General features: G+C 40.6%; 3 protein-coding genes across 6 annotated transcripts in view; all 3 read right to left on the bottom strand.

The window, feature by feature from the left end:
- Window positions 1-11,629: 11,629 nt before the first annotated feature.
- LOC121960062 (LIM homeobox transcription factor 1-beta-like) lies at window positions 11,630-73,630 on the bottom strand. Its single transcript, XM_042509660.1, has 8 exons — window positions 73,564-73,630; window positions 71,278-71,464; window positions 26,516-26,748; window positions 26,108-26,277; window positions 24,603-24,680; window positions 15,996-16,062; window positions 13,333-13,500; window positions 11,630-11,838 (listed from the first exon to the last, which is right to left on the bottom strand). Exons 1-8 carry the CDS (start codon window positions 73,628-73,630, stop codon window positions 11,630-11,632), a joined length of 1,179 nt encoding a protein of 392 aa, XP_042365594.1.
- A 23,038-nt stretch (window positions 73,631-96,668) lies between these two features.
- Window positions 96,669-110,226, bottom strand: mvb12ba (multivesicular body subunit 12Ba). 2 transcript variants are annotated; one of them, XM_042509599.1, is made up of 10 exons: window positions 110,014-110,226; window positions 108,713-108,837; window positions 107,948-108,055; window positions 106,736-106,832; window positions 106,373-106,502; window positions 104,642-104,788; window positions 101,635-101,729; window positions 100,409-100,464; window positions 100,002-100,061; window positions 96,669-99,268 (listed from the first exon to the last, which is right to left on the bottom strand). In XM_042509599.1, exons 2-10 carry the CDS (start codon window positions 108,821-108,823, stop codon window positions 99,182-99,184), a joined length of 891 nt encoding a protein of 296 aa, XP_042365533.1. In that variant the 5' UTR covers window positions 108,824-108,837; window positions 110,014-110,226; the 3' UTR covers window positions 96,669-99,181. The 2 variants fall into 2 exon arrangements, with proteins under 2 accessions (XP_042365533.1, XP_042365535.1); XM_042509601.1 differs by lacking the exons at window positions 96,669-99,268; window positions 100,002-100,061; window positions 100,409-100,464 and adding an exon at window positions 100,856-101,131.
- A 9,928-nt stretch (window positions 110,227-120,154) lies between these two features.
- Window positions 120,155-121,896, bottom strand: part of LOC121959529 (ras-specific guanine nucleotide-releasing factor RalGPS1-like) — an 83,408-nt gene continuing 81,666 nt past the window's right edge. For all 3 annotated transcript variants that reach the window (XM_042508882.1, XM_042508883.1, XM_042508884.1), the window contains one exon: window positions 120,155-121,775. In XM_042508882.1, the coding sequence (XP_042364816.1) occupies window positions 121,746-121,775 (30 nt within the window). In that variant the 3' untranslated portion in view covers window positions 120,155-121,745. The remainder of the gene's footprint in view (window positions 121,776-121,896) is intronic.

Raw genomic sequence — 121,896 nt, 5'->3', positions numbered from 1 at the left:
CAAAACACTACACACAGTGATTTACAAAATACCACTGAAATTGAAATACCAACACACTATATTAGACACATCATTCAAAACTGAAAGACCGTGTGTGGTAATTGCTAAACACTGCCACTCCCACTGAAACACCGTACTCAATTAGCAATCACCAGCACTCAGAATGCACATGTGAGGACACATGGAACCAGTCAGATCACACAGAACATTTTAGAACTTGAACAGCATAAATAGGAGTCAGGTTTGCTCTTTGGTGTGCATAACAATGGAGGAAGATGTGTTCAGTTTGAGTAAGACGACAACAAGGAAGAGGAGCAAGAGGGGAAGGAGGAAGAGGAGCAGGAGCAGGAGGTGGAAGAGGACAAGGATGAAGAGGAGCAGGAGGAGGAAGAGGATGAGGAGTGGTAAGAGGACAAGTCTGAAGAAATAGGAGAATTTTTACAGTTGAGTCCAACGCTTCTTTGCTCGAAAATGTCATCAACCATGGGTTGACCCTCCGAAAGGCTGGTTAGAGGGTTCAACCCAATTTGGTGCCGCTACACTGTTGCAGGTGTCATTTGGCAATTCAAAATGAGAACAGGTAAGGAATCTTACCATCTATATACAATTTTACAGTATTTCACAAGGAGATCTCATAATAGACCCAAAATATTTTCATTCTGTTTCTGCAGGATTGTGAGGCAACCCCCCAAAGGAGGAAGAAATCCCCCATTCACACAAGAACAGGAACAACATATCAAACAACAACAGCTTACTGACAACACAACATTCAACAGCAGACACAGGGTAAATTAGTCCACACTAGGCCTTCTACTGAAGCAGAATCAACTGCACATGAAAAAGCTGTACAGAGTGCCATTTGAAAGGAACACTGAAATAGTGAAGCAATGCCACAATTATGTACAAGTAAGTTACATTTTCCAGTATATACCTTAGCCTGTTGTGCTGTGCACTATTGGTACTGTATTCCAGTTTACTGTATTTCCGTGCTGCTATTCTTTCTTTTCCTGACTGTCTCAGAGATTCAAGGAGCTTGCTGCTGCAGACGAGCACATTTTCATATCTATCAATGAGGTTAGCTTCAATCTAACCAAAAGCAGATGCTGGGAAAGAAACATCATTGGGCGGTGTGCCATTGTCCGTGTTCCTGGGCAGTGTGGTGGAAATATCACGTGCTGCAATGGTGCCAGGATGGTGTCCACCACCATGCCATATTCTCTGATTCCTTGACACCCTGCATGGCATACTTGTTCCAAATGACCAGGAGAATGTGCCAGGGGACTCCATATTTGTTATCATATGGGACAATGTGAGTTTCCACTGGGCTCCTCTGGAACTAGTGTAACCGGTGGTTACTGCACCAAGTGTGACCGGCGTGTCTGACTCTGCGTTGTGTTGAAGAAAAGACTCATACGTCGATCTTTTTGGAGGCGGTCTCCATTTATTCTTTAATGGCTCCTGACGAAACAGCGTAAAACACACAAATCCTCCGGTCAATTACCACAAAACACGCCCCTCTCCCACGGAGATCGGTGACAAAAGGGAACAACACAAATTATAGATTAAATAATTTAAAAAAAAGAACATAACATACCTGACGAAACAGCGTAAAACACACAAATCCTCCGGTCAATTACCACAAAACACGCCCCTACACGAATCAAACAACACAAACATATGTTTCAGTGCAAAGTAAGTGTCTCGCAATGTGTTCAAGCTAGCCAGTGAACTTGAAAATGTAATTAGCACATGTTAAGGAAGACATTTCCTCGGACTGCGGATTCGCTTACCTCTCCCATGGAGATCGGTGACAAAAGGGAAGCGAATTGGCGCGAAAACGCTACTTATAAAGGCGGCGTTACACCATAATGTGCCCGTAGGGGTACAACCTGGAACAAAGGTTCCACTTACAGACCCGGAAGATTAAACGGTCAGGTATTAACTAAAACCAAACATAAATAAAACAAACTTACACATACACACTGTTTTTGTGTAATTATGACAATAATACATTTAAAATACACACATTGCTAGTGTATAACTGACCCTGTTACACTAGATTGGTTCAACATGCACCTGACTCTCCTTTCCTGAATCCTATTGAGGAGTTCTTTTCGGCGTGGCGCTGTAAGGTCTATGACCATCAACCTTTCCAATGTGCAACTCTCACTCAGGCAATGGAAGAGGCCTGTGGTGACACTGATGTGGAGGTATGCCAGGGCTGGTTCCGCCACTCAAGACGATGGTTGGTCAGAGAGGTCTTGTGATGTTGACGAGGTTCTGTGGCCAGATCCACATTGGAGAAAGGATGGACAGTAACTGTAATTCTGTGCTACTGTACTTTATTTTGTTTTAGCTGTCCATGTCTTCTTCAGTTGAATATTGGGAATAAACCAATTTTGTTTCCCCATTGCAATTGTGTTTATTTTTACAGCATGCTATAAATGTAATTTAATTGTTATTTAGGACATCTATTGCGCATCTGTCCGTCCTGGAAGAGGGATCCCTCCTCAGTCACTCTTCCTGAGGTTTCTACCATTTTTTCCCCCGTTACAGTTTTTTTGGGAGGAGTTTTTCCTTAGACAATGTGAGGGTCTAAGGTCAGAGGGATGTCGTAGGCTGTTAAGCCCTCTGAGGCAAACTGTGTTTTGTGATAATGGGCTTTGTAAATAAATTTGAATTGAATTGAAATGAAAATGACATATAGCAATAACGTTTTTATACTTAGCACATATCATTAGAAAAGTAGAAATGTTCAAAGTGTTTCAGATTTAGCACAGCTGTGTGCAGTTGGCTGTGGAAGTATCTAATTTGCTGTTTGTGTGTAAAGTTTTGATGCAAGAGTCTATATAGTTTTGAATGTAGAGTTTACTTTAACAAGAGATGCAAGATGTTTTGTATTTTATGTGTCTAATTTTGTTTTTGTGTGTGGAGTTCTAACAAACAGGGTCTATGTTTCAGGACATTTGTAATAGGGAAAAACTTTAAGGGGAAAGTGCTCACTATTAATATTTTTTATTTATTTTTGTAAAAGATTTTTTTTTTTCCCACAGCCCAAGCCCTATACGACGTAGTCAATTCGCACATATTTTCACCGCATTGGGTTTTTCAGGACCAGCTGGGACCCGTCAGGACCCCTTGCCAAGGTGGTCTGGATTGAGAGTTCTCTATCTCAGCTCTAAATCCAGACCACCTTGGCAAGTGGTTTGAGTGATCAGATCACAGTGTGTCTCGATGGGTCATTTACACGTGTTTTTAATGCTGTCCACTTGTGATGGGATCACCCAGAGCGTATGTTAATACCTGGTATGAACAGGGCCTGTGTGTGCTCTGCTTTCAGGCAGGAGCTTCTTAGAGCAACTGGGAACACCTGAGAGTGTTTTAGGGTATATAAATATGTGTGCAGCTAACAGCTTGCTCTTTGGCTGAACCTCCACTCTGCTGCTGTGTCTCCTGCCCCTCTTTGGTTTGGTTTACAACACCTGCATGCATTTTCACTCAATTCACACACACTGCTGACACCACTGACTTTCACACACCACACTATACATGTTTAGCTAACATTAAATTTGGTCTGATTTGGGTTAATTTGATTAAATAAATATCTTTTGTTCAACTTTGTCATTGTGTTTCCTTTTTTTGTGGCCATATGAGGCAATCTTTTTATTAGTTTTAGCCAATTCACACCACAGAGCATGTAAGCACAGCACAGAACCTGCTGCTGGCTGCTCAGGCCTCTCTGATGTTTTTGTCTCAGAATTCTTGCTGTGTGCTCATCATCAGCTGCTGCTGTACACTGCTGAAAAAATCGGTTACCTTTGCACATTTTTGGTTGTCAGCCTGCAAAACCTTTTTTTTTGTCTCTTCTTATCTGCACAGCTGCTAGTTTTCAAGTCAGTTCTATTCATGAATCCATGAGAATGAGAACTAGATACTTAACGATTTTTTTGGGGGGGTTTAATTGCCTTTAATTGATAGGACAATTCTATTGTGAAAGGGGAAGAGTGAGAGGGGGCGACATGCAGCAAAGGACCAAGGCCAGAATCGAACCGACACAACCTCTGCACATGGGGCACCCACTCTAGAGCCACCAAGCACCCAGAGAACTGCATACTTATTGCTACTGCCATAACAAATACTTTTATTTTCAGTTTTGATGGCAACTGGCTGCTACCTGTAATTATGGATAGCACCAGCTGTGTTGATGCAGACTAACCTCGGATTTCCACCATTTGCATGTGTGTTGCATGACGGCTCCGCTGCGGTTTTGCTCTGTGCTTCGTTGTACGTCAATCCCTACTGGTTGCGTTTTGAGTCAGGCACGGCGAGACTGAGGAGTTCCTGCAGTAATAACAGAATCACGTGCATTATATCTGTACAGAAGAAGAAGTAATAACTCCATTCACTCCATGGATTAATTATAGTGATGTCGATTCACTGCCATAACTCCCAAACTCCCTTTCTATGGTTGTCCTTATAAAAGGTGTGGTGTCATAAATAATTTTGTGGTTTTCCACCTCCCATATTAGCTTCTCCTCGTACATGTTGCTGGTAGTGACCTCCAAAAACCTTTGACCTGTTAGTACAGGCCTGGATCCGCTCATTTTGACATTTTGTTGATGTAGTTAAGTAAAATACGATCAGACATAAATAGTGTTTTATTCTGACAATTAACCAGATGTTTTAATGTTGTATCGCTGTCTGATTTCCTGTCTGCTCTGTGTTAAATTCGGCTGAATTTATGCGAAGTGACCTGGCGTCTGTCAAAAACAGTAGGCTTGCATATCTGATCTGCAAGCCTCCGGACTGCCGGAGCTGAGACGGAGTCAATCTGCAACGCAACAGAGCCAGTGAAAATTAACACATAGACTAGACTGTAATCTATCTCTGCTCCGTCTGCCATGACAGAGTGGAGCCAGACCGCACACAGATCTGGTGGAAATTAGGGGTGATTCTGTAAATGCTGTGGGCAGCTGTATAACACTGGGGTCACTGGCCCTCACAAGAGTGGCCCACCTAGAAACTTCCCAAACTTCCTGATGGCTAATCTATGCCTGCCTTTTGCATGGAACACACTACATGTGTGAGCGGTGTGTGATGGCTACCTCGCTAAACTGCTGCAGCTCACGTGTTAGCGTTCATCACACATGCAGCATTGTTGTTGTGATACTACTGCAGAGCTGCCTTCTGCTATAATAACTACTTTATTTTGAAATGGAAACAGTTCTGTCACCTTGGTGTCTGAATCACCAGGGATGTGTTTGTCGGTAACAAACGTTGTTGGGCAGGTTTCATCACACAGAGAGCCACTAACATCTGTCTCACTCTGAATCTTCCACCTGGCTGACCTCAAACCATGAGCGGTCTGTGTGTACTGTTGTGTACGCATGACTTTTTTTATGATCAATTGTTTGGCAAAGAGGCAGCTGTTTGTCTTTAGCCCAACAACTTGACGGGGTGGAACAAATTGAGTTATTCCACTCATGCTCAGAGCTCACACAAAGGAGGAAGTAAGGGGTTTGTGGGTAAATACTGTATCTGACTGTAGATATCTGATATGGGTCTCACACTTTTGGCGGATTGGCTCGAAAGTGACCCCAGTTTTCAAAGTCTTTCTTTTTTTTAAATAAAGAAACTGGCTGCTTTCATGCTGCAATAAATGATGATAAAATAGCCGTGCAGGAGTGAGTAACGTGCACAGGACACACCACAGTACGCTTTAAAAAAAATTTTGTGCTCTACCCAGAGAAAATTACTGAATGAAGACTTAATTGTCATCCTCTCTATCTTTCTTTTTTAATATCAAAAATAGAGAGTTATTCTTTTAAAGCTCTTTTTTTCCGCCCTGTCGGCCCTGTCTACAAACAATTGCAAAGGCAAGCAGGTGCTCGCAATTTCAGACATCACTAGAACTGCAGTAACCCACTATCATGGATACAGGTGAAATTACCCTACAGACTCTATAGAAGGCTGTTCAAGATAGTAAAACAGAGTTGCTTCAGCAATTTGACAAGAAAACCAGTGTCATTCAAGTAATCTGGACTCGATCAGAGGGTCCCTGACTAGGCTTGGTGAACGGGTAGAGGAAATGCAGCAACGAATCAGTGCCAATCAGGAAAACACTGAGGCGGCTGCTGCTGGCCCCCAGTGTGTATGGAAGGGTGGGGGGCCTCCTGGTCTGTCTGTGTGTGGTTGGATGTGTGTGCAGCAATATGTTTAAGAATGTTGTATCTTACCATAATTACACATCTGAGGTAGAGTTTTATAGATTACTAGTAGTGGTGTGGAACCTGGCAATGTTAAGGGGTAGTTAACAAAAAGTTTATGTCTGTTTTTCTTTTCTTTTTTTTTCTTTTCAGACAGTAATGGAAGTGCTAATTGAGATCAGTCTTACTCTCCTTTGGTGGGTATTGGGAGGTGGGATGGGAGGTATGGGGCATAGTGCAAAAAGACATGGTCTCTATCAGTTTAATGGAGTTGATCTCACAAATTATAATAGTTATAAGTTATGTATAGTGTTGGTAACCATCCCCACCTTCTTTCTTTTTTCTGTTGCTTTTGTTTTATGTTCTTCTTCATGTTTATACCAGCTGCTCTAACATAAATTAGTTGGCTCTATGATGTCTAATACTTTGACATTTATGTCATTTATTGTAAAACGCACTTCTAACCCTATAAAAAGAAAAAATAATAAATTACTTAAAGACCCAAGACTGCAGTATTGCTTTCTTACAGGAATCTCATGTGACATATGCAGAGCATTTAAAACTAAAAAGAAACTGGGTAGCGGAAGTGTTTTTCTTGTCATATAACTCAAGGTCGAGAACTGCAGCTAAAGTTGTCAGGGAGGACATGCATGATGTGGGATTGGTGGACATCTGGAGAACACTTAATCCACTAGAAAAGAAATTTTCTTTCTTTTCAGCAGCACACAATAGTTATTGGAGAATAGATTTGTTTTTAATCTCTGAAACAAAGCTTCACACTGTAATGTTATGTAAATACCAGGCTGCCACCATTTCAGATCACTGTCTATTGAAACTGCTAGTGAGACAAAACTTTGATACCCTTAAACCCAATCGTTCGAGATTCTAACCCTATTTACTTAACGACCCTGAATTTGTTATCTTTATAGAAAAACAAATTGATGATATTTTGGACTTCAATGCCAACTCTGCCTCTGCAAGTATGATATGGGAAGCCTTGAAAGCTTTTTTGAGAGGACAGATTACATTTTATGGCTCTCATAAACAACGAGAAATTAGGCATTTAAATGCATTAGAAAAAGAAATCCACGAATTGGAAATAGAACATGTAAGAGCCAACAAAACTGAAACCGCCCATCTGTCAACAAAAAAGAGGCTTGAATATTGTAACCTATCTACTAGACAAGCAGAAGCAGATATGAGAAGAACTAAATATCACTAAGGGGATAAAACTGGTAAACTGTTGGCTGGCAGATAAGAAAAGAGGAAAGTTTAAAAATAATAGAGTCAATTCAAACTGAGGAAAGTGACATTGTTTATAAGCCTCGGGAATTAAATCAATGCTTTGAAAGGTTTTATCACAAGTTAAACAACTCTATAAACCAAAACGGCACGGCCAAAAAATCTGAAACTTGCAAGATTTACCAATGACTAAGCTTTCATAAGAAATGAAAAATAATCTTGAACATGAAATATCAAAAGAAGAAATTAGAAATGCAATTCAAAGCTTGCATTTGGAAAAAGCCCCTACCAGTTGATTTTATAAACACTTCCAGAACAAATTAATAAACCCATTAATGGACACGCTCAAAGACAGTCTTAAGAACGCAAGATTACCATCAAGCCTGGAAATGGCAACCATGAATGTATTTCCTGAGATATCTATGGACAAACAACTATGTGATTCGTATCAACCTTTGTCAATGCTAAATGTGGACTTTAACATTTTTTTCAAAACTGGTGGCACTAAGGCTTGAGAGTGTGATGAAACACCTTGCTCACAAAGATCAAACAGGATTTATATGACAGAGACAGGGTGCAGATAACATCAAAAAGTTAATTCATATATTTGAATCCTCTAAACTGGCAAAAGATCCAACATTTGTCATCTCTATGGATGCACAAAAAGCATTCGATAGAATTGAATGGGAATATCTTTTTTACATGTTGAAACATACGAACTTTGAAGAGATATTTCGCTCCCTCAAAGTTCAGGTTCTGATAAACGGAGTCTTCCAGCTGGGAAGAGGGACAAGGCAGGGTTGTTCCCTCTCCCTTCTTTTATTTGCCTTGGTTACTGAGCCTTTAGCTGTGGCAATTCAATCTAATACAGAGATATGTGGTGTAAAGATAGGAAAAAAATGAAAAAAAAAAATCCTTATTTGCTGATGACTTATTAATTCATATCACCCAACCTGAAAAATCTGTGCCTCATATGTTTACAATATTAGAGAAATATAGCATAATATCAGGGTACAAGCTAAATTACAAGAAGGGTGAAGTAAAGCCCTTGAACTATAGTGCCACTTGCAACATGAATCCACTGGCATCTCACTTTAAATGGACACCAAATATTAACGTGTTTCAAAAATATTTGGGCATCCAAGTTCCCAATGACTTGAATAAAATATAGAAAAAAATTACTTGCCCATCCTAGAAAAAATTAAAGCAGATTTTTACGATTGGAAAGATTTACCCGTCTCTCTAATTGCCAGAGTTAATATTGTAAAGATGTCTGATCTACCTAAGTTATTCATTTTTTCCAGTCTATCCCACTTAACTTTCCACCAAGTTTTTTTTTTTTTTTTTTTTTTATCTCACTTAATAAAGTCATTACAAGCTTTCTATAGTCTCAAAAATATGCTAGGATTAATTTAAAAACCCTACAAGCTCCCTTAAATAAAGGAGGTGTTGACCTACCAAATTTTAAACTATATTATTTGGCTTGCCAATCTCGTTATAGCTGGTGTTGGCTTAACAGCAAGAAAGTATATACCCCTGGATGGATCCAGCTGGAAAAGAATATACATAATGCACCCCACCCCATTATATGTAATTCCTCTCACTGAAACGCTAAAAACCTTCAAGCTGTTACCACAAACCAGGTAATATGTCACACATTCAAGCGCGGGAAAGAATCCATCAAACTTATAGGTGCCCAGGATATTTTGCTGAAGAGCACCCCTCTGTGGAACAACACCCTTATATTTAAAAACATCAGAGACAGAATCATTGAGAAATGGAAGATTAAGGGAATTAAAGTGATTAAAGATCTGTGTAACCACAATGTGTTTGCAGACATTATGTGTTTGCAGAGCCTTAGCTTCATCTATATTGTAGATACACCGATAGAGAAAATGTTTAAAACAGCCATCAGGGCTTATATCTAGAATGTATGCACTCCTAAACAATGAACTGCAGCAAAAAAGTGTTTATTATATCACTGGAAATGTAAGACCCCTCCCTCAAAAAACACTGGTGGACAGAACTGTTATCTTGTTGCGCCCCTGAAAAAAATATTTATCATGTAAGAGGGCAACAATTTTCAAAAAGTCTGGGGTCGTGTTGTAGATTATATCCCCAGTATGGGGGATGAACTAGAGCAGCTTATGTAATATAATTGTAGCCGGACTTAGCTGTATGCCCCCCCCCTTTTTTTTTTCTGTTTTGCACTAGATTTAGGCTGGGGTGAGATGGGACATCGTTGTGTTTTATGTCTGTTCTTTAAAGAGTAATTGCTGTTTGTGGAAATGAATTAAAATAAAATAGTTGAAAAAAATAAAAATTGGATTTTTGGATTGTTGGTCAGAAAAAAATATACCGTTATTACATCTTTATGGGAGGTTGCACAGGGCATGTTTCACTATTTTTGTTGAATTTGTTGTCAAGTCAAGTCAATTTTATTTATAGAGTCCATTATCACAAAACATAGTTTCCCTCAGAGGGCTTTACAGTGTACGACATCCCTCTGCCCTTAGTAACGGGGGGGGGGGGGGTAAGAAACCTCAGGAAGAGCGTTAGAGGATGATGAGGGGTCCCTCTTCCGGGACAGACAGATGTGCAATAGATGTTGTAAATAACAAATGAAATACAATCATGGCAAAAAGGAAAGAGAAAGAGAGAGGGGGAGAGAGGGGGAGAGAGGGGAGCTACAATTCGGCGACTGTGTCTTTTGTAAGTCAACCAAATATCAAGAAACAAATTCAAGAAAATGCATTTTTTATTTGAAGTACCAACACTTTAAGTAAGTTGTCAAATTTAAAATGCACTCTTGATAATGTCTAGATGATCTCCATGTAAAAATAAATAGCAAAGCAATACTAATTTACACTTGAACATCATTAAACAGCACAAACAATGTGATAAATAGCAGAATCAATTAGTCAATGAATAAGGACGTTTGGTTTTTTTGTGTGATTTACAATGGAGTTTTTTTTAATTTACTGTATACCAGCATGTTGGTAAGAAATAAATAAATCATTGTCCATCCTAACATTTAGAATTTTATGTACAATCAGCAACAGTGTGTCCTTTCATTACGCCAGGAAAGCATGACAGCTAAAATTACATAATCAAAACTATATTTGCTCAAGTCTCCCATTAAAGACAACTCTAAATGGTTTTAATTAGGGATGTCTTGAACATATTTTTTTGCCTGTTATCCTGATCCGAGTCATTTAATGTTGAGAATCTGCTGATTCTGAGTTATGATCCAATACTTTTGTTTTCCTAAATAATACAGTTGCACAGTCCCTCTAAGGGTCAAGTGTTTGTTGCTACGGTGCAGCCTATATCTCACAACCTGAATGACGCATCATTGTGCTCACATGTCTTGGGATGGATTACCCTTCGTTAATAAACAAGCCATGTTGGCTGTTTGCTCCGGGGCTTTTGTTTCACTTCGCAGTGGTCAGTGTGACTGAAGTACGATGTACACCAGTCTCCTCTGCTATCTCTACCAAGCGGAGTGGAGAAACACCATGTGCTGTAGCTGAAACATGAGATTCACACTGAGCTAGTGCTCATAACTTTGGTAAATAATGTAAATAAATAGTCTCAAACTGCGTCTCTTTTTTATAATGTGCTGTGTTTGGTGGCTGGTGGGGCTCAACTGCTGCTCTTAAGATCGGCAGACAGGAGGGACAGACAGCTTAGTGGAGCAGAGCAGGTGACGTAGATTGCGCTCTGCGTCACTGTGCATGAAAGTGAAAACATCTAACAAAGGATCTGATGCTCTATAAGATAAATATTCCCAATCAGTTAAAAACTGCCACGATTGACCCCCGATCTGATGTTTGAGACATCCTTGGTTTTAATTCTGATACTACATTTCCATCAAATCTTTGACTTGAACTTTAGTTCAAGTGTTCGTACTACTAATAAAACAAAATTGACAGATATATTTGCAACAAAATGAACCCAGCTGAAAAGCGGAATGCATTTTTTCAAACGCCCATGCAGACAGCAGGTGGCATGTGAAGTTTCAGCTTCAAGTTTTCCCCATCCTTTGGCTGGGGGAGGTCTGTTAGGTATATTTGGTGGATTCTGTCCTTCAGTCACGTTTTCCTTCGCACTGATTAATGTCTTGCAGGACAATTCTGTATTGTATGTCTCTTGAGTGTGCACTGTTGTGCGCTAACAGTTCATGTCCTGGGATGAAGCGTAGTGGGTTGGGTGTCACCAACAGTGAGGAGGGCATCTGAGGAGGCAAAATAGGAGCTGTGCATGGAGTACAGGCAGTCAATGGGGTTCCCTGTCCAAGCCTGCAGGGCACTTACATCTGGAGTGTTCATGAGGCAGTCACTTGTCAGAGATGTGTCACTGTCATTGTCATGGAAGATGGAGTCAGTGCCTGGGAAGAGCAGACAAGACATGAGGAAGTCAATAACAACTGCTGTGGTTTTGGATATGAAAATACTTAATTATCTAGCTTCACTGCTGATCTAGAAAGAGTCCCTTGCAGCAGTTTTTAAGAAGTCCACTTTAAGCAGATATCTATACTACTCATACTAATAGTAAAGCTCATTAATTGATTTTATTGGCAACATGGGTGGCAAAAGCTGCGATATGAAAGAAAAGGGTTTTTTCAATGCTACACCATCTAACCAACCTGTGGGTCAAAAACACTTGATCCAGTGGGCTTCATATGCATATCCATATGCTCCAAGTGACGTCTGATGCTCGCAGTACTACCATGTGAAAATAGTTAAGGCCGTGTATCTCCTTTAGGGAACAGCTTAGCAAATATGTGGTCAAGGGAGAGAGGAAGTGAAGGCTGATGCACTCAGAGCAAACAGGTGTTCAGTGTGTTTAGGTGTTGGTGATTGAAGCAGAGGAAATTAGCAGTAAAGTTGTCAAGTGTAGCTTTCAGTTTGTCTTTGAGTGGATACTGCAGCTCCTCAAAACCCCAACAAAGTTCCCATTTCTTGCTTCCCAACTGTTGAGTGAAGTCAAAGGGAGTAAGCCCTGAAGTGATCATCAACTTTGGCCCTGAAGGCAAAACAAAGTCCCTCCAGTGATTCCAAGCCACAGTCTGGGATCTGAAGCAGGAATGATAAAAAGCATGCACAGAAAGCTGCCAGCTCAGGTTTAATTGCAGGGATGTGCAATGAGTGGCCATCCATTTTTGATTCGCCATGACTCCTTACTGGTAAATTCCCATCACTGCCAATAAAATAGGAACACTGACAGATACCAACATGGTGAGGGTAAGAAGACCAGAAAAGTTTAATTACAGCATTACTTGTTGGTTAGTTTAAGTGATTGTTATCTCCATCTGATTCTTTTGCATATGTTATCCTTGCCAAATTAATTAGAGCACCCAATATTGCCCATATTAAGTTTCAGAACATCAGTGATTCTAGTGATTAAGTGTTGAACTTCCATAGAGTTGAGGAAAAGAATGTAGCAGGGGATTTCCTGACTGCGGTCCCTGATATAAGTCAAGTTTCCAGATTACTGAACAGTATCTTCGATAAACAAATTTCACAACTCTGCAGTACACCATTTCAAACATTAGATACTTTAATACTTTGATTTAAGGATTGGCGGATGTTTGCCTTCAGGGTTGTCGTCCAGTAAGCCTTTATTATTTGGTTAAGTTAAGGAAAAAGATTGGGTTAAAAAGAATACATTTTTGCCAGGAAGGGCTTCTTACAGAAAGCCCTGAGGGTTAACCTCTCTGGTGGTCGAGGCCTGTAACCTGTCCCAGCATGCAGTGGGTGGTAGGTACTTTGGACAATAGTCTCCATGTCACATTATTATTGGAGAAAACAAGGAGAATACAGAGATACTCCTGCACTCACACTCGTCCACAGGTACAGTCACTGCAGAGTGTGATACTCACCATAGGGGTTCATGTGGTCACCAGGCATCTGTGGTGGGGTGAGGCCCTGCTGGAAGGGGTCAGTGTTGTGGCTGTTATGTTCCATGGTAACCAGGTGCTGCTGCTGGTTTGGAGGTAGATGCCCTGAGTATGAACTGAGCAGGCCCTCCATGCAACCTGATATCATCTCTGTAACAGTCAGTGGCAAAGAGTGCAAGCAGGGTTACAACTTGGTACCCAGGAAGTCCTACCACTTAGGTAATACTGGCCCAATGCCAATTACCCACATGGGCCCCACATACAAATGTTGGCTAGGGGTTGGCTTTAGGTTTACCCCAGACCCTTATATCGGGGAACTGGCCCATTGTGGGCTTGATCCCTTCTAAAACTGCTCACAGACTGTTATAGGATGGGGCCTGTTGATGAAGGAGGGACAGTCAGATTTAGCTGTGGTTTTGGCTGAGAAAAGTATGGTAAGGTGACCCAGCTGTTTAAAGGAACCTTTGATAGAGCGAGGGTAACAAATGAACGTAGTAAAACATTATGTATCTCATTCATTTTGATGCTTTTGCTGTTAAGTAAGATATTTAGCTTTTCAGGGAGTAATGTGTAAAAATTAACTGATTAACAGTTACAGCTTTCCAAACATCTGTTCCTTTACATGAACCTGAAGGCCATTTAAACCAGTATCTGTACCTGAACCTGTTTTTGTATCTGTACTAATCAATCAATCAATCAATCAATCACATGGACTAATACAAGGTACAACTCCAGTGAAATGCGATCCCATCAGCTCCTTGTGAATCAAAACTTTGTTTCCTTTTGCCTCTTATGACATTACTGCTTTAATGTTTCCAGACAAACTGCTGTGCAGCTGTTAATGGCACCTTTGATGGTTGTGGAAATTCATTGTTTTTGATTGAGGGATTTACTGTAGTTTTGGGTACAGGTGTTTGTGTTGCTTTACAAATTAAATCCACCACAGACTCCCTGGATTCATTGATGCCATAAGTGAGGCCGTTAGTGGCGTCCTGGAACATGCTCCAGACTCTGATTAGCTTCAGCTCTGACTGAACCTGTCTCTGTATTGGTACATGCATACCTATACCAATCATGTCACATGAAATTATATGAATATAATTTCAGTGAAATGCAATCTTTCAGTTCCATCAATTTAAATATTCAAACAGTCAATAATAAACATAGATTTATGAGGAGTGGGGGTGTCTTAGGCAGGGTCTTCATTTAGGATTCCTCTGGCCTGAGGGTAGGAGCTCTTCCTCAACCTGATCTCCCTTATTTTTGCTGTGTCTGGCATGAACCATCCTTCTGCGGGTTAGAGCAGCACCTGTGGTGTGTTCAGCTGAATGAGCCACTCTTGCAGAGCCTTGTGGTCCTGATCCGTCCTGTTTCCACACTAGGCATTAATGTTCCCTGTCAGGAAGCTCTTGAATGTGTAAGAGTCAAAGTTCCTCAGTATTTGAGGGGATACCCAAATTTTCCCCTGGTGTCTCAAGGAACACATTTTCTCTTTCTTGCCTTTTTTTACCACTGAGTCAGTCTGTAGAGCCCACATAAGGCAACCTGATATCATCTCTCAGTAATGTGGACACCAAGGTATTTCAAGCTGTCCACCCGCTCCACTAAGGAGCGGGTGGTATAAGATCATAATCCAATCCACCCAAGCCATGGGTATACATGTGCATATATACATCAAAATGCATCAAGATTTTATTCTGACATGAGACAATTGAAATGGCAAGTATAAATGGTTGTGTTGCCTGGACCTTTTTAGCCTGTAAATTATTTTTTTCTTTCTAGTTTAAATTTGTCCGTGGGTATGTGTTGGCCTACTTGCCTGTATGGTTGTGTTAGCATATACGCCTTTATGAATTATGAAAAAATCATTTCAAAAAATGGATTCTCTATAGTTGTGAGCACAGACACTGCATCCGTGTTTTTTCTACAGACAATGAGTGCTCTACAACAAATTTTTTTCTTATAAAGCATCTACTGTAAATGCATTGTCTGACTGGATGTTTGATCTTTAAGATGTCTCGCCAGTCATCCAGGAGGCTTCATCTCATCCTAACATCAATTTCAAACAACCCCCATTTGCTGGTTTGCATAGCTCATTCGGTTAACAACAGCAGCTTCCACTATAATAAACCCTGCTACTATGCCAATATTGACAAGCTGGAAGTCCCTGAACAGATAGAGGCAGTGTTTGCCAAAGCACTGAGACACTTGTCTAAACTGTCTGCTCATATATGCTGTGAGACCACAGTAGCAGGAGTTGTGCTGCAGGGAGAATCATGGCTGTGGCCCACACTGTATAGCTCCACCTTGGAAGAGGCTCATATTCACCAGCAGAGATTTCTCTCCGGCTTCAATATATGAGACTCATTCTAAAGCTTATGTAACTGGAAGCTTTTTCAGAGTGACTCTACTTTCTTTATTGCTCAAGTAATAAATTAATTATTTCAAGCTCTTGCTCAGAAGAATTTGTAATTTACCTAGAACTCAGACACTGTTCTTACAATTATAATAGACAGATTACATTTTTCAGAAAGACTGATTGTGGTTTTCCTTTTGTAACATACCAGTAACAACACACACACACACACACACAAACACACACACACACACACACACACACACACACACACATAATAACTCCTTACCTTTGCCTAGTCTTTGGCTGTTGTGTTGCTCTTGCTGTTGCTGTTGTCTGCGGGCTAACTTCTTCATCTGGACACAGATCGGCACAGTAAAAGCTTGTTATGTGGCTGACAGGCATTTACTGAGACACAAGTTTAACAGATGAAAAAGAGCTCACATGTCAGCCTACTGTAAATTATACATTTACAATACATAATATTATCATATATTATTCAATAACATCATTGACAAGTAAAAATATGCACTAGAGATCAGTACAATTTAGATACATCATTGCATTTTAAATTTTAAAGAACAAGAACTTAAAGAAGACAATCTAAAAGTAAGGGTTAGAGGGAATGGACAGATAACAGATTACAAGTGAATAAATAAAGAGACATAAAATGACCAACAGGGACGAGTCGATAAGCCTGCTCATACAAGTAAGTGGACATATCTACAGTTATAATGTAGTGAAAGTTCTGATAAATCATTGCTTTGAAGACTGGATGGACAAAGCCTTAAAATAAATACACTGATCTAACAAGGACATAGACTGGGTTTTGCGAAACATATTTTAGGTCAAATTCTGTATTAGGAACCTGAGTTCATAAAGGTTTTCAAAGACGAATCCAGTATGATTCATCCACAGAGGATGCCATATCTACTGCTCTTCACTCAGTCTTTCACTCACCTGGAGAACAAGAACAGCTACATCAGGATTGTGTTTGTTGACTTCAACTCAGCATTCAACACAATCTCTCCCATGAAGCTGATTGGAAAACTTAACACTCTGGGCTTCAGTACAACACTCTGCAACTGCAGCTGGGGGGAGTCAATCCCTGCTGTCATTGGGTGGAAGGCGGGGTACACCCTGGACAGGCCGCCAGACCATTGCAGGGCCGACACATGTAGATAGACAACCTTTCACACTCACAGTCACACCTAAGAGCAATTTAGAGTCACTAATCAACCTGAACTGCATGTCTTTGGAATGTGGGAGGAAGCCGGAGACCCCGGAGAGGTCACAAGGAGAACATGCAAACTCTGCACAGAAGGGCTCCCCGTTCCCACCCTGGATCGAACCAGGGACCCTCTTGCTGTGAGGCAGCAGTGCTAACCACGACGCCACCCTGACGCCCCCTACGGAAACTTAGGAAGGCTAAATTTCAGAGCAAGATCCTGGTCAACATCTACAGGAGAGCAATAGAAAGCATACTGACTATAAACATGACGAACTGGCATGGTTTGTGTACGGCCCAGGACAGGAAGGCTCTACAGCGGGTGATTTAAACTGCCCAGAACATCACTGGTTCCAATCAACAGAGCATCAGTGACCTTGGTGAAGTGAGGTGTCTGCGTACTGCGTATACTGCGGTAAGCGTGTTACCTCACTTCCGGTGCTTCGTTTGTATCTGTGCTGCTATTGCAAGCGATTCCCACCTAATCTTTTAACTTGCACCTTACTTTGACTGCGTCTTACTTGCCTGTGATATACTCACTCAAGTTTTACACAAACACTCATGGCTGTCTTCTCCTCTGTGGTTTTCCTGTTGAATCGCATAGCTTTTCACTCTCTGTTAGCTCGTTAGCTACTTTAGCTCCGGTTAGTGATGGCTACTCCCTCCCCTTCTCCCTCTTCTGCTGCTCTCTCCTGCTCAATGTGTCAGATGTTTAGTTACTCGTCTGCCTCCTTAAGCAATAATGTTACTAGTAATAAGTGTAGTTTATTTGCTGTGTTGGAGGCGAGGCTCCGCACCGTGGAAAAACCAACTGTAGCTGCGGTAGTTAGCAAGCCCCCCTGTAGCCAGTGCAGACCGACAGCATAGCCTCTGCTAAACGTCCCCCGGCAACCCCTCTGCAGCCGGGAGGCTGGGTGACGGTCCGAGCGAAGCATAGTAACAAGCCGAAGCCAATGGTTCACCCACCCCTTCACGTTTCAAATAAGTACACCTGCTGAGAACACAACTTTGGTAAATGGCTGCTCTGTTTTGCGAAAGTTAGTAACACCAGCGGCCATAGTAAAATGCAGCCCTGGGAGTTGAGTCAAATTTAAAGCTGCTAACTAAGGCTAAATGTAGATTTGGTAAAATTGCTATTCACGTTAGCGGTAATGACTCCTGGTTACACCAGACGGAGGTCACCAAAATTAACACAGAGTCGGTGTGTGTGTTTGCAAAAATTATGTCGGACACCGTAATTTTCTCTGCATCCCTCCCCAGTCTGACCAGTGATGACATGTTCAGCCGCATGGCATTATATAACCGCTGGCTGTCGAGGTGGTGTCCAGGAAACGATGTGGGCTTGGTAGATAATTGGCATTCTTTCTGGGGAAAACCTGGTTTTATCAGAAGGGATGGCATTCATCCCACTTTGGGTAGAGTCGCTCTCCTCTCTAGGAATCTGGCCGAGTTTAATAGATGCTCAAAGCCATGACGATCCACAGCTGGGACCAGGGGGCAGAGTTGCAGTCTTACACGCTTCTCTGAGCTTCCTCTAGTGCAGTCTCACACCCAGAGTGTAATAAAAACGGAGTCTGTCCCCCAACCACTTAAATTGTTTGAATCTAAAATAAACAAAAGGGGGGTTGTACAAGAAAATCTAATAAAAATTGACACATCTGTTGTCAAAGAGCATCATAAGAGAATTGTTGTGTTTAGAGTGCAGAGAGCAATGAAAAGTCCCCTGGTGGTGTGCTTCAGCCTCTAGTGGTCAAAATGAGTATTCCTAAAGAAACACTTGAGCCTTATTTTACCCCTGAATTTTTTTTTCACTGGGTTCCACACACGGAGAAAAAAAAATTCAAAATTTTGGTCAGTGCTTTAATATCGGATAATCATATTGATTAATTCTGTCTCACAGAGACCTGGCTTTGTCCTGATGATTATGTTAGCCTGAATGAATCCACTCCTCCTGGTCATATAAATACTTACCTTGCTCAAGCCACTAAACGAGGAGGGGGAGTGACTGCTATTTTTGATTCAAGCTTAGTAAATCATCCCAAAGTTAATCTAAATTACAATTCATTTGAAAGCCTTTTTCTTAGTCTTTCTCACCCATCCTGGAAAACTCCATCTCATTCTATTTGTTATAGTGTACCACCCTCCCAGCCCATACTCTGAATTTTTATCAGAATTCCCAGAGTTTATATCAAGTTTAGTGCTTAAATCAGACAAAGTTATCAGGTGATTTTAACATTCACGTGGATTCAATTGGCTTCAGTCAGTGTGTACATAAACCCACCCACTGCTTCAACAACACCCTAGATCTTGTACTTGCATACAGCATCGAAATTGAAGATTTAATAGTCTTCCCTGAGAATCCTGCTCTGTCAGACCATTATTTAATAACTTTCAATATCTGTGACCCGATTACACGCCACTCAGTAAGAGTTACAATACTAGATGTCTGTCTGATGGTGCATTAGCTAAATTTAAGGAACTGATTCCTTCTGCAGTGAACTCATTACCATGTCTCAATGTGACTAACACTTTTACGAATTTAAGTCACTCTCAAATTGATTGTCTTGTTGACAATGCTACTGGCTCACTGCGATGAGCTCTGGACGCCATTGCACCTCTTAAGAAGGAAATAATGAAACAAAGAAAATTAGCTCCATGGTTTAACCCCCAGACCCGCAAATTAAAACACATATCGCGAAAATTTAAAAGAAACTGCCGTTCAACCAACCTGGAAGAGTCCCGTTTAGTCTGGCAGGACAGTCTTAAAACGTATAGATATTCCCTTCTCAATGCCAGAGCAAACTATTGCTCATTGTTAATTGAGAAAAATAAAAACAACCAACCTGACCTCAGACACAGGTAATTTGGATATGGCAGTAGGGCCTGAAGTTTATTTAGACTGTTTTTCCCCCATTGACCATAAACAACTCTCTACATTGATTTCCGCATCCAAGCCATCAACTTGCCTGTTATACCCCATCCCATCCCAGCTACTTAAGGAAGTTTTACCCTTGATTGACAACTCTTTGTTAGATATAATCAACGTGTCTCTATTAACAGGCTATTAACAGTCCTTCAAAGTAGCTGTTATTAACCCCATCTAAAGAAGTCCACTCTCGATCCACAGATTTTAGCAAACTATAGACCGATATCTAATCTCCCCCTTATATCTAAAATCCTTGAGAAAGTAGTTACTAATCAGCTTTGTCATTTTCTCCAAGTTTATTCAAGGAATTGCAGTCAGGATTTAGAGTGCATCATAGTACAGAAATGACACTTGTAAAAATTACTAATGACTTATTGATTGCTTCTGATAAAGGTCTGGTCTCTGTTTTAATCCTATAAGATCTCAGTGCCACATTTGACACCACTGACCATCAAATCTTACTGTACAGACTGGAACACTTAATTGGCCTTAAAGGAATGGCACTAAGCTGGTTTAAATCATACTCATCAGATCGTTCCCTACTGAAAGCTAAATAAATGATTTGAAAGACAGCAGCCACCCCAGCCACAGTCTGTTTACCCTGCTGCCATCTGGAAAAAGATACAGAAGTATTCACCGCAGAAACCACCAGACCAAGGAAGCAACATCTTCTTTCCCCAGGCTGTGAGAGTCCTTAACTCCTCCCTCGACGCCAAAAGATGTAGCAGGATTCAGGATCAACTTTAATTTCATTTATTCTTACACCACGTTTAAAAAAAATGGCAAATATATCTACCATGTACCTTGTACCTTAAGTAGTGGATCACCTGGGTGAGAGATGTCCTGATGCACCAAACAGGCCATAACTCTAAATTGCCGCTTACTTGCAGTCCAACCCAATGCGAGAAAGTTCAACACATAGCCAACTTGCCCCACACGGCACTGCAGTAAATAAAAGCTAAATAAAAGATTTGAAATTCTATCAACTTTAATAAAATTAAATTTGGTAAGCAAGTGCACCATGAGGATGTGCATAGCATATTTAAGCATGGCACCAATAACCCCACCTTGTGGCCATTAGTAAAACACCACCACACTCCTTGTAGACTGCCAGATCTTTATTATGTAATATTCTGTGGTAACCAAATTCAGCAACCCTCAGTGTTGATCACAAACACAAGCAACATTTCAATAGGTCAAATATACTAGATACTTAGGACAGAAATGATAATTACAGCTGAAGATGTAGATGTGTTTCACACTCTGGTATAGCATTGGCATGAGTAATGCAAGAGACAAAACTGTTTTACAACTCTGCAAAATATTCCCTCAGTACTTCCATTTGCTTATATTACTTAAGTCAGTGTGTCACTGTAAGCAAGCTCCCGCGGCGAAAGATTGCTGATCGATTTTTTAGTCATATCATGTGATTTGCGGCCATATGTCTTGGACAATGGGGTGAAGAGAGGAGCGAGCTGTCAGGTGGCAGGGAAGGCTGCTGGACAGACCTGGTAAACCCAAGTGCGTAGTGAGGGTGAACTGGGAACATCTGGCAGAGGCCCCTGTCTGCAAGATCTTCAACTCACACCTCCAGAGGAACTTTTCATGCATCCCGGGGGAGGTTAGGGACATGAAATCTGAGTGGTCCTTGTTCAAAAGCTCCATTGTGGAGACGGCTGCTAGAAGCTGTGGTCAGAGGGTCGTCGGTGCCTGACATGGCAACAACCAAAGGACCCGCTGGTGGACACCAGCAGTGAAGGAGGCCATCAGGCTGAAGAAGGAGGCCTTCCAGGCTTTGTTTTTTTCTTCAGAAACAGCGGACAGGTACCGGTTGGCCAGAAGGGCTGCAGAGGAAGAGGTCGCCAAATGATGTTTGACTGGGGATATTGTCGAGCAGTGGAAGGAACACTTTGAGGAACTGCTGAAGTCTGCCTTCAAGTTGGAGGAAGTAGAGTCTGACTTGGGGGAACCTTCATCCATATCCCCGGCAGAGGTTGCTGAGGTAGTCAAAAAGCTCCTCTGTGTCAAGCCACCTGATTTGGATGGGATTTGCCCTGAGATGCTGAAGGCTCTGGACATTGTAGGGTTGTCTTGGCTGACACGCCTGTTCAGTGTTGGGGCTCGCGATTACAGAGCCTGGGTCTGTTGAATTGCACTACGCTAATCCTGTTGCCTCTCGGGAGCATTCCTGCTCCCTTGTTTCCTAGTTTTCCTGGATCCTGGACGTAACATTGATTGTGCCTGGCCATGGTGATAGCTGTGCTGATGCTGTGATCCTGCCTTTGGTTGTGCTCGTGCTGTGGCTGTACTGATACTGTGCCCCCTGCTCGCCCTGATTGTGGTCTGGTCCTGGTTGCGCCGATGTTGTGATCTTGCCTTTGGACACCTCCCTATCAGCATATGCATGAGATTGTTATCATCACCCTCCATCATCATAGAGTGCAATTAATAATTTCACAACTACCATTATTGTAATATGACATGCATCTGTTTCTATTATTGCTGTGCCTCTCCTCCCCTCTCTCTTTCTCTTTCTTTTTTTTTGCCATGATTGTATTTCATTTGTTATTTACGACATCTATTGCTCGTCTGTCCGTCCTGGAAGAGGGATCCCTCATCATCCTCTACCGCTCTTCCTGAGGTTTCTTCCTTTTTTTCCCCATTACAGGGGTTCTTTTTTGGGAGTTTTTCCCTGGGTGATGTGAGGGTCTAAGGGCAGAGGGATGTCGTACACTGTAGAGCCCTCTGAGGCAAACCATGTTTTGTGATAATGGCCTCTATAAATAAAATTGACTTGACTTGACTTGACAAGCGGCCAAGATGAGCTTCCTCTGGAGGGTGGCTGGGCGCAGCCTTAGAGATAGGGTGAGGAGCTTGGAAATTTGGGAGGAGTTCATAGGAGAACCGCTGCTCCTTTGCGTCGAAAGGGGCCAGTTGAGGAGGTTCAGGCATCTGATCAGGACGCCTCTTGGGCGCCTCCCACTGGAGGTGTTCTAGGCATGTCCTACTGGTAGGAGGCCCTGGGGCAGACCCAGAACACGCTGGGAGGATTACATCTGGCCTGGGAACACCTTAGGGGTCCCCCAAGGAGAACTAGAAAGCGTTGCTGGGAAGAGGGACGCCTGGAGTGCTCTGCTTAGCCTGTTGCCACCATGACCCGGCCTTGGATAAGCGGATGAAAATGGATAGATGGATGGATGTAAGCAACTACTGCAAATTCTCACTAAATTGATCTAAAAAAAATAACAAAATGTTCATGTCGTGGTATAAGTAGTGTAGTAAATTTCAGAATTGTATCTCAAAAACAGACTTTATTTTATTTTGAAAATAGTTTGAATTCTATCTTCATGTAAACTATGGCAGTCAGTGATAATAAAAGCACTGTAACGACATTGGTTTGTCACTTATGGGTCAACCATAATTTGTAACAAGACATTACAGACATCTATATGTTGTTTTGATAAAATACAAACATTGTCAGATTTTTCTTGTTAACTGATTTTTTAAAGCTAGTTTGAAAGCTGTCTTTACACGAGACCATGCAGTTTAAAGTGTGAAACCAATCAATGGTTTCTCAACAAGATCATGGATGCATCCCAAGTCTCTAGGGAGGCAAATTCCTGCTGCCAGACATTTTGCACCCTCTTGATCGAGCAGCGTAGGAACAGCACGACCCCGAGATAGAAGACTCTGCCTGTGGTAATAGAGCTAGGGTTACAATATAATAACCTTCATTCTATCTCACACAGGCTTCGTCCTCTTCTGGACCCTATGCTACAGTGGGTGGAGCTCAATGAATTAACGCCTTGTCACGACATAACATCGACCCTGTCACACTGATCCCAGCCAGCCAAAGATAAGTGGCCCTAGGCTGCTTCTTTCTTCCTCTGAGAAGTCGGAGGCCCCAGCCAATCCAGGTGGTAAGCAATCTAATTGGGTGAAGCTTTGGTCCTAACTTGCAGAGGTCGAGGCCATAGATTTAAATTTTAAAAGTTTTAAGTTATAGTCAGTTAGTTATGCTCATCGCAGGACCCCCTGCATTTTTTATCTGTCCTCCTCCTCTTCTTTTTAAAATCTTCCTCCTTCTTCATCCTCCTCCTCAGAATGCCTGGCCCTGACTCACCACTGCGTAGTGGCTGTTAGGTTCCTTGCTGTACTAAAAACAAATTCCACTGACCGATTGACCGATTTTATAGTTTTATCAAAAGGGCAGATGGTCACTAAAACAGTGACCATTATATCATAAACTGTCTTTATTGAATATTTGAACACTGATTCTCATATATTACAGACTAATTGTCTTGAGTAAACAAGCAACGTAATGCTTATGGATTAATAACGGACTGCAATCACAGGCCTATTGAATATTCAAACTTTGATAGGCTTATTCTCCTAAATGCCACCAAGCCGAGCAAATAGTAGATTTTAAATTCTTGATCCACTGGAGCTTAACTGAAGTAGAACTGGTTGAGACAGTTAAGCACTTTTGGCAAAAAACAAAAAAGACAGTAAGACCCGAATTTCACGTGATCTGGATCTGGATGATCATCAATTGTGATGGTATCTTCTTTGGCCTAGTTGGTGGCCTTCCCACACTTCTCAAACCAAATCTACACATTTGGCAGCCACTGTCTGAGGAACTCATACACATGGAAATGCTGCATTTCATCCGAAGTGATGTGAACACAACATTACAGGGGGAGTGTTTAGAGCTGTTTTTTGGTAATTGCTGTTTTACTGACCTTTGCTCTCTGGTTCTGGAACCAGACCTGGACCACACGTACACTGAGTCCTGTCTCTGTAGCCAGGGTCTCTCTCACCTGCAAGTCACAGTACAGTTACACTCATTAGCCATTTTTACGCACTGACATCATGTGTGCCATTGTAATGCAATTATTCTCCAGCTGCCAGAATTTATAAAGTAACAGAATAATGTATGTGTATGTCATTTTGTATGTCAATGGCCAAGACATAATGTATGTCTTGGCCATTTTAAAATATTTGTGACAAAATACAGTTTACAGTTTACCTTTCACTTCCTTTATCAGTGTAACTTGTGTTGAAACTGGTTCCACCCACATTGTTCTTTCTTTTGCCTGTTAAACTTGTGTTCAATCATGACATCAAACAGTAAACTCTAGAGTATCTGTACACTGCTATGCATTTTAGTCTGCTGTGCATTCCTTATGTTGAAATGCCAGTAGGTTACTTTTGCTGAACAGTACAGCCTCACACTGGGTTCACACTGGACATGCTCCTAAGTTTTTGTGGCGCGTGCCCATTTTCTTGTGGCACTGATGTTAACCATGGCTGTTCACACAAGACACGGCCGGCTCGAGGTCTACAGCCATAGTTTTGGCCTCTGGTCTATTTTCTCTGCAAGCAGCAAGCAAAAACAGACTGATAACTATCATTAACAAAAGAAAGGACAGTGTTTGGGAAAGTTACTTTCAAATGTTACAGATTATTTACCCTGTTAAAAATGTAAGAAGTTATTTGACTATTTTAATTACTTCATCAAAGTAATGTAACTTACCACATTTGATGACTTTTCTAACAAATGTTTTAAACAAGGCAATAAAGCTGAAAAGACCAAAAATCTGCCCAAAGAAGACATTCCTACACAGTAAAAAGATTGAAAGCAACAGAAGGAATGTTTTATTCATCATTTAAACTTTTGACTGAAAAGAGTTTTTTTTCATATGTAACCCCTTTTTCAATATCAACAATTTGATATGTAACTGTAATTTAAAGACATATTTTTTCTAAGTAACTGCAACTAATTAAAATTATGTTTATTTTGTCATTTCATTATGAAACTAGTTACATGTAACTAGTTACTCCCCAACACTGACAAAGGATTGTTTACACACACACACACACACACACACACACACACACACACACACACACAGAAAGTGAGAGAGAGAGAGAGAGAGAGAGAGAGAGAGAGAGAGCTCTGCATGTGATTAGAGAAGAGCAGAGGAGCACAGTCACTAATGCATGTCTGGTATGAACAGCCAGGTGACTGCACGCACAACAAACTGACATGTTGCACAAATTTGCAGCGCTTTTGCATGTAGTGTGAAACCCGCATTAGTCTGATTTCCTGATTTCACTAAAGGGAAGACAGAGCAGAAAAAGAGGGTGATCGTTCACCAAGCAAAGCTTTAAATGCCATTCATCACTTTGGTACGTGAAAAATGTTAGTGAAACATTTCACTTTACTGAAATCTTCTATGCTCACCTTTCTGCAGGGTTTTGAGGATACTTCAAAGGAGGCCTTGAAGGCTCTCCTCTGTTGGGTGGTGAGGATGGTGCGTGGCCGTTTGAGCCGCCGAGTGTCTTTGCTGTAATTGCTGCCTTTCCCTGCTGCAGGGCTTTTCCCTGAATTCAGAACCTCATCATCACTCTTTTCTGTCAGAAGACATAAAGAAACAAACACACTTCTTTTATTTTACTGCAGATTGGACTTTGCAGTTTTCTCTCTAAATTCATGTGAATTCTCCTTTCTGTATTGCAGGCAAGGTCCAATTTAGCTCTAATGATGCTAATAAGAACTGATCTTTGACTCAGTACATTAGGGTCAAGGTTATTGATTGATCTTCAAGGTCACTGGTTTTGAAAATGCCTATGATAAACTACTCGTTTTTACCTGACTCCGAGTTGTCTGGACTGAGTGTGCTGAGCAGGTCCCTCTCTTTTTCATGGTCACTCTTGCACAGCAGCTGACCTTCTTTGAGAACAAACTCGTCTCCTTTGCAGAGCTGGCGCTCACACACGCAGCAGCAGAAGCATCTGAGATGGTAAACACTCTCCAGAGCTCGCATCACAAACTCTGTGGGTGCAATCTTTTCCAGACACCCACTGCACTTGGTGCCAAACAACCTGAAGAGAGAGGACCGGTAACAATGAAGAAAGTATGGGAAGAAATATTCAGTAACTCAAGCATATGGATGGTAGGGACATATCTCTTTCAGGAGGACAGAATATAAGACAGCAAACATTTATCTATTTACTTGTCAAATGAAATCACACAGTGTACAGCTCCAGTGAAGTCATCCTTACATGGGCAGCGCTCCTATGCAGCTGCCATTGAATGGCATACAGCAGTGAGAGTGTTAACTCTCCTGTGGTGCAAGGCAAGCAGAAACGAGACAGTATCTAACATTCCCACTGTCACACGTCACATTTTCCCTCCCATTCTCGCATAAGACTCCTCTGCTCTGACAGTTCAGCATCCATTAAAAGAGTCACCTGCATGAATGGTGCTATAAAGGATTAAGCCAAGTTTTAAAGAAACAAAGGACATTGCAGTTCCTGATATCCTGTTGAAAACTAATGCAGCACCTGAACATTGCATTCTTCCTTGGCCAATGCTACACCCTTGCACCAAGTTTCATGAAAATTGGCCTAGTCGTTTTTTAATATTCCTGCAGGCAAATAAACAAACAGAAGCCAAAATATGAACTTGTTGGCGTAAATATTAAACCACCACAAAGTAAGTAGCAGGCTAATCAGTTTCAGATATGTCAACTCTTTATGGGAGTCAGGGTTTTTTTTTGGTAAATGATTCAAAATCAGACAATCATATTGATTTACTTTGTCTTACTGAAACCCAGCTCTGTCCTGATGAATATGTAAGTCTAAATGAATCCACTCCTCCCAATCATATCATTACCCACATTCCTTGAGCCACTGGCGGACAAGGGGGAGTTTCAGCCAGTTTTGAGCATATCAATGAAACCTAAACCTAAACGAATTCGAAATTTCATTAAAACTCTTGTTCTTAGTCTTTTACACCCTTTTACACCCTTTACCCTCGACAACCTTACAGCTGATTCTATTTGTGATAGTGTCCTATAACCAGTATTCAGAATTTTTAACTGAATTCTCAAAGTTTATATCAAGTTTAGTGCTTCAATCAGATAAAGTTATAATTGTAGGTGATTTTAATATTCATACGGGCGTCAATAGCCTCAGTAAAACGTGTATCTCATTATTAGACTCAATTGGCTCAGTCAGAGTGTACATAAACCCATTCACTGTTTTTACCACACCCTTGAGCTTGTTCTGGCGTACGGCATTGATATTGTAGACTCAATTGCCTCTCCACAGAAGCCCTTTTCATCAGACCTTTACATAATGACCATTGATTGTTATTACTCAATTACACAACACCTGCCAAAAAGTTCCTGCACTAGATGACTGTCTGACCATGCTGTAGCTTAATTTAAGGAGCCGATTCAATCAGCATTAAACTCAATACCACGTCTCACTTGCTATGGTTACACACTCACCAATATTCCGCTATTATTCAAAATATGACAATATTCTAAATTTGATGCAGGTCGTATAAACAACATATTGTGTCTAAATATCCCAAATCAGGCTGTTTTCCAAATTTAGCATTTTCCTATTAAGACGTGAGGGACAAGGGGCGCATGGTGGCTCAGCGTGTATAGAGGCTGTATTCTCACTGCAGCAGCCATGGATTTGATTCCGGCCTCAGACCTTTGCTGCATGTTGCCTCTTCCCTCTCTCCCCCTTTCACACTTGTGCTGTATCAATTAAAGGCAAAAAAATCCCTAAAAAATGTCTTTAGAAAAAAAGACACGAGGGATATATTGGAATTATTCAGAATGTGTGCAGCCAATTTGGAATACTCTTCTGAACTGGGGTATTCACCACAGTTTGTGACACATAGCCTCTTGTATGTTTGTATGTATGTCAGCACTGTGCATTGTCATGGATATGTTGTATACAAACCAACTCGCCAACAGTTTGCAAAGCTGTGGGGTAGAGTGGCATGTGAAAGAAAATCCCACATTTCTGGTCAGAAAATGAACGACACCTGCTCTCTAATTTTCATGAAAGACTTGGACATCAACAGGTTTTTGGATATGAGCAAATATCACAACACAATGCCGACCTTTTCATATAAGTGAAGGAAGGAAGGAGGAAGGAGGAAGTCCAACATGGGTAGAAAACTATGAAAATATACTTTTTTGATAGAAAGATACCCCAGTTGTTCTACTTCTTCATACTTTGATGTGATAATCATGTTAGAGCACATTTATCAGAGTGTTCATGGCTGCATGTAAACAGGAGTGCTGGTGGAATATTCATCTTCATTAGACATCTTGACAGCTTATCAGGAATAGTCTTTTTTGGCATAAGGGCAAAACTGGACTATATTGTGCATGTTAACGTCCTGAGTGTAACAAAGATCTCTTTACTTTTCCAACTTTAGCCCCTTCCAAATTGCTAATGTTGTTGATACTGCTACAGGCTCACAGTGAACAAAATCTGACTCTGTTGCACCTCTAAAAAAGAAGATAATGAATCAAAGTTGGCTCTGTGGTATAAAACCTCATCTTCACCGCTTCTCTTTCTAAGGTCTCTGCTTGAAAAATTACAGGTCCAAACTGAATAGAGTATTGCTCTGCGATTACAAGGTCTGTATGAATAATCTTGGTCTCAAATTAAACACAACACTTGGGAGGTTTACTGAGAGGTATACACATCAGTTTCAGAAATGCATTTGTTACTTCTAGGCTGGATTATTGTAATTCTTGATTATTAGGTTGCTTCACCAAGGCTTGAAAGACGCTCTAACTTATCCACAACACTGTGGCACGTTTCTTCTGTTTTAGCTTCTGTGCACTGGCTTCCCATAAAATCCCGAATTTAATTTAAAATCCTTCTCCTCACTTACAAAGCTCTGAATGGTCAGGCTACATTATATCTTACAGAGCTCATTGTTCCATTTTATCCTACCAGAACTCTGAGCTCTGAGAATGCAGCGTTACTTGTGGTTTCTTGCAAATTTCCCCACTGTGAGACTAATAAGGATTATCTTAGATTCTCTAAAACTAGAATGGGAGCCAAAGCCTTTAGCTATCAGGCCCCTCTGATAGCCCGGGAGGCAGACATTGTCTCCACATGTAAGTAGACTTAAGACTTTCCTCTTTGATAAAGCTTATAGTTAGGGCTGGCTCAGGCTTGCCATGGACCAGCCCCTAGTTAGAGTCATATAGACCTAGTCTGCTGGGCAACAGGTCTCTACCATTTTTTTTCCCGTTTCCCCGGTTTTATTGGGGGTTGTTTTTCCTCATCTGCTGTAAGGGGTCAAAAACAGAGGGATTTTGTTTGCTATTAAGCTCTCTCAGGCAAACTGTGATTTGTGATGTTGAGATTTCTAAAAACTTGACTTGAATTGAATTGCAGACTATGTCTATAGCTTTAGTATGATGACTTCAAGCTGAAAAGCAACCATTTTAAAGACTGGAGCCAAGACTGGGGCTCAAGAAGAAGCCATAGTCCCAGCCAGCACAGATCTCTATAGTGAGAAAACTTTCCAAAGAGGGAACATGAAAAGAGTAGAGAAGCCAAGGAGAGAGAAAAGACAGGCAAGGAACAAAAGACGACAGAATGTCTTTTTGAAAGTATTAACAATGTGTGCATGTGTGTGTGTGTGTGTGTGTGTGTGTGTGTGTGTGTGTGTGCCTGCACATACAACAGGGCAGAGTGGGGCTCTGTGAAGTGAACTTGTCCTTTCTTTCTGTACTTCTTCGCCCTAGGTCAAATGTTGGTATGTCACACTCTGTGACGGTGACAAACTCAGAAGAAGCTAAGAAACTAAGAAGCCAGACAAAAAAAATGTATCTGAATATATAGTTGAGCAAGAGAATTTTTGTGCACTCTGCAAATTCTATGAAAATTTGCCTGTTATACACCTTGCACAGTATGTAGGTGACACCTAGTCTTTATATGGCACATGAGGTCACGAAAGCTTTGGCTCCTGATGGTGCCATTGAACCATTGCAAGATAAAAGGGCACAACAATGTAACCTGATGAAAAGACTGTCACTAAAAACAGTGAAAGTGTTGGGAGCTGAAATTTTACTGAGATCATATTCTGAGATTTCATGTAACAACTGAATTGAATTGAATTGAATTGAATTGAATTGAATTGAATTGAATTGAATTGAACTGAACTGAACTGAACTGAATTGAATTGAATTGAATTGAATTGAATTGAATTGAATTGAATTGAACTGAATTGAATTGTTTTCAAATAGTTTTCAGTGGCCTCATTTATTAGCAGCCAGTTGTTTCTACAGTTATCAAAGAGATAAGAACATTTCATGAATCACACATGAACCCTATGGTAGGATGATTTCTGAGTTTAGATCTGCATTGGTGTTAACAGCTGCAGAGACTTCTATGAGATGGACTTGGCGGGGACGGAGGTCTGTTGTCTGCCACACCAACCAAACATGCTGACTGCTGACGGACTTCTCGCTATAAGCCAATTGGCTGCTGCAACAGGTGATGTGCCTTATGTTCTAAAACCAGCTACTGGCACCTTGATGATCTGAGTTGCAAGTGACAGCATCAGCTGATTTGAGACGAGCTGAGATGGGCCAGTGCACACGACTGAGACTTTTCTTTGTGATGTCACAAATTTTTGGTCTGAAATGGGCTTTAGACATCATGATTACAGTAAAAAAGTACTTTTTTAGGGTGAGGGATGAATTGTTGTCATGGAATAAAGAAAACAACCCTGACTGTTGGTAGGAAACAGGAAACAAACGTGGCCACCCAAAGCAAAGGTCATCATTTTGTCGACCCATTCATCCACCTCCTTCCTCTTTGAACTTTGTTGTGCTAGAATAACATCACCTGACAGTCAAGAACCATACTTCCTATAGCGTTTGATGACTCTATCACTGAAATGTAAACAGATGTAGGCATTTTGTGAAGGGGTTTATGCTGTCAATTTTTCAGAGGACAGCAGAATTGAGCCACATCAACTGATCACATGAAAATGAAACACTCATTCTGACTGCTGTTATCGGAAAGCATTCACCTGGAGAGTAATGGTCAGTGTTGTTCATTCTTGTATCTTGTATTCTTGTGTGGTGTGTTTGTTTTCCTATTACCACTTATTTTCTGCGTCGCCATATATGTTTTTACAGTGGCAGACATGACTTAACTTAAAGCTGCACGATAGATCAAATCACAAAGGCTGAGTGAAAGCTGTGTCTTAGTGATGAACCCACAGAGAACCTACAGCAGCAGCTGTTATCAGTGAAAAAGCTCTGAGTAACTGGGCACTACCTCCAGCAGCAAACTGACACAGATGGAGACTAGCTAATTGGCATAGTAGAGAATTTAGCACCAAAATGGAGCTCAGGTGGACAAACACCACTCGAAATGAATAATAATGTGCTACTATGTCTTCTGGATATGTAAATTGGCAAATATTTCAGTATCTATAATGTGTCTGTAGCATATTTTTAGCTTGTTGTGCTCACTCGAGTAGGAGAGGTTCTGTTGCAGTTTCTTTGAGACCATCAGAGGTATTATGCAGTCCCTCCAGGATTTTACAATACTGCAATCTCGACAATTAACTCAAATACAGCCAATCCCTGCTTGACCTTTCAGTTTTGTCCAATCACCGAAACTTAACTGTACATTTGATCATTTAAAATGGTTTTAGCCTTACCTACAAGTTAGGCTACTCTTCCTGTTGATCACTGCCTGTAGAATCAGGTCAGCTTGTTTCACCCTTGTAAACCTTCCTGACAGGCTCTGACGTGTATAATAAAAAAATAAAAAAATAAAATTAGTCTTTAAATGATAGAAAAAACATCTAAAAATATTACAATTTGTATTGCACATTTTCAGGAAAGCTTCAGTGAAATCAGGCATTTCAGGATGCAACAATCACAAACACAGCCAGCAGAATCCTGAGGTGACTGATTATGACTCATTTCAGGATATTTTTTTGAGCAGTGGCTGCTCTCAAAAAAGAAAGGTACTTTTATTGCTAAAATGTTTTTCTCTTTATTTGAGTTAAGTTTGGAGAAACAGTGTATTTCTATTATCGTGGCTCATCATTGTTTAGTGGTGTGCGATCACTACGTAGATTACTTCTGCTCTTAGGGTAAAGGAAGGTCAGGGCAGAGAGATACAGGGATGAGAGAAGGGAGGAGGTAGATCTAAGGCAGATACAGAAGGACTCAGTGTTTGGACAGCTGTAGTTCTCTCAGAGCAGGACTACCCTCCTCTATTCAGCAACTCTCTCTACCTGCTGTCCAACTCTATCCCTCTCTCTCAGCTCCTCTGTCAGCCTCTGTCTCTGTGCCTGTCTGCTCACAAGCTGACATTTACACAACCTCATTACAGTAGAGAAAAGTAAAAGAGAACACAGGAGACAGTCACGTCATTGTAGATATCAGTAGCTGTGAAGTACAAAAATGATTTGAATGTGAAGTTGTTGATCGACATTTTATGAAATGCTTTGGCCGTTTAGCTGCTGATAAGCATGTTATGGCCCATACCAGTCTACAGCTTAGCTCATTTGTCAATAAATAAATAAATATTATTTTGATTTATTATTTATTATTATTAATAATAATAATAATAATAATAATAATAATAATAATAATAATAATAATGTAAAACATGGTCTCAAAATGCACTATACTAATTAATGTCAAGCATTAGACCAACCAACCAACCCAGAAATATATATAATTTAACCAATTCAAATATTTGATATACATATATATATACAACAATAGCCTTAAAACACTGTAAACCAGGTTTCGATATATTTTATAGTTTGCATATTTTTGCTAAAAATAAACTGTAAAGTTTCTGGAGAGGTTTTTGTAATTTGGTAGAAATTTTAGAGAAAAGTGACAATATGCACACGTCCAATTAATTAATTCAAATGAATAACCTTATCTTTTAAGTCAGTGCACAGCAGGTCTGTTGAACATTCAAAAATGTCAAAGTTGACTACTGGCAAGTATGCAATTTAAGATATACTGGGGACAACGTTTCCAAAAACAAATCAATAATGTATGAATATTGTTGTTGTTCTAAAACTCAATCCAACAAACTAAACTAAATTAACAATCTGAGAACTCTGTCTCTTTTTACCCTATATCAGTACTTAATGATAAAGTTCTCAAATGGAAACTTACAGGGAAATATTAAATATATTATTGGTCTTATTTAGTAATCAATTTATTTTTCTAATTGGTATTTTCACTAACACTGTGTAAATGAGAAAGAAGAGTACATCAAGTATGCAAGTTAAGTTCCATGAATTAATTCATTTGAAATTATGAATCTAAAAAAGTGTTACCCTTTAAAAAAAGGTGTTTGTCACTACTGATATTTATGATACGGACAAAAAAGCTGCAAGTTCCAATTTGTGGTTTTAATTTTAAAATTCCTTAACTACAAATGGAAGCTTTTTTTAGAGTTTGTCACTATTTCCCAATCAGTTTTCATGTTCTTCTGTGTATGCTAAATGCTCAGTTTTTCATACATTTCACTTGGACAAACACCGTTTGTGGTGGCTTAGATAAGCCAACAGTGGCTGTTTGGTCAGTGGCAATGTGTTGGTCAGTGCATGATTCTTATATTGATTCAAACAGCTTAGGTACATAGTAACTCAGGACAGTCTGGTGTGATTGAGAAGGCGATGCTGCACAAAAAGATTTTTGGGGATGCGAAAAAAAAAATGTTATTTTGTTTTGTTTTTTTTAATTTTCAGGAGGAAAATAAGGCTCATTTTTCTAAGTGTTTTTTTTTGTAATACTCATTTGACCACAAGAGGCTGAAGTGCACGACCATGGGACTTTTCATTACTCTCTGCACTCTAAACACAACAAGCATCTCTTATTATTCAAAGTCTGATATATGAGCACTTTCATGTTACATAAAAGGTTATGGTGATAGTGGTCACTGTCACTTGCAGCAGCTACAGTACAGTACTGCGTTTGTGTTTTCTCATGTTTTTTTCAATAATTTGAATCATTTTATTATTCAACCATTTTTTCTCGCAAAAAAACATGTTTTCTTGCCAAAAATAAACAATTTCTTGCTAAAAAACAAACATTATTTCTCTCAAAAAAATCCAACATTTTTTCTCTTGCCCACCAAAACTATTTTTTTTCTCACCTGCCCCTCAGGGCTTCCATACTTCTCATTCCCTCTTCAACAAAAACAGCTTACACCTGCTATCTGGCTTTTTAATGCAACAAGCTAACAATCAGCCTTCACACCCAGGTGAAATGACTGCAGTAGTTACAGGATGTTTTTTTTTTTTTTGTTGTTGTTTTTTTAAAGATTATTTTTTGGGGCTTTTATGCCTTTAATGTATAAGAAAGACTTAACATGAAAGGGGGAGAGAGAGTGGGTGACATGCAGCAAAGGGCCGAGGCCAGAATCGAACCTGCGGCTGCTTTGGCGAGGACACAACTTCTGCAGATGGGGAGCCTGCTCTATCCACTGAGCCACCGGACACCCCAGTAGTTACAGGTTTTTGACCTTTGTTCCGTTTTGAGGTGTATCAGTCACACACATACACAGTTTTTTTTGTCTGGCTTCTTAAAGATTTCTGAGTTTGTCACTGTCACAGAGTGTGACATACCAACATTTGACCTAGGGCAAAGAAGTACAGAAAGAAAGGACAAGTTCACTTCACAGAGCCCCACTCCGCCCTGTTGTTTATATATATGCGCGAGTGCACACACACACACACACACACACACACACACACACACACACACACGTACAGAATGAAACCCAAAGCCAGGCACTTGTTGACAAATATCTTTGGTCTTTGGCACAAGAGAGATCTCCCCAAGAAAGAGAAGGAAAAAACTGCATGGAATACAGCTACAAATAGTGATGGAGATTGAGTGGGGACCATTTTTATGGCTTAACAAGTTCTTTGACATTGAGCACGACTACCTATGGTACCACTATGTTATGTTATGTTATAGCCACCTGTTTCTATCGTACAAGGGTATCACTCTCACAGTGTGTCTCCAAATGAAATGAGAGCATTCCCGAAAGTGCTGCTGATACGCAGCTACGGCACAGTTCCACAGCATTGCATAAATGTGGGAAAATAATGATGATGCCCATAATGCAGCTGAATCAATTACTGTCATCACTCTCACAATCTGGAGGCTCAGAGAAAATCTCTGCCATCTCACCGTCAACTGATGTTAACGTCAATCACAGTGAATCTTTTATGAAAAATTGTCATATCTACAAGATTTTACTGCACCTCTCTACCTGTACCTCCTGTTAAGACTGATTGTTTGGTTCATCTGCATTTCAAAGACCAAAGATGTTTGTCAACAAGTGTCTAACTTTGAGTTTCATTCAGAACGTGTGTATGTGTGCGTGTGTGTGTGTGTGTGTGTGTGTGTGTGTGTGTGTGTGTGTGTTTGAGAGAGAGAAAGAGACAGAGAGATATTACATAGGGGTGAAATTTGAGATTTTAAACATATTTTATTTACATTTATAACCTCATAATACAATATAAAATGCCTCTTTGCTGTGCACAATGTCAACACTTCAGCAAAAAAATCAATTATCTTTTTTTTCAAAGGAATATTATAGGAGTCTGAACAATGTGTGTATGAAAACTTTTTAAGATCTGAAATTCCTAACCTACTGTTTTGGATATTTTCATGGAAAATCAAAAACATGAAAGATAAGATAAGACAAGACAAGATAAGATTAAAGAAAAACGTTAAAAAAACGTGCACTGTAGCCTCATACTTTGACCGATTTGAAAAATTTCATCTGATTTGCTCTTATCACCTAGTTATTTAAATGTGTAAATGTCGAAATTTCACTGCAGACATTAATGGTTTATAGGGTTGAAATGGCAATCAAGAATTATAAAACATCACATAGCTGACACATTCTTAAAGCTTAAATTCATCATCATAGAAAATGATACTATAATGTCAAGCTGTTATGTATTATATAAATTCAAATTTTTATTTCACACATTATCTATCTGCTCTATCCAATAGCTGTTTAAGGGAATAAAAGGATGAGAGACACTGTTATGATTTTGTTTAGTCTTTGCGCTGTGTGTGTGTGTGTTTCTGTATTCTCCACCTTTTTTCTCCCCCAGTGCCTGTGTGTGTGAGTGTGTGTGTGTGTGTGTGTGTGTGCAGCGGTAGGCGGCGCACCTGTTCCTCGTTTTTAGAACACTCCATTGCAGTTGGTAACCTTTATGTTCTACCTATATGATATATATATAACCTATATGTTATGTTATTTTGTGCTCCCTGTTGTTTTTTCTCTTGTAGATTATCATGTGTTTTTTTGTGCAGTGATTTTTTGTTCTTTAATAGTTGACTCTTATGATTTACCTTATGCCTTTTGTTCTCTCATGCAGTTCTCGCCTGTGACACGCAAACGCTACAGCCTGCCTACTTCTCACTGTTGTTTCACTTGTTGGAGTGAACCTTGCATGCCAGCCTGCCCAACGTCGCCTGCCCTTTTGTTCATTCATTCATTTTTACAATAAACTCTGTTAAGCTTGTCCAAGCTCTGTCTCTGCATTTTTGGGTCCCAGACACAAACAGCCTCACAGACACATAAATATGAAAAAGAAAAGACAAACTATATGCACCTGTCAATATGTACTATGATGACAAAATAACACATTCCATATGACTGATGACAGTGGTGTACTCAGGCCATCTGAAGGGCAGGGTCCACTGGTGAGCCACCAGAGAGTTTTGTAGCATTTAGGTCAGCCTAAGGTTTAGAATCATTCTAAATTGATGGCTGGTGTCTGCTATCTGCAATCAGCTGACGCACCCCCATTTCTCCTTATGAGGAAATGTGTTTACCCAGAGGTGTATCATGGAAAAGCTGTAAAGTTGTTTTTCCACATATATTAAACACCTATGTCAGACCCTCAGTGAGTTTGTGAATGCAACCAGTCAGAAAAAAAGCTGATCAGCTGTTTGACCTTTTCTTCAAACATGTTGAAATATTTCAGTCTCGGATGCGCTCTCTTCTGAATGTATGCACTAAATGACATCTTAACACCTGATTGGAGGTTGATCATAATCTTTTATTTACCCTATAATAATAATAATAATAATAATAATAATAATAATGAGACATAATAATAATAATAATATAATAATAATAATAATAATAATAATTACATTAAAAATTATGGGAGTAGTAGCTGATGGTCACATTTTTTTAAAAAACATTGGACTGTTACATGTCATAATATGCTGCATTTAGTTTTTTTGCTATGTATTTAGTTGTGTTTCATTTCAGTGTGTGTTCACAATTACTAAGACTGCCTGGCATTCATCATTTGCACATATGCATGATGTGAGGCAGTTCTAAAATTGTTCACAGAGTATGAAAAAATTGATGAATTCTAGATTTTTACTTAAAAGTTTGTATCCACAGTTTAAGCACAGACTTGTGCACACGCACTGTGAATGAGGCCCAATCAGTTTATGGACACTGAAACCCTGAAGATCAGATGTGATCCAACAGTAGGCTTATATGTAGAAAATCATTTAGGACACAGATGACCTCACACATGATGACCACAGATTGCACACTACAGTAATGCAAACAGTTGAAACTCTTTCTAAATGTTATAATCATTACACTAATGTCATGGCGAAGAATATTTCCAACAGTTAACAAACTCCTGAGAACACCTTTGCTACCAATACATTGCACATTTTACAAGAAAAGATATTTGTCAGTGATGCTCAATATCTGTGGAGCACAGTTTTCAGTTTCCGCCTATACAAACAAACATTTTCTTAGTAAAAAGTCTTAAGTCAGACAAGTATTTTCTCCCTGTAGAGAAAGGCTTACATGACCCATATTACAGTAGTGATTTTTTTTTCAGAACTGAAAATTTGCATTACGAAAAAGTTTATGATAGAACAAATTCTCTTAAATCAATTGTGCATATGTGCGGCTCCTGCATGTGTCCCAGTGTCCAGGACAGACAGACGTGCAATAGATGTAGTAAATAACAATTAAATTACAATAATGACAAAAAAAGAAAGAGAAAGAGAGAGGGGAAGAGAGAGGGAGAGAGGGGGAGAGATGCACAGCAATAATGGTAACAAACACATGTCATATTACAATAGTGATAGGTGTAAAATTACTAAATGCACTCTATGATAGCATGTGATGACACATGCAAATATTGTGTGTGTTGATAAGAGTCCCATATGAATATTAATAGTGGAGGCATGATGCATAATAATGGCAATAGAAGGTCGCATCAAGCAGGATTCTGCTGTCGGTTGTGTCCGACACATGCGGGCTCTACAGAACCCTGCAGCTTCAGTGAGCTAGTGAGGCTTTAGATTTAAATAAACAGCTTCTAAGGGCTAAGGACTTTTAGTCTTGTTTATTTTAAAATCTCATTTGGTGCAGCTTTCAAGGAGACTGAACATTTGTTCCAACAGAGGATTCATGAAAAGTCCTCTCAATGAGGACCTGGACCACCACTGACAGGGGCTACCTCTTTGAAGGAGCCTCCTTGACCCCCTGGCCCTGCACCCTATGCTTCCACACTGCTCCAGCGGCTTAACAAGCATTGAGGTACAGGATTAAAGAGGACAAGAGGAGTGGAGAAAGGATAAGGCAGTAAAATCAGACTGTGTGTGTTCCTTCACTATTCTCTTGTTTGTTCTCCCTCCTCAGAGATCTGGCTGACCAAAAGGAGGAGGCTGGGTGGGTGGGTGGCACTTTCGAGTGGCAGCTTGTTGGAGTTTTAATTAGTAGACGTAATCAAAAGATGATTGTGAAGGAGGCAGGGAGAAATAAAAGCAGGATTTAGAGAGTGGGGATGTGCTGTTTGCTCAGCCAAAGCTCAAGAAGTCAAAGTAAGGCCTTGGGATCCTCCAGGGACTCACTTAAACACATTTGTTAGCAGGAAATCAATCAGATGCACTCACTGATTTACCTATAGGTGGTTCACGTACACTGAGTGACTCTGTCAGAGGTGGTGGTGTTGGGAAAAAAAAGGAAGATGGGAAAGTAGTTGTTGAAGTGAAGGTGAGGCAGCTGAATAGAAAAGAAAATTATAGCTGCTGCATAGCAGAGGGTCAGGGCCAGGCATTTTGAGGAGCAAGAAAAAGAAGAGGAAACGGGTCCATTGGCACAACTTTCCAGACCAAAAATCACTGAACCTTAAACTGTCTAATAGTACTATGGCATAGTAGGCACAAGTATTTACCTGCAGCTTGAATTTTCAACTTTTGACATGGCAATATTGAGACTGAGCAGTGGGAAATGACAGAGGTTACTTTGCACCAAGACCTTGCACAACCACTTGGGTTGTGATAACTGTCCATGCAGACAAGTATTTATCATCTTTAACACTGAAAATCATCTATCTAGTAATATGCTCATGACATGTGATAATATTTATGCTAAAAATACAAACAATAAAACAAAAGATAAGAGAACATAAGAGTTGCATTAGATATAACAATAGGATGCATATTGACGTTATGGTTGAACACTTGAACACAAGTTATCAGAGACTCCAGCATTCATACAGAACCAAACATACCTCAGAAACAGTGGTAGAAGAATAAAAAGAAAAGAAGATGAAAGGAAGATTAAAAGGAAGAAGAGGAGGGAAACAAATAAGAAATACATGAGGATCTATTTGCTGAATTTTCCGACTCAAAAATATCATTAATCTTTGAAATATCTTTGAAATCATGTGTTTCTAGGGAAAAGCATGTCTGAACCACACTACCATGGATGTGAGCTTACAGATGGCTCCAAGGCAAGTTGTTATCAAGTTGAATTACCTCTCCAGTGTAGAGTTTAGAAGTGATTTTTACACTATGATACAGCTAACCACCAGGGTGCAGTATAATAGCTGTACATCTATTTATGGGAAGATTTCAAACTAGTGTCAAAAATTCATCAAGACAGAATTCTGAGAATTTGCATACTTCATCTAGACAACACAGAAAATATCTGGAATGTCTATTTTTTTTTTTTTAACCAAGACTGATAGACCCATAACTGAGAAAATCATGCTTAGAGATGCTCTTTTTGCCATTGAGCTACATGATGGCAGAATTCAAAATTATGTCAAAAATTAAAAAAAACACAGTTCTAAAATCAAACACATTTTATCTACCCTGACAATAAAACATTGCCATTTTTTCATAAAAATTGGAGCTTTATTTAGAGAGGATTTGCAGTAGCTGGTTATAGCACTCTTTACAGTGATGCATTTTGATGCACGATTGGTCCAATTTGATCACTGAAAAATCTGTGTAATGCACTTGTGTCGTAGGTTTAATTATTTCAACAGTTTTTAATAAAAATAGAGTGATGGACTTCATAATTTGCACTAGGTTGGAAGTTACAAGTGTCTTCACAACTAGGCCTGCAGTTTAATGAAAGTTGCAAAGCCGTAGGCCAGACAGTTATGTTATGAATTTTCCAAGTTTTGAACTTCACTGTTGCAGTCACTGTTGCACCACCATCAGGACTATTGGCCCCAATTCCTGATGAAGAAGTTTAGCATGTGCCAAGTTTGCTTTATTTTTATGCACGGTGAGTTAGTTTCCTCAGAAGAGGAGAAGGAGAAGGAGAAGGAGAAGGAGAAGGGGGAGAATACTGGAAAACAGCAGACCAGCAGCAGAGCTGCACAGCCCCTAATCATTTATCCTGTAGAAAATATACACAATAATATTCACATTGCCAAAAGTATGTAGACAGTCAAAAATATGTTAAATCCTCAACATTCCTGCTATATATGTGACAGCTGAACATGTGTTTTACCTTATGGGCTTTAATCTGCTGCTAGAACTTCCTTCACTCTTTTTGGAAGATGTTGGAATTTGGATGCTCCCATTCAGCGACAAGGACATTAGTTAGATCCACCACTGATGTTGATAATGTCTGACTCATGGTCAGTGTTTAGGTTTATCCCAGAGTTACTGGATGGGTTCAGTCAAGTTCTTCCACAGCAGACTGGGAAAAGTGTTTCTTTATGGAGCTGGTCTGTGCACAGGGGCATTATCATATTGAAACATTAAAGGGACAGACACAAACTGTTGACACAAAGCATGAAAAACATTATTGTCTAAATTATAATTATTTGCTAAAGCATTAAAGTTTCACTTAAATGGAGCTACATGGTTTGGACCACACCAGGGGCTGTCCACATACATTTGACCATGCAGTGAATTTGTTGAATATAAACATAAATACAGGTTGAACCTATGAGAACTTGGCTTGGGAACCCGAGGCTCATCGGTTCAAACCAAGTACAGAGTGTGGACTGGTAGCTGTACAGGCACCATCCTATGAGGAGGCCCCCTCACTCTGACATCTCTCCCATCAGGAAAGCCTGTGTAGGTCTTGTCTGTGCATGCATGTGTATTTTGGGCCTTTGTGTGTGTAAAAATAACGAGAGAGAGAGAGAGAGAGAGCGAAAAAAAAAAATTTCCACACAAGGGAATGAAAAAGTATGACCACTTCCTTCTTCCTCCCCTATTTTGTCATAATCAGAATATGCTAAATAAACTTGATGTTATTAGCTGTGATCAGTAGCTTTAGATGTCACCCTGTCACTCTGTCAGTCAGTCCACAAAATTCTCCCCACCATTTGGCAGCCACAGGCTTTGCCTTAGAAGGCTGATATTTGGCATGGAGGTGAAATGTGTGTGTGCGTGTGTGAGTGAGTGATTGTGTGTTTGTGTTCATGCCAACTGGCTGGAGGGGGCAGTGGGAGTGGCCTATGACAAAAAGGCACAAAACTTCCAAGTGGATTCAAAGACTTGCACAAGATTATGAGAAAAGATTGGTCATCAGCCAATGGGGGGTATGAGGTGGCCTTTCACAATTCATGTGATATGACCAAATTTGATAGAAACACACACACGCATACACGTACACACACACACACACACACACACACACACACACACACACAATTCTACCATGTCCCCTTCATCCAGCCTATATTACATAGCCTGGATGAAGGGCAGGTACCATACCATAGGAAATCATTGTTGTCAGGTAACTCTGCACCGGTGCTGTACGTTTTAGGTACCCAGTATCTACAATAATACTCAAAGTATAGGTCAGCTTCCCTTTCCTTTTAAATGCCCTGTGAGTACCCAGTACCTACAAAAATACTACAAAAAATATTAATTTCTCCTTCCCCCTAAAGTACCCTGAAGGTACCCAGTACCTAAAAAGTATTTACATCCTAAGTCATTTCTCCTGTCCTCTAAGACTTCCTTGTTACTCCCTTGTTCCATTGTATACATTTAAATACCAGTAGGAAGCAAAAAGTATTTTATATAACATTACACCGTAGGTTAAAAGGGCTGACATTGTAATTGTCAGGTAATTAGTAGGACACAAGTCATATTGCTGTGGTCTCCTTTCATGTATTGTTATATGGATTTAATATGTAAACTTTCACGTAAAGTTGGCTCTTAAACACAGGAAATTTTTGCATTTTGCCTTCCAGGGGATAACCTACGAGCACAATAGCATGCCGTTCAACTATTTCCTGGCACCTCGCACTTTCAGCAAATTTGTGGATGTGGCAGTTCAACCGCTGCACGTATGTGGCATGGGGGTGTTATTTTCTCAACAACCTCATCAGCATGGCCAAGTCCAAGGAACAGGCTATGCTCCACACAGTCCAGTTGATCTTATATCTAACCAAGCTGAGGTTTGTAGTCAACTGAAAGAGAAACATCCCATACCACACCAACGGATGGAGCATTGGGGGGGTGGGGGGATTGCTCGACACACACAGCCTATGGGCCACTCTGTCAGAACACAGACAGGTGGTGAAAGTGAGATGCCTGAAGAGGTGGTTTGCCAGCCTTTGCCTATGGCAGGGAACATCACAGGAACAAGTGACCTCTTTCATCTCTGTGTTTACGGATGTGTACCTGATGGGGCAAGGAGGGACCTGCCTGGGGAGACTGGTAGATAGCGTGTGCCTTCCAACAGAGGTGTGATTCATCAACCTTGTCATGATAGAGGCAGTGTTTTAGGTACTCCAACACTTCATGGCCCCTATCACAGGGACAGCACAAGTTGCTGAGGACCAACAACTGCACTGCAGTGGCCTACATCAACAGGCTGCTCTGTCTGCTGCCAGAGAGCCTGTGGTTGCGAGCCTCAGAGCATCTGTTGTCTCTGAAGGCTCTTCATGTTTTGGGATAGGAAAACGGGTGCAAACCTCATGTCAAAGGGCGGTCCCCGACCGGACAAATGGCCATTCTGGGCTTGGTCCAAGAAAGCAGAGGTGGATCTGTTTGCTAGCCAAAGCAACACTCACTGCCAGCTATGATTGTCCCTGGTTCCACAGGGACAACAGTCCCTCCTAAGGATGGATGTGTTTGCACACACACCATGGACAAGGAAGCTGCTCCACACCTATCCGCTCCTCTGTCTTATCCCTCTCCTGTTGGAGAGAGTGATCAGGAGCAGTTGTAGGTCATTCTGAGAGCCCCAGGTTGCCACTCTGTGCTGTGCCATGCACAAACTTTATCTTGGCAGCCCAGCACTGTACTATCCCTCAGTTTGAGGAGCCTCTGTCTGAGAAGGGGGGTACAATAGGCCCATTGCCCAATCTGGATCAACTTCTCCAGGCCTGTCTCCTGAAAGGGACAGGCTGATGGGGGCTGTATTGTCTGTGCAGGTTGTGCGAACCATCCAAAGTGGTTGGGATTCTAACACTGGTGCAGGGAAAGGATATAAGATCCCCTGTCATGTGCAGTTGGCTCTATGTACGTGGTAGTCATGTCTTCTTGCCATGAGGGTTTTGGTGACAGACTGGTCTTTGCCCATGTAGAGCCTCTCTCAGACAAAATCCCTGCTTTGTTCCCAAAAACTTAAGGAGTTTGTTCAGTTTGAGAGTAAAATAATTGGATTACTTTTGTCCTCCATCCCATTAGGGACACAGAAAGGCAAAACTGCATCTGCTCTGCCCAGGTTGTGTGTTTTATGTTGAATGCAGGGACCCCATCAGATTTAAATGTGGTGTGGCTGTGTCTGTGGCCTTGTTCAGCGGTATGAGTGTTGAGGACATACTTGTGGCAGCGTTGTGGTCTCTGCCCTTGCCATTCTTATGGTTCTATCAATGTGCAAATGCGTGCTCGAGATTAAAGGAGTATAACCCAAAGAGTCCAGCGAAGGGCTCTGCTTGTGCTAACAGAATTGCAGTTAGAGACTGCAGATGAAACTGATACCTGCTGTCTTCAGATGTATAGAGAGTCGCCAGTGTAAAGGACAGGCCGTTAAAATAATACGACTAACTAATTCTAATGACAGGGCAAAACTGGATTTAACCTAACATAAGTAAATCCATCCAATAGTTGAGATATTTCAGTTTGGACCAAAATGGTGGACTGAATGACTGAGACTGCCATCCTCTGAGTCATCTTCACTTTCTCCACTTAGTTTGTATGTTGCTTAGATTAAAAAGAGGTAACTCTGTTTGTAACATAGTCTTTAGATAAACACCCTCAGACATAATCAATGGGTTCATGCAAGAAATAATTTACAAACAAATTTTCTTTTATTTTTGCTCATATCCACACTTTGTTCTTAGTATTCAATGATTTTTGGTATTCACCAATGTTTTCTTATGTTTGCTAGTATCTTCGGTAAGAGTACATGTTATGACTCATATAAAGCACCAAGATCATAGAAAAAATCTCATTTTCACAGACAACAAATTGTTGCATGAATATCATTTTATTTAATTTAGATAACGTTTTAAGAGTAATTATAGTGATTGGATTATTTAATTTTGGGGTGAAAGAAATACTATACTTGCTCCATTAATCCCAATTACTGTAATTGCAGTTACTGTGTGTCCAGTGGTGGACTCTAACTTGGTACATTTACTCAAGTACTGTACTTAAGTATAACTTTTAGGAATTGTTACATTAATTGAGTGTTTTAAGCTAATGCCACTTACCGTTTCTACCTCACTACACTTCAGGAGGAAATATTGTACTTTTGACTCCACTACTATTATTTGATACCTACTTTACAAATTAAGATTGTTGTACGCAAACAATATGAATATATACCAATGCAGCTTATTTATTTACTCAATGGATCGGAAAATTTATTGACAACTTTTCTTTTATAATCATGTAAGTCATTTTCATTCAGAAATCATTTCATGGTTCCAGCTTCTCATATATAGTGAATGTATAAAGACTTCAATTACTTTGATTTCTTTATTTATTTAAACCTTTTTGCATGTGTACTTTTAATTTTAATACTTAATTTCTCCAAACCACATTTACTTTGATAAAGTTTATTGAACAGAAGTCTACATCAGTTTCACTACTGCAGAAGTTCTTTTTCTTACAACCTTTTTTGGTGTCATCGCTCCAGTCTTGTTCATGTGCCAGAGTATTTGCACACGGCACAAAACCTGCACTCATACAGTGTTTAGAGGGCCTTACCTGTGCTCATAGGGGACTTATTATCAAGTGGGATTCATCATTGAGCACACCTGGTCAGAGCGTATTTGGATGGTTAACGTTTAGTGTATCTGGAGTTGACTTCTCATATATTTTCTCTTACCAGAAAATGAAGAGAAAATATGAGAGAAATTAATGAGAGGGCTGCTTCATGAGGCCTATTGTGTATCAAATTTGAAACATAATTTCCATTCAGCATTTCAGTCAGCTTGGACCTGATAAACCTCCTGGAGGCACAGGGACTTAACACCACTTATACCCTCATGAATAGACAAGGCTTGGGGGGGGTGGATGAAGGCAGACTTTATTTCCCAAGGGATTCCCCCTTCCCATACTCAGCCCCAACATTTGTTTGAGGAAGAATACATCACTGCTGGCAGTGCAGGTTGTCTGTATACCATCCCACCCAGCCAGCCAGCCAGCCTCTGCAGTCCTAACACACCACTGACACCTGGCTCTGAGTCTCACAGAAAGAGCAAAGGAGGGATGACCTCCATTTTCATCTGAGACAAAGAAGAATCGGGACCGTGCAGGAAAATGAATCAGAAACAATCTCATACCACCACAATTTAGAATTGTGTAAGTCAAGTTTGTTTTTCTTTATTTTTCTTTATGTCTTGAAACTGATTTCTCAGAACTTTTTTTTTTTTTTAGGTCACTTAGTCCACTAACATCAATGTTTTACCATTTAGCAACATGCATATTAATTTGGTGGTGTGACAGCATATGTGATGCCCTGAAAAGAATCTTAGCGAGTCTGGAACAGAGTGGCCCTGAACTCACAACCCATGTCAGAGCCTGAGATTCATAACATTTAATCAACATGATTGAGTTGATCACATGTAAAAAAAAAAAAACAACTCAAAAATCACAATGGTTAAAAGCTAAAAGAAGACTAGGCTGTGGAGGTGGATGGACTTCGATTTCTAAAAGAAGGCTGCAGTGGGGCTTGTTGTATGCAGACTGAATGGGCTCCAAATGTTTATATGGGCTGTGCAACGGCCATATAAACATGGACAATCATGGAGTCGTGGACAAACAGACTACAAAATGTATGGATGGAAAATATGACTATAGAATGACTTCCATGCTAACTACTGCATGCTCAACCTTTTTGACTTAATATATAGGGTAAAAAGAAAAAAAAGTAGGACTGCAACCTTGCCTTTTTGATTTTCAGTGGATGTTTTTTATAACCAAAAAAAACCACAAAAAACTTGCAAGATAATCTTTGCTCTACTAGACTGACAACATGTTGCGAGCTTACAGGCAATATGTTCAAAGCAGAAGCTATGAATGGATAATACTATGAGGAAGATGTCATTTATGCGGTTGTTTTAAATTGGATTTTTTGTCAAATAATCATGAAATGTTTGGAAACTGGCTTGCAGTAACAGTACAGTTAGTTTTTTTGGAGCAGTACACTGCCAAATACTATGAACTCATGTAGTATGTCTTATTTTATGTTGCATGTCATCAAGTCACTCTTTCCATCTTTCACCTGTCACCCTGCAGTGCAGCACAGAGTAAGGAAAATGAATGAAAGGGGTTCTTGAAGCGATGGAGCCATGGAACTAGGATCAGAAAATGTATATTTTTCTAATGTTGTGTTCATCACTGCAAAGAAAAAACAACATTTAACCAATATTACCATCCCAGCCAAAAACACTTCACCACCTTGGCAAATGCACATGCACGCACACTGGACATGAATACACACATACACATTCACTACACAAAGGTAAAAAAAAAGTCATAGTGTCTAGGTTTCATTATAACAGTGTTTGGTTTCAGTGAACAGCAGTTATTTTTATAATTAAACACAAAACAGATGGCATAAAAATAAAGTTATACTTTGCTCTCAGTAACATGTTCCTGTCTTCCTGCAGCAGTCTGCCCTTAAGCTCCTAGCCTCATAAACCAGTGAAGCAAGCACACTCCTGTTGAAAGATCATTTTCACTCTTACTTCACTTTTATTGTTCTGAAACCAAGCAGGACAATTTTCAAGAAATTTTTCAAGGGCAAAGTCCCTGCCTTGGAGTAGGTACTTCAGTGCAACCACAAAAAAACTGCTGGGTTTGATGTCAACAAAACAGGCACTATTTTTAATATGACGACAAAATAATTGTAATCACAACTTTCCCACTGAGAAAATTCACATGAACTGCCTCTCATGTTGGAAAAACAACTCTGCAAACTCAGAAATAATTTGTAATACGAGTTGCCTTTTTGAAATCATAAATGCAGAAACATGGCGGGCAAAAGTTGATTTTTGGTGTATGGCAAGCAAGTTTTTTATTAATTCATGTATTGAAACAGCTATCAAGCTCTTGTTTGAACACTCTTAGCATTAAAACACAACCCATTTTCTCTATAGCTTCCATGTTGTTTCCACTTTACCACCTTAAAGCAAATGTACACAAAAGACTTCCTAACTCGGAAACTCAGACCTTCTGACATCACATGAACACAGCATTAAACCCAGCAGAAGAAGAAGAGGAAGAAGAAGAAGAATGACTCCATCAACTCTGGAGTCCAGTGTGTGCTACTGGGGACCTACACTGCAATGGAGACACAAAGGCCGAGAGGACCGACTACAAGATCATTTCTTTAACAGTTTCTGCCTCCTAGGTTTCACCCTGAGTTTCTGCAATGCAACAGCCCATTCTCACTCCAAACTAGTCATATAGTGTTGCTCTGTCATTGCTTTCAGCATATGAGTGTGATGCTAAAAGTCAACTTCCACCTCCAACTACAACGCAGCTGGATGGCATCAGATGAGAACGTGCCTTGGTGGTGCTGTAATCATAGGCTGGCAGATGGCCCAGTGGAACCGGGTGTGTCCACACGCAATGCGTACCAGCAGCGTCACTTGAGAATGTGGTAGGCTAGAACCAGTCATGTGTGCATGAAACATTGAAGGACAGCGTCAAGTAATAATGCTGTCATAACCACGTAATATAAAGAGCGTGAGTGCACTTATTGGGCAGGCGGGTGGGGAGGTGGATAGATTCAACAACTGATTTTTGTGCGGGAGTCTGGAGTTTACTTCCTGTCTGGGATTTTTCTTCACCTTACCATGTGTCTCTTTTGCCTAAACCATCAGTGACTTTTTGCCTAATTCCAACCATTATGTCTGCGCTGTTTTGTAAACAGAAGGACCATGCTGCTTCATCCCAACACATGTGCATCTGTAAAACATCACGGTAATGGGCCACGTCATCCCACCATGACATCATTCCACCATGTGCATTTGTTGACATCACCCTAAGCATTAACAGCTGACGCAGAAGGATACCTAAAATGTCATAAGTAGACACAGAAGGTTGTTGACAGAGCGGCACCATATGACAAGTTGGAATGAGAATGTGTTGAGCATTGCTGTTCTTGAAATCTGGGAATGTGCAGCACAAACCAGATTATGGGGTTGCTGACATATAATACTCCAAATGATTTTAAAACCAGGTCAGGTTTGGGTTTGTTAGATATAAATGTCTGAATTCTGGTGGCTAAATTAGACTTTCTCTGTGTATGGGCCTTATAGACTGCTGCCAATGTTATTGTTATCTCAGAATCTTGGTTAGGAAAAAACATCCAAGACACTGACCCAACATTTATAATAATAATGTGCTTTTACTGTTCAATCACCAGTGACTGTCAACAACCCTGTGTAATGTGTCACACAGGGTTGTTGACTGTCACTGGTGAGTTCTGTATTCAAGATTGTCAAAAGTGATGCAGCATTGCAAAATAAAAACGGCATTGTTTCCAAATATGTTTGGAAATGTTTCCTTACAGCTAAACTTAGCAACTATGGATTTTGGTGGCACAAAACTGAAGGAAGTGGTGACTGGTCATTATCAGAAATGCTGTTAGGTGACATCAGTTTGTTTCAGACGACATGCTCTTGTTTGACAAACCACAGAACAGAGTAAGAGAAGAAGAAAAAAACTTTTTTAAAGCAACTATTTAAGATTATAAAAAGTTGACTTTGGTGCCCCTTACCCGTAGCTCACACTACAAGACTTTAGACCTGATCTTCTGACAGTTTTTGGAGCACCCCTACAAAAGTCCCATGTCAGAGGCAATGTAAAAACTGTTCAAAATAGCAAGCCAGTTGGCTTGTCAAGAGGTTCGCTGATGCATCGCATGCGCTCCCCAGATATCTGGCATGCTGATTATCTGGAAATGTCAGGGTCAGTGAGCTTTAGCCAGTAGAATTACTACAGTGTTACCGTTACAGTGTTTAAAGTAAAAGTCCTGTATGTTACTCAAGTTAAAGGATCAGCATCAAAATATACTGAAAATACCCAAAATAAAAGTACCTATTATGTAGAATGGCCCATTTTAGATTCATACCAGTTTTAATATTATTTATGCACTAATGTCCTTCACTTTAATATTGCAGCTCGTAAAAGTGGAGCTCATTTTAATGACTACTTACTGCTGGGGAATGTCATCTATCGTCATTTATTGATTGTAATTTGTAATATTAATCTGAGTGTTTATGTAACTAAAACAAATAAAGTCAGTGAAGTAAAAAGTACAATATTGTCCTCAGAGATGTAGATAAATTTGAGTATAAAGTAACATAATCTGGAAATACTGAAATACCTTGAATTTTACTTCTATGCAGTACTTGTATAAATGTACTTAGTTACAATTCACAACTGTAAATACATGTAAGTATTTTTCCAACTCTAGTCAGTAAATGTTTTTGCCCTTAAACTATAGTGCATGGTGTTTCTCCACCCTGTTGGAGTAGACAGGAGGAGAGGAGAGAGGTGAAGAGCTTACTACAGTCACTCTGACCACGCAGCTGCAGTTGGGTCTACAATTAAAGCCCCTTGAGACAAAAACCAACATGACTTGTTTATTAATCGGCCCAGTCTGCCTTAAAGATGTGCAGAATACAAAAAAAATACTTAACAGACTACGGCGCATTAAGGTTACTGAGACACAGGCTGCTGGATCAACAAACACTGGACTCCTACAAGGACAGAGACATTCCCTTGAGACAATGACAAGGCCAACAAGATTAAAGTAAGGGTTTGTCATTCTTTACTTTATTTTGAAAAAATAAATAATAAAAATAGGCTAATAAATAAAAGGCATCACGGAAATGCTTAAAACTGTGCAACCATATTATTTAGGAAAAAGGAAGTTTGTGATTTCTTGATCTGACTTTATTTTGAAAAAATAATTAATAACAATAGGCTACTAAATAAAAGAATATCACGGAACTGCTTAAAACTGTGCAACTATATTATTTAGGAAAAAGGAAGTTTCTGATTGAGACTTGGAAGTATTGGATATTAAATGACTCAGATCTTGGGATCAGGGGCAAAAAAAGGGTGATCAGGACACCCTCCTCAAGTGTGTAACTGTGTGTGTGTGTGTGTGTGTGTGTGTGTGTGTGTGTGTGTGTGTGTGTGTGTGTGTGTGTGTGTGTGTGTTTGTGTGTTCTTTTCTGAAAGCTTGTGTGTTGTCAGAGGGCATGGTTGATTTAGATGTAGGATTACATTGTTTTGAGAGGAGAGTTTAGTTTTACATTGCACTCCAAAGACTGCATAACTCATATTGTTTTTAGGCTATCCTTTCAGAGGTGTTAACTGTAAAGTAAGTTTATAAAAAATACATACAGATTGTCTTTTTTAAAAATCCTATTGCTCTTATATATAGGTATGAAAATATTTGCAATTTTTAGCATTTTATCAATGATGTCAATCTCTACAAAATAAGAGTCTTAACAACATGTCTAAACTGCTTAAGCAAATGTTTGCCACAATTGTTGATTTGCCTCACAAGTCATTGTTGACTGAACAAGTAGTAGGTTAAAAATAAATGGGTTAGTCACACAGGTGTCACACACTCATAGTATTGTCTAAAGAGATTGAGACAGGCAGGTAGAAACAGAGAAAGAACTCAAAGGTAGACATCATATATGCTGCAGTGAAATGAGACCAACAAGATGACAGACATCTGTTTGTCCTCATTATGAAAAAATTGAAAAGATTCACGCAAATGATCTACAGCAGTATAATTAGGCAGGGAATATCTGTGAGGTAATTACTGTTACACAGTGGTGGAGATGCTGTCTGACAACATACACTTCTTGTTCCAGTTTCTCCAGGGAGAGTCAGAGGCTGAACACAGAAGAAAGCAAGAGACAAGAAGCACGGAGCAGAAAAGAAACAACAAGGAGCAAGATTTATAAAGACAGAGTTAAGGAGTGTGAGATTGTTTTGGTGTGTTTGCTTTGTGTGTGAATGGCTGAGGGCTCCTTTGAGAGCAGGGAGCTAATAATGTGGACAGCTTGGAGCGGGCAGGTTTTGGATGAGCCCTTGGGGTCTTGAGTTGTCTCAGCCTGCTAAATGCCAGCCAGATTCCCAGGAGAGGCCTGCAGCGCTGACGATTAAACAGGGGAAAAAGGGAAAGCAGAAGGAGGGGAGAGAGAGACAGCCAACCACAGACTGGCACAGCAGAGAGCTGCTCTCCTCTGAGCTGATGCATTTTTAGATTTTAAAAGAAAGGAAGAAAAAGGATTCTTTGACAGCAAACTTTCTTTGACAGCAAACATCATTGGCATTATGCATTACTTATGGCATTGACTATTCTATGAGTCAGCAGTATTAAACTGATTTTCTGACAGGGCAAGAAACACAAGCAATGCAATGATCAGGCTGGAAACAAACCTTAAAACTACTTTGAATGAGAAAATAATACCCCCTTTCCACCAAAATTAACACATGTACCCAGATTATTTAAACACAAGAAAACATGCTTAAAAAGACTATGGACTCTTTTCCCATTGCCAGCAGAGCAGAGTGTACACGGCTCTGCAGCAGACAAGTATGCTTTTCTCTATTTGGGTTTTCCTTTTTTTTTTTGTTTTGGGTTTTTTTGTGTGTGTCATGTTCAATGTCACGGACAGGCCGTAGAACAGTTTTTCAAACAAGCAGTATGGATGGAGGACTGTGAAAACCTTAATGGTTTTTCAAGATTTCAAGATCAAGAAACTGTGTTTTTCTGAAATAATGGCACAATTCATCTGAGATCTTTCTTGTGATAGCAAATTAAATGTGATAGGCCGGAGATTTCTGTCACATGTCACATGTCATGCCATGCTGACTGATTGATGTCCAGGACACTAATGTAGATGAGCCATTTATTTTGTGATTTTATGATTTCTACTTTAAACTATTTTTTAAATGAATGAATAAGTGAATGTTACAACATGAATGTTTGCATTGCAACAGCTGTCTGTCGAACTACTTGATGGCTCGGAAGTTCATGATGTGTATCAGTCATCGTTCAATTTATCAAAAATGGACGCAAATAGCCACTGTGCCCCCCCCCCCATGTTATGCTGTGGCCAATATTCTCCTGCTCTTCTGACATTGCTACGATGCTTCAAATAAATTCTTTTAATGAAAAGCCTACTATTATGGTATTGTTATCTCAAGATCTCAGGAAAACAGTTTTGTTATCTTGAGATCTCGAGAAAATAATCTCAGAAAAATGGGAGAAAAAAAGTATAAAATATGGCTGCTTATGTTGTCCATATAGATGCATTAGCACATAGCTTAAAATAACTTACGTGATTTAAAAAATGAATATTCTAAATATTCTATTGATATCACTGTTGTGTATACTCCAAATATTAGGTACAATACAATGTGTCACGTTACATAATGCTGTCTCAGAGCCATGATTTAAAGAAAAAAGGCAACATCGGTTTTTCAATACCATGGCCCCTTCTGCTGAAACATGATTTTTCTACAATAGATTGACACTCAGCATCAGTGCCGTACGAAAAGAGGGAGATGAGTCGGTATTACCGTGAGACTGGCCTGGCTCGGAGTGTGAGCTGTTCCTATACCAAGGCTTCTTTTGTCTGTCTGATCGCAGGAGAGTGGAGTGGATTAGATGTGATTTTGGCTCACTTAGCAATGGGAGATCTGGGACTGCTCTGCGCACATCTTCATAGAGACATGGTTAACACCTGACATCCCAGATCAAGCTGTTGCACTGGATGGACTGACCTTGTGGGGACCATTTGAACACAAGACTCTGATGCAAGTTAAAAAAATGCACTGCAGGAATTGAGCGATGTCATCAGCAGCAATATCACCAAGCAACCGGATGGAATCTTCATAGTAGCCACTGATTTTAATCAACTCATCCTTCAACTCCAAAGATGTAGCAGGATCAAGGAGAATTGTAATTTTGTTTTTAAACTTTGTTTAAAAAATGAGCAATAAATAAACCTTCAACCTTCAACCTTCAAAAGGGCCTTTAAACTCTGCAGTATGGAGGTCACAATGATAAGTGACCACATTCACCCTCTAAACTGGAAGCACATGTTGTATTTTGGGGCTGTCTTGGATTTAAGAATATCCAGAAAAGCTCTGAGACACTTTTATTTTGTAGCAATCAAGGTAGCAAAGCAAGCGTATCCAACACAACACTGCAGAAGCATGAGAGACAAATTTGCAGCCCATTTGACAAATGAAGTTTGCATACACAGTTAGTAAGGGGTTTAAGACAACTATATTCAAAAATAATCATTTTCATTCCTTTGAGTGGTAAAGCTTTACAGACTGAAAGAATAGAAATAATCAAAGAAAGGACAACTAATCTGAATTACTGCTTGATGCTCATGGTTGCAGTAAACTTAACTGGTGGATTCAATTGTAGAGAATCAAACCATATTGATATTGACTAAAATTAATTATTATTATTATCATCATTATTATTATTATTATTATTATTGTTATTATCATTATTATTATTATTATTATTAATATTAATATTTTGATATGTGATGCTTAGCCTCTTAGACCTAGCTCAGGTAGGTTTAAACAGGTTTAAATAACCTGAAAGCAAAGACTTTGTTTATTTAATATCAGATAAAAAGTCACTGCCTTGTTACTAAAACATTAAGCCTTCTATTCATAATTTCAGGGAGACAAAGAGGGCGCTGAGTAGAGAACAGCTGACAAACAGTAAATAGACTTGCACATGTATATCACCTGTTCACATATTGGTGGCCAAGGCTACTATACAAGGTGCCACGTGCTACTCAGTGTTCTAAACATTCACGCACATTCAATTTGGGGTTCAACAAGGTGACTGATCTACAGCCACCTTGACAAGTGTTCTTTTTTTTTGTTTATTTTCTTTGCTCATACACATGTATAGAAATGATTCATAAAAAGGTTCAATGTTAAAAAAAAAAAAATCCTCTGAATGAATTTAACATATTGCTATTTGTATTATTACAGTGGTTATAGTATTATATGTACTGCATTTCTGTGTGTGGTGTTTCCATACTCCTGCAGAAGCCATTGCTTGTCTGCTGTTGGTACATTCAATGTGTCTCTATGTAATAGAGTGGAAAACGAGAATGTAATATGAGTGTTACATGGGCTATATAACTATCGATTCTGATACTATTTCAGCAACAAAAAAATGTCCCAAAACTTTTGATAAACCGAGTCAGTGTGTCATGAAAAAGCCATTTAAAAAACAGCGCACGATAGCCCTGTTACAGACCTGGATATATCAACTACATATAGCCCAATTAGGCTAAGACTAGATATCTATTAAGCTGTCACCTTTCAACCTTATAAAAGCTAAATCTAAACATCAAATAGATGTATTACTAAACATCTTTTTAATGTTAAATTGCTCAGGGGGCTGGCTCCTTTTTGTTTCAAAAGCTCAAAAGTTTTTGAAAATTTCTGAAAATTTTTTGGGTCACAGAAGGTGCCCATTAAAATGCCTGGAACCAGCATACAATTACAGCATGCCTCTCATGATGTAACATTGCCTGCACAGAAGTATTTGTCACGTGGTATTTGTTCAACATAATAACATAACAACTGCTCAAGTTAATTACAAGTCTGATGGCAGACGTAAGACATCCTCTCACCTACCAACCACCCCAACCCTCACCTCCACACAATGATGAAAACAGGAAAACATGAGTTTAACTGCAGAACATGGAGATGCTGCTTTAAACTTTAAAAAGGGTAGACAGTTTTCTGGAGTCATTACATTATCATATTACTAGATAAACCTTACAGTGTCCCAAAGCTATCTCTGTCTAAACCTCACGGCAAGGTTTTAACCAAAAACATTACACAGGCTTATTCACTTTAAGTCATAATTGATGGGGTGGTATAAATGTCATCATCATCATCCTCTCAGAGAAACAAGCACTATGCAGCCCCTTGATGATTTGTGGCTCTTTCAACTTTTAAAGTGGGTCCCAGTGTGGGAGAGGAATGCCATGCTGTTCTTCAAGGTCAGTGGGAAGAAACATACAACACTTCCTAAATGACACTGTGACATAAAACAACAGGATGCTGACAATGTAAAGGGAGTGATATCAAATGCATGTTGTTCAGGAGCAATGGGAGGTGTTCTGTGCATTGTCCAATGTCTACAGTATTCTGTATGACATTATTTATAAAACATTAATAGTTAGTAAATGCATTTGATTAATTTTTCACTTTTTCCATCATTGAATTATTTCATTCTAAGTTTTTTTCTAATTTTGAAATGTACTTATTTCCTATTTGTGGTTTCCTCTCATTCTCTGCACAGGCAGGCAGCCTACCATAGAGTTTCTGTCTGTTTCAAAACAGTTTTTCAGAGAACAGAGAATTAGGGTAAGTGCTTGCTCTTATACCCCTTTTCCACAAAATCATCTGTGTTTCTTGACTTATCAGAAACATGCTAATCAAAGATGTGCCCTCAATCCTATAGAAGGATGACCTGTGCCTGTGCTAGCCCCACATTGAAAAATGTGGGGCCAGGTCCCCTTTCCCTAACCCTTTACAATGATGCATTCAGCACATCATTTAACTCATTTAATTTGATGGATCCATGCTGCATACTTCCTCCGTTGAATATAGTTTTTTACAATTATACTGTATACTATATACTAAAATCGAAAATATTACACAATTATTAAAACTCAACACAAAAGGAGCAAAAACTAATCCCAGATTAGTACAACTATAAGACCATTCTCAGCCTCACACTTTTTTTTCAAAACACCTAACACTACATTAGACACATCATTCAAAACTGAAAGACTGTGTCAATTGATAAACACTCCCACTGAAACATCAATTAGCAATCACCAGCATTCAATTAGCAATCACCAGTACACATGAAGACACATGGAACCAATCAGATCACACAGAACATTTTAGAACTTTGAACATCATATATGAGTCAGGTTTGCGCTTTGGTGTGAACAACAATGGAGGCCAATTTTGGAGAAGGAGAAAGAGGCATATAAGGCATATTAAGAATAAACCGATTTTGTTTCCCCATTGTATTTGTGTTCATTTTTACAGCATGCTGTAAATGAAAAGACGTTTTGTATTTAGTGTATCTGAATTTGGTTTTTGTGCATGGAGTTGTAAAAAACAGCGTCCTAGTTTCAGGAGCTGTGTTTTTGCAATAGAGAAAAATATTATATAACAATGTATTACAGTAAAAAGTCACATAGTTGTCTTCGTTAAGGCAAAAGATAAATGATGGCAGAAAATTACTAATGGTGAATTCACAAGTTAGTATATTTATTTTACCACTCTGCTGGTTTGTAACATGACAGCTGCACATTCTGCAGCTGTTTAAACTTGTTGATGCAAATTTAAATGTGATACTGCGATAAGAATTTTATTTTTATATACTTTTATTTACACTTTCTTATAATAAAGGATACTTGAAAATCACTTTGATTTTAGGGCAAATCAAAATGAAATGAATATTACTGATTGAGTATTATGTTCTCACGGTCAGCTGCGGTGCAGCCCCTCCCCCTCTTCCTCCTGTGTGTGTTTCTCCCTGTCTGCTGATTATTCTGTGCTCTAACCTGTGTGTATGTGTGAGTGTGGGCGTGGTGTTTCTCCGTAGGCTGGGCCAGGTGCAGGCAATCTCCTGATGGGCTGGTGGAGTACTTAAGCAGTGGCTTCAGATCTTCTCGTCGCCAGAGTATTACTCCTGCCAAGTGGTAGATGTTCTCATGGCCTCTCAACATTACCTGTTGTTCCGAGTTTTTTCTAGTTGTTGCCTGTGTGGCTTATGTCCTTGTGTCTTCTGCCTCCTGCCTCAGAGTCACCGCTGCTCCTTGCTTCCTGCTCCACCCAAATTGGACCTCAGAAACGCCTACCATCTTTTTCGGATGAAGGAGGGGGGTGAGTAGAAGATTGCCTTCAACACGCCTTTGGGACATTTTGAGTATTTGGTCATGCCCTTTGGGCTCACCAATGCTCCGGCAGTGTTCCAGGCGCTGGTTAATGACGTCCTCCGGGAATTCTTAAACTGGTCAGTCTTTGTATATCTTGATGATATCTTGATCTTTTCTCGCAACCTCTCGGAACATGTGGTGCAGGTCAGACAGGTTTTGCAGAGGTTGTTTGAAAATAAGTTGTTTGTCAAGGTTGAGAAGTGTGAATTTCACACTTCATCCATCTCATTCCTGGGTTACATTGTGGAGAGCGGGCAGGTGAAGACGGATCTGGCCATGATACAGGCAGTCATGGAATGGGAGGTCTCTGCTACCCGGAAACAGTTTCAACATTTTCTGGGGTTTGCAAATTTCTACAGGAGGTTTGTTAGAAATTACAGCATGATTGTGGCTCCTCTCACCCGTCTCACCTCTCTCTCAGCTCCTTTTGTGTGGACCACCAAGGCGGATTCAGCATTTACAGGACTCAAGAAGCGTTTCTCTTCTACTCCTGTCCTAATCCAGCCTGATCCTACTCGCCAGTTCACCGTCGAGGTGGATGCCTTGGATACCAGTGTTGGGGCTGCTCTGTCTCAGAGATCCTCAGGTGATGAAAAATTACACCCTTGTGCATATTTTTCTCGAAAATTTTCCCCCGCAAAGAGGAGCTATGTTGGGAATCGGGAGCTGTTGGCAGTCAAGCTGGCTCTGGAAGAGTGGAGACACTGGTTGGAGGGAGCAGAGAAACCCTTTTTTAAGAGGGAACATTGAAGAACTTGGCCTACATCCAAACCACTAAGAGACTGAACTCTCGCCAGGCTCGGTGGGCCTTATTCTTTGGGCGGTTCAACTTCACCCTTACCTACCAACCAGGAAGCAAGAACATCAAGCCTGACGCTCTATCCCGGAGTTTCCAGACCGACAGTGAGAGGGAAGCCACACCAGACACCATCGTTCCCACCTCCTGTTTATTGGGTGCTGCAGAATTCCCCATCGAGGCAGTGGTGAGAAACGCACAACTAACACAACCTGATCCGGGTGGGGGGCCTTCTAATTGTCTCTTTGTCCCAGACCAAGTCTGTTCCCAGGTGGTCCAGTGGGGGCACAATTCCCACTCTGCTTGTCATCCTGGAATCTCAAGGACTTTGACTCTCCTCCAGCGGCATTTCTGGTGGCCGACCATGGCCCGGGACAGCAGGGAATTTGTCTCTGCATGCACCACCTGCTCTCGAGGGAAGTCTTCCAACCGCCCTCCTGCTGGTCTTCTACAACCACTCCCTGTACTTGGACGCCCGTGGTCACACATCACTGTCAACTTTGTGACCGGTCTGCCTCCCTCGAGAGGTAATTCTGTCATTTCAACGATAGTGGATCCTTTTTCCAAGGCTGTCCATTTTGCGGCCTTGTATAAGCTGCCCTCGGTGGCGGAGACGGACGATCTCCTAATTAACCATGTCTTCCGCATCCGTGGCATACCTGCAGATATAGTTTCGGATTGGGGTCCCCAGTTCCCCAAGTGTTCTGTCAAGCTTTGGGAGCAACCAGCAGCTTGACATCTGGTTATCATCTTCAATCAAACGGCCAGACGGAGAGCACAAACCAGAGTTTGGAGGCACAATACGGTGTGTCTGTGCTTGAACCCCAAATCATGGTGTTCCTAACAGCCTTGGATTGACTATGCACACAATTCACTCACCTGCTCAGCCACTGGTAGATCCCCATTCGAATCCTCCCTGGGTTATCAGCCTCCCCTCTTCCCTGTCCAGGAAGAGGAAGTTTCAGTTCCCTCTGTCCAGCTCAACCTGCGTAGGATGCGCAGGGTGTGGAGGGGGACACGTGCTGCACTTCTGCGCTCTTTTGAGAGGAATCAGAGGTTGGCGGATCGTCATAGGACTCCAACCCCTGTTTACCTTCCAGGCCAGATGGTGTGGTTGTTGGCCAAGGAAATTCCACTCAACGTTCCATCCAAGAAACTGGCACCCCGCTTTATCAGCCCTACGAAGTTGAAAAGATCATCAATCAATCCACTGTCCGTCTGAAACTGCCACCAGCCCTGAAGATCCATCCCACTTTCCATGTGTCCCAGCTCAAGCCTGTTGTCACCAGTGATCTGTGCCCTTCTTCCGTCTCCCCACCGCCCACCCAGCTCGTGGATGGGCATCCCGCTTTCACTGTCCGCAGGTTCATGGACGTCCGCCGTCTGGGCCGTGGGTTCCAGTTTCTGGTGGATTGGATGGGTTATGGTCCGGAGGAACAGAGTTGGATTTCCCGGTCCCTCATTCTGGACCCCATCCTGTTGACTGACTTTTATCACCGGCATCCTGACAAGCCTGGTCGACTGCCTGGTAGCAGTCGTTGGGGGGGTACTGTCATGGTCCCCTCCTGTTGTCGCCTTGCAGTAGACTTCCACATCTACATTTTAGGTATCCTCCTATGTCTGGGATGCCACTACGATGATCAAATGCATATGTTGGGGTTACGCTGGGCATGTTTATGTTTAGGCAACACAGACACAGGGCGACAGATACCAGGACTTCAAACGCACATGCTAGTATGGATGGTTAAGATTAGAGGACGGAGGCACATGGTAAGGTGTAGAAAAAAACATCACATTTTGACACATTCAACTTTCCCTCCCATCTGCCCTAAAGGTGTCCTCACGCCCCTTGTATTACGTTATTATTGGCAGCGTTAATGCCATCCAGCAGCATACCATGTGGACGCAACAGGTTTCATCCAGCTGCGTTCTCAACTGATGCTGTCCGGGGCATATAATGTGTATGCGAATTGGTGCCTTTTGGCATCGGGATCATATGCCAAAATCACCCTCAAAGTGGTGCTGTTTAATGGATTTGGAACTATAATGGTCTGTTTGTTGGCAGATGCACAAAATAAATATCAGAAAGAAAGACCAATAAAGACCACATTACATGAATACACCATAAAACAAATGTGAGTGGGGATATTTTTGTGACTGATACCAATTGAAGCTTTGATTATGTGTTTGTGAGTCCTGTAAAGCAAAGGTTTTTCTCAAACAGTGGCTATATCCTGACACTCAGGAGGTAAAACTCCCTCCACAGTTCCCCATGCGCCACATCCACCGACTGTTTCATGTTGCCTCTGTTTGAAGTCAAGCTGGGCTCTGAGGACCACTGGCATAAATTATTGTAGTTAGAAGACGTTGGAGACTGTGGGAGAAGGACAAACTACGGCTGCAGGGGAAGAGGATGGCGGGGCAATGAAACCCAATCTGGAAAGTTTTCATGAGGGCTCGTTTTTCTAGCGCTGCATTGGGCCGCTTAACAGCTGTGGTGTCCAAAAAGAACATGGCTTTAAAGAGCTGCTTCTTGTCCCTGTGTTGTTTCTTTGGGTTGAATTTGTTATCCTCCCCCTCTCCTCTTGTCTTTGCCCCCTGCTCCCAGGAGGGGGGAGTGTATTTTAGACTCCTGGACAGCCTGCTGTGTCTCGGTCCAAGATTTACTCCTGGATCCTCACCTGATGGGGTCTCTGCTTTGATTAATGCTGAACACACCAGGTCCTCTGGTTTCTATTAAAATAAAGCTCAGTTTTAAAATGACATATCCCACATACCTCCATGTTTCAAAATGAATAATGGAGGACTCGAACAGAAGAGCAAGTAGCAAAATATTACAAAGGGCAACACAGACAAAGCCAAAAAAAAAAAAAAAACAGGGTCAAAGAGTGCTCCTAGAGAGATTTCTTGGATCACAGCTGCTCCTGGATCGCGGGTTGTGTTTTTGTATGCTACATGATGCCTACTACTACTGCCATTATTATTAGTCATTTCTCCACTATTAATATAGACATATGATTAGTATTGTCAAACACATGTACAATATATGCGCATGATATGCATACTGTCATAAAATACATTTATTAATACTCACATTTTTATTTCAATTGTTATATATTCGGTTATTGTTATTATTGTTGTTGCTGTGCATCTCTCCCTCTCTCTCTCTTTCCTATGTATATTTTTATTCATTTGCTACTGTAATTTTATTGTTCTTTACAACATATATTGCACATCTGTCCGTCCTGGAAGAGAGATGCCTCCTCAGATGCTCATTTTTTGTTGCTGTGAAGTTCCAAAGACAGAGGGATTTATAATAATATTATAAATAAAATTGAAAATGAAAACTGAAATTGAAATGGAGAGAAGGAGAAGGAATCAACACCAGTTGTGTGAAAAACAATGATTTAGCAGATTTTAACAGCTGTTTTTGCATCTTTCAGTCCAACAGACCTAAAAGACCTTTTTACGCTGCCTACTGCACCCTGAGATGACAGCAAACTTATTTTTAAAATCGATTTTAAATATTTTTTTTTTCTTCGCATGTCTTGTCTGCACTTTTGCTATTTTAATGGTGATATTCCATTTTTTATTGTAATGCATTTAGTAATTTATTTGAACTTTTTACTCTGAACTCTTCTATTGAGTTCCATTCCTCTCTCTGTGAGTTTTTGGGGCTATGTCATCGCTAAGAGCCAGCTTCAACCGGATCCGGCCAAGATCCAGGCAGTCACGGAATGGCCCACACCCACCTCATGGAAGGAGTTGCAGCACTTCCTCACATTCGCAAACTTCTACCGCCGTTTCATCCATGACTATAGCAAGGTGGCTGTTCCCCTAGCTCGTCTCACCACCGTAAAAAACTCTTTCGCTTGGAGTAAAGAAGCAGACCACGCCTTCGCTCTCCTGAAATCCCTGTTTACCACCGCTCCAGTGTTGATTCACCCTAACCCGTCTCTCCAGTTCGTGGTGGAAGTGGACACCTCTGACAAGGGCGTTGGAGTGGTCCTCTCTCAACGGGATCAAAGTATGCAAAAAATCTACCATTGTGATATCTTCTCTTGTCGTTTATCTCCTGCAGAGAGAAACTATGATGTGGGCAATCAAGAGCTGTTGGCGGTGGTTCAGGCTCTGCAGGAATGGAAACACTGGCTGGAAGGTATAGAGCTTCCATTGATCGTTTGGACTGACCATAAAAACCTTGCTTATCTCCACTCTGCCAAAAGGCTTAACTCTCGCCAGGCTCGCCGGTCTTAATTTCTCAGCAGATTCAGATTTTCCCTCTCCTATCAACCGGGCTCTCGTTACGCTAAACCCGTTTCCCTGTCTCGGCTCCACTCCCCAACCTTGGACCCTGAAGAATCAGAACCCATTCTTCCTGACACCTGCGTTGTGGGGGCCGCATCTTGGGAAATAGAGGCAGTAGTGAGGCAGGCTCAGGATCACCAACCCGATCTGGGTGGTGGACCTAATACCCCCCTGTCTGTTTGTTGCTGAGTCTGTTCATTCCTAGGTCCTTCAGTGGGGACACTCCTCAAAACTCTCCTGTCATACTGGGGCCAAACGTACCCTTGTCCTCCTACGCCAACGGTTTTGGTGGCCGAGCATGGACCAAGACACAAGAGAGTTTGTGGCCGCCTGCTCCGTCTGTCCCCGGGGGAAAACCTCTCATCGTCTGCCAGCTGGCTTGCTGCGCGCTCTCCCATCCCAAGTCGCCCCTGGTCAGACATCGCCGTGGATTTCGTCACAGGTCTGCCCCCCTCAGACGGTAACACTGTGATTTTGACTATAGTTGATCAATTCTCTAAATCGGTTCATTATGTGCCCTTGCAAAAGTTACCGTCTGCGTTGGCAACAGCTAATCTACTTGTGGAACATGTTTTCAAGTTCCATGGAATTCCTTTAGACATTGTTTCTGATCGGTTTTCCTCAGTTCTCCTCCCGGGTATGGAAGGCTTTTTGCAAGGTGGTGGGCGCAGCAGCCACTCTCTCCTCTGGTTACTACCCCGGGACCAACGGCCAAACAGAGATCTGGAGGCCGCTCTGCATTGTGTCACCGCTCACCACCCTGTTTCCTGGAGCTCCTTTCTTCCCTGGATTGAGTATGCCCACAACTCTCTCCCGCGCTTGGCCACCGGGATGTTGCCTTTTATGGCCTGCTTCAGCTATCAACCTCCCTTGTTCCTGGACCAGGAGGAGACTGTGGCGGTCCTGGCTGTGGCCGACTACCTTCGTCGGATTAAAGGAGTGTGGAGAACGGTCTGTGCGGCCCTCCAGCGGTCGGCAGAGAATAATAAACGGTTGGCGGACCTCCATTGTTCACCTGCCCTCGGCTATCACCCGGGTCAGCGGGTCTGACTCTCCTCACGTTACCTACCTCTGCAGACGGGGTCACATAAGTGCCTCGTTTTGTCAGTCCCTTTGAGATTGTTAAAATGATTAATCCTGCCGCTGCCAAATTGAAGTTGCCAGCATCTATGAATATTCACCCTGTGTTTCATGTCTTCCTGCTCAAGCCATGTCCTCCAGTGCCCTCCACCCCCCCAGCTCATCAACGGTCATTCGGCGTTTATGGTGTCCCGCATTCTGGATGTCCGTCCCTGGGGCCGGAGGTTTCAGTATCTGTTGGATTGAGATGGTTACAGTCCAGAGGAGCGCTTGTGGGTCTCTCGGGGGCTCATTCTGGATGGGTCCCTCATTTGGGACTTTTACCACCTGCACCCCCTCAAGTCCAGTGGTCCACTGGGTGGTCTCCGTTGAAGGGGGGGCACTGTGGTGCTTTGTGTTTTCTGTGGTGCTTTTTGGACTGTTTTTTTTTTTTGGTGTGTTTTTTGCTGGTGTCTCTGGGTGTCCTCTTTTTTTGCACGGGCTGGGCGTGGTTTCCTGGAGCTGGAGCTCCTTGCACACTTCCTCACCTGCACCTCATCCCAAAATCACCTCCCCTGCAGCATAAGTACTCTGGATTCACTCTGCTCTGGGGCCAGATTGTCTTACCACCTCACCAGTGGTTCTCTAGTGTTTTTTGGGTTTTTGTGATCTCTGGATGTTTTTGAACTTAGGCATGCTTCTTTGTCTTCTCCAGTGCCTACCTGTCCACGAGCTCCAGTGCCTCACCGCCCAGCCCCTAGCCGTTGGACTCAGCTATTTGCTACTCTCTCTACTTTGGACAAACTCCCCGCTCCCCATTTCACTAGCCTCACGCTTCTCCTCGCCATTCACCTCCCCTCGGACCTACCGCACTGTGAATGAACACACACTGTGTATGTACTGAGGCTGAGCATTATGATATAATAAAATTATATAATTATAATGTATACAAAAATATTACAGTATTTTTAGATTATATGACGATACACAATCTATATCTCAAAATTTTGAAATCTCTTCTAAACTACTGTAGACTAAATAGATACAAATCTATTAAATTAACTATAGTTAAGTACTGTTATAATGAAGTTAAATACAATATTCTAATGCAGTTATTGCTATAATTAAATAAATCAAAGAGGAACCACAGATGCTTTTATTTTTGATGCAACCAGCCGGTCTCAGGCTGGAAGTGTTGATGTTTTGTTGTGAACTTAAGGTTTTCAACAGTTAGAAATTAACAGTTAGCAAAAAGTTTTTCACTGCGAGCTAGAAACAAACTAACAGCTCTCCAGTTTATATGTTAATGATACTTGCAAATCACACTGGTGGTCTGTGGTCACAACATGAATATTAAAAATAAGAAATAAATAGCCGAGTCTAAAGGCCCAATTGTGACACTTTTGTGAAGTCCATTGCTCTGTTTTTATCAAAAACTGTAAAACTTAAAACCATTTGTCTCCCCATCCCCTTTTTAGCTTAATTCACACCAGACCCACCACACAGCATCTTCACATTGTCCCTCACAATTGCATTACACAGATTTTTGTTTGATCAAAAAATGACCCCATGGTGCATTAAAATGTGTCACTGTAAACAGCTACTGCAAAATTCTTGCTAAATAAACCTCCAATGTTTATGAAAAAATGACAAGATTTTGTTGTCAGGATAGATGAAATTAATTGTGTTTCAAAAACCAAATATTCGACATAATTTTGAATTCTGCCATCATGTATAGCAATGGAAAAAGAGCATCTTTAAGCATTCTTTTTTCACTTATGGATCAAGCAATTTTGGTAAAGAAATATTCCAGATATTTTTCTTTGTTGTCTAGATGAAGTAAGCTAATTCTCAGATTTCTGTCTTGATGAATTTTAGACACTAGTTTGAAATCTTCCCCCTAAATACATGTACAGCTATTATACTGCACCCTGGTGGTTAGCTGTATCATAGTATGAAATCACTTCTAAAGTCTACACTGGAGAGGTAGTTCAACTTGATAACAACTTGCCTTGGAGCCATCTGTAAACTCACGTCCATGGTAGTGTGGTTTAAACATGCTTTTCCCTCTTCAGACATTGTGTTGTGTGGGTTAGAAACACATGATTTCAAACATATTTGAAGGATTAATGATATTTTTGGTCCATAAATTCTGATAATGTATACTCATTGATTTGTAATTTATCTTCCTCTTTATCTTCCTTTTCCTCTTCCTCATCCTGCCCTTATTCCTCTTTTCTTTTATGTTTATGTTTCTTAATCATTCACTCATGGTAAGTGCATAAAATAGCGGAACAGCAACAAAAAACAATCCTCGGTTTGGCCACGGTCCCAGGTTCACACCCCTTCTCAGCCAACACAGAGAAGCAGTTCAATTATCAAAGTCAAAAGCAGCAGGTTGTGGGTTTCACAGAGCTTATCAAAGTCCTTTTAGTTGCCCTCATTCTGTCCCACCATTACAACGCATATAACATTTCAATAACAGCACACTCAAAGTCTTGCCATTTAGCCCCCCTTTATCGAAACTGAACTAAACTCATTAACTCACTAACTGGCTCTGTACATTAATATTTCAGTATATGTCCACTGGGTTTAATCAGGATTGCTCAAAGACAACTTGAGTTATAGGATTGTGTATCTCAGCCCCACAAGGGTGCAACCCAAGTTTAGTGTTGATAAAATCAAAACCCCAAAAGTATCATCATATGTGTTTTTTCAAATTGTGCAAATCAGCAAAAAAAATCCATCATGGTGGCCTAAACTGTCCAAAAGGGTTTTTTGTGCTCATTGAGCTGTATCTGTTTTTTATATAGCAAACTCATCAGACTCCTGGTGTGAGGGCATGGCCTGTAGAAGATTTTTACTTTTACAACGATAGAGTCACAATTGGGCCAACTAGGATCAAATTTGGTGTGAAGCATTCCATCATTTCCAATTATGGTGCCAGGTTTCATATCTCTGGCTCATTCCAGGTCACAGTAATTTGAGCAAAAGTATAATATAGCATATAATTGCAACTAGGCCACGCCCACACAAATCAATCATTATGGCACGTCAGGTGCTGGTTAATACTTGCATCCAGAGCATGTGTACTAAATTTGGTGAAATTCTGTCACCTTGGTTTTTGGGTACACATCTTTGGCACATTTTTTGCAGTACCTTCAGGTCAGGTTCAAAGTTATTTGGCACACCTATTGCCCCACATGTACTAAAGATATCTTGAATTCTGTCATCATGTAGCTTATAGCAGTCAATGGAAAATCATTATGATGGGATAAATTCTTAATGCGTAATGGCCTGCAAAGACCCAATATTTGCAAAGTCTTTTAAAATGGCCATGTTTTACAACCAAACTTGCTCATTTAGCAATAAAATCCATCATTGCTGACTTTAATGGTCCTTTCTGTTTTTTGTTTTTTTGTTTTTTTGTAGAACACATTATGCTGAGTATGAGTGCCACCTTTCAAATCAATCGGACTTACAGTGTGAGGGGCACGGCTTTTCCAAATTTGCTTTTTGGGCTGTTAATCACAGTGCAAGTACCAATTATTTCTTGGGAAGCATTTGCACATCATTTCCAGTTATTAGGCCAAGTGTCATGTTTCTACTTATTCCACCTGATGGGAATTTGAGCTGCCATGGCAAAGACCAATAATAACAACAACAACAACAACAACAATAATAATAATAATAACAATAATAATAATGATGATGCTGATAATAACAATAACAATTATTATTATTATTATTATTATTATTATTATTATTATTATTATTATTATTATTATTATTATTATTATTATTATTATTATCATTATTATCATTATTATTATTATTATTTGAAAGGGGCTTTGCTCCGTGCATGCAAAAATATACAAGTAACATTTCATTTTGCCCTCCTTTTTTCTGCACTTATAAGCAGTATTTAATTAATGGTTTAGAACACACTATAATTATAATAGGACATTTTAAGTGTTGAATGATGTGTAACTCCCTGTGAATTTTCTGACAGAGTTTGACAGTTAGAATCTGGCTGAGCTTTCCTTGTGGAAAGTGCAGTGAAGAGCAACAGTGTTACAAGTACAGGTCTCTCCTACACCTTCAGATGCTCTTGTTTATTGTATTCTCATTAATAAAAATTGTGTACTCTGTAGAATCGTTTTCTCTCACTTGAGCAATAATATTTATGTGACATTCATTGTAAATTATGAATTATGTGTCTAAATTTTAATATCACTAATGATTTTATACATTCCTAACTTTAACTAATGATATTTCTGTCATTCATTGCTGGATTTATTTTATTTTATTAAATTTTTTTGTATTTAGATTTTTGTTACTTATTTTCTGTCTAACTTCACAAATGTTGATTTTTTTTGTCAGATCGGTATACAATTACAGGGATTGTTTAAACCTGTCCAACATTATCTCCCATGCTTTTATTGCACTTCATTTGTCCTGTCCACAGCTTCTCCAAATAGTATAAAAGACATTTGCTTGCCACTTTGCTGTCAGAGCTGGTAATGCACTGTCAATACCACAGAAGGATTGCAGAAGAAGAATTAAGGCATATAAATGATCATATTTAATTGAGATAATGGGGATATGTATAAGAGGGTTAAATACATTTATTTTAAGGATATGGGGACATTTTACTTTAATTAAAAAATATAGAGAGAATACGGTAAAATAGAGGTGGATGAAATGAACAGCAGATAGGATTCATGGTGTATCAGATAAGTCCACATCTTGGAATTCAAAATGTAGTGCTTAAGCAGTTTGTTGGCTCTCTCCTTCATAGGGAACTTGTCTTTTAAATGTGAGATACCATGTATACCACTGCTGTCATTTATATTCATCTCCACATTTTTAAACCCAGAAAAAAATATTCCTAACCTCCCAAATAAACCATACTGTTTTTTCAGTGTTTTAGTTTTCGGTTTCTGAATATTACAAAGCAGATATTCATGTAAATTTATATTTCACATCATAAATACGTCATTGGTGAAATCTTGGTTTTCTTACAAGCTTGATTTTTGATTGAAATGTGAATTGAGTAAATTATACTGCTTCCTGCATATTTGAATCTGAGCCATCCACACCTTTATTTCATCCCATTTACATTTTAGTGCCCAATTCTATTCATTATATATACACATATATATGCTTTTATTGTCCTTTATTCTAATTTGGTCTCACTTTTGTTTTTGCCTTTCTTATGTAAATAAAGGTTCAGGATTTATTATTAAACCTGGTTCATCATTGAAATAAGTTATAATTTTCATCTTATGTAACAATGAAACATTTTCAGATTTTACTAAAAATAAACAAGGTTAAAGAATCTGTCACGGGTTATGTTAAAAAGAATCTGTGAAATTCTATTTTTTTGGTGAAAGTTGTGGTGGGATGTTGTCTGTTGTGTGCATTATTATTGGAGATTTAAGTTAGCCATTGTAGTGACAGGCTCCAGTATGCAGCAGTGCCACATGGCAGCAAGCGTTTAACTGTTGGACAAAGGCTCCTAAAGAAAAGCAGACAGGCTCACAGAGACACCCAGCAGAGAGGATCGGACAGTCAGACGGCCCGCTGTCAACACACTGCTCTCTGAAATCCTCAATACAACAGGCAAGACCACCCAGCCGCAAGCAGCCCCACCAACAACACTGCTGCACTGTTAAAACAGAAAGAACATCAAATACACCACAATTCCACTGAAGAGTGCTGTGAGCAACACTCCATTAAGGGTGGACGTTTCTTTTGGGGGGGTGGGGGGTTGTTAACGACAGAGGAATGTCATATGCTGCAAAGCCCTCTGAGGAAACTGTGATTTGTGATAGTGGGCTTTATAAATAAAATTGACTTGACATGACTCGTGTTGTCTTGTTCACATCTGATTGCTTTTCTTCTGAAGCTTTTTGTGTGAATTCTTCATAGCCGTTTTGATTCCGACATCAAATTAAAATTTGTGTGTGCTTTTATGTGGTCTTTGTTTGTTGTTGAAACTCTGCGTTGCTGCTATTCTTGGCCAGGTCTCCCTTCTAAAAAGATCTTAATGGGACCAACCTGGTTAAATAATAAAGGCTAAAGGCTAAATCATTAGATTTCAGTAGCCCATTGAGGTTATTTTCTTGGATTTCTCAAATAAAAGTTTTCCTTAAATGTCTGTCATTAAAAATTTAGATGTTAACATGAAAAATAACAGCTAGACGGATTACAAATAAATAATACCCATCATGCATTGTGATTTTATCATTTCAGTCACTGAATTCAGTGACAGCTGTTTGACTATTGTTGGAAACATGTCTGCAGTGTGAAGGGACTACAACCGAAAAGAACAAAAACTGTTTTGGGACATTGCCTCATGATTTTAAATGCATTTCGGCTTGAACAGAAGCAAAAGCTTCAAAAGGGTTTTTTTTTTTGCTTTGCTTGCTTTTGTCTATATATATATATATATATATATATACAGTATATAAATATATATATATATATTTCTTTTTTTTAAATTTATTTATTTATTTTAGATAGGCTACCAGCTACTCTCAATTTCCCTCCCCGACCGGCATCACACACACACTCGGGCCCACAGGCCGCATGGAGTCGCAGCACGTGCTCTAATAAAGGGACAGGGTCTTACTGCTGGTAGTCGGCCTTGCAGTACAGCCTCGTGTCTCTGAGGTAGCAGGTGGCGGTCAGCGGCTGCTGGCACACGGCGCACTGTAGACACTCCTCATGCCATGACGCCTCGTTGACCCGCATCAGGAAGCGATCTGAGATGATCCGCGTGCATCCCTTACACACAGCCTGCTGCAGAGAGTTCCCACCTGACAGATGGAGAGAAGGGACACACACACACAATCACACACACACCGGGACGGTTCATGAGAGGAGGGTCAGCACTGTCAGGGCTAGTCATTCCTCCACATCCACACTGAACACCGGCAACACACCAGCAATGACAAGAATAATGGGAGGACGGGATAAATCATTATGTGCACGTGCAGCCAACTGTGTGTAGGGTGAAGTCAGGTCATGTCAGGTCATGTGGGACAGTTTGTGGGACAGTTTTTGGTATTACCAAGAAAACCACGTAAAATTCTGCAGACTACCTTAAGTGTTACCTGTAGCCTAGGTTATAACTTGTTATGGTTTTCTGCTATATCTCTATGTTGTTAAATAAAATAATTTAAAAACTTTGGACTTTAAAACTCGTGTTCAGGTAAAATTGAACAATCATGTTTGTTTGAATTAGCCATCAAATCAATTTATCAGTTCAGTTAATAATTCATGAAATCATAATGGAACCTAACTATTCATTAAAGATGAAAGATATTCCACCTTTTCTGCCATGTTTTTTTTGTTTGTTTGTTTGTTTTTTCTGCCTGCTCTCTCACTGTCTGTCTTCTTGGTGCCATATTGTCTACCATGGACATGCGCGTGTGTGAAACAATGATGGCAAATTCTGAAATTTTTCTTAGCTGACATGGACTTACTGCATCATATTTAGGCCTAATATTTTTAGTGACAAAAAAAGGCTAGGCTACTAAAAGATGTCTGAACTGTGGCTGGGTGACACAACAGCATAAGTAATTTATGGCACTGAAAATCATGCTGGTTCCAATACAGAGATATGTCCCATTTCAGCTCAATTGTTTGTCTCATTTAACCTGAAAACATAAAGTAGTCACTCCAAACCTTTCCCCATAAAACTTAAGTGTATTGTGAAAATAGTTTGATTATATGTCAAACAGTTAATAAAATGGGGCATCCTATAACCATTTTATTTCAGCTGCTGTACTATTACCACAAGGAGAAAACCAACATGCCACATGGCTTTCCTGACAAGTTCTGGGACCATGTGATTTTATTTTATTTTTTTATTTTTATTTTTTTGTTAGTTTTCACCCTGCTCATTCTGGTTATGTCAATCAAAATAGACCAATCAAAATGATTGTTCCATGTAAAACACATTTATAATAACAATGCAATATGTTTGGTGACTGGATTGGCTGCTTATATTTAAAGAGCCCAAGATATAAAACCTTATTTGTCCCATTTTACTTGATTGACCCTGCAGCTATAGCAGTTATACAGAGTGAAGTGAGTCACTACTATGATTTATTGCTGTGTATTCTGAACGTTTAAGGGTGCGTTCTCCCAAATGATATGCCATGGTGGTATCTAGCTATGCACATATTTGATTTGTCCAGTTTTTGTTGTATTTCCTATTAATATATGTTAATTTTTTTTGCCATGATTGTGGATATGGATTAGTAGATAAGAGAAAAATTATGTGACATTTACGCAACACGACTTGTGTGCGTTTTCAAAGTTTGTGTTTCCCTTCTTTTCTTCTTCTACCCATTATAATATAGTGAAGAGCAAAGTTAACACATGCAGCCTTTATGTTATGGACAACATAATGTTATGGACTGCATCAATACATAGGCCTGATCGGCCTACAGGCCAAAACATTCGTTTACACCCCTCTGGTTGTATTTTATTTTAAGTGGATATTAAGATTATATTGCCTACACACACACACATATATATATATATATATATATATATATATATATATATATATATATATATATATAATCTTAAGAGAGAGAGAATAAAGACCTAGAAAGTCAGGGGGGTTGAAAATAAATAATATAATCAATCAGCCTATAGGCCTAAACATTCGTTGACACCCTTCCAATCGTAGCCTATTTTTAAGTAGGAGTTAAGATTTTATTTGAATTATATTTACATATAGGCCTATCTATCTATCTATCTAGGTAGCTATCTATGCTAGAGAGAGAAGAAAGACCAAGAAAAACAGGGATTTAATAATTCCACAACTTCAGGTGTGAGTTTTTTGGATGAGCGTGGTGTGGGGCGGCTCAAGGGGAGAGGAGAGAAAAGAAGCTTAACTCACCGATCAAAACGTCCAGAAAGCCCGCATCAGTCCGCAGACCGTCTTCTATTTTCATGTCGTTGAGCATCTTTACGAACGCAGCACAGTGATGACTGCTGGCTGACACGCGCCACGCACTCTGCCTTCAAAAACCGTGGGACCCAGCAGTGTGTGTGTGTGTGTGTGTGTGTGTGTGTCTGTGTGTTTGAAGTCCTCCCAGCCTGCAAATGTACAGCAGTCAGTAAAGTTCAAACCCTGACAAGTTTTCAGCCTCCAGCAAAGATCGGCAGAGGACAAGGCTATCAGCTGATGTAAATCCAGAGGTGTGGGCTGAGGAGGGTCCAGCAGTCCTCGACTTGAAGCGCCATCCTTGTCCTGAGCCTGATCCTGATCCCGAGTCTTCCAGAGAGGCTGGTGTCTGATGGATGGCCGGAGTCTGATGGATCCGCCTCCACCGGGAGCCGCTCCCTGAGTCCACACACTGACTCTGATACGTCTGTAATCACATCAAATGTCCGCACACAGACACACACACTCAAACATCATGGGCTGACTCCGGGCTGACTGACAGTCTAAACAACTTCCTGCTTGAACCCGATTTTTTCCTTAAAACAATCTCCGCGTCCTCTTGTCACGTCTGTCTCCACTAACACCCTGCTTGTCTTGACTCTGTAGGCCTTTTCAGATTTGATTAGACTACTTTCAGGTGTCAACTGAATAATAGAAGACTAATTATTTATAGCAATTTATTGCTGTCAGCGTTTAGACCAGCAGTGGCTCATTATTATGATCAGATGAGAAATATATGATTATGTCCCGCGGGGAGGGTCCTCTCGTCCTGGCAGAGTAGGCTTAGACTCTTGCGTTTGACATTTATATTGACAGATATACTGAATTTCAAAATATAAAAATTCCATCCAAAAGTATTGCAGTTTGGAGTTTTGAGGGGTTTTCTTTTTGTCAAGTCAGAATTTTAGGGTTATCTGGCTCTGGCTTTTTCCGTGTGTGTGTATGTGTGTGCGTGTCTTAGTCTTTATATGCTTGTGAAAATATTTTGTTGCTGGAATATTCAGCACACAAAGTCTTTTCTGGTCGCACCATAATATTGTGGAAGTATTTCTGCACGTTTTCTGCATTCATTTGGACACTGATGTTGTCCACGGTTTGCTTTACAGAGAGCCTCAAACGATCTTTTCTTTTATTGGGCACACAATGAAATCCGTGCACGCGCAGCCTTTTCATTATGACCCGCATTGCTAAAGGAAACTCTATTCATAGGCCTACTGATTTCACAATACAGATTCACGTTTTGATATGAAATATTGCCCACGGATAGGCCCTAACATGACATTTTTCTGTGGTCATTTAACCGCTGCAGATTGATCAGTTCTCCTCTGCAGCTCTCAGCAGTTTGGAAAGCAATACAAAGGAATTATCATCAGCTGTCAGCTCTTTTGTCTGTGCTGCATTCACAGTTTATTCGCAGATAGATATCATCATGGTATTTCAGGGGGCGTTAAGTAATGACAAATGAAATATTGAAAGATGGTCCAGGTTCAGTTAAGGAGGTGAGTGCAGACCTGTCCACCAGGCAATATTGTCAAACACAGAGCTTGTTGACTATATCGATAGGTTCCAAGTACATCTCCAATACAACATTGCGATTTCTTTTTAAATTGATTTATTCATTTATCTAAGTTTTTTTTTTTTTTATTTTGCTGCTTAATTGGCATCTATGGGAGAAATTGCAGCTAAACTACATTGTTTCAGTTGAGAAAACAATTAGATGTGTGTATATGTAATATTAATCCTTCAAAGTGATAATAAAACTTTAAAGTTAGATTTTTAAATTCTGAAATGGCACCTTTTCACTGTGCGATTTAGCCATTTTTGTGTGAGTAAGATAGAATGTCTTTTTGTCATCAGTGAGTGTGGTTTTTTTTTCAGGTGATGATCAGCCCCATTAAAAGTTAAACAAAATAAAATAAATTAAATAACTAAATAAAATTAAATAATGTTATTGATAGCTATATGAGGCCACTGCATTATAGAAACCTGCTATGAATTGTGTTCATTCCAACTGAGTAATTAGTGCATGCTGAAATAATATCTACATTGGCATTTTTTTCCATTAAAGGAGTGGGTAGTTATTAAATTCCTTTCAATCAAAGCTAGAATACATTTTTATTATTTTCCTTTTCTTCAGATAGAATTTCTGAATGAAGATGGAAGTCTACTTAAAGAAGACAATCCTGACACCCTGTGGTCAAAACATGAAACTCCCCAAAATAGAAAAGTATGTCAGAGCTGGTGAGAGGATGGCAGGAACAGGGAGCTAGAATGAAATTGCATAGCGTCCAATAAGTGTGCCCCAACACTTAAAATTAAGGTGTAAAGATAAATGTGCAACAGTGTGACATGCTGAGCTCAAAACAAAATAAGATTTAAAATTCCTCTGGAGCTTTTGATTAGTATGACATATCTTCACCTGCAAAAACATGAACCATAGTGTATACAACAGTATCAAAATAGATCTTGTTTTTTAAAAAAGTGCCAGTGGAGAATTCCCAACGCCCCTGACAGAGGTCCTATGACCCTAATGTCCTAAAATCCTACAAACATCCTGAAATCCTACAGGATATAGCCTATAGGCTTCTCACTGGTTTCAAATAAAAGCATCACATCACTCCACTGGCTCCCTGTTCATTTTGGAATTTATTTTAAGATTTCACTGATCATTTTTAAAGCTCTTCTGGGTCTGGCCCAAAGCTACATAAAGAGAAATGCTGACCCCATATGAGCTTCATTAGTTAACAGCCTTCGATCCTCAGGTGGGGCCCCTCAAGCCGTTCCAAAGTTGAGGCCTAACAGTAATAATAATAATAATAATAATAATAATAATAATAATAATAATAATAATAATAATAATCTGTGTTTACTGCTTATATTCTTTTGTTTTTTATATAATTATTTCTCACTATAATCTGTCTTCTCTCTAATATGTTATTGTGTCTGATCTCTTGTTCAATTCTACCTTAATTCTTGTTTGGCCTTAATTTGGCATTATATTTTGGCTTTTATTGTTATTTGCCTCTGGGATTTGTTGCTTCAGCTTTGTGTTGATTGTCAAAGCACTTTGCAAACTCTGCTTTCAAAGTAGCTATGTAATTAAAGTTATTATAATTATTCATTTAAATCTATATCTGCAGCTGTCTTGGCTTGCAACATCTCTTTACTATGGGTCTATAGCAGGTTGATGGTGAAGGTAGTTTTGAAAAGAAGCCTAATTGAACACACTCCCCAGCAGCTCATTCTGCTCATCAGCCAGCAGCTGTTATATAAAACATGTGAAGAAAAGAGCAAAAGAGCATGTTTGATCATTTGAGCCATCAGATACCATCACTCACTCACAGAGCCACGAGGACTCTTTTATGACATGTGCCCCACACATTGAGTTTCATCACTTTTAGGATTTTAACAGGCAGCTTTTGTCAACAAGAACTATAAAAAAAGTTTTTGTGGAAATCAGCTGCAGCTGGTGTCCTTGTAAACACATTTTGATGATGTTGTACAGAAAGTCATCTGGAATGTATGAGAGCAGTGGAAGAGGAAACGGAAACATTGGCATCGGTCTCAAAGTAGTTGTGGTGGTACAAAGCACCATGGCCTTACCCCTGACATACAACAACATGAACTCATATTAAATGTATACTAGTCACATGTGCTGGACATCAGTATAGTCCAATATAACCAGTTTAAAACCATTAATACTGAAGCAACCAGAGTTCTTGAGTTCTTTTGTTCAGACAAGGCTGGTGACAGGGCTAAATAATCATTGTTGGACTCACACTGCAGGCCCTCTTCACTGGATATTCTTGAAAAATCATGCTGCTTTAAGGGGACTCCATCCATCCATCCATTTTCTTCCGCTTATCCGGGGTTGGGTCGTTGTAGACCTGAGGGACTGCTCCTGGCAGCCTGTTTCTGACTGCAGTCAAAAGTCATAAGAACTTTATTTTTCCGTAAGGAACCAACACATAGGACATTATACATGTGGCGAGCATAGGGCAGGGGGATCAATGAATATATCTGAGTAACTCCAGATACCAGATACAACCAACTGTCTGACAACACCACCTTGGGAATTTCACCCAAAGAATTATTTAAGCCAAAATCCCCTTCTCTAAGGCGCACAGGTACGCTTACTCAAGAGGCAAGAGACATGGCTCCACTTTTTAAAAGAATTGCATATGCTTTATTACAAAATATAGAGTTTTTCTGACTACAGCGAAACTCAGAGATTTGGTTGCACAGTCAAAGGCTGATAATGATCGGTTGCGACGTGAACAGGTTGACCCTTGTGCTGTACCATCCACTTCATCAGTGCCACCAACTGTCCCATCCACTGTTAGTGTCCCTGCAACAGAGAGATTAGTTTTTGTTCCCTGAGATAGGAAGTGTCCCATCTTCAGGGGAAGGACAGGCATAGGTTTGGGTGATTGGATCGAGGAGATACCGGCATGTATGAGGGCCCGACATCTACCCCAGTCTGATCAGGCGTTTTTCTTATTCATTCACCTAGAGGGAGAGGTGAGAGAAGAGATTAAGTATTGCTCGAGTGCAGAGAGAGGAGACCCTGAAAGAATATTTGCCATCTTACAAGAGCTATATGGGTGCTCCGAGTCATATGTTGCTCTGCAGGAGGCTTTCTTCTCCAGGAGGCAGCATGAAGGAGAAAATATTCAGGAGTTCTCCCTCACCTTAATGGGCCTCATGGAGAAGGTGACGCAGCGTGCACCTAGTCACATGCCAAATTCAGAAGCTCTGTTGAGAGACCAATTTGTTGAGCATGTGCTAGATAGTTCCCTGCATCGTGAGTTGAAGCAGTTGGTGCGCAGAGAGCCCAATTCCACCTTGCTTGATGTCCAGGCGCAGGCAATCAGGTGGGGGCATGAGGGTTTGCCGGGTGGTGTGAGGGGTCGCAGTCACTCTGTCCCCTCTGTGTTTGGTGTCCAGTGTGGTGTTCGTGGGGGTCCACAGGATGCTGTCTCTTCACCCCCAGTGTCTGAGATGGCTGAGCTGAGAGAGATGCTTAAGCATCAGCTAGAGCAACTCAATCAGCTTACTCAAAGCATTGCTCTCCTGCCGAATTCTCACCAGCACAATCGTCCACCTCGTAACGGCCCAGTAAGGGGAAGTATGCAGGCGCTGTCATCAGCCTGGTCACTTTGCAAGGGAGTGTAGAGTGCATGTTCCTCCTTCCTCACAGTCTCAATTGCAGTCCTACTGCAATTTTGCTGCACAGCCTCGTTCTGCGTCTGTGTTGGAAAACTAATGCCCACCAAACCGCAAGGCCCCATTTTGGGTGGGGCCGCTACTGGCTCACAAGCTGTTTCACATAGTTTAGATGCTTTTAAACTGATTTCCTCTTGTCCCCATTTGGATGTGGACATGGGTGGAGTAAAGGTGCCCTGTCTGGTAGATACTGGTTCCATGGTGTCTACCATTTCTGAGAGCTTGGGGTCAGGAGCGCCTCCAATCATGTCACTTGTTGCAGCTTCGAGCTGCTAATGGCTTAGAAATTCCTTTCATTGGCTATTTGGAGCTAGAGGTATACCTGTGTGGCAAGTTGATGTCACATTGTGGAGTGTTGGTTGTGAGGGACCCCCCTGGTGGTGTGCCATCCCAGGTGCCTGGTGTTTTGGGCATGAACATCATCCATAAATGCTGCCAAGAGCTTTTTGGACAGCATTGTGTGGCCTTGTTCTCTCAGCCCTGTGTTTTTGAGTCCCCAGAGCCTGTGGTGCAGGCACTGCAGAAGTGCCATTGTGCTAGAACTAAAGCCCCACCGGACAGTCCAGGGAGGTTAAAGGTCAGGGGTGAGAGAGCTTGGCGCATTCCTGGTGGCGTCATGAAGATAGTGGCAGCCACATGCTCTGATTTGTTTTCAGGGTACACAGTGCTCTTTGAGCAGGGTTGCCTGCTGGTTTGCTTGTGTCCCCAGCCCTGGTTGGTGTGAGCAGAGGAACTGCTTACATACCAGTTGTCAATGTGGGTTCAACCGATGTGCTACTGTATCCCTGTACTGTGGTCGGCACACTAGACACAGTCAATGTTGTCAGCCTTCCATCAGGTGTCACTGAGGTGCCATCAGGGGTGGCCACCATGTCAACTGTGTCTCACACATTTTCTCCCACAATGCAACAGCAGGTGGATGACATAGACCTGTCATCATTGTCCTCTGAAGAACAGGATCAGGTGAGGTCCCTGCTTAGGCAGTACACCCTGGTCTTTTAAGCTCGCGATGGAGACCTGGGCTGTACAAACCTGGTCTCTCATGACATCCCCCTGATTGATGATGCTCCAGTTAAACAACGCTATAGGCGCATTCCACCCTCTGAATACAAGGTAGTAAAGGAGCACATCAACCAGCTGTTATCCTCACAGGTCATTTGAGAGAGCAGCAGTCCCTGTTGTGTTGGTGATGAAAAAGAATGATAGTCTCCACATGTGCGTTGACTATAGACAACTGAACAGCAAAACCAGAAAAGACGCCTTTCCTCTGCCACGCATAGAGTCTTTGGATGTGTCTTGGCGTTGACACCAAGACAGATTAAGGTAACTCAAACTGCCATTTCTGCTTTGTCACAGCACACCCATCTGAGGTTTATGCCCTTCAGCAGGCTGACCCTGTTATTCAGGAAGTGCTGGAGTTTTGGAGGAGAAGGCAACGTCCCAGCCATGAGGATGTATTTTTTATGGGTAATCCCACTAATTTCCTTTTTTTTCCCCTTTTAGTTGCTGAGGACCAGTGGTGGTGGTGCTGGTGATCCAGTGGCAGGGTCCCCCTCTTTTTCTGGTGTGCTGCACTACCCTTGGACCTGGGTACCCTCACAGAAGTGTGCAAGTGTGACTGTCACAAGTGTCTGGGTGGTTTATATTTTTGGTTCGGATACTCTGCACCTGTCATTGGCCCCTGCGCACCGGTAAGCCTCAGCCATAATTCGTTTTCCCCTATTCTTTGCCCTGTGTGGCTGGTATGTTTTATTTGTGTTTCTTTTTTTTTTTTTTAAATCTATATTTTGTAATAAAGCATATGCAATTCTTTTAAAAAGTGGAACCATGTCTCTTGCCTCTTGAGTAAGCTTACCTGTGTGCCTTAGAGAAGGGGATTTGAAATAATTCTTTGGGTGAAATTCCCAAGATGGCGTTGTCGGACAACTGGTTGAGTCAAAAGTGTACTCAGACATATTCATTGATCCCCCTTATGCTAGCCTTATGCTTGCCACGTACAGAACAGGACAGCATAAAGTTTGCAGCATATGTAGTTAAAAAGATGTAGTTAAAAAGAAACGATGGTCAGTCCAACTCAAGCATTGATGAGTCTAATAGAAGAGGGCACAAAGCTTTGCGAAGCCCGCTTGGTCTTAAATGGGAGTGCCGTTTACCTGCAGTCAGATGGTAGGGGGCAGTAGTGGCTATTCAAAGTGTGAGTGGGGTCTGAGGCTATTTGAACACCTTTAAGTTTAGTCTTTCTGTTATAGGTGCTGGTGAGTGGTTCAAGGTCCAGGCCGATGATTTTGCTACACATCCTGATGATTTTGTTGAGAGGGTTGAGGTGGACTTTGCTCAAAGCACCAAACCAGGTTGTTATTTTGAAGGTCATAATGGATTCGATGAAGCATCTGTAAAAGGCGAGTAAGATGGGTTGATGAACCTGGAGTTTACGGAGTTTCCTCAAAAAGAAGAGGCGTTGTTGACATTTGGAGAAGATCTTATCACTTTTGAATTGTGGTGTTAATGAAACAGTCGAAGCCCGAAATCCTGCTTCTTCACCAGAGCTCCACCACTGCCAGCAGTCCCCAGGACATAAACTGAAAGACAACATCCTTTACAGTGATCCTCTACTCCCAGACATTATCAGGCCAAGGAACTGATGTGGAGAACCGCCGGAGAACATGGACAGCTATTGAAGACACCACATCTAGATTCTGAGGTATCTGTCTCCAGCTCAGTCCAATGGAGGAGAATGCGTCAGCATTTTTTTTCTGCCAGCAGCTCTGTCATAAATCAACATTATACCCAGTTTTTCAGCCACATTTTTTCACCACACTTTTAGATCCTGATCTTTTTACCAGTCTGCTCTAACAAGGTAAAAAAGGTCTCTGTCATCTGACATCTGGATCTTAAGGTACATGTTGGTTACTCAGCTGGCTGTGGACTGCCCTGGCTACTGCTAACTTGCCTGGTTTGTTTTTAGCCCAGCGGCTATGCTAGTCGGTCACCAGGCTTTGGCTTTTTCGTGGACTTAACAGAGGATTTTAAGCCTTGAACACTCCTGCGGGCATTTGTAACTGAGTACAAGTGATTTTGAGTGACCGACTGCTGAAACCGACTTATTGCTCCGGACCTACTGTTGGTTTGGCTAGGCTCGTCTTTAGCCCATCACCAAGCTAGCTGGCTCCCTTCACCATGGGTGTATGTATGCATACTCACAGATAACTGAAGAAATCCGTTGCCTGCAAGAGGATCTGAGTAAGAAGGATGAGTTCTTCATGTAGCTCTCCACATTCACCACTGCCAAGGCTAAACACATCTCCTGCTACGTATCCTCAGCACTTGTTGCACCGGACTCCGACACCACACGATGGTCTGGGTCTGTTCTCACCATGGGTGAGTCAGTCCAATCTGATGCCCCAGTGGCTTGGAGAGAGGATGCATGGGTGACTCTCGGAGCAAAGCGCAGGTCAAGAGCTTGTTCTACACAGGCCACGGATTATGGTGAAGGGCAGAAAGCTGCGCAGGAAACGCTCCCCTCGCCACTCGATGCCTAAGGCCCTCTACCTGGAGAACAAGTTCCAAGCCCTGGAGCCCACCATCGATATCCTGGATGAGGAGGAATTCCCTCCACACTGCGACCAGCTTCCTCACTGCCTACTCGTCACCCAGGGGAAAACGCCACCACTGCAGCTCGCTCCCACTCTGGAGTCAAGGGTCCCTTAGGACCTCCACCCTGCCCCTCTGACAGTGTGCGCCCTGGGTCATCCATCGAAACAGCAGTTGAGGACAGTCACAACAGCTCCATGCTTGTTGTTGGGTTTTCCATTGTTCAACATGTTGAGATTAACATGTGCTGTGTCAGCTGCCACCTAGGTGTGCTCCTTAGGACATAAACACCTCCGCCCTACAGCTGCTATGCATCACACGTCGGTCTCGGCAGCCGTGGTGCACATCGGCTCCAATAACTTAAAGATGCAGCAGTCTGAGTTCAACTAAAACACAAAAAAATGTGCTCCAGAAAAGGATAAGCACTCAATAAGGATCCTAGGGTCACTGATCAGCAATTATGACTTAAATATGAATGCCAGAGAGTAGTAATAGAAAAGAAAGAAAGAGGAAGCAGAGCCAGGGTGGCAGGTCTGAACGGACTAAAAACTATCCCTGCCGGATCGGGCTGAAAGCTCCTCTGATAAATTTTCTATCATTTAATTGCCCTCTACTTATTTAACTTCTCTATGAGCCTCCAAGTACATGGCACCGTTCTTGTTACTAGTGTCATGTCATCCATGTAAGCCCTAATTGGTGGCAGACACATCCCATTTTGATCTCTCTCTCCACCTACAACCCACTTGGATGGCCTAAAAATTACTTCCATCGCCACTGTAAATGCCAGTGGCAAAATTGTACATCCTGCCATAATACCTATCTCCAGCCTCTACCAGTCTGTTGTGAAATCTGCCATACCTATACATAATCTAATGTCCTGAAAATATGCTTTCACTAAGTTAACAACTATTCCTGGCACCCTAAAATACTCAAAAGCACTCCAAATAAGGCTATGTGGCACAGTTGGCAGATCTGAAAATACTACATGCAGGTCTCTTTTCTCCCTCTTAGCTGCCTGAATCTGGTGCTAGATCATGCTAGTATGCTCTAAGCACCCTGAAAAACCTGGTTTCCCTGCCTTCTGCACTGTCAAGTCAGAAGGCCCCTTTCCTTTCTTAGTACCCAGCTAATCTCTGCGCTACCACACTTAAAAAACTCTTTCCTACATTCAGGAGAGAAATCATCTGGAACTGGCTAAGATCTGAGGACTCCTTCTCCTTAGGGATGAAGACACCATCTGCCCTGCGCCATGCTCTTGGGATAATTTGTTCCTCCCAAACTATTTTTAGATGTTTCCACAAAAACTTAAGGATGTCAGGTGCACTTATCTCTTCTAATGGAGCCGTATCAGGTGGAAGACCTCCACTCCTATTCTCCTCTAAGTCTGAATAAGTCTTTCTCAAATATTCTTCAACCTGTAGCCTTGTTGCCTTAAGTTGCCTCCCTTTTTCCTGATTAAACAAACCTTTCGCAAATTTAAAGGGGTCCCTAAAAAAAGCTGTCCTTGCATATTCTTTCTTTCTCCTATTTTTCCTAAGATGCTCTGCCCTTCTAAGTGCTGCTATCCTGTCTCTTAACTCCTCTTGCAAAACACTGATTCCCTCCCTCTCTTCATCTATAGCTTTTTTCCACTGTTTTCTTAAATGTCTCCTTTCCTTAACTAATTTCTCTATTTGTCTTTGCTGTCTAGACTTGCCTATCTGTACTCTCTTTCCCTTGTTTCTGTCACACACCCCGAATCTCTCTGCACAGTATGAGTAAATCACATCTTCAATCTTTTCTAACCTCTCAACCACCTTTCCTCTAAGCCCACTTAAGATTACCAACAAGTCATTATTAACCGTCTGCCACTCTTTACTATAATTTGCCCTTGGCCATCTAACTCTAGCCCTCTTCCTCCATGGTTCTCTCTTTGGCTGGCCTACTGACCTCAGTGTCAACTGCATCCCCTATCACTACCTCCTCCTCCTCAGGCGCAGTGTTACTGATATCCTGCGAACTATGGTTTTCTACCTGACACTGGACATCACCCAACTGACTCGACTGACTGAGAAACTTGAAGGTGACTTTATAAGCTTAACGGACAATATTTGCAACACTGGCAAGCAGTGCATTATCTCAGGCCCACCACCCTCCCCCTTTTAATTTAGCTGGCTCTGGCAATTGCAGATTTGGTTCAAGGGCTACTGCCTAAACAGAAAAAAACCCTATGTGGACAATTTCACCACCTACTACAAAAGACCTGATCTCATTAAAAATGATCACCGCCATCCAAATCATGCAGTATCTCAACTTCTACCCATGAACATTAACTCACTCTTCACTTCTGCAAGGCATTCACTGCATGAGGGTCAGTCTCCAATGTAATGACAACCCCTCACCTCTATGCACTATTGCAGTAATTATCAATAATAGGCATAACTAAAGCAAAAAACCTAAATCACCTAAATCAGCCAGCCATTATGGTGCTCAATCTGAGAACCTTGTCTATGTAAAACCTAATACATCATATCAAGCTACTGCTGTTGTTGGTACTACTACTAGCCTAAAGCTGGTAGCTATGCTGACAATTTAAATTTGAAAAGTGTTTGTTTTGGCACTTTCTCTTCCTTTGAATATGTTGCTGTTGTCTGTAAATTCGTATGCCTTACATTACTACTTACACTGTATCACCCCCCTAAACTTAAACATGACTTCTTAGAGGACTTAGGTGAGCTACTATCTAAAGTTTCAATTGGATTTGACTGCCTTGTCATCTCAGGTGACTTCAGCATCCACACTGATAACCCAAATATTGTAGATACAAAACAACTTACCGATCTGTTGGACTCACTGGAATTCTCACAACATGTTACAGGAGCATTCCCAAAAAAGGCCACACCCTTGACCTGGTTATCTCAAAGGGTCTAAATAATACAGTTACATCCATTTTAGACTTTGCAATCTCAAACCATTTCTGGATATTTTTTCATATGACCTGTCACCCTCAGAATGACAATGCAGTCAGAACCATCAATAAGTGTTTTATCCCTGAAAATGCAATTGACTGTTTATCATGTCATTTCATGTTAATCAGACATGCTGATGCAGCAGTATGCTGACATGGCTCCCCCAACCACGGCATCATGTGATTAGATGGTGAATACTTTTAACTGTGTTATTGCTCGAATTATTGACATTGCACGTAAAAAAACAAAACAGGTATCTGCAAAACAAAGGGCTCCATGGAGAAAGGGGGTTAGAGTTCAAGTACTGAGGCGAGCCTGCAGGAAGGCTGAACATAAGAAGCGGAAGACCAAGCTGCTGGTTCACCTCGAGATCTTTAGAAATGCACTTACTTACTTAATACTTTAATAAAGACATGAAACTTCCAAGACAGTCCTACATCTCTCAGATAATACATGACAACCAAAACAATGCTACGTTTCTATTCTCGACTACTGACAAAATGGTAAACCCAGCAATTCCTGCTGAGCTTTTCTCACCAACCAAATGTCATGAATTTGCCACCTTCTTCCAGGACAAGGTCTTTGATATGAGAAAAAAAACCAAAACAATTTCACAAAATAATTGATCTGGCCTGTCTCTGCCTCTACATCAACACAACATTGTGGACACAATGTGTAACTTTCCACCTATTAGCCTTACTGATCTTGAAGAAGTGATATTGCAGCTAAACTCTTCCACTTGCTCACTTGACTCAGTTCAAACAAATTGTTTGAATAATGTATTCCACTGTCTGTCGCATGACGTGTTGAAAACTGTTCTCTACAATCAAGCAACTTAGATCCATCTGTGATGAGCAACTACATACAAATCTCCAATATCCCTCTTCTGAGTAAAATTCTTGAAAAAGTTGTACAAACAGTTGCATAGTTATCACTGCACAGTCTGTATGATGCTTATCAATCTGGTTTTAGAAGTAACCACAGCACTGAAACAGCTCAAAAAGTGGTCAGTGATCTAAAAACCAACAGTGTTGCAAACAAATCTTCCATCCTTGTATTACTTGACCTAACCACAGCATTTGACACTGTTTACAACAACATCTTACTCAGTAGAATAGAAAATTCAGTGGGCTTATCTGGTCATGTCCTTAGGTAGAATATTTTCTGTATTTCTTGGCAACTTTAACATATGCTGTGCGGTACCACAAAGCTTTCTTAGGCCCTTTACTATTCAACCTGTATATGCTGCCACTTGGCCCCATTATACAGGCACGTAATGTGTCTTACCATTCATATGCTGATGATACACAGTTATATACTGTATATCACTTTCACGTGATAATCATAGCCCTATAAATGACTTTGTTGACTGTATCAGTGACATTAGTCACTGGATGACCCAAATCTTTCTACAGCTTAACAAAGATAAGACTGAGATCCTTGTGGTAGGGGCTAGAAATCAGAGACAGGAGATCCATTCATAACTGATCTCACTGTCTCTGAAACCCATTGAGCAGGTTAGAAATGTAGGTGTTATCTTGGATTCAGAACTAAATTTTACAAACCACATTACAAGTGTAACTAGGACAGCATTTTACCACCTAAAATACATTTCTAAAATCAGATCCATCTTGCCTCAGTTAGATGCGGAAAAATAAATTCATGCATTTGTGGCAGGACAGCGCTACACTCCCCACCGTGAGGGGCAGTGTTCCGCTTCCTCTTTCCTCCTTCACGGAGCCGGCAGCCGTGTGTGGTAGCGTCTTGCTGGTTAGAAGATTGGGTTTCAAAACAAAGGTACGCATGCTCTGTTCCACTCGATTTATTCAGTGTTATGGGCCTTGTGTACTCCAGTTTCGCTCCGTCCAGCAGTGTGATGTTACCGGGAGCCGGGCTGTCTCCCTCGGGCCTGTGTGTGCGCGGTGCGCTTTCTGTGGGTAGGACGCTTAGTTGTCTGCCTTTTTATATTAAGCTGCCGATGGTCTGGTGAGGTGTATTGATTATTGTTCTCTCCCAGCCATCGCTGGTGGAGTCTGGGCTGCGGGCTTCCTCTTCCCGCCGCTGTGTGACGCCTTGATCCTGCCCTCCGGTAGGAAATGTTTATTTGCAGCTTTTGTTATTTTTTTGTAATGTTTTATGCCCAGATTCTAATTAGGTTAATTTGTTTATTTTGCAGTGCGTGGCCGTCACTTGCCGCTGTGGGCCTCGCTGCTGTTTTGGCTCTTCCCCTCTGTGCATTTACTCCCCTTGGTTTGGCTCTCTTGGGACTCCAATCGCTTTAATTTGGCGCTCTGATTCGGCTCGTATCTGACGCCTTTATCTGTCCCCATTAACTGCGGCCCAAAGCTGTGGCAGTACAGCCTGGACAAAAAAGAAGCTGCCAACGTGAGCCAGGAGAGGGCATCTTGACCCTCCCTTTGACACAGAGCCGTCCCCTCTAGAGACTGATTTTAATTAATTTAGAGTGGCAGACATTTAATTAATTACCTGAGTTTATTCCTTTTCCATTTGTTATTTCTTTCTTCGAATTATTATTGATTGGGTTTCTGGGTTATATTTGCTTTATTGTTTAGAAATCTTTTTGCCCTTATCTTGATAATTTGTGATTTACCACCCATTCTCAGATCACTTCACTGGCATCGCATAAAGTACAGAATTGACACCAAAGTATTACTCATTGTTTTCAAATCACTGAATGGCTTAGCCCCTTAAATACCAGTGGTGGGCCGTCAGGGCCAGCAAGGCCTTCTCTGCTGGCCTAACATAACCAGAAATCATGATCATATTTATGATAAAAGTTAATTTCCTTTTTAATGTATTGTACTAAATATATATATATATATATATAATTATTCTTCATATTCATGTCATATTATATCCCAGTGTAGTATTTTTAGGTTAGAGTTTTTATCCAATCAGAATTCAGCTAGCTTGTGTTGCCAGGTTGTATGAAATCTGTCCGAGGCCTTCAGAATCATCAATGCGGGCATCTGTGCACTGTGAGTGAACGGGCACATATAATTGATAGATAGCTGCGATAGCCAATCGGATCACGAGTTGGTGACAGTAAGGCCATCTAGCTGGCCTCACGTTGAACGTGACATGTACGCGTCCTGTGATTGGATACTCACTTGTGAGAGCCAGCAGTGCTATGCAGATTAACAAAGCCACACCAGAGCCACACCCAGGGGCCATTAGAAGAAAAATCTAATATATATACTTGCTTTTTTAACCCAGATATATTCACAAGGCCATTTTCAAGACAGACCTTTCAAGAGAAGCTAGCTCTCGTGAGACGAGGTCGGCCAACCCCCGAGCTAGCTAACCTGTCCCAGGCATGGAAAAGGTTTGTCGGCCACTTCCAGTCAAGTAACTATGAGCAGTACCCCTAGTTTACAGCTTCTGAGGGGTGCTGCAAATTGTTCTGCTGGGAATGCCTTTTGTTTGCAAAGGATCAATTTGGTGTTTGGAGCTACACTGGATTTGCAAACTTAAATTGTTTAACCAAGGCAGCAACAAGACACCAAAGCACGTCTAGACACTTGCAAGCTATGGTGCTTTTAAAAACTTTTGGGGACACCAGAGTGGATACACAGCTCAACGAACAGGTGCACAGGGAAAGAGAGCTCCACAATGAAATGGTGAAGAAAAATAAGGAGATACTAAAAAGACTAATTGATTGTGCCGTGTTCCTGGGTAAACAGGAACTTTCATTTAGGGGACACGATGAAAGCACTCAGTCCACAAACAGAGGCAACTACATGGAACTTCTTTCTTTTCTTGCTGAGCATGACACAGACTTGCATTACCACCTTTCCACTAAAAGAGTGTTTTCTGGGACATCTGGCAAAATACAAAATGACATAATTTATGCTATTGCGGAAGTGATGGGAGAAGAGATCAAAACGGAAATCAAAAAAGCACCTTTCGTCGCTGTAATGGTGGATGAGACAAAAGACACGGGTAATGCCGCACAGCTCGCACTTGTCCTGCGCTATGTAATGGCCTCAGGTGTCAAGGAGCATTTTGTCAAATATGAGGATGTAACTTGTGGCAGGCGAGCTGATGACATTGCTGCTCTTATTTTTTCTTTCCTCAAGGAATATCAATGTTGTCTGGACAAAGTTGTGGCACAGTGTTACGATGGCGCAGCAGTAATGTCATCTGGACTAAATGGGGTACAAGCGAAAGTTAAGGAGAGGACACCTATGGCCTTATTCATTCACTGCTATGCACATTGTCTTAATTTAGTACTGACTCAAGGGGCCTCAAAGCTTAAAGAATGCAAGGTCTTTTTTGCCAACCTGAATGGCCTCGCTGCGTTCTTCTCCAGATCCCCGAAGCGCACTCAACTACTGGATGAAATGTGCAAACAGCGTCTTCCTCATGTCGCACCAACGCGGTGGCAATATACATCAAGACTGGTGAATGCAGTCCATGAGAAGAGGGTTGCACTAAAGCAGTTGTTTGATCACATACTGGAACACCATGATGAGTATGACGATGACACTGTGCTTTGTACAGATGAATTTAATAAGCGTCTGGATGATTATGAGTTTTGTTTTTTGCTCAACACATTTAATGGCCTTTTTGAGCATGCTGACGTGCTCTTTGGAATACTATAGAAGAAAACATTGGATGTACAATTCTGCATGGCAAGGGTGAACAAGTTTTGTGACACAGTTGAGCGAGCGAGGGGTGGATTCAATCAGATCTATGAAGAAACATTGAGCATCTCAGGTGGTCCAAACGCTCGCAGAGGCCAGGGCGCAGCGCAAGGCGACCTTCGCGCACACTACCAACAACTCCCCAGCAACATTCTGGACAACATTCTTTGCCAGATACGGAATCGATTTCAAGACCACGAAAAACTGTTGTTTCTCTCCCTTCTGGACCCCCAGCACTTTCAGACATACCGGAGAAAGTTTCCACAAACAGCCTTTTCCAGCTTAACACATGACTTTGTGTTAAGCTGGAAAAGGCTGTGCACTGTTCGATCTGCCCCGACTAAAAACAGAACTGACTGTAATGTATGCCCTGACTGATTTTGAAGGGAAAAGTCCAGCTGATCTCTTTGATTTTCTTAGGAGCAAAGAACTGAGTGAGAGTATGGGACAGCTTTATGCACTGGCTTGTTTGGCTGTGACAATCCCTGTGTCCACTGCTTCTGCTGAGCGGTCATTTTCGGCCTTAAAGCGAATCAAAACATACGCCAGAAACACGACTGGACAGACGCGGCTTTCAGCATTGGCCTCCATGTCGATAGAAAAGGATTTGTTGTTGGAAATGAAACGCACAGATAAACAGTACAACCAAGTGTTCTTGAGGAAAGAAAGGAGAATGGATTTTGTGTTAAAATAAGTGTTTTGGGGGACAGCCGTTTTGGTGAGTGCAAGCATTTTATTTATTTAATTTTTCATATTTAATATGTTTTTGTAATTTTATTTCGTTCATATCAAATCAATGATAACGAAATAAAATGACAAATATACTAAAAATGAAAAAATAAAATTCTTGCTCTTCTGCAATGTATGTAAATAATGTGGCGCACTGGCGCAGTTGTGTGTGATTGTAGTGGAAGTACACAAAGAGACTTGTTTCATTGTGTCGCTGTCGCATGTGGGCCTATTGTCAAGAACAAATGTGGCTGTCTTGTTGCTGTCTTTCTTATATTAAACTGCAATTTTGCAATTTAGTGTACAATCTTGTTAAAGCTTGCCTATTCTTGGTGGACTTATTAAAACTTTTTAGACAAATAATTTTAACTTCCCTTTTATTTGTCAGTGTGACAGTACCACGTATAGTGATAAGTTTTAATTGCTGATGCAGGTTTATTGATTTTTAAATGCTCCGGAAAATAGCCCGTGTTGAACACGATTGAGGTGATGCAACACCCAGTAGTGCGTAAGTGTGTTTCTGTATATTATTTCTCCAGCCGTGGTGTCATAAATGATGGTATTATGAGGGGTATTTATTCAAGTCGGACTAAGTAGGACATCACTGAAGGCCTAGGTGTGAAATGCACGGCCCGCCACTGCTAAATACACCTGTGACCTGCTCACTGCTGACAAACCCTCAAGAGCTCTCAGATCATCAGGCACTGGTCTCCTGACTGTACCCATAATAAGTAGTAAATCTGGTGAGGGTGCATTTAGTTATTATGGTCCTACTCTCTGGAACAAACTCCCGTATGACATAATATGTACAACTACTGTATTGTCTTTTAAAAGCAAACTTAAGACCTACCTGTTCTTTCAGGTCTATGGTTAGTTAGCGCCTTCATATCTCTCTCTGTCTCTCTCTCTCTGTAGGTATGGGTGGGTATATTATGTTGGTGGTTGGGTGGTGACTAAACCTAAAGAACTAAATTAAAACTAAAACTGTATTCCTTTATTAATATTACCACTGCTTTTTTCTTTTCTCTTCTCTGTAGTGTATGTGTACATGCCTTTACATCCTAATTTATTTTATTTTGTGCATATTTGTTGTGTGTGAAGCACATTGAGGCTACATTGTATGAAATATGCTATACAAATAAAGTTGACTTGACTTTGTTATGCTCACAGCACCGTAAGGAAAAAACAATTTTTTTGTCAGTGTCCCTGTTACTTTGGACAACCAACAGATCTCACTGTCAACAGCTTTTATTGGAACTCTTCACTCAGTACAGAGTAGTGCTAATAGCAGTAATGCTGCATTTCAGCCAGAGAATGAGCATCTCAGGTTGCCCTCTGCCTTCTTGTCAGTTTATTGAGTTGATTGTGATGCCAGATGTCTATTGGCTGCTGTTGCTTAACTTAACTCTATAAAGCTCCTGGGATGGCAGGCAACAGGAGAAGCCACATGTTTGCTGGAGAGCTAATTGGCCCATGTTTGTGAGGAAACCATGCAGGAAAACACACACACACACACACACACACACAGAGAGAGAGAGAGAGAGAGAGAGGCAGAAATTCAAAGCAACAGAAGACAGCCACACTGAGAGGCCTGTGTTTGCTTGTATTCTCTGAAGCTCACTGTGAATTGGCCTTTAAAACTTTAATGGAACACAGAAAAGCATCAAAGCTTACTCAGGACCCCTTCAAAGGATTTAAGTGCTGCAATTTTCATGACGCCACAAGACAACTTTGTTAATGTCAGACACTTTCAAGTAGGATAATGAGGACTTGGGATGGCACTAGAGAAAAGGTCATAGGCTGACACATGCACAGATAGACCCCATGTGGTGCTATATATCTAAGTTTATGTATGTGTGTGTGTGTGTGTGTGTGTGTGTGTGTGTGTGTGTGTGTGTGTGCATGTGTAAAGGTACCCCTCTTCAACTGCTTGTCAACGCAAATATTTAATCAGCCAATCACATGGCAGCAACTTGTGTATTTAGGCATGTAGACATGGTCAAAACGATCTGCTAAAGTTCAAACCGAGCATCAGAGTGGGGAAGAAGGTGATTTTAGTGACTTTGAACTCGATAAAGTTGTTTTGATGCCAGACAGGATAGTCCAAGCATTTCAGAAACTGCTGATCTTCCTTGGTTTTCTCACAAAAACCATTTACATGGTCCAAAAAAGAGAAAATATCCAGTGTGAGCGGTAGTCCTCTGGATATGAAAATGCCTTGTAAATGCCAGAGGTCAGAAGAGAATGGCCAGACTGGTTGGAGCTGACAGAAAGGCAACTCAAATAACCACTCGTTACAGCCGAGGTCTGCAGAAGAGCATCTCTGAACACACAACACATGGAACTTTGAAGCAGACGGGCTACAGCAACAGAGGACCACACCAGGTGCCAATGCTGTCAGCTAAGAACAAGAAAACTGAGGCTACAATTCACACAGGAGAATGGAAAACATTGCCTGTTCTGATTAGTCTTGATTTCTGCTGCAAGATTGGGACGGTAGGGTCAGAATGTGGCATAAACAAAATGACAGCATGGATGCATCCTGCCTTGTAACAAAGATTCAGACTGCTGCTGTTGGTGTAATGGTATAGGGGAGATTTTCTTGCCACAATCTGGGCAGGAGTCCACAGCTCATGTCAAATCTCTGGCACACAGTCACAGAGAGCCTGGGAGTGAAACTCCACCACCTAAAACCTGCAAGCTACTAGGGTATGTGAGCGTTTCTATCACTGTTTGAAGGCTGGTCTCTGAGCCAGCTTCAAGGACAGCAGCTGGGTCAACAGACTAACTTGGGTCATGTTGGGCCTCAGAACCGCTCCTGAAGAGGACCTCCAGTCCCTCATCCTCTGAACTGGTTTACGGCGGACCTTTGTGGGTCGCGGGGGATTTCATCCCCAACACCACAGCTCTCTGCTCTGCCACTCACCAACGGACCACATTACTGGATGATGCCAGAGTTTTTGCACCGCTCCCCACTACACAACACAGCCCCCTCAGTCTCACATCCACAAACTCACAAGAAGAAAAATACGTATGGGACATTGACCCCCCGCCAAATTGATTTTATTTGTTTTGTATGCAATCATTTTTTTCTGTTCTGATGAATTCTGGGGGGGTCGACAGTATGTGGTGGACTTTCGTCATCTGGGGTCCAACACAAGCATTTAAAATATGTTATGTGCCTTTCCTTTGTTGTTTTACCTCAGCGTTGACACAATGACAGTTAGATTCAGTCTGTGGAGAGTGTCACTGTTCTGCTCAGCTTCTTGGAAGAGTAATATTTCTGATGTGAGTTGTTTTTTGTTAGCCTATTAAAAATAAAAGAAACACTTTGGCTGGTCCTGATGCGCGCTGTGTTAAACGGGCCTCAGGCATATTTACAAGGTATTTTATTTTGAAACATTTACAGGACCATGTTGTCTGCTGTGCAGGAGCTTGCACGACTTCATAAGTGAGTGGAATTTGTGCTTATAAATATGGAAATACAGATCTCAGAGCATCAGGCAGCATCGCAGCAGCGGCGGCGATGCAGCAACAAAGCAGCAATGTGTGTGTGTGTCTAATTTAAAACACAGTGCCATCATGACAAAAAGCCTGCATTTAAAGGGTAAAAATTCAGAAAATTAAGGAATATTTGGTATTTATGATTGGGACTGATGTTGGGTAAAAAGTAAACTCAATGAAAGTAGAAAATCAAATTAAACTTTTAAAGCTTGATTTTAAATAGCGTATTTTGTGCACAGAGCAATACGAGTGTTTGCAGTATTAGAGCTGGCCCTAAGGGTTAACCAGAGTTGAAGCTGAGGGACATCACCATCTTTAAATTAAAGCCAACTTCAAGTCAATGACTTCTGTTCATCAGAGTTTAATAAAACTTCCTCATAATACAAATTCAACCGATGCTGATTTCTTCACTCTTTAGTGATTAAAATATTCATGAGACAAAATCTGTGACTTTTGATCAATAAACCTACAAAAATAACTGTCCTATTAAAACCTCTTACTCCTCATATCACCAATGCATGCAAACTAACAGGCATATCAAAGCACGATGGTTACTTGTTGTTAATGCAGACACCATATTAGTTTGCTATTGTTACAATAAAACCAGGTGGGCGCAAACGGCATAGCTGAGAATGATACATGTGGAGCTTCTCACACAGCGGGCAGATACACACATAGTCAGCTCATATTCACAGTGCCGTCCATCACACGTCACTGTGACTAACATTTTTATGTTACATTTCAGAAAACAACAGGATCACAATATTGTAATGACTAATAACTTAGACAAACAAAAATAGAAAAAAAAAGAGTTAATCCATGCATTTATGACTCAGTAATATTGTAGACATTTGAAACAAATTAAGTAAACAAAATCAAACAGGATCATTGGTCACCAAAAAAAATTGGTGCTTCTCAACACAATACTGCATTACAGGAGCAAAGTCGTACTGAATACTAAGAGATGTCACATGAAGGCCCACCAGGAACGGAAAGGAACAACTCCCAGTCTTTTAATTTGAAATTTTTAGGTATATCTGTGTCAGTGTATATGTTTGCTCGTAAGTAACAAGAAAGGTCAGTACAGAAATGTCCTGATGTGTGTGTGTGTATGTATGTATATATGCAGGGTTCCCAGAAATTCATAGGCAAAATTTAAAAACTTTTAAATGACTTTTCAAGGACCCAATCATAACATGTTTTTCCTTGTCCCACTTGCCCAGTATTCTTTATAACACTTTGACATATCAGATTCAAAATTTAACTAAACATAATGTCAGGCAGCTGGCAAACATGAAGGGAGAGACGGAGAGCAGGAAGAGAATGAAGAAATGTACGTGATGGTAAATGAAACGTCACACATGGACGCATTTAAGCACTTCATGATGTTGACAGCTACAGAAAATTAATTTACAAAATTGTTTCGTTACAACAATTTTTTTCGTTTGGATTATTTAAAAGTATCATTACACAGGCCAATATTCCATGACTTCTCCAAAACTTTCAATGACTTCAACTGACACACACTATTATGCAAAAGTCACAGGCCACCTTATACTTTGTTGTTTTAGTAAGGTTATAATGATCATACATTTTTATTCCTCAGTACTCTCTTTAATCAAATACAACCAGAACATAAGGGAAATATGTATACAGTATTAAAGACGCAAATATTTCAGAACAAATTAACTTCAACAAGCTTAAATTTCAAGCATTTAGTGTGACCTCCCTTTCCACTTAGCATGTCTTGAACTCTCGTGGGCAGACAAAATGAGATTTACAGTACTAATCTGCTGAATTTACACCAGGCTGCATTCAAGACATGTCACAGCTCAATACTGATTTTGGGCTACCTTTGTTCATGGTCGTATGATTCCATGTTTCACACTACATCTTGACTGCAGTCTGAAAAAGTCATTTTGTCCTGACCTTATATATATATATATATATATATATATATATATCTCGAGTTGTGGCTTGTATATATATATATGTCCTGATAAAATTGGTTCAAGGTAAATTGTTAAATTGTTGTTTTCACATGACTGTTCCTCTAATGAGAAGCCAGTGTTGGAGCCACTTTGAAGCCAGTGTTGCAGTGTTGCTGGACAGTGCTAACTGTGGACAAGTGAAAAGTCAGTGTGGTTCACAGACTTCAACTCCTCCTCAGACCCACCACTGATCCCGTCTTGGCGTCAAAGTCCCATGAGTCTCATTAAAGCTCGACTCTAGTGGTTTGGAGTTGAGTTCACATGTCAAATGGGTAAAAAATAAATCTTAAAGCAGGTTTGAGCTTAACGACAGGTAAAAGTTGGTTTAAAAGGGTCATAGGAAAACAAGCTAAACTGAAGACCTAAACATGCACTTTAGGCACAAAGTTTTTCACATGTAACCAATGTACTTGAACAAAAAAAGAGCACTTTGCATTTGTTCATACGCCATGAGCCAACTACAATTTGTAACATTTCTCCTGCAACATATTTGTTTCTTAAGCACTGTACTTAAAAAAAGTAACATGTTATAATGAATAGTTAGGATGATTTTAACACAATTTCCCATAAGCTCCAGGTGATTTCAGTGGGAGCTGTGGTTTTCTGTATTATTGTCTGTAGTAGACACTAAACATGGAGAGTAAAGTGTAGATTGTGGAGTTGCAGAGGCTAGGGTAACAGCAGCCAGAAGGAATTCATAGAGCCCAGAGGGCTGCACCACAAAGCCAGTTCATCAGAGCCAGACTCTCTTTGACTGAGCTGCTGGACAAACCCTGCAGCCTTGCTCTGAGCTAACAGGAACCTTGAGCATAGTTGGTGACCATGCTTATCTCCCGTCTCTGTTAACTCACGCTTAATGCTTCAGGCCCAGAGCGTGTTTACAGATGCGTTCAGTGCATCATTTGATACTTAAAAATGATCAATCACATGCCGCCTACTTCTGCCTTCAAAGAATATTAAATGTATGAGGCCTACCATAAAAAGCTACACTGTTGCTTAAATGAAAGCGAGAGAGGGGCGCTGGCAGAAAATGCCTACATGTATGAATGCACAGGTGAATGTAATATTTATTTTGTCACTCTGTTTATTTCTAACTAACAGCAGCTCATCCTGCAGCTCTAAAACTTTAAAACTGATGCAGCAGATTGACTCTGTCCAGTATTAAAGGAGACATAAATCGCTGTAGTTTTTGGACAATTCAAAGTGAAATTAATTTTACTTATTGAATATTGTCTGTGGTAAATATCAATAGAATAATCAGCTGTAATATACCAGCAATGTAAAATACACTGCAGCAAATCAAAACTAAGCATATAAACATAACCCACAGTGATAACAACATGGTATGATCTAAAGGAAGAGATTTTTATATGCAGGTAACGGTCATCCTTATTAAAAAAAAAGAGTGAAGTGTTAATATTTAATGCTACCTGTAATTTTATAGAAGCTTCTTATAGAATCACTGTGGACAAGAACACTACAGACACATTCAGCAGTTCACTAAGAGCAACAACAACCACATGAATCAAATAAAACAGTATTCTTGCTATGATTTTCTGCATCACTGAAAACTTAAAGTTCCTGTTCACAGAAAAAAAAAAAAAAAACATGACGCGATGCATTCAGTAAGTTTCAGTACGTTCAGTAAGTAAAATTATGGCTCAAAATGTTTAATAGTGTATTTATAACATTTTCCCTCAGCTGAGAATCTGTATGTATCTCATATGCTGACACTGATTAAAGAGTGATGCTACTCAGAAGATGCAAGGGGCTTTTCAGCTGATTTCAAGCTGAGACTTGGAACACAACCTGCTCCTGACCAGGTTACGTTTGCAGCATCAGTTGCCATGGCAATGTGGCCAGACAGCCACCTTCGTAGGACTTAACATACCTCGCTAAGACATTAACCTTTGTGGTACGGCCCCCCGGTTTCATCCGTAACTCTCATCTAATTTTGTAGTGATGGGTCACACTGCCCATGGAGACAGCTGTGCTGACAAAAACTCAAACGGACGGCTAAAAAATTGTGACTGAAACTCATTTGGGTTAAACAAGGTGAAGGACACGAAACACCTGCAGGAGGAATGTTTGAGCTAAAAAGGAGCAAAGAAAAAAGGATAGTGGCTGGAGGGGTCCAGCAGTGTAACCTGTGTCCTGGTGTCTCTCAGTACATAAAGAGTAAGAGTGGTTAAATATGTGAGCCCAGCTGCAGGCTCCTGTACACACAGTGAAGGAGTGGTTAACAAAGTATCTGTGGCAAACATGAAGCACAGTGACATTCCCAAAGTGCACTCACAGCCACACCAGTAGGAACAATGGCAACCATTCTTCTCCAAATAAGCAGTAACTACATCCTATGGCAGGACAGTTCCTTTAGGATTTCCAACACATGAAGTGGGATGTCTCCTAGTGCCATGATCCAGGCTAGTGACAGAGCAGCAGCTGTGCCATGAACATGGTGGCTGCTCACAGCTTCTTATTCCTTTTCAGAGCAAAGGCCTAACAGCTGGCCTCCAAAACACCAAAGAATCCTTTTCATCCAAGTTCCCCAGGTGGGACATGGTTATCTGTATCACAGGCAATAACACTCTGCCATTGTTTTGAGAAAAGAAACATGTTTTAAAATCGTATCAGTGAGACTCCTTTAAATTTCCTTGAGAAAAAAAAGGTCTGTTTTTCCAACAATGGGTAATCCATCTCATTTTAAAATGTTGTACATAGTGGTTTCAGCCAGCAGAGCCCCTCAGTGCTCTGCTCATCTTTCAGTGTTTCCAGCTTCCTTTAGAAAGCAACATCTTTTTGTGTTTTTTTTTTCTGTCTTCTTTGATGTGGGCAGGTCCTCAGTAGTTGTGTGCAGGTTTCTCCTGCTGGTATCTGTAGGGAGAGCCATGTTAGGGTGGTCAGGAGGAGGTCCTCAGGCCTCAGAGCTCAGGGAGGTCCTTGTTGGACTGGGAGGGAGGCGAGCTGCTGCACTGTGCTCTGTGCGGAAACTGTAATCATACTGACAGAAGGACATTCAAACATTAGTACTTTGTAATGTGCTCAGGCCAAAATCATCCAAGTTTACTCTGAATTCATCAAATCATTTGGGGTTTTTCAACAACACGATACATCAAACATAAGGAGCTCACTTCCATCTGCTGGACACAGTGTGTAATTACAGAAACAATTACTGAAAAAGCAATGTGAATTTATACCACCACCAGGTCTCTCCATCATCTGCTGCTGTAAATGTTTTTCACTTTAACAGCCAGTGTTTTCCACTCATAGCAAAGCCCAACCCTGCAGTTTAAGTGTCATTCCTGTTCATAACATATATTGCAGTGTACTATAACCATTTCAGGTGTGTCCAATTTCAGTTTGACCTCTATATAAAGGGGTAAATAAAGATGGACAACATGACAGTTACCCCAAAATGTAACATTTCGCTATTGGCAGACTCCAGCTCCGAATGATATCACCATCGCAAGATGGCAGCGACTGTAACTGGGATATTTTACCCTCACGTAAGCGTAGAGGGGGTAAGTGGGGGCGTGTCATCTGTCTTTATATACATTCTGCAGTCTGACCTTGTTAATGCAATAGCCCATACTTTGGTGAATACTGTACTGTACTGTACTGATAAAGTAATGAAAATTACATTAGTTTGTTATAAACTGAAATTCTCCAATATGTCATATGATATATATTATAATGTTAGCAGTACTTTAAATTCATACCATTTGTCTACTCACCTCTTTCTCAATCTCAGCCAGTGACTTGATGGTGATGCCCATCAGATCCACCTGCTGCAGCTGAACATATATAGCAGCAAGGGTTAGTTTGTTGGTTAGCTGTCCACTTATGTGAGCAAGTTCAACTTGCTTCAAGAACTTTGGTGTTTCTGTACAGTTATTTTCTTTCAACTACAGAGTATCTGACAGCCAAACAGGAGAGTCTTACAGGTTATAGCATGCTTTAACACTGCTGCAGGGCTTCAGACAAAATGTCTACATTGGTATCATTGGTGCACCTAACTGTTATGTAACTTCATCAGGCAATGATTTACTTGCACCTCAAGTTATTCACTGCATCTTTTGGCAAACCTATGACCAGGTCAACTTGCCACCAAGGGGTTAAAGACTCAGTGTAGGTAACTTACATCAGATGAGGCACAGGCAAACTTCTCAGAGATCATGAAAGGCACTCCATCCATAGCTGAAAGAGACAATTCAAAAAAGGCTCAGTAAATGTGTCTATTACAGTAGCAGCACAGAAGTAACACAACACAGAACACATCTAATCACAAACAGTGTTCCCCTTGGATTCTGTCCAGCAGTGCTGCTGACGGGCCTGATTTTTACTTTGTACTGCCAGGAGATACTTAATTTAAGAGTGTCTGCTATAAGAAGAGCTTTAGACACATGTGTACAAAGCTGTAAATGAATGAGGTTAATAAATTTCTTTCCATACCCCATTTTTTGGCTGTACCTGACTCACAATTATGCCTGTCGAATCCGATTCAGCCGTTAAATATGAATATTCAACAATTCAGGTTTTTTTCCATATAAAGTTTTAAAGTTTTAACTAGGGCTGAAACGATTAAATACGAGTAAATTAAATAATTTGATTATTAAAAATCATTGAGGCAAAATTCTTTAAGAAGGTGGCAAGGTTTGTAAGAGGGATGCTTAAAGAGTGATGGTGAAGAAAACAAGTGAAAGCCGAGGTAGTGAAGATTACTAATAACAATGAAGACGATGATGAGAGTGGTGGATGTGGATGAAGAAAGTGACCAAGCAAGTCCCCCGGCTAGCACGCATGCAGACGTCAGGGCCACCAGCAGGCCAGGCCAGCACAGGGGGCTCACAGTAGGGGAGCACAGCTGCACAGCCAAGAGGGAGACTCCAGTCACACACACGCACATATACACACCAACACGTGTCAAGAGATAACGTTTGCATACGTGCAGACACATATCACCCTCCTTTTACTTCATGAGGAACACACATGAATTAGCAATTGGTGATAATAGGTAATCAGATAAATGGGGAGAGAGAGGTAGAAATAGTTGTATGAGTGGAGATAATACAAACATGCTTCAAATAAGCCTTGTAGATTTCAAGGTCAGGAAATACCAAACTGTCAGAGTGCCGCTTGTGCTTGTTAGCTTCGCTTGCTAGCTCTGCTAATATGTTGTACCTCTGCAGTTCGTTGTTCCCAGTTTGATGTTCTTACACCCATCGTTATGTTGAAGCCAAGGAGTAAATTGTAGTTTTTTAACTTTATTTTTATACACACTAACACTGCCATGTGTGGCAGGAGTTTTATTGGCCCATTTTAAGATTTTTGATTTTGCGGAGAGAATGGAGAAGACAGCGTGCTGACCTGAGATAGCATACAGGTTGGAGTTCTGGTGCTCATAGTCTGGTCTGGTAGTGTTCTTCCCTCTAAAGCTGGCTGGGAGGGTCATGGAAATATGCCTTGGTGACAAAGCAAAATTAAAAACAGCATCTGGTTAATTCAATGGAGACAAAACAATGATTCTATGCATCTGTCCCCTGCTGCTGATTTTACTCCCCAAAAAAAGCAAAGTAAAAGTTTTTACTCAGTTATGCTGACAAACACTTTTAACCCGATTAGACTTGAGGTCAATTTGATTTAATTAAATACGCACAAGTAGGTAAATATTAAATAACATGATCATATGATTGCAATGTCCTGTATACAATTTGCACACATTTGTGTTCTTTGGGGTCAGTTGACCATGAGCTGTTTAAGCTGTATAAAACATATAAGAAGTATCAGTATTTTACACACATATTTTTTTGATTGTTAGGATGATATTTAGGCCACTATAACGTGCAATTTTGTAATCCCTCTGCTTTAGGGCCCTAATCTACCTGAGAATACCCATAGTAGTGTGACAACCACTGATATTGAGAAAGAGACTTTTAGTACTGATCGTCCTGTCATCTTTCAACCCCCAACAGCAGTTTTGGGACTAACGCGTTACTAAGTAACGCATTACAGTAACTACGTTACTTTTACGGTAACGATTACAGTAACTAATTACTTTGTCAAAATCAGTAACGCGTTTATCGTTACTGTGATTTAAACAGGCTCGTTACCCGTTACTTCACGTGCATAACTCAGGAATATAGTTTCCGTGGTGGACGTGACGCGGACGTCACGTGACACGGCGACGTCACGTCCGCGTCAATAAATGAAAACAACAATGGTGGCAGTCGACGGCAGTCCAGGCATGGGATTTCTTACGTGGAAATATGGACATTATTTTTCCTTTGTTACGGCGAAAGACGAGAGGAATATTGTGGTGACCTGCAATCTGTGTGTAGGTTCGAAAACACTATCCTCATCAAAGACCAGCAACAACTCGAATCTGCTGAAACATCTATCAAAAGTTTCAAAATATACGGTATGTTGTGTTTTGTTGATGCACTGCATCGTAGTGATAGTGATACTGGGTACAATGATCAAATTTTACAGTTGTTTTGTCGAACACTATGCCACATCAACCCCAAAATAAAGTGTGTGCATTAATAAGATAATTTAGAGTAAAAAAAAAAGTTACTTTCCCTAGTAACTAGTTACCTTGGAAGTAACGAGTAACTTAAAGTAACTGAGTTACTTTTGAAAGAAGTAACTAGTAACTGTAACTAAGTTACTAATTTAAAGTAGCTTGCCCAACACTGCCCAGCAGATACATTACCTTCCAACAATGTAAGGCTTTAAATATATTTCATTTAAAGAGCTATTTAGGTAGTCAGCAAAGAAACTGTATGTACCTGAAATATAAACCCTGGGCAACAATTTTGATTATAATCATTTTCTGGAGGTTTAAATTGCTGAGGTCAGATTAACCCCAAGGTTAAATAATGTTATTAAACTAGAGGAAAACATGAGGGTTAAACATGGAAGCTGGTACAGAGGAATGGACTGCAGGACATGGCTCTTCGAGTGTATTGATTTCTCTCCTGCCTTCACTTTCACCACAAGCTGAGAGCCTATAAGGAATCCATTATAGGTATGTTCCAATCGGATTGGAAGGATCGGTATCAGGCCCAATCAACACATATTTTAATCAGGATCAGTTATTTTGAGCATGTGTCCTGCCAAATCTTTTTTTTATGTCCGCAGTTATGCAGGTGTGGTAAATGAAGAACAGGATTTGCTGCAGATATTCCGGTTTTATTGTAATCCTGCTACTTCAATAAGTATTAACTGATTTTTTTCATGTTCAACTGAAGCTGCTTCACCACTTTAAGTGGAACTGACATTTTTATTGATCATTTTTAATGAACAAGTTGTACAATCTTGGTTTAATAAGCAGAATAGTGATCATTTTTTTGTTTTTTTGTGACTGATAATGTTAGAATTCTGCTGTAACACTACTATACTACTACTATAACACACTTGTGGAATTGTGATTATATTATTATAATGATAATGTTCTGTACTTTTATACAATGCTGCACTGAGTGGATGTGAAAGCAATTTCTGAAGACACATTTTACTTTGTTTACTCTGTTATTTTGTTGAAAACAAATGCAGCACTATTGAATAAGAGAAATATAAAAACATTTTTATTTGGGTTTACTGAAATAAAATAAAAATAAAAAACCTATTTGGACGCAGACATTTTGTTTCTATTGCACTGTAGAGTTATTAAACAGTCAAGTGTATACACTTGATTGATTTAAATAACTTTAAAGTACCTGAGGTATGTAGAAAGTAGAAAGCAGGTTTATTGGTCATTTTTTAAACAGCGGTATTATTCAGGTAAATACAAGTATCTGATCAGGGCTCAGTTTCAGCAGATATTCAATATCAAATAAATCAGATTGCGATTTGGAGCAAAAAGCATGATTGGGACTTCCCTAATCAATCACTAACATTTCCTCTTATGCTAAACATACAGCAACCCACTGTATTACATGTACATGTCATCAAACCACATGAAATTTTAACATGAAGTTCTGCCCATGGAGCCAGTTCGAATGGGATTGGTGACTGTGGCATGCAACCTTGGTAGTTTCAAGAACACAATGTATATTTCGAGAATTAATGTACCATAACTCTACAGCAGACAACATTCCTCTTTTTTTCAACAGCACTACTTTTCTTTTTTTTTCTGTCTGAAAGTGTCTCCTTTTTCTACTTCACTGTGGTCTAAAGATAGATCTGTTTCCTTTCCCTTAGGCAATGTTTTTTAGTACAGTGAACATCCTCTTTCCTTTTATACGAGTGGAGTAGAGTGTCTCTTAGCCATGTCTGTAAATGCAGGATGCATGTAAGCTAGCTCGAAAAGTGAGGATACATTAAATGTTTGTGAGGTCACACACGTACAAACAGATTGTTAGAGCAGACATACTTGGGCATAGAAGCTGCTGCAACTGCTGGAGCTGAGCTGGAGGAGGAGTTCACATTCTGAATGTTGTTGGTGGTTGGTGCAAGTGCGGAGTCCTGGGCCCGAGGTACGTTCCCCATGCGATACCAGATTCCCATGTTGTTGAGCTCTCTGTTAAAAAAAGTTAATAATATTAATGAGCGAAAGAGCTGAAAAATGTATTCAGATAATATAGAAAAGTTGCATCTTAACATGAAGCATGTCAACTTCATTTTTTTTCTCCATTGCCTCAAGATTTGTGTACAAGTTTCATCTCACAATCTCATTAGTACTATTAGTCCATCAATTTATTAGTCACATGAAACCATCAAAAATTATTTTCAATGAAATAAATACTGTCCTTCCTTGGTGCATTAAAAAAGAAAACAAAAGAAAAAGAAAAAAGGAAAGAAAGAAAGAAAGAAAGACAGACAGACAGAGAAAGAAAGAAAGACTTTAACAGTGAATAATAGATTGGGAGTGTAGGCACGTCTTCATATAGGATCCCCTTGGCCTCCTCCTGAGCCTCGCAGTACTGGCCTGGTGTATCTGGTGTATCTCCCTTATACTGTCTCATCCAAGCCCTGTGTCCACACAGTTAAAAGCTCTCATGATATCATGCTCAGACAGGGTGATAGGTGTGAGTTGGGACTACTGAATTTCACGAACACCATGATTTTTGTTGATTTCTATGACCTGATCTTTCCTTTAAGGTCAGCTGACCGGATCTGGTAGATGGGGCCTCCTTATGTTCATTAAACAAAAGAAATTCCATTTGAATTGAACACTGTATCTTTCTCCTTAGGAGGTAGAAGCACACTTGCCAACCCTCCCAATTTTCCCCGGGATACCTCCCTTTTTCTATCTCTCTTTTTATATCTCTCCCGCATTTCTCCTGATTAGAGCCCCCAATTTAGAGCCCCCTACCACGCGCGTAATCTCCACGGAGGACCGGGGGTAAGGGCCCCCCCAACATCCAACAGCAGTGAATACTGAAAAAGTGCAAAAATAGTTATTGTTTTGTTTTTAGGAAACATACCTGAATACAGACTGTGCACATTTGGATACTAGAGCAAAGCTCGTGCCACACATTCCTGTCCGAGCCAAAGTATCTGAGCCCAAGTAATTAATTTTACTATTTTTAAAGAGTGACAAAAAGTGGGCCTAATAAAAACAATCACACCTGGCTGATCACACAGTTGATTGTTAGATCCATCAGAGCAAACTGGGAGCAAGGCAGTGACAGACCTCTCATCCAACTGTTCTCCTTATTATCAGGGGCAGATTTAGTGATTTGGCAGCCTGGTGCCCCAGTCCAACTGCCCTGCTTTGATTTCACTCGTTCTCTGACTTGGAGTGATGGTGGGCTGTTGGAAGCTGTCGAAGAAGTTATGCTGTTCTCTAAACCCTCAGTGTAACTATTATAGACGAGTGCAGGTGATGTAGACACACTGAAAGCTGTTACTGATACAGTCATGCTGCATACTGCTAAAGATATGAAAAAAAATTAATTCATGTAAATATGTTTTGTGAAATTACTGCAGCCTCTGGTGTTAAAGACACGTTTACAGCTTTCACTTTAACCCCACAAGGGAATTTCTGTTTACTATATTAACAGAAGGGAAATTCAGTTTGTCTTTAATTTTTACCGCTAAAATCAAAAGCAAAACTTGTTTTGAGTAATTTAATTCCATCACTGGATCCCAAGCTGCTTACCCTATAAATGTGTACTGAGGCGGGGCCTGCTTGGAGCGTCCCAGGATGCGGATGTCACAGATGGCTGCCTCTGTGGAGTCCCGTGGAATAAATTTGATGCAGAGCCGCCTCTTCCTGAAGGCCTGCTCCTCTGCGGGACACACAAACGACAGACAGAAAGACTAAAGTCACTCCACTGTCAACAGTTTTCTCATTAACTACACATTACTGTCAGAGAGGTTCTCAGCAGACTAATACAGCAGTCCTTATTATTGGGCCCGACTTTTTGGGGCATTTAAAGATTTAATTGTAATCACTTTCAGACCAACACTGTTGCCACTCAGTGATGCTTGCAGTGCCTTTTTATCAGACCAGATTACTTACGAGTGTCAACAGTCTCCTGGATGGGGATGAAACCCACAGGCAGAGTGTCCTTTATATCGATCAGCTTCATGTCCACCAGAACATTGCCCAGATGGCTCTATAGAAAAAAGGTATAGAGGACAGGGGAGAGAGGGAGATAAGTGATGGGAAGGAAAGAGAATGGGGAAAAACAGAAGGAGAAATGGGAATAAAGCAGGGATGACCTCACCAGCGATTCAATCACATACTTTCTGTATAATGATTTTGATAGGGATGTCCCATGATGCTTTTTTGTTCCTGATCTGAGTCATTTGACATTGAGTATCTGCCCATTCAGAGTCCCGATCTGATACTTGTATTTTCTTAGATAATACAGCTGCACAGTGCATACTTTAAGTAGGCTTCTGTGAAGTTATAAAAAAAAAAAAACATTTAAGTTGTTCTTTTCCATTTTAAAAAAATGTATTAGCCTATTATTATCATTATTATTATTATTATTATTTATTCATTTTTCATTCACTTACTTTACAAAATAAAGTATAAAATGACAAACCCTAACTTTAATTGTGTTGGCCTCATCGCTGTTTCGAGAGAATGTCTCTGTCCCTTTAAGAGTCCAATGTTTGTTGCTCTGGCAGCCTGTCTCAGTAACTTGAATGAACTGTAGTCTGCTGAGTGTTTATTTTTGTCATCTGCACATCTTTTGGAGCAGATTATACTTCATTAATAAATAAACCATGTTGGGAGTTTTTTTGCAAGGCTTGTGTACCTGCAGTGGCGTGGTGAGTGAGGTTGTCGTAAACTTAGCATAGTTGTCTGTCTCTACTCAGTGACAGACCAGAGAAACAGCGCAAAAGGCTAAACGTGAGACTCTCATGCTTAGCTGAAACAAAACAAGTGCTCAGACTGCAGAAAATAACCTAAATAATCAGTCTTGATAATGCGTTTTTGTTTATGGTTTGTGGCGTTTAGAGACAGGCAGGGCTCAGCCACTGCCCATAAGTTCAGCAGAGAGGGGAGATGGACAGCTTAGGGGAGCAGAGGAATGAAGGCTGCACTCCACATTGCTTTGCATTTAATTAAAGCATCTCTGTGACAGCTGATATAAAACAAAGTCTCTATAGGCTACATATTCCCGATCCTTATCTGTCAAAAAAATGCCTTGATGGGCCCTCGATCTGATGTTTTAGTTGATATTAGGACATCCCTAGTTGTTAAGGTTAATGAACTTACATTTTCTTTAGAGAAGACCCTGGTGAAGCAGAGGTACCGGGTCACCTTGGATTTGAAAAGGCCATCTTTCCACAGGTCAGCATCTAGGCCATCTGTTGTTGTAGAGACCTGGAGGCAGACAAGTCAGCAAACTGAGGAAGAAAATACAATATTTGATTTCACATTATTCTTTTAACCTGTCTCAGACCTTTTACATCAACCTTCCATCTTGCATCCACATTTTGGAAAATTCCACCAAATTCTGTGTTTTACAGCTGATTTAATTTCATTACAAAATTTCACAATTCTGTCTGCATTCTCTACCCTGCGGCAGAAAAGTTTTTGACAGGTTCTAAAGATGATTTATGAGCACACACTTACTGATTATTATTTAAAAAGCTCCAAATCTAAAATTTGGAAACCATAAATAACTAATTTGTGGCTAGAAAAATAATTGTACCCAGGTCCACTGTAAACTCTGACTTATCTGGCTTATTTTTTTTGCTTCTTACCTATGAGATCATAGGTAAGAAGCAAAAAAAAACAAAACAAAACAAAACATGTTAGTATGGGGGTTTAAACTTGTGTCTCATCACACAGTCAGTGATTCAAATGGTTTTAAGCTCTGTCATAGAAGGTACATTGAGATGTATATTTTTAGTTATTGTGGTGGTCATGATTGGAGATTCAACAATTATTTTTGGCTATGTAATAAAAACTGATGACTGTTTTCTCAGCTTTATAAACAAGCTTTTTATCTGTCCTGAGTTGTGTTCAGAAACTTACCACATCATACCCAGTGGGTGCCCTGTTCCTGGAGGCTACCACCCCAACTCCAGTAATTGGGTCCATGGGCATCTCTGGCAAAGCTTCAGAAAGGTCTCGAACCTCAGGCATCTTTGTTGCTTCTTCTGCAACAAAAAGCACCAGGACAGATGAGCTTCTTGGAAAGCCCTCAGAAAAAGAAGGATGGAATCACCTCAATTTGATTCTGTCCCAGGCTTTTTAACACATAGGCCTGTACATGGACGTGTTGATCCCTCTCACTGCTAAAAGCGGTTTCCATTGTATCAGCCTACTGCCTGGGTTTAAAACAAAGAACAAAAATGTCTTTTTTTAAATCCCACATCTCTCTGTGATAATGAGTAACACTGTGTTGCAAAATCTAGCATTTGAGATCTGTGAAGACAAGAAAATTAACATAAATGTTTATGAAAAGTTAGTGTGGCCACTTGGTACTTGTGCATTTTGCTTTTAGGTAGATTTTGCAAGTTTGGCCTGAAAATCTTTATTGAAATTATTATCTTGTTATTTTTGTTTGTACTTGTAATTCGTGCTACTTATAAATCCAGTTTATGCCACTAATATACTGCGGTCACTTGAATAAAAAAAATAAGTATAAAGCCTCATGAACTATTTCATAATTTTAAAAAGGAAGAAACATTATACTGACTAATAAGTAGCAATATGCCGAATTCACAACAACCTGACCCTGATCACTAGGGGTCTGCTAACTCAAACATCTCTGCTGATAAGAAAAGCATGAACAAGTGCCACCACAGTGTAAGTACACGGGATTTAGCATGTCCTCCGTGTCCTGGGCAGGGGACGCAGTGGTGCTGTCATTTCACAGAAAAAGCTTAGTTAACCGTCTGAATGACCACCCCAAACAATTACCGCTCTCCATGTCAAAATAGCATGCCTATTTATCATAACCTCATTGCGTCTGTCACTGTTGTTCTCTTGAAAGGGACCGTTCTTCACACGGAGACAGCTTAGCTTTACGACACAGTTAACAAGCTAGTTGGCTAGCGTTAGCATGCTAGTAGTAATGTAACACTGACTGCGACAAACGAGCTAAACTGTCAGGCGTTGACGCTGGCTGGAGTATTCCTGGCCTGACCGAATGTTATCTACCAGGCTATATAGCGTTCACCATACACACCTAAGTCAATGTAGTAATGTTATCCCACCGTCGAAGAAAACAAGCAGCATTACATGCTACAGAGCCGCTTGAAGACATCGAGTATGCATTGTTAGCTGGTAAACTAGCTAGGTAACTAGCAGAGTAGCGTTAGTCCTCTCACCCAGCGGTTGGCAGATGAATTCGATTGGTGTCCGTGTATTTTCCTCTGTGTTATCCTCTCCCGACCCTTTTCACAGCTTTATAAAGACTCGCATCTTCAAGAAATTGCTGCAACTTGCGAATCAATCCAAAATATAAGCTGCAAAGAATGGATTTGCATGGTGGTTCTCCAGCTAGCGATTTAGGGAGGGTGCCATTGGTGGAGCTGGGGGGGACTGAGGACAGGGGAGTGATCAGTGAGTGGCGGAGCCTCCAGCTCCCTCCCCGGTGCCTGCCTACTTACACAGAAAAAATAGACGGGTGTAGTATTAAAGGAGCAAAATTACATATAACATGTTTTTAGATGCATAAGGCTGGCAAAAATGACTGTTGGGCAGGGTCCCAGACCCTCAGGGACCCCAAAGACTCAAGGTTGTGGCAATTATTTTGTGGTAATCTAATTAGGCTAATTGCTTTTGATTAAAAAAAAGACTAAAAAGATGAACTTGGTATAGTTATAGATGACAAACATCAGGATGATAAATTAATTCAAGTGAATTACAGTACGTCTGTTTCAAGCTTAATCTGATACCATTTAAAGTTGTTCATCGCATCTATCCCACCAACTCCAGACTCACCAAAATATATTCCAGTGTTAACTGTAACAGATGTCATTTGTCACCTGCAAACATGATACATATGTTTTGTTCTTGTCCTGTCTACAAGGTTATTCACAGCCATCTCCTCGCACCTTGCTGAGGCTTTTAACACTGTACTTACAACATGTGCAGAGATGGACATTTTTAGAGTATTACCAGACCATCAAACAATGAGGAGGAAAACATAAGACAGTATTGCCTTTGCATCCTTATTAGCATGCAGTGCAGGAGTCATCACTTGCCCCCAAAGCATCTCTCTGGGTCAAAGACCTCATGATGTTCTTAAACCTGGAGAAGCTCAAGTTAGACTAGAGAGGGTCACCTGGAAAACTTCATATTAAATATGTTTGACTTTTGAACTCCTCTCAGAGTAGTTGAGTAAGACAGTGTGAACGGCACGTAGAAGATTGAAAGAAGAATGAGGACGCTCCTTGTGCCAATATGTCCATCGTCTGACTGCATCAAGAACGTACTTGTTTATACAGGAGTGTAGGCGAGGATTTTGACTCCTGCAGAAGCAAAATGTATGGCTTTGACACTTTGACAAGCTGCTGCACAATGCTAATGAACAGTACAGTACAGTCCAAACTAATGCTAGCACACTCTACATTTAGATGCATTACAAAGAAGTATATAAAGTCAACAACCTTCTGTACATACATTTTATTCCCACTTCAATGACTGAAGCTGAAAATAAAGCAACAGATAGCAATGCCATGGTCAGAAATAGGTTTGCAGAATCATCACAACCCAAAGGTCATCTTTTTCACGGTTACAATACCAGAAATTTTGTACAAAAAAAGGCATGCAATGTCCCTTATAACACAATCGGTTTTTCCTCAATGGAACTGAATAAGAACAGAAACATGATTCGATCTGATACACAAAAACAATTCAAAGAAGGAAGTAAAGCAATACTTGTTGAAATACTTCATTAAAACAAAGGTAAAATGATCTTATCATATACAAGTTGATGCTAGCATACACTACATTTGTATCAAATGTATTTGGATAATCATTTATAGAAAAAAACACTGCTTGTGATAAGGTAACAGATTCTACATGTTTGATCTTTTGGTTCTTGAGACAACATTTGGAAAAGAGAAAATAAAGCAACTGATAGAAATGAGCTGCATCTAAACTAACAATGGTGAGATGGTAGGAATTATTTGGGAAACAAATAATAGGAAAAAATGACATTTTTAAACCCACCTATGCGATAGCTACTGTTGTCCTCATTGCTTCCAAGAACATAAGAAGAAAATACTAGCAAGAAATTTGCCTGAAAATTTGCAAAAAAAAAGGTAAAAAAAACAAACAAAAAAAACCTAAACCAAACAGGGAAATGTTTTTAAAAAAGCACTTAAAAACAACCACCACCTCGTCTCCCCTTATAACATATGGTTTATCTAAATACATAATAATAATAATTATGAATACATTTATCAGGAAACGGTTTCCTAATTTTTCAAAATTTCTAATGATTTCTTGCCAGGTTGTTCATTGTCTTTTTTCTATGTTTTCAAAATAAAACAAACCAGTTTGCACAGGTTTCAGCACTTGTGAAAGACGTCCAAATGCAACACAAGACAACTGATGTCAATCCAGGTTTCAAATGGTTTAACTTTAGCTTTGCTGTATTGATTTGTCACTTAAAGATCCATCAGCATTGGGTATAAAACATCACGTTTACTCTATAAAGATAAGCTGATGAAAACTGTGGCAACCCCTACTCAGTCCAAATCATAATAATGTAAGGTGTCACACTTTGACATTTTGAAGAAAGTGCTTCTTTTCCTCGTGACATATTTTCTGCCAGTTAACCCTTTGTGTGTGCATGACAGCTATACAGATGCACACACACACATACATCAACAAGCAAGGTGATATGGATTAAGCTCACCAGTACCACATCAATAACGAAAGCTTTGAAGAAAAATGAAAAGTGCTTGCTGCCTTTTTCTGTCACAATCTAAATACGAACTATACTATTAATGCTGAGGGTCACTGTTATTTTGTCTGATGCAAAATCAGAAGTTATAAAGAGGATATTCTGTCACTGAACACGAATGATCAGATCTACTCAATACACTTTTTATGGGGCTACCCCACGATAGAGATGACAATAATAAATAATAAATATATCAGATGATGTAAATGTGTCTTCTCTAAGATTGTGCCATACTGTTTAATACCTGTGGAGGTCTCAGGTTTGGATTTTTCAAGGTTTTTTGGACGGATGTTTGATTTGTGTATTTGCCCAAAATATGTATCAGAATGTATTATGCACCATGATATATTTTGTGGTTTGTGGTATACAGTGTCATACAAAATATGATCCAGCCCCACTCCTTGTAAATTCACAATAAAAGTTAATGGAAAAAAGAAGCAGGTATATTACAAACTCCTGGGGTCTTCCATAGAGTCATATGTTAAGGTCAACATCAGTTTCATCTCTCTACAAAATATCATAATCCACATCAACTGTTTAGCTGGAGCACAAAGGCAAGAAGCTGGGGAAACTGCTGATACCAATACAATAGTGCCTTTTGCTAATTTATTCTAAGAAATACAATAATCTTTTTCATTTTTCATTGACTCAAAGCTGTTAAACGGTAAATGTTCACAAAGTACAAGCAGCTGCACCAGGTTTTCCAAAATTTATGATCACAGAAAACACAATAACAAATCTGACATTCCATTACAGCTTTTGGTACTTAGCATTTATCTGTACTGAGTGCTCCCAAAATATTTTAACAAATAACTAAAAAAACAAAAAAGAATTGAGGTTTGACAGCTAGCCCTCTGCACAGTACCTAAAGTCCTGTCTTCATAGTGATGACTAGTCCTACAGAGGCCAGCCAGAAAGAGATCTAAAACGTCTGAGTTAGCATTTAAGCACCTCCGGTTCCCTCGTCTTCAATTTCTGTTTTAAAGGGAAACTGAACCCCCTCTTTTGTCTTGAGTACCTCCTCCCTAGAATGCCATTAAAGGCTAAAACATGTGCAGGTCCTGGGGGGTGGGGTGACTAAGACACGGCCAGTCACTCAATTGTGCTGCCTCCCTACTCCCTGGCACACACACAAAATAGTCGGTTGGTGAGAGGGCAGTGACGGGGTGGTGACAGGGGGCTCTGTTGGTGATGAAGGCAGGCTTCTGCTACCAGGAACAGCCAATAGCAAAATTCAATTGCAATAGCAGGTTTCAACCTTTAGAGGGCAGTCACTATGTATATTTATACACAATATGTAGAATTTTAATACTCTGCAGTCAAATGTCAAGAGTTGGACCTGAATCATTTAACAACACTACTAAATAAGCATATTGTTCCAGTATACACCGAACAGTGCTTCTTGGACACATCCTTGGTGATGAACCCGGGGTCATTGGGTGCTTCGGGTCTTTGATCATCAGACACCCTCGCCCGGGTGACCCGGCCGGATGTGATCAGTCCCCGGCTTGTGTCCAAGTGGCTCACTGTATCACAGATCCCCTCTACGGATCCAAAACCACAGTGAGGCCTTCTCTGCTGCCTCCAGGTTGTTTTGGTGGCTCTTCTTAACTGCAGTCCTTTGAATCCAAGGAGTTTCAGCGTTTGTGGCAAGGACTGACCAGAAAAACCTCAACACTCCACCTCCACTGGTTCACAGCGAGTTCTCCAGCCCTTGGTCTGGCATTCCACCACCAGCTCTGCATATTGTGCCCTTTTACCCGTTGGCTTCCCTGATCCGATCTTCCCAGGGGACAGTGAGTTCCAGCGGGACCACTTGCTTAGTGGATTCTGATGTTATAACCATGTCTGGGCAAAGCAAAGTGGCTGCAATGTGTTCCAGAAACTTAAGCTGTCTTCTTAGGTCAACCTTGACCTTCCAATCTCGTGCATTGGCGATAAGCCCTCCCGAAGAAGTGGGTTGTTGTTGAACTTTCTATCCAGCTCTGATGAAAGTGATAGAGTGATGAGTCCTGTTGCTCTGGATTGCTGTGAAGATTGTGTCTGCCAACACACCCAAAACCTGTTCATGGCGCCAGCGGTACCTCCCCTCATCCAGTGCATTTGGACATGAGCTGAGGATATGCTCCAAGGAGCCTCTCCTCTGGCACAGTTGACATGCTGGGGGATCTCGGCCATGTCCCAAATGTGCAGGTTGGCTGGGCTTGGGAGAACGTCGTAGACTGAAGAGATGAGAAATTTTATACGAGATGGTTCGGCTCTGCAGAACTCTGACCATGTGAACTTGTGGGATTCTGCGTGGTTCCACCTGGTCCAGGCACTTTGATTGTGCATGCCTACCATCCTGCAGCGTCTGTCCTCCTCTTCCCCAGCTCTTATCTCATCCTTGATCAGTCAACGCTTCTCTTTCACACAGGCTTTATCGTAACAAGGCTTAAGGCAGCTACCCAGCCCTTCTCATCCCACCGCCACAGAGCCTACTAGGATGCTGTGACGCTACCTTGCCTTTGCTCTATCCAACACTTTCTGTGCCTTCCCCTTCCTTCTGGTCCTGACAAGAATGCCAGCTGAAGCAACTCTCCTGTTCATGGAGTCGCAACACATCATCACCTCCCTGGCTCGGATGACTTTGAACTCTTCAGTCAGGCCACTCAGGGGAAGCTGCGGTTTGGTGGATCTCCCATACAGGGCAAGGACCTCGGAAGCCCCAACCATTGCTGGTACATCCAAGCCTTTAATGACAATTCGCTCCTTGTCTGCTGGACTGATGGGATGTCCTTCAGGGAACTGTCAAAAACCTTTCCTAGGCTTTTGACTGTTTTTTCGGACACCATAGGGATCTGGTTGCCTCCCAGGGTGAAGCGAAACTTGGATGAGTTTCCGGATAGTCTCTGGAACATGATGTCTGTTCAGTGTGGTCACGACAAGCTTGTGGGAGATGGATCGGTAGGTGCTGGTGAAGTCTAACCAGAGGACTGCCGAGTCCCCTCTGTTTTCCTTTGCCTCCTGGATCAGCTGGGTCACCAAATCTGTGTGTTATGGACATCCCAGGACTCCAGAAACTCCTCCCTTCTGCACTGAGGTGTTGATGAACCCGTTCTTCAAGAGGTACTTGGTTAAACCCTGAACCACAATCTTGAAGAAGATTTTACTTTCCACACTGAGCAGCGAGATTATGTGGAACTGCTCGATGTTGCTCATGTCTTCCTCTTTCGGGATCCAGACCCCCTCAGCTTGCCTCCAATCAGCGGCCACTTTGTCTCTACACCTAATATACTGTACATTGCTTTGCAACTTAAAAAAAAAAAGTGGTTTGAGGGTTTGGTTACTCTTAAACAGTCTTTAAAAAAGACAGTTGCTAACAAGTAGCTAAATGAAACTACAGAACGTCATCACCTGAAACCACACCAAACACGGCTTCACAGCCTTATTGTGAGGGAGATGTTATATCATGATAGCGTTGTGTTCATTTATAGCTTAACATTAGCTTCCCACTTCCAGCAATGGCATTTAGTCATCCGAATTCCTAAAAATGGTGTCCATTTGTGAAGATTATCTTGCTGAACAAAATGTGTGAGTATCATAAATGTTTGTTTCCCACAGATCTTATTTTCTGCAATAATCCAAAAGTAGGCTTTTTGATGAGGGAACCAGGGTGATGCTAACTTCTGCGTCAGCCTACAGAACAACATGATTCCTGGAACACTCTTTAGGTAACTAGCTTGTAGATCTGGAGCTGCTTGAAGGCCTATTTACAGGGCTAGACTAGCAGCTCCCAGGACTTCAGGCTTTGTACGGTAGCTTGGCGAACACATCCTGGACGTATAGTGCAGTCAGAAAGGATTTTGGACACTTAACAGTGCTCGTTACAGTCTTTGTTTAACACTAGCATAATGGGAAAAAAAAGCAATGACTGTGGAGTTAAAGCACTATCAGTTTTTAAAGTGTGTGAGGGAGTATCTTTACTAAGCATCACCACACAGTCTGTTATGGCAACTCAGTCACCTGACCTCAGTCAAACTGATCATGTGTTTTTCTTGCTGAAGTCTTCAAACCCCCTTATTTGTTCAATTACTTTAAATCACAGAAAATTTGAGATAATGTATACAGAGGGCAATAAATCATGCACACATCACCTGGGTGATGTATAGAAGGGCATAATTACTACTTCCCCCCTTACTTTTTTACAACCCAATTTTTCTCCCCCTCTTGTTGACAAGAGAGGAGAGGTGTTGATAGAAATGCTCATCCACTCTAATAATAAGTTGTTGATTATCATGATTGGCTCAAAGCATAAACTGAAGTTCACATCCCACCTCTGGCCTGTGTTAGTGAAATGACAGAACACCTTCCTGATCAGATAGCTAACATGGAGCACAGACAGTCATACTCCCTGCTCATTGTTATAGGGCCCTTTAACAGAGCAAACCTAGACCACCTCTCTGATCACTGCCCAGTCCATTTCCTCCCGACCTACAGGCAGAAACTACAATCTGATGAGCCCGTGATATGTGTTCCTCTGCACATACAACAACAAACCCTGGTTAACACGACACTCAGACACTACATCAGGCCAAAGAGGAGGGCTACAGTCTGCTGTCAACATTCTGGGATGTTGCTATCATGACTGCGATGTCAACAAAAGCATATGGTGGGATTACGCTACAAAAGAATGTGGTTAGGGTTGGCAAAAAGGGCACATGGTTAAGTGTAGAAAACCCCCCGTCACATTTAGATGGAAGTGAACATCAGACCTCGAAATTAAAGTCTGGGGATTGTTGGACCAATCCACCACCTCTCCCATCCGCCTCATAGGGACCTTGGTGCTCCCGTATAATGTTTTGTTAGAGGAGACATTTATGGCATTTAACTATATTTTGGAAAAACAGTAAATCACTGTTATGTATGTATGTATGTATGTATGTTTGTAAGTATGTATATATGTGTGTGTGTGTGCGTGCGTGTGCTTGAGAGAGAGAGAGAGAGAGAGAGAGAGAGTGTATATATATATATATATATATATATATATATATATATGTGTGTGTGTGTGTGTGTGTATGTGTATATATATATATATATATATATAATGTGTATATATATATATATATACACATACACACATACAGTTTTCAGCTGTTAGTTCTCAGGTAAAAGAAATTCCTAATACCCTCTATGCACGTTTTTCTAAAAAAGGAGGCTTTCATCTCTGATTTTACTTAAATTAGCAGAAAGTATCAGGTGGAAACTGTATGATAGAATTCACTGAGGAAAGCATGAAAGCCAATTTCATAATGACTTTAATTAGTTGTTGTTTTGTTTTTTTACTTTCCCATTTCTGAAAAAAAGCTATGCCCTTGGATGAAGATATGTGTTATGCCATTATAAAACTTTAAAATAAACTTAGAGTTGAACCCACACTGCCCAAGTTTCATTTTAAATATGCCATGGTTAGACACAAAGCCAGTTCAAAATATATATATATATATATAAATCAATACAGAAAAATCACTGTGTGATTACCTTCTGACTGCAGATACACTATATTGACAAAAGTATTGGGCCACCTACACATTTCACCTGCAGGAGCTTTTATGACATCCCATTCTAAATCCATAGGCATCAATATGGAGTTGGTTCCCCTATGCAGCTATAACAGCTTCCACTCTTCTAGAGAGGCCTTCAACAAGATTTTGTGTGTCTGTGGGATTTTTTGCTCATCCATCCAAATTTTATACACATGTGGCAATGGGACTGAATGAAACACCTGAATTCAATGATTAAGAGGTGTGGTCCAATACTTTTCTCCGTATAGTGTATTTCAATATCGGACATTCACAAAAGAAATTAATACTGAATTTTACATCTGACTCCAGTCAAGACATGAATGCTATTACCTTATAACCTAACAAGTTCAACACTTTCTTTCATTCTACTTAATCACTCAAGTTTGACCCTCCAAAAAGCATGTGAAATTAAAAAATAAATCTGAAAATCCTGTACAGCAGCAGAGCAACATGAAAGCAACATGTTTCTTTCCGCTCAGTGAAAATGTGATGCTACAATGTTAATCAATGCAGAACACCTTATCAGCTGATCTGCAATAATAATACAGCACAATGAGACATACAAAAACACAGGCCATGTAAGAGGAATGCCTACAGCCTAGTGGTTAGAGAAAAAAATGTTAGAACTGTTACAATAAGAAGAAATGTGCTCTGGTCTTTGTTAAAGGACCATACCAGTGTATCTATAAGTTATCATCCAGGCAGACTTTGGTTTCCATTTATTCTGAAAGTGAATTAGCAAACCCATCCATTATACAAATACTTCCATACCACACATCTTCTGGCATACTGTGGGAAATTACAAGACTCAGGCAGGTTTTAAGAGTGACCCAATTGTTTTTTCCACCCCTGCAGAAATGAATGGAATCCACTGAATGCCTGGAACAGTAAAGACAGTGAATTCCAGTTTCTAAACACAGCAGCATGATTTGCAATGTGAAGTAAACTCTATGATTTGTAATAAATGGGCTTCAACAGGCATTACCACCACCGTGGTCCGCTAAAATTTAAGAGGTCCTTCATGGCTGCATTCATCTGCAGAAGGACAATAATACCAAAGAAGCAAATGGACTAGTAAAAACAGTCCACAACATTTTTTTGTCAAGAATAATACATGAACGAGTCTTGAGAAACAACACAAAGAACATCAATAAACCAATAAGATTCTTAACAACATGATTATTCTTTTCAAGTGATGAAATCATTGTTTCATATATTTTGCCACTGTTGCTACTAATAATATCATAAATAAATGACTGACAGTTACTATGCTTTACAACAGGGAAACACAGATATGGCATCTATTAGTAAATGTTTCACTTCATTTCAGGTTTTCTTACTTCTCCTCCAACAGGATAATTCCAGTTTATCACAACTTGGATCTTTTTTTCACAGCTTTGGAAACATCAGGGTTCAGTTTTTTTAAAAAAAATGTAATCTTGATGCGAATGATTTTGTTGTTTTTTTTTGTCACCATTGCAACTAATAATCATCATACAGATCCAGTCTTGAAAACCCCGTTTTGCAGTCCAGGATCAGACAATGCATCTGCCTTTTGTGCAGATTTTTCAAAGAAACACTGGATTGGATCACCCTGAACCAGATACAAATTTTTCAAGTCACTAAATCCAGATAACCTGCTCTAAATCTGATTACATATCATGATGTAAGATACCAGTTCTGTGAAGAACATCAGGTAGAAAAGCTAACGTGGGGTCACTTTGAGTGTTTTTTTTTTTATTTGAAGAGAAACAGTATGGAGACACAATTGTTTAAATACTTTTGACTCTATTATTGTAATTAATCAAGGTGATAAAAGAACGTTAAAATTAAATAATTTTTCGTTGATATTGACAGCTTTTTAGGAATTATTTTCTGGGGATAGAATCCTTTTTATTTCTCCTTTACTGTACTAAAAGGTTTAATAAGTAGCCTGATATTTACTTTACTTCATCACTGTAATGGTTAAATAAATAAAGTGCATAATATAAAGAAATTAATATATATTTCATCAATTTGAAGTTTTATCACATTTTGTGGTCAGCGCCCTTTATTTTGGAAATGAATCTAAAACTGAACGCACCTGAAATGTTGCTCATAATCCCTCATTGCACAGGAAAACTATGTACACAACTCCAGTGTGTATGGGTTAAAGCAGACGCAGGAAGTGGTCGCTCATTCTCTCTTCCTGATGAGTTTGTCTGAAGTTTTGTTTTGTTTGATCATCTGATGGCTCATGTCTCTGACTGATCAGACTTGGGTCAGCCCGGCTCGCAGTGGCAGTAGTAAATCTCTTGGCATTCCCAGGCCACATGGGATATGTGGGTGTTCTGTGTCTGCCTCAGGCCTTGTCCTGGTTTGACGTACTCAAAGTCTTCACTGAAGCATGCAGGTGACAGCAGCAGCAGGGATTGTCGGGTGGTCAAACAGCTTTGGAGGCCCGCTAATTTTTTTGTGTTGAGCTAGGGCTTGAACTTCTCTCTTTAGCTCACTCTCTTTTTTCTTTTTTCTTTTTAACATAAACTGAGGGCAATACAGTCAAGTCCAAGTTGTAATAAAGCAAAATTATACTTAAAATTCAGCTTTTTTGAAAAAGGTTATTTAACAGCGCCAATGCTGATGGAGTCCCTTATTCCAATTCTCTTTAGTTGAGCTGAGCAGTCACACTAAGTTTTAAGGTGGCTTTCCACCAACAGTCTGTCTGAGGAGCAGCTTCCTGCAGCAGCTGGTGTATCAAACACAATGATTGATTTCCCTTTGATGGCCAACTGTTAAAAAATAAACTCTTATACAAATAAATACAGTATTTACACAGACGACTGCTGAAAGCTTGTTACTTCACTGTAAATTGCTTTAAATTCACTCTCCCAGCTGCCTTGGCATGATGCTGGCTGTCTTCTGCTCTACTGATTGTACTTATCAGCTTGTTCAGTCCCATTTCCATGGTGTTCGACAAATTCCGATGTGTGTTGTAGAAAATATGATTTGCTATGTATTTGTAAACCTTGTTATGTACATCAGGAGGACTACTAGCTGAGATAACGATGGGTAAATACGTGAACAGACCCACTGCTGCTGCTTCATTTCACCAACAACTAAGGCTCTTAAAGCCAACTTCATGGTCACATAATGTTTCTGTACAACTACCAATTTGCTCATTTTAAGACAAATTCAGTCGAGCTGTATTCTCCCTCAGTGATGAAGGCTCGTCTGCTTTTCATGCTCACCGCTCCAGACCTTTTTTGATAGATCCAAGTTCACATGTGGGGATGTGTGTTGATGTTGTTGCCTACTCTTCTTCCAGTATCATGTTGAAATGCAGAAAAAAACAAAAAACATTGCAATAGCAGTTTCACAAAGGCCAACATCACCAAAGTCTTCCATTGACTGGATTTGACACTACACTTAGTCCTGGTGAAGAGGAAAGCGGGTGTTTTGTATATGCAGTCAAACATCCAGTATAAGAGCTTCTTCTACAGTACGAGATGCTTCTTGACTCTCCCATTTCAGCACTGTACTCCATTATTCTTCTGAAACAAATAGGTTTGGCACAAAATGTCCCGCAGGCTGAGGTCTGCTCTCATTCAAATGACATGAGGTTTGCTGGTAGCTGTTGAAAGAATACAACAGATATTTAGCACAAAAAATAGAGACTGAGAAACCTACTAGTGCTGTCAAAAAGTGAAAAAGTACACCAAGCCACTTGTAGGCTGTATCTAGGGGCTTACAGC

Source organism: Plectropomus leopardus, chromosome 20, assembly GCF_008729295.1.
Source record: "Plectropomus leopardus isolate mb chromosome 20, YSFRI_Pleo_2.0, whole genome shotgun sequence".
In the NCBI taxonomy this organism is placed as follows: domain Eukaryota; kingdom Metazoa; phylum Chordata; class Actinopteri; order Perciformes; family Serranidae; genus Plectropomus; species Plectropomus leopardus.
The sequence above is the reverse complement of the archived record's forward strand: the minus strand, read 5'-3'. Positions and strand labels throughout refer to the sequence as shown.

What these genes read in the sequence shown, in the direction of transcription:
- LOC121960062 (XM_042509660.1), bottom strand. Translation starts at nt 73,630, where the DNA reads ATGCTCAACGACATGAAAATAGAAGACGGTCTGCGGACTGATGCGGGC. An exon ending in TCCAGAACCAGAGAGCAAAG is followed by an intron (nt 16,063 to 24,602) that starts GTCAGTAAAACA and finishes ATCTGTGTCCAG; the next exon opens with ATGAAGAAGTTAGCCCGCAG. An exon ending in TGACCACATGAACCCCTATG is followed by an intron (nt 11,839 to 13,332) that starts GTGAGTATCACA and finishes TGCTCTTCCCAG; the next exon opens with GCACTGACTCCATCTTCCAT.
- mvb12ba (XM_042509599.1), bottom strand. Translation starts at nt 108,823, where the DNA reads ATGCCTGAGGTTCGAGACCTTTCTGAAGCTTTGCCAGAGATGCCCATG. An exon ending in GGGTCTTCTCTAAAGAAAAT is followed by an intron (nt 106,833 to 107,947) that starts GTAAGTTCATTA and finishes TTTTTTCTATAG; the next exon opens with AGCCATCTGGGCAATGTTCT. An exon ending in CAACCTGTATGCTATCTCAG is followed by an intron (nt 100,465 to 101,634) that starts GTCAGCACGCTG and finishes TGTCTCTTTCAG; the next exon opens with CTATGGATGGAGTGCCTTTC.